Source organism: Oryzias latipes, chromosome 4, assembly GCF_053564925.1.
Source record: "Oryzias latipes strain Hd-rR chromosome 4, Olatipes_Hd-rR_3.1".
In the NCBI taxonomy this organism is placed as follows: Eukaryota; Metazoa; Chordata; class Actinopteri; order Beloniformes; family Adrianichthyidae; genus Oryzias; species Oryzias latipes.
Window position 1 is genome coordinate 15332726 of NC_136240.1, and position 144179 is coordinate 15476904.

A 144179-nucleotide genomic window follows, 5' to 3' on the forward strand; every position below is an offset into this window, starting at 1 on the left:
CGGAGAACACTTTGTTCAAGTACACTCATTTAAGGCAACTGGACATTTCCTAGATTCTGTCCTGTCTTCAGACTTGACAGCCTACAAGGACTTAGAATAGAAGTGGGGGCACTGCATGTTGACAGAATTTGATTTTAACGATGAATAAAAGATTTTATAATCCAAGTGTTTTTTGTTGAATGGAGAATCATGAAACATAAAGTACCTCTACAGATTAAGTTAGAGTTTTTACATACAGTCAAACAAAAAAAAAACATTAGGAAACTGAATAGCTTGTATTGCTGCTTCTCTGGTGGAACTGCTCAGTAGCTCTAACACTATGTACCCTTGCTAACCTCAGCAAAAAGTACTTGATTCTGAAGTTAGCCAGGAACACCTGATATAATTAGTCTGGCAGACGGTTCTGATAAAATTACCTCATTTGGCTTCGTCTCCTTAGACAGCTGTCGAGCTGAAGCTGAGGAGTCCCTTCATGTCTGGGAAGGAGGTTTGTGAAGACTCCAAACAAAAGCAAACACGATTTGTGAACGGAAACGTAATTTACTAAACAAACTTAAAGCAGGCTTAGAAAAAAGGCAACACGAAATGAAATGTATCAAATAAGGACCCTGGACATGACGTGACAAAACAAACGGGGAAAAACAAAAACTGTGGACTTAAACAAAGCTGAAGGGTAATTAACTAAATAAGAGACACCTGAGATGATTAGAACTGAAGCCAGGGGTGACGTGACTGTGAGCAGACAACTAAACACAACGCATGCACACTGTTTGGCCAGATAAAAGAAAAGAAAAAACAGTTTCAGTTTGCTATCAGAAATATACAACGACACCGATTTAAGTAACTTTAGTTATCATTGCAGCAAAAACTGGAATTATCTTGAAACTTTCCTTTAAAAATGTATGAAACAGATAATGATCAGGAATGAAAATCTTATGAATAAAGATTAAAGCTCCTGCTTTTTACTGTAAACTGTTATTTCTTTTAAATGTTGGCTACTTGGAGGGTATCGATGGCATTTGAAAGGCGATGGAGCGCTGTGGCCAGTCTGACCTCGCCTCACCCTGGCCTTTTGGAGGCAGGCTTTTCAGATGCAACTGGACAATACCGACTGGCGTCCGGCCTCTGACTGGCTTCTGAGCCGATTAGAAACTGGACCTGCCACAGAGGAGAGGAGCCGCGGTGTGACACCACCCGCAATCCAAAGAGGTTCCTCTCAGGGGCCAAGGTCAGCGGCCAGGATGACCTCTGATCTCCCGCCATGTTTGAACACGTAAACGCACAAAGCGTGGCCCAAAGGGATTGATTAGAATATTGGGGATGAAAGAGGGCAAGAGGGCTTCGAACGGGTTCAAACAGTTGTTGGTGGGTGTGCATGCACAGTGTTGGCATGGCGACTTGGTCAGCGGCTGTCAGACCACCAGACCTTCACTGAAACCCCCTCCCCTTCCCCAGATGTGCATCTCTTGTTCAATGTCTTATTGTTGGGGGCCAGGGGAAAGGAATTACACCAGGGATGATCCTGTATTACCGAGCCGGCCTGCCTTTAAGGTTGAGCTTACTTTTGTTGCCCGTGCTCTGTTTTCCCCTTCTTTCTGTGTCGCCGCAGCTGAGCTGCTCTCTTTGATGTCCTCATACACTGACCAGCAGATTGCAACAATTCACATTTTCTTCTTTTGACAACAACTGAATGGATTGTGTCAGAATAGGTGAAAAGGAGACTGACTGAACAAAAGATGTGGCATCTGCGGTTACAAAACAAGATATTCTTTGATATCTTGGTGTAAAAATTATATTAATTTTAATGAGAGCAATTTTGGGAGGGAAACAATCAAAAAAAACCATCCAGAAGACCTTTATTTTGAAAAATTATTATTATGAATCATTAGGTTTAGTCTCTTTACTGAGCAAAACAGGGGAGAATAAGGACATTTTAGTTAAGCAACATTCAGAGTACACTAAGTATTAGAATTAATATCCTAATCAAACAAAAGACACAAGGTTCTCAATTTTTGCTGCATGTTGCACGACATCTTGTAACTGTACACCAAAGTGTGGGGCAGAACAGAAACACATTTGGTGCAAATGCAGGACAATGTAACGAGTTCATAGAGCATCCATCCAATTACACTCTGGACCGCTAGCTTTCAGCCTCTTACAACCCCAACCTGACATTAACGGTGCAACAAAAATGGCGAGCAATATAGGAGCTATCCAGCCGTGCAATTTTGAGCCAGATGCTGACTTCCATGGATTTATTTGATCAGTCTGCATTTGAATGCATCAGAATGACTACTGTTGGGTGAAGGTGGGGTACACCTTGGACAGGTCACCTTAAATCAAATTCATTTTATCTGTTAATTGGTGGAGTTTTTAATTTTTTCAAGGCCTATTGTTGTGTTTAAGAGGATTTTCTGGGAAATTAAAATCTCTTTCTTTGAACTTTCAGTTGATTTGTTTGGATCTGAAATTTTTGAAAAAAGTTTGGACACTCCTACTTTAAGAAAGCTTTACAGTCACTTCCCTTTCACCCATGCACACACACACACACACACACACACACACACACACACACACATGCACATTCACAAACTCACACAATGAGGGCATTACACTGAAACCAACAGAACCAATGTGGTTCAGTGTTTTGCCTGAGGCGGGAGGTAAACCTGTGATCCTCTGATCAGAGGTCAACCACTCTACCTCTGCACCACGGCCGCCCCAAAATTGATTTTTTCTTGAAAATTTCCTCCATCTATCTTTTCAAGCCCTTCACTGGATGTTGTCGTTTGTCCGCTTACTTCAAATCTTCATACCTTCATTTCACTGGTTCACTGACTTTACTTTATTTGGTAAAATTCTTCTATTTAGAATTGAACAGTTTGTATCTTTAATGTTTTCACTTTATGAATGCCCTTGCTTAAAAACATTCCCCTCTGCACAGCATCTCCCAGCTGATTAGAACTACATTAACCTGCGACCTCCAGGTAACCTCTCAGCGTTCAGCTGCGTATACCTGCAGAAAGAAGGCGGTGCATCAAGCTGCCTTAAGACTGACCAGTGATCCTTTTTTTTTCACTGTTCATTTCAATGCTCACACCCGGGGGGCTTTGTGTGCATGTTGCTGTGCGTGTGTGTCACGGCAGAGCAATAATCACTGGGGGTCTTGCTCTGACGCTCATGTGTGTACTCATTCAGCACAGAGGTCGTGTGTCAGGGGTCAAAGGGTCTTGAGTGTGTGGTGGTGGAAGGGTGGGGGGAGGTTGTGGTGACTCTGGGGTGGGGGTGGAAGCAAACATGCCTTAAGGTAGATAGACTGACTTAATGGTCCTCTAGAGACCACAGGGGCAACGTCTGTGATGGAAGATAAACCCGCTGTATCTTAGTGGATATGATTCGAACGAGTCATAATGTGTAAGTGTGTCTGGGTCTGTGTGTGGGAGGAGGGAAGGTGATCCTGGGCAGCATCTGGGCAGATCCTATCACACAATAAAGGAAAAATAAGACAAGGTGGGACATATTTTGTTCTGCCAGCTAACTTCAGAATTTATTACAGACCCACTCTAATGAAAATCGTGTTTTTAAAATGCTGTTTGAAAAAACTTGTTGCAGTGATGTAGGTGCTACAGTCGGTGGACCACAAGCTCCCTGCTCTGCGTCATTCTGGTGCATCCATATGCAGATCAATCAAATATATCCATGTATGTCTTAGTTTTCCTCGTTTAAGTTGGCATCCAGCTCAAAACTGTTCGGCTGGATCGCTCCAATATTGCTTGACATTTGTGTTGCACCATTAATGTTAGGTTGGGGTTGTAAGATGCTGAAAGCTAGCGAGACAGAGTGCAATTGGATGGATGGATGGATGGATGGATGGATGGATGGATGGATGGATGGATGGATGGATGGATGGATGGATGGATGGATGGATGGATGGATGGATGGATGGATGGATGGATGGATGGATGGATGGATGGATGGATGGATGGATGGATGGATGGATGGATGGATGGATGGATGGGGACAGCCTAATCCATGCTTACAGGTCTGCACACAATTCAGAGGCAGATTTCTAATGAACTACTGTCACTCTGCAGAAACTATGTCATAGAAAAAAAAGTTTGATTTTGGCTAAAACGGCAAAATTATAATTAAGAGACCAGTGGGAATACTTTAAAAATAGATCAAAAAATGATTGGAATGGGACTTTAAATACGGAACTGTAATGCCTCAAATCAGTGACTTTAATCTTTTTTTCAAGAAATAGTCTCTAAAGACCAATGTCTTTACAGTTACTTATTTGACTAATATCCTCTTTCATGTAAAATGCAAGACAAATCTATATAACTTCTAGCTGAAAATATGTGCCAAAAGAAGACCCACCTTTAAAATCTAATGAATTGTTAATCAGTCAGACAGTTTGAAGGAAAATTTTAAAGAAAAAAATACTTTTTAAAATTAAAAGGAAGTTACACTTGTATTTTTAGTGAAATTTTGGCAAAAAATGAGGTATTAGTAGCATTATTAGATGCAATATCAGTTTTCAGTTTCCTGACACGTGTTATTTATAGCATCAAATCATAATTACTCCATACAAAAGTCTTAAATCTGCTTGACCATCCTCATTAATGTGTAAAATAGAACTTGCATGGATTTTCTGCATATTGACTGCTTCCTCTCAGGCTTGGCCCCTGGCGTGTGTGAGCTGTTATGTTGCTGTTTGCTCAGGGACAGTCAGTCTTGTGCCTGCAACCACATTATCCACCTATTAAAGTCCCTATTTGCCTTCCTTCTGTGAAAAGGACTCTGCGTCTGGCTGATGAAAGGCTGCCGAGTGGCTGCTTCTCTCCAGGCTGGAGAGACGACGACGACTACAGTCAGTGATTGTTGGCAGAGCAAACATTCCTGAGCACCCGCAGTCACACTTGTGCACGTGCAAACACACACTGCAGAGACAAGACACACGAGTCTGGAAGTGATCTCATCAGCACACAAAACTTACCTACTTAACTAAGATGCAAACTTAAGGCGCATAACAGACGTATATTCAAAGACAGACAGGCACCAACAGGCTTTTGTTTGTCTTCATTAATTGAATAGATGTTTAGGTTCTAAAATGTTGTTAAGTAAATTATTAGTCTTAACTAAAATTGTGAATGCAATTAATCTACATTTTCAATGTGATTCTGATTGATGCAGTTTACACTTTACCTCCCTGTCATGTCTGCCATCAGGGATTAGCCCCGGCCTCCTGACATCCAGTGGCAGCAAAGCTGTTCTCCAGCAGCATCCAAACACTCAGTGGGCAGAGAGGAAACCTTATCCGACGGGTTCAATATTTGCTAGTCCAGAGAGGAGGCGTGTGGAGGCTGCAGGAGGTCAAGAGGTCAGTGGAGCAAAGCTGTGGCCTTTCAGCCCGGGCCCGCCTGACCAGCAGGTGAGCAAACAGGGAGGCTGAAGGGATGACCCAGAGGTGCTTTCAATTGCAAAGTTGGTTTTAAATATTCACAGGTGAGCACGATGGCTTTAGGCATTCATTCAAAAACAATGCAGAGGAAAGAACTAAAACAGCTATGCTAAAACACCTGAAACAGGGACTTTTTTTTGTCCAAGAACCCCTCTCTTTGCATTAATGCTGGTTCTCTTTAAACACATTTTTTAATAAAATTGTTTAGCCACGTTGCCTTAATTTGTGACTAATTTGTGTTAAGGTCATGAGAAAAACACTCTTAATAGCATTTGTGTGTGCATTTGCAGTTTTTCTTTATCATTTCCTAAGCAGATTTTCCTCTTTTATTCTGTGAAAACATGTAAAACAGTTTTTTAAGAAATGTAAATCTTATTAAAGTATAAACTCTGTCCAAATCAGATTAGGACTTCCCAAAAAGGACAAATGTTGGTCACTTCACCAAATGTGTTTCTGCTACATTAGCATGCAGGGCTGCATCCAGTATTGAGCCTGGCCCCAAACATTCACACTAACCTTCACTGAATGTTTGCTTTTGGTTTTAGTGCCCGCTAAGACACTATTGACGGCCAGTCAAGTAATGTCAGCCGACCGTTTTTCGACTTGCTCACTGCGGCACTTATGCGATGAAAGGTGGTCTTCAGCCCCCACTCCATGCATCACTGTCACCCTGCAAGAGGAGGCAGATCAGCCTGACTGATGTGAGTAGTGTGGACAGATACACTTTCAGCCTGGCAACGTAGCCAGGACCTGGCAACCCTCCTCTCTGTTTACCTAAAGGCTTAAAGCAGCTGAGTCCAGACCTCACCTGCTGGCCTTGCTGGTTGCCATGAGGGCTCACACAATCCCACTAAGACTATGCAAGCCCAGAGATGCTTCTTGTGATACAAAGTCCCTCCCTCAGACTGAGTCCTCCACACGATTAACAAACAGTTTGTGCAGCGGTCGCCTTTCCCATGGAAACTTTGCATTTGTCTCTATAGGAACAGAGACGAGGACACAAGATCCGCGAGATTCTTCACAGAGTTTGAGTTAGGATAAAGACAGGATAAACATTACTTAGTTCTGTATATGGTAATTACATAATGCATTAGCTCAAAACAGCAGTTAAGTGCTTAAATAAAATACTTTTTTTCCCGTCAAATTCAAAATAAAGAAAGGAAAAAGCAGAAATATATATAAAACTTGAATTTGTTTACACAAAAAGAAATTAAAGTAAAATTTTAATTTAAAAGATTAAGTTAAAAAGAAATATTTTTAATTTCTTTTTACTTGTGAATTTTATTTTATAGTGTGAAACTGAGATTATTGATTGAAGCAGTGACCCCAGTTTGATTGTGTTTTTTATTTCAACTTTGAGGTCACAAAATTACTATTTTTTTTATCTGATATTAAAATGATTGTTATGACACTTTATCATATTTCCTTTGGACCAGCACTCAGTTGCAGTTAGCAACAAAGTTAAAAAACGGTATAAACACTATTATTAAAATCACATTTGCTGCTTCTGGTGCAGCTTCTGTATCTATGGATAATATTAGTACTGATGCATCAACACTCGCTAAAAAGGAATGTGTTATCAGTTTAAAAGTGGGTATTCCCAAGAAAGTCTTGGATATTCCCTGGAAAGAAATCAACATATTGTAGATTATAAAATTGTGACTACAGTAAAATAACAGGCGTGTTGTCAACTGTGAAAGTTTCTGAAAATTCTTCAGTGAAAAAAGTGGAAACTGCGAACAATTTTACTTTAAAAATGACAAATTTAATTAAAAAAACGGTTTACCTAGCAGTCTAGTAGTGTCATTTAGCTGTTTTTTTCTGAAGTACAGTTTACTTTTAAAATTTAATATTTGTCATGTTTTAAACAGAGGAATATTTTTTCTGCAATAATAAATATGAGTCTGTGTGTGAACAAGAAAGAAAATATAGATTAGGGATCATGGACTCATTTGAGTTTCCCACCACAAAGGTCTGATTCATCAATGACGGCCAGCGCTGCGAGACGATGAGGTCACTTTATGGATGCTCTCAGGGTGAATGTCAGACTGGTGACAACCAGCCGCACACACACAGGCTGAGATTCAGGACCACCACAGGATTCACACGCCTTGCTCTTCTTCCGTTCCTAAAATTTAAACACCACCTTAATTTATAGCTCTCACAGAGTAAGAACAGGCCTCTGTGTGTGTGTATGTGCGTGTGTGTCTGCCGTGGCGGTGACATAGTAGGTCAGCGACCTCTGTGACTTGGCTAAAATCCCCATGGGCCTAGTTCAGCTTTGGAATGGACCTCACAGCGCAATGGGAAGATGGCTGCAGCATAATGAACACAAAAGCCAATTGTGAAGCCATTCTCTGCAGGGCAGAAAGCAGCGGGCCCCGGGGACAGTACAGGGTTTTGTGGGCTGTAACAGAGAAGGAAGCCTGTTGCTTCCACAAGCCTCTGATAAGATTCATCAGCGGTGACTCAACAGTGGAGTGCTGTCTCCTGGGGCACGCAGTGTTAGATTCACATCCACTGTATTTATCTACACTCGTAGACTGAAGTGCTGATAAGTGACTCTCAGGGGCCAAATTTGTCTCTTTTACAGGAAGAATTATAGCGTAAGTTAGACGCTGAGACCAAGGGTGTGTCATGTAAAAGAATTGCAGGATTTTCAGTTGACTAAACGTGTAGAGGAAATTACACTCCATCTTCTTTTTTAAAATAATAAAAAAGCTAATTCTGCCAATGAAATTCACTGAAATATAATTAAAACTATATATATATATATATATATATATATATATATATATATATATATATATATATATATATATATATATATATATATATATTACTAAAACTATGTTTAAGGCAGGTAGAGAAACCTGAAACTGATCAGCTTAAAAAAAGATTTTAACTTTATCTATCACTTAATTACAAAACTGTTAAAAAAAACTGTCAAACTAAATGAAAAAGTGGGGGTAAAAAAGGTGGAAAATTAATTATTCAAACGTGATTGCTTTTCCCTTTAAGAAAGGGAAAATATCAGATTTATAAAGACAAACTGCTTTTTGGTCAATTGTTTACTGAAATCCTTTATTTTTCACCAAAAAAAGTTAGTTTCAGAGTAAAATGTGTGGCAAACAAATGGAAACTTGGTTGAATCCTCTTGAATTGAACACTTTTGCTGCAATACTTGCATCAAAAAGTCAACCCTGAAAGTATAAAATGGAAACTTATTCGGAATGCAGTATTTGACTTTCCCCGCAGTTCGGATCAAACCTTGATTTTTTTTCACAGATTTTTTTGTTTTGTTTGATATATGTATAAAAAAAACAAAAAAAAATAAAAGTTCAGAAAAATCTTTTTTTCATTTACCAATAAGGAAGTAACAATGAAGAAAAACCTCTCACGTGTTCTTTGGTAATAAAATAAATAATAGATTCTTCTTAAATTTAGCACAACTATTGGATACTTTTAACTTAGAGATGCAACGATTCCCTTTCTTCACGATTTGATTGAATGGTGAAACTTACAGTTCAGTTTTAAACCAAGAAACACGGCATCCCGAGCACATATGTAGGTTTCGCTTTTTTGCTCCCCAACTCTAAACTAGGTTTATTGATGGGGGGAACTCGGCTTTTCTTGCTCATAACAGATAAATGTTGCAGACTCATAACAATTTTTAACAAAATGTTCTCATTGCTTTCAAAGCAGCACTTCTAAACATCTTCCCGGCCTCATAGATCTAACAGTTTCTCTGAAATTGTGCTTCCTCCACAAAAACCCATTTTCACCTGTTAACCGGAGAGAGAAAATAAAGCCAATGGCATCAACCAGAACAAAAAAATGTTAACAATGCTGCCAAACACCTAAAATCTTCCCACAACATGTTTCCTTTTTTCTAAAACGTATTCAAAGTTTTCATCATCCACGGACCCCCCCCCCCCCCCCCCATGCCCAAAGACCCCAAATGTGTCTATGATTAGGTGGGGGATTAAAAAAATGAAGCAACAAGATTCTCCTATTCTTTTTTTTCAGAAAGACTAGAATTGGCGCTTTGTGCGTGTCGGCCGCAGTGGCACATTTGACAGGTCTGGCCCGGTGGCTTTTGTGTCGGGGAATAAAGGGGATTGAGCTAAAACACAAACTGAGCCAGTGTGCCGTTTGTGGCGCTGGCTATTAGTCAACGTGACGGCCTTTGCAGATGCTAATGGGTCATAGTGTGGCCTCCCTCCTCACAGAACGCGGCTATCTGATAGCACAAAGGCCATCCGCTAGAGGTTGACTTTTCCCCCCTTTTCCTTTCATGGCTGCTACAAAGTCATTAGGCCTTTTCTCACTCTGTGTTTAAGAAAACAGGAAAATAGAAAGCAGCACACAAAGCGCCAATCTGACAAGAAGCAGTTATCTTCAAGGTTGAAGCCTCAGGTGATGAGGATGAGGCCCATCCCCACATTAATCCCCCCTGACTGTGCAGCCCTTTAAGTAATGTAGACATGGAGTAACAGCCAGGCTCCTGTGAAAATAGAGATGATGCCCGCCAGTGGAGGACCTCTGGACTCTTGACTTATTAATCAGTCAGACCCTGAGCAGCCTGCCTGCCTGCCTGGGGCTGCTGCGTGCCTTCAGCCTGCTCTGGGACCAGAAAACAGCCTGCAGAGTTAACTACTCTGAGGGTTTGATTGCCCAGACTCGGAGCAGCTCATCAGCACGCGGGTCGCGGAAGTCAGCAGCAGCCAACTGTGGGATAAAAGCAGGCTATACGTACAAACACACACACATCTGTACAGTGAAGGTCTCTGGGGTGGAGAGCAACTTCAAAGGAGACCCGGTTAGGTTGCATTTTTATTTTATCTTCAAATAAAAGGCTTTGCTGTGTTCAGAGAAACATTGGAGCACTTATAGTTCCTTCAGGTTGACATGAAAATCAAATCCTTATAAATTTACTTGTTAAAAATGTTAACTTCAACCCTTAACAAGCTATAAACAGATAAACTTCAAAAATATGCCAGATTTTGCCCCAAGCTAACTACAATTTATTGAAAACTTCTATACGTTTTTTTGTTTTGTTCTCAACTTTTATTGTGGAGGATGGACAAAGAAAACAAGCACTAGTCAAAAGTGAAAACCGTTTTGAGTTATTTTTCTATTTCAGTGCAAAAAAGCTAGTCTCTATATCAAAATGGTTTTGTTCTATAGGTTCACTATCATTCAGATACTTTATTATGATAGTTACATAACAGCTCAAAAGCAGAGTCTGGTTTTTATTGATTAGTTTTCAGTAAATCTTTAGAAAAATTGGATTTGTTATTCAGGCATCAAAGGGGTTATTAATTTCCAATTTTGTCCATGCAGTGTTTGACATTTTCTTTTGTCACTGAATTATTTCAAAATTTCCCCTGTACTGTAATCTTTCACATCACGTTTGATCAAATCCAGTTAAAACTCTTCGGTTTTCATGGGTGCTGAATATCTGCCTGCATTTATGGATAAAGTCTGGAAGAGTTCCATCTCCTACAAGGACCTACGTTGCTGTGACACTAATCCTGACAGAAATGACTCTTACTCTGCCAAATGTTTTGCTTCACGCGACAAACTGAACACAAAAAGTCATTTTTTATATGTGTCAATTTTATTTTAAATCGGACACAAATTAAATAAATAAAGCACATCTGAAGGGCTACACCATGCACACAAAACTTTCTACAACATAAGACAAGTTTTTAACCCATTTTCCTTCACAGCGTCCGTCGGCGCACTTCTGCTGTGCATCTATCCATGCCAGCCCATTTTGTTTCTCTGCAAAATGCACATTATTATTTCCAATATACAGATATGGATAAAGGGGATCAACACTGCGTCTCCCCTCTATCGAGGCAAATTAATTTAATTTATGGTAAAAGGAGCATCGAAAGTTACAACTGGGAGTGAGAAGAAACTTCGGTCCTCAGCTGTGAGACGAAGGACAACTAGGGAGTTTACAAATGTGGATATTTTATGGACTTCCAAGACAACAGACAGGTTACTGTGTCTGAGCTTCCATTTACTCACAGAAAACAGGAAGTGCGCCTGTGTAATGTACACACACACGAATAAAACATTTCTATTTGAAGTAATGAAACACTTTGGAGGAAGATAATCTTCACTCAGGAGCAACTGCAATCACTGACAGACTGGATCTTAACCATCATTAGAACCAAACTCCACATGACGAAGAAGTAGCTTTCTCATTTCAACTCGCTTAAAACTTTTTTTGGCCTAAATTCCTTTTAAAAATCTATCACCGAATGAATGTTTCTAAATTAAACACCTGAAACCTTTGCAGCATTTTGTTAGATAAACCAGAACAAAAACAGAAAGATTTGGCGGATGAAAAACCTTTAATTTTTACATTTGAAGAGTTTTTTTTACCTCAAAAACAGAGCTGATCATTTTCACTGCTCCTCCTTATAACCAGAGTTTCTCAGTTTAATGTTTAACATTAAACTCAGCCTTCGAACTAAAATGAATGGATTCATGCAGACTGGCTGGAGAACCAAAACTGTGGGATAGTTCTTGTGTGATAACAGTTCAACTTCTGTTATCAGGATTGGATAAACTGCTATGTTCAAAACTGGCAGAATGAAGGTTTGACTGGAAGCAACAATGAAAACTGGTTTAGTGCAAAGATCAGTGAATGCAGAAACGTGTGCGGTGACATCAGCGTAAAACAGCAGAAAGATGGTTGAATTGTAATAATGAATGGGAAGGTGGACATGAACACCATCCTTATTTATTTTGAACAAGAGCTCAGATGATAACACTATAGGAGCTTTCGGTTTTCCCAATAAACTGCCTGAATTTCCTGTCTCCTTCCAAAAAAAAAAAAAAAACCCACTGGAGAATGAAATGAGAGAGAAAGCCAGGAAGCTGCTCCTCCTCCTCCTCATGCCGAAGCTCAGGTCCATCACTTCATCAGTGCCAAACGATGAAGAAGAAGCCAAGACAGAGATGAGGGCTGAGGCAGGGCCACGGGGCAGCGACAGTCATTTACAGAGGTGTTTCTTTGTTCAGTCCATTCCTCCACTGTCATCCAAACACATGCAGTCAACAGCACTGACGACACAAACAGCAAATGAATCGCACAACGACTACAGGATAGAAACAGAGCATTTACCCGGTCTGTCATTTCTCCTTGTGAAGTGCTTCTATGAAAGCTTCAAGTTTCTCCTGGATCTCACGAACTTTCTCTGCAAAGAGGAAAAGAAGGAACAGGACCTCAAAAACTTCCCACAGAACATTTAATCAGAACCTGCAGAACCTCCAATAACAGCAAATAAAGGCAGAGGAGTTTAGACAATCATGGAGAAATGTGATACAAAAAAGGCTTTTTGTGTTGATGTATATTTATGATGGATTCATTTCTGTGTTATATCAGTATTCATGTAAATTTCCTGAAATTTCTGAATAATGTTGCATTCACACCGGACGCGATTCACACGTCAAATTTGTGTCTGCCGCCTCTCTTTTGACGCCCATCAGATTTACTGCTCAACGTCTTGACGCCCCAGCCAAGGAGCAACCGCACACAACATCATCCATGGAAATCTTGGATGATGTTGAGCGAGTATTTTGGGTTTATATGTTTTGGAGAACTCTACAGAGGCGCCGGCAAGCAGGTCGCCGTGTCAGGGTTCAGCAAATCCTTCAGAGTTTCTACTGGTGTTCTTCACTCCTGCAGAGCCGCGCCTGGGTTACAACCATTTTAAAAGTTACTTCCGTCTGTCTGTGGCCCAGTTTGAACATTAACCTGCTGGGGAAAAATAAGTAAAACTGGATCGTTTTATTATTGTCTCGCTGAAAATAAGATAAAACATTATAAGGCCACGGAGCTGGAGCGTAGGGTCCGACCGCTGAACCCTGAGCAGCTGGGCTCGATCCTCTTCCTCTGCTCACTCGCTACACTGAGTTGCCAGAGGCTGTCCCAGTTACTGTTAGGTGAAGGCGGAAAGGTCGCCAGTCTGTTAAAGAGTCCATGGCGCTGGAGCTAGTGATCGCTGCTGCCCTTTGTCCGGCCGGACTGAGGGTGCCATAGGCTCGATTGCTGGCGACCTGTCCAGGGTGTATCCCGCCCTCACCCAACAGTCACAGAGACAGTCTCAGGCAACCAAGCAGCCCTAGAGGGTTAATAAAATGGATTGAAGACCAGTACAAAAATCATAGCATTAAGTATCCATATTGGATTAATTCTTCTACCCTTTAATCGAGTCACTGAAAACATCACGTGGCCAAAGCTGAGTCCCTACGCTCGACGCCCAAATTGCGCCGCAGCACCTCCGATTGCGTCTGTACATTGACTTAACACAGTGCTTCTCAAATAGTGGGGCGCGCCCCCGGGGGGGGGCACGAAGCGATGCCAGGGGGGGCGCGCGGTGGTGGCGGTTTTAGGCACAGGTTTGTCCGGTGCGCAAATTTAACGTGGGGGCAGCGGTGACAGCGGCTCAGTGCTTGGAAAATAATCTGGTCCACTATTCGGTTCCTATTGTCTGTTCTGTCTGTCCGCGGCTGCGCGAGTGAGAACGAAAGGGGAGGGGTGGTGTGGGCCCTGTCTGCCAGGGGAATCGGGGCACGCGGACCACTGCTACCGCTGCCTGTTGCCCAAGATCACCGCTGCCCTTAGATTCCTAAGCTCATGCTAACAATGTCATTCTTTATGAACTATTGTAGACATTTTGATGACGTGTCTTTATTTTCCATCCATGTTTTCTTTGTCTGCCTGTGGTTTAGTTAGTGTCAGACAGACATAAAGACCGCAGGTAATGCAGGAAAACAGCTGCACTTTTATGAGATCAGAAATAAACAATCCGTCATTTAGAAAAAAAAAATCAGCACGTTTTTACCTATTTCTTCAGACTAAAAACGTTAAATATATTGGTGCTGCTGTGTTAATGTTTCAGATCAATTTAGATTTAATATTATTTATTGATTGAATTATTTTTTTCAGCATCAAATGGTTCAGTTGGTCAAAATGTTTCTAGTTTAAATAAGGAATGACAGATTTTTTTTATTTCAGGTACTTTCAGCTTCTTTTCTGTTTTAGACTAGAACAGGGTTTCTGTGGCTAAATAAAGTTAATATTTGTTGAAAGTGGATTTATTTTGCTTTTTTCTTTTGTTAGTGTTAAAAGATACAATTTTAGGTATACAAATTTTATAGATACTGACCTGATGTATTGTCACCGCGCGAGTGTGTCTGTGTGTGTGTGTGTGTGTGTGTGTGGGGGGGGGGGGGTCAGGGGGGGCGCGAAACATTTTCTTTTCCTAGGGGGGGCCTGGCAAAAAATAATTGAGAAGCACTGACTTAACATTAAAACTCGATGCCCATAAGGCTGAAATTGCGTCCGGTGGGAATGCACCTTTAAACACAACTTGTTCCCATCAAAACTTCCAAACAGACATCACCTGATGATCAAAGCTCTCATCCTGCCCCCCCTCCCCTGGTTTTGTTCCACCTCCCTCCTGAACCTAATTCTAGCTGAAGGACAGAAAATAATTCCCGCAAGAGGCGGGAATCAAATGGAAAAGCGGCCGCACTGCTTTTGGCGAGTAATCTCCCATTGTCCCAAGTCTGCGTAAAACCAGCAGTCCTTCCAACCGGCGTGTACCGTCACATGAGAAGAGCGAGCCGTCTAAAGCAGAGCTAATCGCTGATCAAACAGTGGCTGAAGCAAGTCTGGAGGCCAACGCAGACGAGCAGGAGCTGCGCCTTGCCAATGCCAGCTGCACCTCCAGGCCTGGCTCCCTCTCTGGCTTCCTCATAACCCTCGCTAATCTGTCTGGATCAACCTCAAGCACAAACTCAAACAAACTAGCGCTGCTCTATCTTAATCTGGAGCACCCAGCTACACCAAATCCACAAGAGAACCACTGTTTTTGTGCGAGGCTAAAAACACGGCTCTGAAAGACTTTTCCGGGTGGATACGTCATTGCGGTTTGGACCTTAGAGCAACAGCGTGGTATCTATTTCACACCAGGACAAAGGTGATAACTAGGTGCTTTTGGGTGAAAGAAAACCTCATACGAGGGGTCCTGCGTGCAGCCCCCTTTGATGGGAGTACTGCTGCAGAGGTGTCCTCTTTGATGGATGTGTTTTTTTTTCCAAAAGGTGAGCTCAAAAGCCATAAAAACATGTGGAACAAACCTATAAAACTATGGAGAATTGGGAAAATAAAGTCACCGTTTTGTCTTGAAAACCAATTTGAGAAACCTCTTTTCACCTTTTCACCTTTGCTAGGTGGCAGGAAGGAAAAATTCCCAGCCTTTGATACTCTGTTAACACACAAGCAGGAGATTACTCCCCCTAATGGAGGTATTAAAAGGGGCCTGTGGGGGGGGGGAATGCTGACAAGTTAGTGCAGCAGGTGTGTGGCTGCATGAAACTTAACCCTGCGGTTCCTCATTGCTGCACCCAGCCCACCGGAGGGCAAGGCTCAAAAGCGGCTAACAGCTTAGACTATGTGTCCCGACCACATGACGACGTGACTAAAAGAAAACCAATCAGAGCAGGATTACTAACATCTGTCTGACCTGAAGAACAGCGAAGAAAAGACAAGCTGGGATAGTCAGATTCTCAAAAACACGGGAAAACCCCGGTTTCCAGCTTCAAAGTTTGTCGCCTAGTGCAAATTGTGGCGGTGGAGAACGCTTTGATGGATTTCAAATGTAGACTGTTTAGAGGCGGGGTCAAACGTGAGGGATGGTGGCAACTGTGGGCAGAAATCTAGTTTACCTGGGCAGTTTGACATTTAAGGTACAATAACAGGAAAAAGAAGCTTTAAGGCTGACTGTAAAAGACATTACAACTGATTCTAGAATCCCTCAACCAGTGTGTTATCAAAGATGCCAATATTTCTGTGTGAACAGGAAACAGATCGTCTCATAATGCGGAAAATAAGGCAACAGGTACAAAAAGCAAACATAAAAAAAAAAACTGGTGACGGAAGTGACATCAGGTGAGATGGTGATGAAGATTTTTCATATTCTGACTAGAACCGGGCCAGGCAACAGAACTGAACTTCTGAGCACATTGACAGAAATGAAGACATAGTAGTACTTCAAAGTATGTACATCTATACATGGTTACTGATAACACTAAGCTTGACAAACAAAAACAAAATATATGTCATGAAAACACAAAAGCTGGCCAGACTAAACAACAACAGAAAACTATTCTGTTGCTGTATTACAGGGTCTACTTACTTCTCTAACTTGTTTCAATCACAGCCCCTGAATTGGATTTTGTTAAATAAAATCAATGTATTGCCTTATACTTTCTTTAGTACAAGACAAAAAGATTTTTATAAGTATTTATTCCTTAACCCATTAACCATCCAGAAACAGAAAGATTTTTTCATAACTGGAGCAGATTTTGCCATTTATTTCCTAATTTGTCATATTTTACAGATTTTATTTTTACTCTAGATAAGTTATTTACAAGACTGCAATGCCATTCTTATGAAGTTTTTTTTATCAGGTTGTTCTGAGAGTTGGCTCTAGTAACTGCAATGACCTGCAGGATCTATTTTTTATTTATTTTTTTACCTGTTATGGTCACACGTGCACAGAGCAAATATTTGTAGAATTGATGGCAAAATCAGCGATGAGCCCTCAGCAGCTTTCTGCAGCCCAGAAGGCAAAGGCAGAGCGTGAATAGCATCTATCTAAACAGCCAAAGTTCTGGGGATAAAAACTGTGAGAAACAGATACTTATTCCCCCCCAGCACCATCTGTTTGTTACCAAAAGACCACAGCATGACAAAGAGAGGGCCTTGACAAGGCTTTCTTTTCACCATCCTGTGGAAATGCAACAAAAACAGTGGACAGACTCACCACTGCTTTTTCCATACTGTGCAGTGTGAGTAGCGGTTTAAAACTCTATTTAAGCTCTTGTTTACTTAAAAGATGAGCCCCGAAACACAGTCATTCAACTGCTCACCCCTTTATGTGGCCATGAATATTCCCATAATCCCCTATCCTCTATCCCACAGGCCCCTTCTCTAACATGCTTGGTGATGTGTGAGTTCCCGAGGTTGGAGGGACTTTGGCAGGCCAAAAGAAAGAGTGTGAAGCTTTTTCCTTAAATCCTCTCTTTCAGGGCCTTCTCTTGGGTGATCTCCACATGAAATGATATCTCATTCACTGACACTTTGTAGGGTCCCGTAAGTCGGCCATGGCCAGAGAACTGGTAAAAGGAGGACTGAGCCAGAAAGCCTTTAACTGATCCACAATTAGACTGCAGCCCTGCAGGACAAGTGACCCGCTCAGAGAAAAGACGGATGACAGCCAGCGCTTCTTACAGGAGAAGGCTGTTCTGCTACAAAGAATAATGAGTAGAAATATGATGAACCGTTGATTCTGCTGGTGAGTAAAAAAAAAAAATGGGATGGGGAAAACTGGTGTTAAGTTTTGGCATGGAGCTCAAATAAAGTCCTACTGACAAGGAAACAGCAGCTCTCAACATTAACTCAAGAGAGAGTCGTCCAGGTAAGAGGTTTACTTCCTGTCTCAGTTGGTCATAAGTCATGAAGACACTTTTTATTTCTCTTCACTGCCAAGGCTGCAGTGTGGGTGGGGACATTGAGCGATTATATGCCGCGCTGTTTCCGACCTGGAAAACTGACCTCTTAATGTAACAAACAGAGGAGCCTTTTACCTCAGGGTGCTGCTTGATTTGTCACTGAATCTGGATCGCTCAAGTAAAAAAAAAAAAAGGCAACAGGAGACGTGGATTCAGAAACGGAAAGTAGGAAGACAGTTGAAACGCCATGCCAGTGACGGGGGTGATGATTTAGCTCCTCAGACCTTTTTATCTAAAAAACAGATGCCTGTGTAGGAGCAGCCCAACCTGGTGAGAAGTATACATTAGTCTGGATGGGTCAAAGCTTGGGGTCAGACAGGGGGCAGACACAATAAAAACAGCAGCATTTAAGCAGAAATTACCCTGTAAATATCAAGGTAAAGACTGTTGCTCCGCTGACTGTCAGATCATGTTGAAAACCGTTGCATGTTCTTAAAAATGTATTACAGGAATCCGTAAAAATGAAGGAAGATTTAGCTAAAGGTGTCAAATGTGAATTGAATCTAACACTTTTCCCTCACAATCATAAATCATTTTTTTCTGGGTTGGAAGTAGAAAACATTGACTTTGATGGTGGCAAGATACACATATTAACAGACAAAACTACATCATCATTTGTGCCTTTTAAAAACAAGCATCAGACAGGGAGTCTGTCTGTGACTCACAGTGTAAATCATAGAAGATCAAGGGTGTAAAGTTTTGAAAGAATCACCTTTTGCACTCGAGTGGAAATCTGGACTGAGGCTAAGTGGTAATCCATTTTGAGAGTTCACATGGACACAGGGATGTGAGACGGACAACCCGGGTTTAAAGTGAGATCTTGTCATAATCTCTCAGACAAACCCTTTTTCCACAAGGGTTTGAAAAATGGGTTAACTGCCGATGACCTTCTGTAGCGAGCACAGACACGTGAACCCAACTGTACATCTGACAACACACACACACACACACACACACAGGTGTGGGAAAATCGAAATGTTGGTCAAAACATATCTGTAAAATTCAGATGATGTCCCTTCAGTTTAGTGTACTAATGTACAACCAAAAATGCCTATATTTTTAAAGCAATACAAGAAAAAAAACCATAAAAATTACTTATGATTATGGTCATCGCATTTGGTTTTTTAAAGAAGACCTATGACCTAATGACAGATTACACAGATTTCTAGTATAATCCCCCATAATGAGCATTCATTCAATATTGGAAAGTTCTCAGTTGATCAAACAAGTTGAGACAAATAATCTCTATTTTGGTTTTTAGGACATAGAATTTAAGTCAAAAAGCTTCCTGTCTGGCATGGAGGCATCTGCAGGAATGATAGCAAATCCAGTAGGCGAAGGATTTCCTCCTTTTCCTGCCATCATAAGTGCTGGTGCTGAATATCTGCAGCTGCTGTTTGTTTAGTGTGATCATCACAAGAAAGCAGCCAACTTCAGTCTAATTTATTGTGTTAGTCATCATTGAGCTTAGCCTGTTAAGACCTACGAATGTTTCAGTTACCATGATTAGAGGATGCATTGGGCTTCAACTACGCCCACTCAACTTCAATACAAAATGATTTAACTGGCAAATGCAAACTGACAGAAACCTGGAAAATACATTTAAAAAATCTAACGGTATTTGGGATCAAACCTGCTCGGTGTTCTGAAAGAGCCTTCGCTGATAGCCTGAACTTGACATCGTTCAATGAATAAATGAATACCACCAGGGGTGCATCAAACAATGACACTGACCTTCACTGACACAAAGCCAATATGATAGGTCAGTTTCTGCCCAGATGTTTGCCAGCTGTTTTGGAATCCAAACTTTTAGCAGCATGAAATCCTGTCTGGACCTCAAACCTGCCGTAAATTTCTTTAAACCACCATAAAGACACCTGTTTAGACCTATGATTCAAATTGCTGGACTATATGTGTGTACAGTAGAATAAATCATATTAAAAGAGTAAAATCTATGTCCTACTTTACTTTAAGTTAAATCCCTTTTAGAGACACTGAATGACCAACAGCAGTGGAAACCTATTTTAGAAATTGTATTTTTAAAAATCTTTTAGCCTTTATTTAGTTATCAAATCCTTTAGAACCTTTTTTTAGACCATTTTTAGTGGCAAAAACTTGTTTTAATTCAGTCGCAGGAGTTTAATTAGACATAATATTTTTCTGATTCTAGATATGTGAGGAAGGATGTATGGATGGACAGGAAGTACAATGGATGGAGAAATACGGATGAGAGACGGATGAGACAGACTTGGGGAAAAAAGGTTTAGAGCAGAAATTCAATTTTAAAGACAGAGAGGAGGGGGCTTGACTGTTCATGCAGCAAATCTATTTCCAAAAAATAAAACAAGAAAAAAAAAAGAATGAATGGGCTATGTGAATTTAACTCTCATTTAATCACAAATAAAGCATTTAGCATCTATCAATCTAATAGATGGGTTAATTGAATGGAACAGAAATAGGTTTTTGTAATTTTTGTTTTCTATAAAGAGTTGCATCGTTTGCTTACATGAGTGACTTGCCATGAAAGTGCCGAATTATTCCCATAATCTTTGGAATGACCAAATATGGATATACTGTGATAAAGGTTTATAGACATTTGTAGAATCTATTTTTTTAGGAAATATAAGTGGTTGATTTTTAACGTGTTTTATTTTTAGCCCTCCCTCTGACACTGAGGGCAGTTTTCCTGGTGAAAACTGTCGTACATTTTTTTATCTACTGGCCAAGTCAAAAACTAAATTTCGGCCACTGGTGTCGAGACTTCTGAGTTGGAGGAACAAACCATACACTGCAAAATCTGTTTAAGGGCCTTTGTTACCAAAACTGGGAGTACGACAAATTTGTTTAAACTCAGAAGGACTGTCGAGTGTGAGAAGGGTTTCTCTTTATGAGATGCTAAAGCTAGCGGTGGCTTCAAAAACACCTCCCTGCCGCATTGCTTTCCCACCCATTTTACAGCTAGTATTTAGTGTACAGTAGTACTTTGTGTCTAGCCCAAAGGAGATGTTAAATAGCTTTTGTTAATTATATCCTGTCGTTTGTAATTCTTGTTAAAGAAAGGGGAAAAAATTCAATGAAAATCAGAAATTGAATTTGGTATTGAGATGTTCTTTTTTGGTCATATCATCCAGCCCTCAGTCCTGCTACAGTGGAAGAAGCCACACATTTGGAATTTATCTTTCGATTAAGACAAAAAAAAGTTAAAAACCTTTAATTTTGCCAAAACTCTGGAGTTTTCTTGAACTTAACGAGAGCTGACCTTAACGAACATGTTAATACATAGAGAAAGAAAAATTTTCTTCAAGATATAAACTAATTAAGCCTCTATGCTGCTAGGCTGTTGTCTGCTGGTTCGTTACACTTCAAACTACAGTAAATGCTTCCTTAAAAAAGCATTTTGTGATAACATCATCACTTGGTGCAACATTTTTCTTTCCAAATGTCATCCCAGCACTTTCAGAGATTTTTTCCATTGAGCCTCACTAATCACTCTGAAGGAAACTGCTGTGAGGAGGACGAGGGGGAGGAGATGAAAGGAAACACAGCGAGTGTGAGCCTGAGAGGACATTCCACCAAACAGGCCCGGACAACCACGGCTTTATTGTTTTCTGCTTCAACACCAAAAGAAACAGAGGAGGAGAAAGTGAGTGCATGTGCAAACATGCAAACACTTCGCGCATTAGCACAGTTTTTAGAGCACTTTCTGTTGACACCTCTCATCCCTTAACCCTCTGATAACCTTACAACACAAAAGCTGAAATCTATCATTTTTTATGCATTACTGCATTCATCAGTGCCAAAACGCCCGCAGTCAAGATTATGGGTTTATTGTAAGAGGTTACGCAGCACCCAGGTGTTCATGTGCTGCAGCTCCACAGCGTGCCAGCAACAAAAAACGGAGGAAATAATGGACTTGATTTCAGGGGTCACAAATTCAAAGCAGTGTACGATTTTTGATTTAAAAAAAATCCCTATATACCCACAAAAATCTAGCTCGCCCATCCCATGGCAGCAGTTCAGTCCATTTCTGCACTAGAGGAAGTATTTAAGCAAACAAAACGATAGAGAAAGATAATTTGTGAGACTTGCTGTCATTGTCAGAGAATCTGATGAGAATATGGAGCAGCAACAGTGTAAACAAGTTGTCTTGAAATCAGAAGTTTATATCAGAATGCACCACATGGGTTTTAGCAGCAGAAGCCCCCCACTGGAGCCAGAACCACAGACTGCTATTTAGAGTTTAGAAAATATGAACAGATCATTAGTAAAATATGCTCCAAACGGAAAGGTTCATAATGCAACATTCAGAATAAATTTGGGGGTTTTGGAATGCGGAAAAAAAAAAAAAAAGAATCCATCCTAATTTGTATCGCTGGTACTGTGAGATCTAGTGTAACACTAATGCTTCCCCCCCAAGTTGTCTTATAAAATTTAAAGTTTGGGTTTATCATTTTCATCTAAACTTTAAGTCCAGGCACACTCTGTGGAGCAGACACAGCAGTGACGGCCCACCACTCTGTTCTAGCACATTAGGGCTGGGCTGAGCTCCAGGGATGGCCCAGTGCCACACAGCTGGTCTGGCACACTTTTGACAGACACACACGCTCACACTGTACCGTTCATTCACACGCTTTCTCGCTGGCACACACACCTGACCTGCGTTTGTAACATGAGCAGAATCAGTTTGCAAGCAGGGCAGAGCGGAGCTGTACAGCAGAATGCAGAGGAGGACAGTTCTATCCTCATTCAAAGTCATTTCCTCTTTCCACCATTTTTACCACTTTTTCCTTCTCAGATCCTTCATTTTCAGTTAGGACATGTCCCGAAAAGATTTCCTTTTTTCTCTACGCACAACTAATAAAAATGAACAGGGATAGAACTTGATTCAAATCACATGGTGTGTGGTAGAAGATACCATGGGAACTAAAAAGGTTTTAAAAGTGAAGGTTGATAAAAGTTGTTTCACATTTTCATCCCCACGGCTTAGTCCCCCCCCCATAACCAATGTAACGGCCCGTTCTCATTTCTGTAAGATGAATTCAATATTAACAATAAACAGCTGAGATGAATGTCTGACGTTGCTAATTGATGGCAAAATTGTAACCTTTAAAAACAAATAAAAAGAGTGAGTCATAATAGAATAAAGTAGCTCAGGAGTGGTGACGGACTCATCTCCAAGGTCCTGGAGTATTATGGCAAAGCGTAAAAACAAAAAATAATAATAAATTAAAGTTTTTTTTTCCTTCCTTTTAATGAACGATGAACAGACAGGAAACAAAGACATGAAATGACAGGAAAATAATAACATCTGGGTTGACTAATGCTGTTAATAGAGATTTCAAATCCTAAAGGAATAAACTGGTGAAAATATGTAGTCCATTAAGTTGCATGTTTTCTTATTTTCTTAGAATATTACTATTTAAAACAAACAAAAACCATAAAAAATGTCCTCTGACAACCTAAATCAGATTTTATATAAACAAAGAATTAAAGATTGAAAGAAATATTTTGGTTATTTATTATTGAAGAGCAGCTACAACAGATGAGGTTTATAAAAATGGTTTTTAAATGTGATTAACAGTGATAATTTTAGGATTTTTCCCTTTTCGGGATCTTGAGACAATTAACTGTGGTAAAGAAAAATTGCCCAAGGGAAAAAAAAAGATAAAAATCAAGCAAAAAAACAAGACAACTAAAACTAATGCAGAGTTTTAGTTGCAAATGTTTGATCGAACTGCAAAATACAGATTCTTTACAGTAACTCTGACAAGCAACGTGCCAGCTGACATAAATGGCCAGCTCTATAAATTAAATCAATCTTGATTGGCCAGACAATTGCTGAAGCACCAGCGCCCTCTACCGACAAGTCAGAGAACTAGAAAACTCTTTAAAAATAATGTTTTCCTAAATATTTGTGAAATTGAGCTGAGTAAGCAAATTGGAAGAGCTGAAAGTAACAAAGGAAAAACATTTAATTCATTTAAGTGATTAACTGTATGTAAATGCTGTGTTTTCTGCTACGTGAGCGTTCATGCGTCTTACTGAGATCTTCAGCCAGCTGGACTCTGCGGCCCGTGATGAGCTGGGTCTTTTTCTCTGTGTCTTCTCCAAAGTCATCCAAGACCTCCTTCACATTTTTCTCCAACCGCCGCACTGAGAGGAAATTAAAAAAAAATAAAATAAACACACACACAAGGAAGAGATAATAATCAATGTCTATTCTAATAACAATGTTCAATTGCAATTTTATCAATAGAAGCAGCAAAGGGATGAGAGAGCAGCTGTTTGTTTTAACAATGACTAGATTTGAGAACTATGGCAGAGAAACAGCTGTCAAAGTAAGTTTGAATGAATAGTTGAAATATTTGTGTCCCGTGTCCTAAGCTGGTCCCTGAACTCACCCTCTGTGTTGGTCAGCTGCTGTCGGAGAGTGTTGGCTGTAATAATCAGCATCCTCTGGATCCTCCAGAACAGAACCACGTCATTGCACTCCAGCTGGAACAACATTGAAAATAGAGAAGTGATACAGCCAGATGAGAGGAGAAGTTCAGCATCACTCATCACATTTCTTACCTCTGAATCAACAAAGTGTCTCTGGTAGTAATAGAAACCTCTCTTGCAGAGGTTGCAGTGACTTAATGCCTTGTGCAAAAAGTGTCGGCGATACAGCTGATGCCACGTATCCTTGATCTGGACAGATACAAAACAGATAACAGCATTTAAAGTAAAAAAAATAAAAATAAATCAGCCGTAATCAGAAAATTGTGGCGGTATTTGAGCTCACCAGCACTGGGTCCACCTCTACTCCTCGTCCCTCCAGGTTCTTCCTGACTGTTGTGACTTCATCATTGGCCAAATATGCTGTGTGGTCATCATGCAGCTTCAACAAGCGATCCAGCTCATTTTTGGTTTCATTACGGATGTGCTATAGAAGAGGAGAGAGGAGTGTGAGCTTCTTCATTACAGTGGGACAGTGGGTTTACATGAGCGATGTTATTTATGGTTCTCATTAGAAACCACACAGGGGGATGTTTTTTTATAAATGTTTCACCTGTCAATAACACTTTTCTGACCAAAAAAAAGTTTGAGTTTTATGTAGACACTGTAAGCACCATTTCCTGGAAAACTGACCTGATCTGGTGTTCGATTCTTCCAGTTTATCCATCTCTGTTTCCAGTCTGGGCCAACCATGTCTTTGATTACTGACTCAGCTATAAAAAAAAAAGGAAAAGTGAACTGATGTTAAAGATGAAAGAATGTTGTGCATTTGTTTAGTAATTAACATGTTGAAGGTTCCTTTTAAGTCTGGATTAAAATAAAGAAGGCACCAAATAAACTAATAACCAACTTTCACATAAGATTGTAAAGTTTCTTTGAATTTTTACTAAGACAAATACAATAAGTTTTAGAGGTACTGATGTCATTTGAAATGGAACTAAAGTACAAGTCGTCACTTCCACTTTTTTATCTACTGCTGTGGAATCTTGTTTAAATACTTGACGTACTGTCTCTGAGGCGGGACTGCAAAGTTTCCTCCATGAACTGGATGGCTGCATCCCACTGAGGCTTGTCTGTGATGGAGCGGTCTTCCAGAGCGTTGTGCTGGATCACCCTCTGCCACAAACATGTACAACATTTACACAGCAGTTTAACTCAAATCTTGGAGTTACAGACTTTTCATGAAAGTCACATATTTGGATAAAAATGCGGCTGCTGTGGGAGGACAGATCAACAAGTCCCCGTGCTCGCTGCATCTGTGCATTAACAAAGAATGGCTTCTTTGTTTACCAGGCTGTCCAGGGCTCTTTCGTTCCATTTATGCCTCTTGATGCTCTCGTCTTTCACAGCCTCCTTCAACTTGTCAAAAATGTCATCCTGGTCTTTGCCTTTGTATTCAGCCATGAAACGGGCAAATTCCTCCTGCAATGTTTCCCAGGCAACCTAAAGGAGAAAAAAGTGGTGAGGAACGAGAAGGTCAGGCACTAAAATAAAACACTAAACTGATGCACTTCAACAATAAGTTTTGAAATTGTTCTGAGAAGAACAAAAATATCTAAATTACTGATTTTAGAAGAGAAAAAGATGATGTATTCATTAATAAACTAAAAGTGTTTTTTCTTTTTTACTTAAATCAGAATGGTATGTGCAACAGTCTAAACTTTACATTTTATAAGAGATTTAAAAACTCTTCACCTCAAGCGCTTTGTGTGGAAGCTGCTTGTCAGTCCACTGTTTGAGTTTTATGTCCACGGTGGTATTAAAGGTACCAGAGTCCATTGTTTGGGCAGCAGGTAGATAAATGTTCTCGATGACATGCGTAGACACGCGCTCCCACAGCTTCTTCTGTAGAATAGCTTCCCTTTTAGCATAAAAAACAAGACAGAAAGTCAAACAGCTGTTATTTGATTTAAAATATTGTTTTGACTTCTACTAACTCCACAAGAAGTAGGACCTTTAATTGAGCAAATGTTCACTATTTGAAGTTTTAATTTGCCCTGTTAACTTTTTTTTCAGACAGATAAAATAAATGAAGTAAAACAAACAGAAAAAAGGCATTTCAAATAAACATCATACTGTGATCTTAAAGTCCCACTCTGATCATCATTTGATCTATTGTAAAAGCGTTCCCAGTGGTCTTTTAACTATGATTATCCAGTTTAGGCTAAATCAAAAAACCTAGGTCGTTTTCTAGGACATAGTTTCTGCAGAGTGGCAGCAGAAATTTGCCTCTTAGTTGTGGGCGGGACCGCTGGCGCAGAGCAACTCCCGGTTCTGAGAGCCCAGAACAGGGAGCTTGTGGCCCACCCAGCGTATTTCTGACGTCACAAACATGCTCTGTTTCAAACAGTAATTTTTCATCTGCTCCTGACTCACAATTTGAACAAAAAATAAACAAAAATGCAAATCAGAGCATAATTTTCTTTATACATGTCCTCCATCCTCAGAAAAATGCCACAAGAACACGTTAAAACCCCCCTTTTCAGTGGAGTGGGTCTTTAAACATGCCTTGCCTTTTGCAGTCAGAACAACTGTCGTTCAGCTTAACACTAAATCCCAATACAGCTCTACTATGATGCTATTAGCTGTTAACAGTGTCACAGCTTTCACCGGCTCTCTGAAGTGCAGTGCGACTCTTCAATGAAGCCGTCGCTCCCTAGAGCCTCAACACCCCCCCCAGGTAGCACAGCAGTGCCGCACACCTCTCTCATTTATCATCAAACACGCTCATATTTCACTGAGCTCCTCTTTTGTTCCAGCTGGCGCTCCTCACCACAGAGAAATGCTCCCTCCAATACTGTTCGCTATTTAACTGCACCCCCACCGCTCTGTCCACGGGCCATTCATCAGATTATTGATCTCCAAGAACTAAAGGCACGCAGGATGGAGGATGGCCATACCACCATGCAAACATCTCATTTATGCTAGGTTTTCTTCACTAAGCTATTAAAAACACGCCAAAAATGCTTTAGTGATAAAGCAGCGGTTTGCTATTTTACATAATCGATAGTTGAATGCTATAGCTGCTGCAAAAACACCACCAGATTACAGGGAGTAAGACGTCTGCGTGGGGTTTTTTAATTTTTCCGGAGAGATTTCCTTATAACACCAGTATTTATAACAATAAATGATACCAACAATAACTAAAAGTAACTAATAGTAATTGATACTAAACTTACCAGTGTTGTGGGGTGACTTGACTTAAGCTAATGACTTCATCCAAGATTTCATTTTTTGCCTTTTCGAAGAGTTCATTCTGAAATGTAAAAAATGACATCATTGCTGCAAACCGTAATAAAAACCTGAAGAAGCTTTTTCTGATATTTTAATTTTTATCGCATAGAAGAAAACACGTTTATCAACAACATCCATAATTGAAAATGTAGTTTCTATGAAAAAGCGAGAGTCACAGAACAGTAAAGACGGGTTGTTCGGGTTCTTACTCGGTCAAGTTCTCTCAGTCGAGGATAATTGTTTTTCCACTCCGTCTCCAGGTTGAATCGTGATGCTGTAGAAGGAAAAAAATACAAGAAAATGTCTATTTTTTATGTTTAAATATATATTATACAATTAAACTGTTTAATTCATAATAAGACAACAATATTTATCTAATTAAGCTGTTAAAAGAACACACGGGCCTGGATGAGGTGGTGGTTAAAACTGATCTACTTGCTTCATCAAAATCCCGTTCTGTAAAATCAACAGGCAATGAGCAAACGCAGACAGAGCTCGCTTTGTTTTATCCTGCTATGATATAAGGGCCACTTTCAGCTTGCTAATGGTGCCCATCCTTTAATCACAGGCTGAGAACGCTCACCTTCTTAACTGCTCTCATAAAAAGGTGCAGCGGTGGGGCCAATAACCTCCACTTTATCAAATGTCAGAGCTTTAGTGCTCACATATAAACACACAGTCAAAAGACTTTATACGCTAGCACACCAGGCTTGCTGTCCCTTTCCTTAACTCCCTATCCACAGTGCAGATTAGTCTAATTGCTCCTTCGTGAAGCTGCAGTGGCGCCAAGAAGGGAGGATGGAGGCTGGCTGCGTGTGATTTGATGGGATATGGATCAATACAGAAGACAATGGACCTATAGGAACTGCAGTGTCACAGCCATAAATCTCTGCTGTTAGCAATGGGCTGTGGTGGTCTAGACTAATTGTAGAGAGGGGGGGGTGGAGGGGCTTGAGAGACCAGTACGCTGTAGAGCCAAGAGAGCGCTGTCAGCTCACTGTACAGTTTATAATAATGAGCTCTACAATGGAATTCACTTTTTGAATAAGAAATATAGATTTGCAAAAAAAAAAAAAAAATCCATTAAAAAATGAAAAAAAAAAAAACACATCAATGCCCTGTGGAATAAAAATGGCAGTCACACCTTTGAAGACATCAGCTTGCTGCTCCACAGACTCCCTGACCATCTTCCAGAAGCAATCAGAAACGGCCAGGCTCAAGTTCTTTGTGGTCACTTGATGAGCTTTTAACATGCCATCCCTGGAAGGAATCATAAGTCACCATTCTTTTTAAAATACCACATGTATTCAGGAAGTAGAATTGTTTAATTGACAGCATAACTTGCCTTAACAATCTGGAATTCTGGAAAAAGTCTTCTTCGTAGTCTTTTATGGACTCTATGCGGTCACCACTGCTCCCTTTATGAATGAACAAGATTATTATTTTTGAGGAGAATCTTGGAGATTTTTAAGTGTATGCAGCGCGTTTTCTAACCAAAGTACCTTTTCCGGTCACCACAGCAAAATAGCCGAGGGCTTTCATGGGGAACAGCTTGCCTTCCACTATTTGCTGGATCTGAAAGAAAGAGTGGGTGAACTTGCGGCTCTATATTCACCACTGGTGGTCCCGAACCTTGATCCTGAAGTGCTACCGCCCTGCAAGTTTCCCAGGTTCCTACGTACTTCTGAATCAGGTGATTCCAGATTTTGAGTAACAAAACAGATCTGATCCAGGAAATTAATAAAAATAAGGCAGGGTCCCATGGAGAATAAAGCAGGGAAGTTGCTCTCAAGAACCGAAGGTTAAAGAGCACTCAGAAATAACATGGTGTAACAATATGAGGAGGATTGAGCTCCCTCTTGTGGAGAAGCTGCAAAAAGGTTCAAAAGCAAAGTGAATAATTTGTTTGTTTATGCTATAATATGCAGTTTTTAAATAAATCAGTATTTTTAAATCTCAAGATGAAAAGACTGAGAGGCATTACCAAACAATTAAACCCCCCAAAAAAGCCCTTTATGAACATTAATAAGATAGTGTGGTCCCCTTACTCTGCTGGGACTGGCCAGATTCTTTTCAGCCAAATCAACTTTGGTGAGAACAAAGATGGTCCTCTTCCCCTGAGGGTCCATCTGGCTCACCAAGTCTGTTACAATGCTCCGCTCTGCATCCACACTGCCATCTGAGTGAAAGGAACAAACCCAAGAGAGGAAAAAGAAAAAAAGGTATAAAAGAAAGCTAAGAAACTAAAAATCAGTTTCTGCTTACTCATTTATCAGTTCTATTTTCAGTCAAGTGTGTTAAATTTGCATTATTTGCTCACAGCTCACCCTGAATACAGAGAATGATAGCGTTGGGATTTTGCATATAGGCCTTGCTGATGCTAAAAATGGTATCCTTAGTATCTGATGCCATGCCCGCTGTTACCGTCTGAGAAAGACAGAGAAAGTTAGCTTCATACGCCAAACCTTTAGACAAATATTCAACTTTGGCCTTATGTGAATGTTTCTATTAAAGAATGAATGCAATTATGATTTAACACAGCTGCAAAAAACATTGTAATAAAAAATGATGAATAAATGGTAAGACAACTAAAAACTCCTACATATTCATTTAAAAATGTGTACTCACACTAATGACACCTGGTAAGTCGACAAGCACCATCCTCTGGATGCCCGGGCCCTTAACACTCAAGGATATTGTCTAAAAGAGAAACCATCTAAGTCAGTACTTCATAAAACAAAACCAAAGTAGATCAGCAGGTGAGAGTTTTAACCAAAATCTGAATGAAAAGTCTGACCTCAGAGCTGACTGTCTGCCCCTCCTTCACGCTCTTCCTCATCCTCAGCTCAATCTCATGCCTCAGGGCAGCCAGCTGCAAGAAATCGGATAAAACCCCACAGTGTGAACACGCTTTTACACACTTTTTTTAGACGGATGAGGAACCTGGAACTTACATCTTCCTCTTTAGTGAGGTCGAACTCTCGGCCACTGTCTTTGAAAATGGCAACGTGATGAGGGCCTTCGCTTAGAGTCACCTGCAGATTATTTCATTACTTTTATTGTATACTAAACAGCTTTATAACGACATGTGAACATCAATATCCATTTCTTTACATTCCACTTTTAAAACCAGACAGTTAACCAGCTTTAGTCACCTTAACAGGAGAGCGTGTCATCATTTCTCCAGAGCCTCTGGGGAAGATCCTGGCCTGAGCAATCATCTCGAGCACGCTGGTCTTCCCGGCGCTCTGATCTCCAACCACGACCACCTGAACAGAAGATGACCGCCCTTTAAAGCTCCAAAACTAAATTACATTGTGTGCTTTAGCTCTAGCAGTTAGTTAAAATGTATTTATTAAAAAAACAAGCCACATTAGGCATAAAGTAAACTTCAGCATTCATCATGGATTCAGTTTGCAGCAGAAATGAGGCTGAAGGAGCTTCTTACCCGGGGCAAATGGTCCTGAGTGTTGTAGTTGGCATCATAGTCAGACAAGATGTCGAGGACTTCTGAATACAGGTCAATGAGAGACTTCTGCAAAAGATGATACAACAGAAGTTAAGTCAATGCAATCACACGTCTAGTAAAATTTAGTTTAGAACACCTTTTAATTAAGCATTTGTTCCAGTTCTTCACTGAAACACACCCAAATACAAAAATAGTTGTTATTAAACAGTAATACTAACAGAGAACGTAGAGAAACACCTCACCTTTACTTTCCTTTGGTGAATCCCTTTATCATCTTTCTGCAGAACCACTTTCCTTAACTCCTTATTTTCCTTCTCGAGCCTCTCAAGCATGCGCTGATACTTTAGCTGAAAGGAGAAATAAGAGCATCCATTTAGCATGAGATATTTCTGAGGAGCTAAAACCCAGATGTAAGGTCAAAAGAAAATTACGATTTGCAAATAAATCTTCATAATAAGTTAAAAAAAAGTAAATATCTTTCAACTGCTCCAGACATTAATTATTTGATTATTGAGGTTTTTTTTCAGTAAATGTAAATTTAGAGGACAAAAAATGAAATACAATACACTGTACCTGAGTGCGCAGCAGCTCTTCTTGAAGCTGGTCGATCTTTTCTCTGTCTGATGACTACAAGGTACAAGAGAAACAAGAAAAAAAACAGCAACAAGCAGTGTTAATGCTCTCTGTGTGTTTCTACTCATGGTTTCCATGCTGCTTTGACAGTTTGAGTTCAATAGAAGGAAGTTCCACCAGCACCTCAAAGGTTTTAAACATGCAAAGTCTGGTTAAAGCAGAGGAGGGAGAAACACTGCAGCCCGAGGTCTGCTCCGCTTCGATCTGAATGATTGTGGACAGACAAGAGCCCCGCACAGAAGGGCTAAAATTAACCGGAAAACAGTTTGATTCCATTTTTCTCAGACAAAAAGGAAGAAACAAAGCAAACAAGAGAACAGCAGTATGAAAAGAATTATGACACAAACAAATCAAAGTGCATCACAGAACTATTTCCACTCTGGAAAACTCAAACTTTAAAAAATATATATGAAGATATAAATATATATGATATCAAAAATCCCCAAAAACCCTGAGGCTTTCATCCAACTTTGCATTCAGTAAGCAACCTTTTGAATTAAAGTTCAGTCCACTCATGCCCTTATCAAAAGTGCAGCTCACACCATGCAGCAGACCACCACTCCATTTAATGCAAGTCTTCTGGCAGTGCAGCCTGTAATCGGTAGCAAAGCTGGGCAAGTGGGCTGTTTTCTGACACAAGTCAGCGATGAACTGTGCATGCCTGCCCCAACCCCAGACCATCGCAAGTTCACACAAGGTAACTATGGCTACTGTGGGGATAAGAATTAACTGGACTGACAGGTCTTAACATCTGGAAGGGAAACTAAGAGGTGAAAGAGTTTCAGAACTAACTTTCAAGTGGATCAATGCATATATATTATAGCCTAATCAAAGGGAAATTTACTTTATAAATACATTAAGCCTCAATAATTAAAAAGTATACAATAAAAGGCGACAGTTTAACTATTTTCTTTGCCAAACACATAATGAAACTTGTCTAGAACTTTAAATTTGTTTTAGTTGTCCATTTCTGTGGAAAGGACAGCAATATTACATGTAAATGTTGACTTAAAAAAGTCAAATCCAGTCATTTAGTTTTCTTCATAAATGTCATATTTTAAACTGTAGCTGCAATGTTTTAAGGGCCTATGGTGGGACGGGACAGAGCTAAGTTAGGTGGGACCTTCACCTTGCGATTCAGTTGAGGGGGGCTTGGAGACGCACTGGGAGTCGACTCTGGTGATGGGGGCCGCGCACTATTGGTAGCAGCGGCCCGCCGGACCTCCTCCTCGTGCTGCTGGATCTGCTGCTGAATAAGAATGAGCTCGCCGAGCAGACCCTGCTGGGGTACGTCATAGTGAGAGACAGGAAGGAGGAGCAAAAAAATATAAAATAAAATAAAATAAAATAAACAACAGGGGGGGCATTGAGGTGGGCAGCCATGCAGGTCAGCTGGCACTTAAGTTGTCAAGATCAGTCAGTGCGACCCAACAAATCCAGTCTCCTTTGAAATCAAACTGAAAGCAGACGGGACGCCTCAGCAAAAATGAAAGAGATCTGTGATCACCATGGCAATAACTTCAGCCCTCCATTGATGGAATTTAAAACGAAAAGCAGTAATCCACACTGTAGAATGTGCTTCAAGTATTTTCTACCACATTTTCATGAGCTGCAGCAAAGCGAGTCACAAATACATGTACAAGTGTACTTTTCTGATTATTAAAAATGAACATTTAAACAAGCAAAGCAAGCTTTAAAATATAAATTAATTATTGATACATCAATGAGATGGAATATGTTTAAAGCCCCCAACACGATACAGAAAATGTTCAATTCTCAAATGATTACTAAAGTCTGGCTGTGTTCATGTTGGTGACCAGCAGTTCAGAGCAAAAGCAGGAAGGAGGAGAGGAAGGCCGCTGTTTCACTGGCAGACTTTCATATTGGGTTCGTTTGTGTAAAGTTCATACGTAGAACAAAGAACAGGCGGCATGAAACTGCTGAAACTGTAAATGAAAGAACAGAAAAAAGCAAGAAAAGAAAACTAAAAAAAAAACAAATCATTTTCTCTGGAAAGAGAGAAAAATTTGACATAAAGCTTTGAGTCAAGCTGCAAAGAAGTCTATCCTGAATGGTCAAATAACACCGGCTAAACCTTACCAAAAGGCCAGGGTTAATACCTTACAAACTTTTAGTTTGAGTGCAGAAAAGATGGAAAGTTTGGAACCGTCTAACATCTATTGTAAAATGAACTTCTATTATACAAGAATCCCATTTTTTAATATATTTTTTACATTTTTTTTAATTCTTATAAAAATGCCACTGCCAGATGAAAAGTTTTATCCACAAGTTATTAACAGTACCACAATCCATCCAAAAATCACGTAAAAAATGTTATTTTCAAAGCATAGATTAATTGCTGAAGGGTTTAAAGAACATGAATTTACATTTTTACATAAAGCCAGTGCTTCAGAAACTACCAGCATGATTTTTGAAAGCCAGTGTATGTATATTACCATGCGAACATGACAAATATGTCAAATCTACGTTTCAGGTTACTTTAAATAACATTTCTTGATAGGAAAGCAGCTTCAACAGGATCTTAAAGAAAGTGAGGTGCAGAGGCGCAGCGAGAACAGCCTAGAAGCATCACCGCATTTGTTAACTTGCCTTTTTGTACTGCTTGTCACCATCATGGGAGGCTGCGGTTGAAGCATCTGTAGCTTTTAGAGCAGGATTACTTGAAGTTTCTACCAAAGACAACAACAAACATGGAAAAAGTTACAAATGGAGGCATCTAAAACTATGTTTAATACACCAAACATGTCTATAAGCCCCAAAATCAAACACCAGTGGGATTTATTTCAAATGTTTGGAAAAACTCTGTAGTGTCAAAACCTTTTCTGCTAAGAAATAAATAGGAAAAAAAGTTAAAGGTGTTTTCTCTTGTGTGACACGTGTAAGGCTCAATTTGCTTGATATTTATGCTCACCTAAGTGGGACATACAGCCCTGATCTTTGGTCTCATAATGTTATTGTGTATTCCATACCTTCAAAGCAGTGAAAGCATGATTGCAGAACCACTTTGATTTCCCTCATTTTTATTTTCTTATGTTTGCATTCAACTGGAGCTTTGCTTTTATAGATTTTTATTTGTTAATAATCAGTATGAAATTATGTTAACTTGGCTGAGAAGCTAAGCTAACTTCACAATAGGCCTGCACAATATACCGCAAATTTATTGTTATCGCAATACCGAGCTGTGCAATACACGTATCGCAAAAGACAGCGAAAATTGCGCTTAATGGTTATCTTAAATTTGCTAAAAGAATTTTATGGCAGCTTCAAGTATTTAACAAATCAAATATATTCCTTTATGCATTTGACCAATCGGATGGAGGCCTTTTATGTAAGATGATTGCCTCCTATGTAGACGAGGCTCATTTGGAGTGTAATTTAAGTTATGTTGACTCTTATTTAAATTAAACGGTTGAAGTGAAATGAAAATGACGTTTTTTGGTTGTTTTGCTATTTGTTCATGTGTCACAAATTATATTGTCATTGCAATATTGATCACTAATATCGCAAATCGCGAGTTTTCCTCACATTGTGCAGCCCTACTTCACAATGTCTAAAAAATGTAGATATAATTACAAATATGTCATTTTCCATGATTCCTAATACAAATTAAATCCATGACAATTCTTTACATGATCAAATAGAAAGTCTGTTTTTATTATTTAATAGTAAAGTTTTTTGCTAACCACTAAATTAAGCTGTAAGCTCCACACGTAAAGCAGAAATGTGGGTCAAATATAGCAGAACAAATAACACACCCTATGTTTTTAGAGAGCATTTTCCAAACATTTAAAAGTCCAAATGCAAAGATAGAAATTCAGGCGTTTCAAAAAAATATATAGATAGTTAGAAACTGCCAGAAAGTTTAGGGCTGAAAGTTTAAACAAAGAAAGCAAAAACCCAAGCGGGGCAGGTTAGAGAAAGGGTGGAAGTCAAAGGAGGCGAAAAAAAATCTGTGGTAGAAAAAGTGAAGTCAAAAACAGTTAAGTTAGAGTAGATTGAGAAAAGGACAGGGGACACACTACAGGCAAAAATCTAGCTTTACTGATTCATTCAAACATAAGCCAAAAAAAAAAAAAAAAAAAAACAGATGCCAGAATGAAAATCTCATTCATGTAAACACTGAAGGCCGGTTGGCTTCCAAAAAATGATAACATATAAAAATTCTGGACAAATAATTAGTTCACAACATCAGACTGCAAACCAGGAACTGGCATAAGTTCCAATTTCTTGAGGGGAAAAAAATGCCATCAGTGAGGAAAAGGAAAGATAAGGGGCGGCTCTACTAAATGTAGAGTTTACACACCTAACAAAAGATGCACACCAGAGGCTCCTTTGACTTCACTACCCAAACTCAAACCTGTGAAGAATGTGAAAGGGGGACAGGAGGGGTAAGAGAAAGGAAGAACACAAGAAAAAAAAAAATCATAAAAGACAGAGGCAAGGGGGTGACGGTCAAAGCACGAACGCAGTTAAATAACTTAGAGGAAGCTTTTGCTGTGTAGTCAATAAAAAAATGTCAAATTAATAAAGGTTCAGCTGTGAATCAGTGAAACAATTAATTTGGATGAGAAACGTATTAATTTTTTGTGCTGGAAGACTCATAAAAAGTTTATTATAAAAAATATGACAGGTTTGACATCCATTTTTGTTAAGATTTTAAAAAATCTGCTTTGACAGCATTTAAAAATGGAACAAAAACCCTGATTCAGCTTTGCTTTCCTCAAAATAAGTTATTACACCCCAAACTTAGTGTTTATTATAACCAGAGCAAGAGGCAGAAAGGTTCTTTAGAAAGAAGAAATAGTAAAAACGTCTACTAAGAAATGTTGTTGGAGGTTTAACTCTATATGATCCCACTGTTATCATTTCTTTAGAGGCAGAAGACAAAAAATCAAAGACTAGTTTTAAAGAAAACCCAAATCATTTATTAAGTTAGACAGAAATATTCTCCAAAAATTGCTTAAACAATTTTCTTCTTGAACACATTACCAGTGGGATAAAATAAGTCAGGTATGTGCTGACCTTTGTCTTTGATTATATCTTATATAAAGAAAATTAGCAGACATTTCTACACCGCTAAGAATTGTAACCAGTGGATCACGTGCTTGAGAAAAATGTCTTCAAGCTTTGTTAATGAGCATCATCAGAAACAAAAGAAATTCTGTGTACTAACCAGAAGAGAGGAGGCTTTTCAGAAAGGTGAAGTTCTCTCCAATTTTATCAAAGTCTGGAAGCAGTTTGGCAATTTCTTCCATTTCTGGAAGAGCTTTGGCCAGTTTGTCTGTAGAAAGAAAAAAAAAGAATACCTGAGCAACACTTTCTCCAAATGAAAGACAACAGCCTTGGCTAACGAAACGCATACACCTAAATATTTCCTTCATATTTAATTAAAACTTACCAAGATCAATCTGTTCACTTAGTTCCCACACAAAATCAGGAATGACCCAGTTATATTCACTAAAGTCAGGTAGCATGTCTTTCCATTCATCATATGTCTGGAAGTTAAAAACAACAAAAAAAAAAACATATCAGCAAATATAGGAAAAACATATTTTCATCATATTGTGCACAATAACATTTACACTGACCTTCTTAGCCGTGTACCCTCCTCCCACCGCTGAACCAAGCAGAATGTATCTGAGCTTTAACAGTCGAGCAGCGAGGCGAGCCACCCAAAAGTTGCGCTGTTGTTGGTAGTTCTGCCAGCCTGACCCTTTATTCGGCTTTGGAGGCCGCATCGGTAATCGAGAAATTGAAGTAAAGTACCGAGCTGATGCTGTGCGATGAGGCGTTCGCTGAGGGTTAGTGTTGCCACAGTAGCGGTGATGGATGGCACGGGACAGAGGGTGGAGCTTTTGCAATGGGACCCGGAACCTTATCCCCATATTGGTTGAGACCAGGCTCTTGCAGGCCACGCTAAAAGAAAAAGAAAAGTCTGTAATGTCATTACATGAGAAATGATGCTGCAGGGAAAATTGACATTGTACAAAGCTGATAATAATCTGAATCTCCACAAGAATGTTCAATTTAAATAATATAATGACACTATTACCAGTTCAGTTTAAATTCCTAACTGCTGATGCTAAATAAAAAATACAAAAAAGAAAAATTATTTTAAAATTAAATTAGAAAATTTACAAAAAAGTTTACTGTTAATATGAAGCTTCCCTTTTTTTATAACTCTGTGAGAAGCCAAAAATGTAAACAAGTTTTAGTACCAATTTAAGTATCATTAAGATGCTTAAATTTAAACAATTATCTCATAATTACTTTATCTATTACAAAGTGTTTGTAGCATATGTGCAAATACAAAGCATCAAACTAACTTTTAATAGGGCATTGAGTGAATGAAAAAGCCATTTTTGAAAGAAATGTGCATAAGTATGAAGAAGTAAACTAAAACGTTCCATACTTGACTTGTCAGTTCAACAAATTGTAATTTCGGTGAGGGAGTGTCTGTTGCAACGAGACTCGACATCACTATTATAGTTAATTTGTGGTGATTTTGAGAGGAAACTATGATAGATGTGTCTTCAAAAGATATATAATAAAATATGTACGTGACAGTAACAATGTAATGTAAAGTTCGTTTTATGGACGTAGAACTAGAAGAACGGTAGATAACCACGGTCACTAACTGACAGTCAGTCAGTCAGTGTAGCTTAGTTGACAGTGTTTTTACTGTGACACTTTATGAGACACTTTAAAGTTACACTAACGTCAGATAAATCTCTTAGAAAATATTAAAAAATAAAACCACCCCTAGTATTTTAGCAGATTGTTTCATCAAGATATTAAAATCCCTGAAGCGCTAACGAGACTGCCCTGAACCCGCTACATGCTGCTTGCTAGCAGTAGCACTTCCTTTTTGCGATATTATTTCATTAAGCAAACAGAAACTTACCAGGTGGCCTTTTTCCCGATACGTAACATGGTTCTATTTACAACAGCTAAACGTCAGTGTCTTTCCTAAGGATTCTTTAGGCGCCGTTTAACTCATCTTTCCACATGGTACACATTGGCTTGTCTCTAATGTCAGCTAACTAGCTTGCTAGCTAACAAGGACACAGCGAAGAAAAAACAGTCCACTTCCTGTGTTCGGTACTACAAACATAACGGCACTGACAAAACAAGGATGTCAAAGATTTCGTTCCTCTTCTTCTTCTTGTTTTTTATCATTTAATTTAAACTTACTGGAAAATGCTTCAAATGAGATGATGTTTCCATTATCATCCATAATGTGTAATAATGACCAAATACTGTTATCAAACCATCCTTTGTAAAATATTGATTTGTTCCTACAAAAAAATATACCAACAGTTCCATATGTGAGTGTTGTGTGGACTAAAGTTGTCTTTAACACCTGCTGATGATAAGTAGAAAGTTTAATAGGATGTGTTCTATAGTCTAAGTCACATTTTAGCATGAACCCAATACCGGCTAAATGAGAGAAAATACTTGAATGTATATGAAACCAAATGTTTCTCCCATTTTGTAGAAAAGACCCAATTCATTTTAATCATACCATCCAAACTTTCAAACTCTATGGCTTTAATGTAATCCTGAATAGTTTCTTTTTTCAAATCTTAAGACTCTTGTTTTTTTATATGAAGTTGAAATTGGCCTGGTTTCCTTGCAGATGTAGGAATTGACAGTCAATATGCAAGATAAACAAATCTTGATAAACATTACAATTTAGTGAGAAACACTCTGCCCAAAATAGAAATGTCATGCTGTGCCACATGTTCAAATTGACTATGAATTTTTCTAAAGTTTTCTATAAGTTCGTTTCCTCCATTGTTTTGCTATCTTTGGTAATGTGAATACCAAGATATTTCATGACAGTCCTATTAGGAATAATTGACTGATGAGAATGGTGTATTGGCAATAATTCACACTTGTTGAGATTTAGTTTTAAGTCCTAAGCTTTAGATAAACCACAGAAATTTCCTTTATAACTAACAAAGTGTTCCAAAAAATGTCTGTAAAAGTTGTTGGTAAACCCATCAGATCCTGGAGATTTATCTAAATCTAAACTTCTCAAGGCCTTTTCTGCTTCTTAGATAGTAATTTCTTCTGCACATAGTTTTTAAAGTTTTCATCCACTTTGAGAGCCAAATCCTTGATACGATTAAAAGAGCTATCAGTGTCCACGACAGAATCGTGATCTGTCCAAGATGTCCCCTGCCTTCGCCCATTAGTAGCTGGATATGGGTACCAGCAGCACAGTGACCCAGAAAGGGACAAAACTGGTTTAGAAGATGAATGAATGAATGAATTTTACACGCTTGGAAAACTGAATTTTTTCACCTGCATTATATAGCTAAGATCAGAAATATCATGTCTGAAAGTGATGCTAAAAAACTCATCCATAATAGGCTGGATTACTGTAACTCTTTGCTAGCAGAGTGCCCTAAAACTTCTTTAAAAATCTTCAGCTTGTTCAAAATGCAGCAGCAAGACTTTAAGCAGGAACTAGCAGAAGAGAACACATCACTCCTGTGTTAGCTGCACTTTACTGGCTCCCAGTTGAATCCAGAATCAAGTTCAAAATCCTCCTGCTGACTTATAAGGCCTTATATGGTATGACCCCATCCTATATCAAAGACCTCATAGTGCCTTTCCAACCAAAAGCAAATAAAAAAAAAAAGATTGAGTCCAACGAGTTTCCACTATTTAACTGTGTTGGTTCTACAAATCCTTTTTTCAGTGCATGCAGGAGACAGTTTCTATTTTCAAAGTTATGCTTAAAACATTTCTCTTTGGATAGGCTTATTGCTAGACTGGCTTGCAATCAGAGAATATTTAACTTACTATTAACTTGTTTAAATTAAACTTAATAATAACAAATAGTTGGTATTAGGCTGCTAGAAGTTTGAAGCTGGGGAAAGTATGGTGCACTGGGGTTCTGTTCTCTATTCTCATATACTTCTCCTCTCCTCCTCTATTCTTGATCATTTATTTATCATTCCCCTCTGGGGAAGTGGGAGTGATTTCAGATTCCAGTGGGCTCCTCTGTGCTCCTGTACTTGGCTGTGGTCCTCGCCTCTGGCTCATCTCTGCTCCTGCACTTGACCATGGATGAAGCCCATCTGCTGAACTATATAAGCATGTAGATCATTTGCTGGACTTTAAATATGTAGTTGTAAAGTTAGATAAGTTAATTCTTCTCTATGAGTTCTGGTAAATCGCCTGTCCGTCCTGGGGGAGGATCCCTCTTTCATGTGGACACCCCTGAGGTTTCTTCGTTTTTTCCAGAATCCGTTTTTTTTTTAGGAGTTTTTCCTTACAGTGAAGGAGGGTCTTAGGGCAGGGATATCCAGTTTAGTTTAGTCTGTTTAGTTAAAGTTTTAGTATTATCCTATTGAATTCTATGCATTTATGATCCTTTTTGATTGTATGTTTACCTTACAATTACCAGTCTGAAGCCCATTGAGACTGTTGTTGTGAATTTGGGGTATACAAATAAAATTAAATTGAATGTTGCACCAAGAGGTCCAAATCTGTGGGATCTATTTATCAACAGACTTATCAATAAGCTAAATATTAGTTCTAAATAAAAACGAGTTCTTGTATAAACTTTGTGGAACCTTTAAAATGCTTTGTTAAATTGGATTACTTATACATAGAATAACATTTTTGATTCACCTGTCAAAGAAAACTGTTAATGGTCAATAAAATAACTGAAAAAAGAAAGGATATAGGTCATTCTAAATAAAAAACAAACAATGCAACAGACTTTTTTTGTTTTGTTGCCCTACCTTTTTCAACAACCAATAGAATCAAATGTTTTGTAATCGTCAATGAGAATTCAGGTCATTCCACTCCTTACTCGTGACCCTATTACTCCAACCTTCTCGGAGGCCCTTTCTTTAGAATGCACCTTCTAGATATTTGTAAAAATGTTAAAAGAGGACTTTGGTTAGGGGTTCATGCAAGCTAATTAACAAACTGGTCAAAGGCTTCGCTCTCTTAGCTGGGTTTGACTCATTATCCTCTTTGAAGACATGAACTGTAACTGATAAAAAGCTTTTAAATCTCAACAGTACATGTTCCTCCAGAATACTTTGATAATCATAGGATTTTAATATCCATGCACAGATTCAAAACACTTCATCTAAAGTGGAGCAATGTTGTCCCAGACTACAATTAACGGCAAGTTCTTTTCTTACATTTGTAAATACAAAGTTAACTCTCCCAAAAACATTGTTACTGAAATGCCTTGTGATAAATGTGTTTTTTGCAGCCTGAGTCCTTTTTAAAATATAATTTTATTGTTGCAGTTATCAATGAACAGACAATAATTAAGGTAAACACAAATGTTAAAGTCCAAAATCATTTGATTTCTTTCAATATTTTAGTGGAAAATTCTTACTGAGGAAAATCCGATCTCTCTCAAGGCCAAAGAAATAAATGACGAGACAACAGGCAGAAGACTGCAATAGGAACATTTAATGAAAAGAGAATTAATCAAGATCATTTCAAAGTACAATTTTTGTCAGAGGTTGGGGACAGATCAAAATAAATAAAATAAATTATAAAGTACAAAAGTTTTTTTTAATTTACATATCTGCCAATAACAAAAATACATATACTTCAGATAAGCGGTGGAAGCTGGAAACGGAAAACAAAATAAACTAAAATCCATACAAACTTAAAAAAGAAAAGGTTTTACCAAAACTTGATTTTCTAAAATTTGTTTGAAAATCAACTTTTTATGTCTTTACAGATACATTTCCCTGAGGAAACCTCCACATCAGTCAGATTTAGTCTGAATGTCAAGCGATAGCTTGGTTTACACACATTTGATGTGATGACATCGATGCAAATTTGGACAATCACAGTTTGTTGTACCTGCAGAAAAGCATATTGGTAGTTTTAATAAAACGGTTTGCTTTGATGGAACCATGGTGCAATTTAAAAAAAAAGCAACATTGAAGCAAGGAGGAAAAGCAATAGTAGTTTTTGCACATCTTTAAACTGATTTTTCTGCATGCACATTCAAAATTCTTACAACTTGAGACTGAAACATTTTGTTCCTAGCAGCATTTTACTATCTGATTTTTCTAAAACAGCTGATATTGCTGATACTAAACAGCAATGCACAATCTGCTTGCCAACTCCATTTCTCCTTGGTGCGATGAGAAATTGTAAAATGGCAGATGAAGAAACAGCAAAAACATACTTGTGATAACAAAAATACAAAATAAGCTTTGATTGATGATGCTCAACTCCCAAACTCCCCTCTTTTCACAATCATGTGAAACACAAAATAGGCAAAAGAAGAAGTCAGAGGCTGAAAGATTGCTTGCCTTGTGAAAGCTCCAAAGATAAACTGTCAAACACTCAAACCCTCCAGTAGAATTGAGCTACTTTTTTATCCAAGAGCACAAGTCAGGCTTTACAATAAATGGTTTAAACTGTTGGAGAAAAATGCCCTTCATGCAAAAAGAACAAAAAAGTGGAAGAACAGATACAACAGAAAATACAAATTAATAAGTAAACAACTGATTAAAATACAGTACCGAAAAGTGTAAAAAGACAAAAGCCCTTTGAAAAACTATTTATATGCACAGTCTAAAAATGTACAGCTCTCTCTTTCTATAAGTAGATATAAATCTTTTTATGTCCACTCTTTCTCCATCTCATTTGATATTAATGAAGACTAAACATCTATCTTTTATTTTCATTTAACATTTTTCAGCAGCCATATGAATGAATTGTCTTTGGGAATAAAATAGTCAGTAATCATAGTTTCCTTCCATTAAATAAGAAAATAAGTCTGGGGGGGAAAAGCCATTTTTGTGCATCTGAAAAGTATTCTGCTTTTTATCTCTAAACTTTATAAGTTCAGCAGATCAGTAAAGACCACAAAAAAATAACTGATTCATAAAAAAAAAAACTATTGTCATACGGGACATTCAAAAGTTCATTACAAAATGTGCAGACAAAAGCTTCAATTAAGAAAACATACATTTAAACAAATAACCAACAAAGACTGATGCATATTAAGGTTGATACATGATAAGATGCTAAAGTGTCGATGACAAAAATCAGAAATAATCGTTCTAATTCTGCCTGGGCATGAGAATAATGTCTGAATGACGGGCTTTGGACATGGAGTTGCATAACTACAGATACCATTATAATACCTGTAAAATGTATATCAGAGGCTGCTATGGGCCTCGTTCGTGAAACAGAACATCAACTGTTTTCTGTTTAAATACATACAAGTGTTGCTGTGCATTCTCACAGTTTTCTTAGTATGTTTGTAAGGTTAAGCTTTTTAATTAGCTGAATTTAACATAACTTTTCAATAAATATGATTTTTTTTTAAAGAATTCTTAAAGTTCAGTGGCTTAAGTACCAAGACTGTAGATTTAGTTAGAAGAGGAAATGAGTTTCAAAAATAGCCCTTTATGCCGACTGGATCTACCAATATATCATGCATTGATCTTTCAAAAAAATAATATTATTACCATGCCTTGGTATCCTTCAGAAGCACAACTAAATCATTCTTCCATGGGAAGAAAATCTTACTTTCAAAGGAGGGACGTTCATGGTAAACTTCAAACTTTTGGACAACATGATAAACTACAAAGATGTGTGATGCGTCTGACCCATGTAGTCCCATGCATGTGTGCATTAATGGTACATGCTGCTTCGGATTCAGAAACGATGCCTCTAGTTTCTACAAAAATGCTGTATAGTTTTCAAGCATCAAACCTTGTACATATGAAGCTGACTGGAAATGCCTCAGTGAACAAAAGTTCTAACGCCATGCGAGCAGCAGAGTCCAACAGCTCTCTTCACACTCAAAACATGTTCTGATAAATAAACATTTGATAGAGTGTTTGTACGGTTCTAAAAGAGTAAATTGAGGAACGCGGTGAAATTCCTAGTTAGCTTTTTTAGAATGTGTCAATAACTATGATTACTTTACACAATAAGGCTAAATATGATTGATAAATATGAATGCCGAGTAGCAGATTCTTTTCTTTTCAGAGATAAGCTGTAAAGCCAAGAGGAAAAGTCCATCTGTTCACTTAAATTTGTGAGCAATAAAATCTGAACATTGGAATACAGAGAATGCAATTTGGAGTGAATGAATGGTTTTAGGCCCACGGCTTGATTTTTTTTAATGTGCACTGATTCATGTACAGAGTCCATGCAACTTTAAAAACCCTCAAACCCAAAACTTAATGAGGCTCATAAACTCCAAAAACAGGTTTTATGTAACCAGGGGGGGAAAAGTGTTGTGTGGATCTGAGAAGTTGCAGTGTAAACAGCAGCAGTTTTGCAGATTCCTACATTTTCCACATCAGCTTTAAGATTTCAAATGCTGCCATTTATCAGCCTTACAAAATCTGTCCTATTGTACATATGACTGTGTGTCACTAAGTGTGTAAATCCATGTCAACCCCAACAGAGTCTGCAGCAGAAGAGAACGCTGACCAAAAACCTTCAAGACTACCTGTGTTTGCCTTCGACCAAATGTCTAGATGGTAACCTTTCAACTACTTTCTGCCACTCTTTACAAAACTGGAATCTTATTTCAGGAACAGTGTTGATCATTTGAAATGTTGTTACATTAGGAGGCTTTAAAGAACCTGCCAGATTCTAGCTTTTTTTCCATGTTCTTCTAAACACTTTTGCAAAGCTTTCTGAGGTTTTTGATTGAACGTTTGACTTTACTGCCGTTTTCAAAACATTGCAAAAAAAAAAAAAAAAGAAGATACCTGAGATCTTTTATTGTATGGAGTCCATGGGTAAGAAAGCTACAATGAGTTTTTTGGTATATGTGTGCAAACCCACAGCTTTTGCAGTTATATTAAGATGGGGAGGGGTAAAGACTAGCAACAGAAATCTTGTTATGCACCTTGATAGCAAAAGAACACATCCTCGTATGATCACTAAGCATGTTATAAGATAAAGATGGTAGTGTTATGGATGCTAGGAGTTGATTCTCATTTCATAAGTAGAACTGTTGGCTTCGGTGGTGGTGGTTGGCCTTGGGGGCCAGTCGGGGTCCACCATGAGCTCCTTGGCCAGATACATGTAGCGGGCTTTGGGTGCTCTCTTGCGCAAACAACTCAGCCAGGAAAGACGCTCATAAATTCGCAAATCAATCCCCCCCTGCAAAAACATTTGGAGAAACAATTAATACGTTTTTCAAACAAGAAATCAAGAGGAGAGTTCTGCTTTTGCTGCATGCAGAATGCATAACTTATGAGGATTCAGCACATGCTTAGTATTTCCCACATGCATGTGGCTAAAAAAAGTTAGCATGATAACTATACAGACTCTTTAAACGAAAAATAAGCCTATGGAATCACAGGTCAAACTGCAGATCTTGGAAAATAAAATAAAAACATAAAATTATCAATTTTAAAAAATGGATTTATCAAAATTATCCTAATTAAAATTAGGCTTAATTTTTGATTGTAATAGATTTCATAGGTTTCCCATAACCTAGTAGGTAAACTTGGGTCAAAGTGGACAAATATAGAGGCCATCTGAAAAAACCGGGCGACACAGTGGAACAAGAAGGACAGTCAGTAATGAAAGACCTGACAGTTCTGGAAAGAGTAAAAGCTTGAAACCTCACATATATTTAGATGTTAAACATAAAACGACAAAAATAAATGCAATGCCAACTACACAATAATTGACTCATTAGCAATGTTTATTAGCCAATATATTGTACAGTGGGGCATGAATTTTGATAAACCTAAATCTAATCTAAAATCATTTTAGCTTATGAAATAAAGATTAAACTATGCTTTATTACTAGGGGGGGGACCACAAGTTACTGTTAAAGAATTGTCCTAAAAGGAGATGCTAAGCATTTAAAATCAAAAGAATCAATACATATGGATTTTGACCCCATTTCATCCTTTGAAGTTGCACTCCAATAATCATTTGATCTATTTTAAGAGCGTTCCCAGTGGTCTTTTAATTATGATTATGCCATTTTTTCAAAAACAAAAAATGAAAGTCATTTTCTAGGACAGTTTCGGCAGATCGCCAGTACTTCATCAGAAATTCCCTTCTGAGTTGTGGGTGGGACCACTGGCTTGGAGCAACCCCCCTGAGAACTGCTGTTGTTGCTGAAAACTCAGAGCAGGAAGCTTGTGGTGCATATTTTATCTTTTACTAATAACATTTTTTGTCTCCTCTTGATTCACACTCCCACCTGCATTGAATTAAAAGTAAAAGCTTCAAGAACAAAATTTCATCTGTCTCTGACCAGACAGCATGAACCTTTTTATGATTTGCCAAACCCAGAGCACTTTTCAAGCCCTCAACAGAACGCCCACTGGGGGAGCACAAGAAAGAGCATAGATGAGAGGAAGACTGGGGTGTTTTGCATGCATGCCTTAGAAAGCAGGTACATTAGCAGTCTAGAGAAAGAAGTGGGAACAGATAGAATACCACACACAAGAAACAAGAGAGGGGCTAGTGAGGAAGGTGTCAGATTTTCCCAACCTGTGGTGTCGGGGCGGCAGGGGAGACGCCAAAGTTGCCCTGTTTGTCTCTGCTGAACACAAGCTTCCATAAGACGATGTCAAGGATGAAGGTCTATGGAATAATAGTGCAGTGTGCAGGGGAAAGAATTACAGAGAGTCTAGTTTGATATTTGAATTCACACATCTCCTGTCTCTCGTTTTGGGGGCAAAAAGGTCTTTTGCTGATTTGTAGCTCATCAGCGCTGTCAGCCCTCTTTTGTTGACTTTTTTAAAATCATCACATGTGGTTAAAAGCCATCTAATAAGATAAAAGTACATGGATACTTTTGTCATGGAATGCTGAAAAGGTTAGATGGTGTAGAATTGAGTCCATTGAGTTAGATCATTCGCTTAAAAGGGTTAGCAAAAATTGCACTTGTAGCTGAGGAGTGAAAGCAGTGTGTGCTGAGCAGGTCGTGTTTGCCAGGACAGCCATCTACAGGCAAAGAGAGAAGCTGCTCTATATGGTTGAAAGGGCAAAATGAATTATCCATCATTAATTATCAAAGATAAAAACTCTAGATTTTTTTTACTTATAAAACTTCCCAGTTTTCAAATGTTTAACTTCTTCAAAATAAAATTCCAAATAAAATATTTTTACTCAACACCAATAACACATTTTAAAATTGACACAAGTTTCTTCCTAACTGTTTAATCAAAGGAGACAAATGAGCACATTGCATGAAAAAAAAAACAAAAAACTGATTATGGTAAAACATATAGTGGAAGTACATGATTCGGTGAATCTCTTACCTCCACCAAAACAGACACAGCAGCATTGACGAGGATGATCAGAAAAAGTTTGACCCTCCATTCAAACGGGACACAAACGATCTACAAAGACAAGACAAATGTCCAACTCTGTTCTGTGAGAAATAAACCTTTGACTACACAGGCTTCAATGCTTTCCAGATCAACTTTTCTAAAACTACCATCCATAAATATTCCTTCTTAAACAGAGATTGGCTTAATGAAACAGTTTAAAGCTGACCTGTGATGTTGACTTACCTCCAAAGTTTCATCTATGCTTTCCACAGGATGAAACAAGATGAACAGCAGAAATATATACAGACCCACAGTAGAGAGTACAAAAGGCCCTGTAGTGATGACAGCCAGAAAAAAAACTTAGCATAAGAAATCTATTTGAAAATACCATGAATAAGTATTTAGAATAAGATGTCATACAATTTTTGTAGCTGGGCTGCCTGAAGGGCTTGCCCTTGGAGAAAACAACTGCAACAATGAGATACTGGAACGAGGAGACATAGAAGAGGCTGGTGTTCTCAAAGTTCTGGATGTTATGTTCGTCCAACTCCGTGTTGTTCAGTTCAGACACATTCAGTTGTGTTGAGTGGTTGCAGACGCTAGATGGAGACAAAGGTTAGTTTGAGAGTGATGCTGAGGTGTTGTCAGTCTACTCGCAAACAGGTTTATTTCAAAACCCACTATGTGAATACACTGAAATGCATCAAAACATTATTAATGGGAAATTTTGACACATTTAACTTCTCTTCATCAGATGGAGTCGATGGTGCTCACTCTGTAAAAGGCGTCCAGACGGTGTACCAGGCCTGCTTCTGAACCCAGACAAATGTAATGATCTGAAAGCCCAAGCAGATGAGGATCTGGGTCAACACAGAGAACAGCAAAGGGCCAGAGATGAGACCAGACGGGGGGCGACGTGGCACCAGATCTTTCCACGCTGGATTCAGACTCACTGAAAAGCAAACAAAAAGACAAGTTTGCACACAAACTGGACACTGATGCCTTTGGCGGACTTGTAACACAAATAGAAGAAAAGAAAAAAGTTCTTTGTTATTGTGTACTCACTGGTAAAGACAATAATGAGAATGATAGCAATATCTATGAAAAGGAACTGAAGGTCCCCAAGGTTACTTAGGATCTAAAAAAAAAAAAAAGAGAAGAAAAAAATTGACCAATGTAAAATTAGAGGGTTTTAAACAATGTGTGGGCACATCACTTACCGAGTAAAGAAGAGTCACACTGATGTACTGGATTATACTATAGAGAGCCATAAACTTGAATACACAGAAAGAGGTGATAAGAGCTGCACGGCCCTCCCTGGAAAAGCAAGCAAAGCTGTCAACTACGGACCAAGATGCACCAAAATAACAAACAACTACATGATAGAAAAAGAAGCATTTCAGAATTTTTTAAACCTGGCAAAAGACAAAGTTTAAAGGCAAAACTGGAGTCAATTTCCCAATTTTGACATTTAGGAGACAGAATAAACTTCTAAAGTAGATCCAAAACCTGATGAGGTTGGGGACACAGGAGATGTTGGGGGTCCTTGAGGTGAACGGTGATGCCACTGATGCTTCAAGCTCTGACAGAGAGATCCCACCATGTGCCCTTTTCAGAGCCTGAGTGAGGGGGAACAGAAAAACAGCTCATCCATGCTGCCCCCTAGCGCGACACATCAGAAATGTTTTTAAATAAGGCTGTAATTACCCCACAGTCATTTGCTCCATCTCCACACATTCCTACATAGTAACTGTTAAAAAAATTAAGAAAAATAAAATCAAAAAGGGTCTTCAACTGTTTTTAGGTTTAAATTAACTGTACGATTTATGTTGAGAAAATGACCAAATAATGCAAGATAGCAGATTTAAAGACAGCCATGACGCAATTGTATTTTATTTTTTTAAGGTCTACACCACATGTTTGACTTCAGCACTCACTCAACTCCCTGCAGCGCCTCGATCAGCTGGGTTTTCTGGTCAGGTGCCATTCTAGCAAACACAGTCCCACGCAGCACAAGCTACAGGGCATTTAAGCAAGAGCCATAATTCAAGACATTTGGATATTTCTGTGGCTTTATCAAAAGTAGTCATTTCTTTTCCCATGTAAGACCCCCCCCCATACCTTTTGTAGCATGTCAGGGAAATGCTCCAAAATTGTAGCAAAAGACTTTCCATTCATGGCAAAGTGGTACTGCTCCTTTGACTTGGGCTCATCTGCGTCACACACATCCTCCAGGGTTATGTTTACTTCCTGTGTGTACATTGGAGCATGGATTAGGTTTCATTCTTATAGGAGTCATTTATTATTGGAGACTCACTACTTTTAAATTAACTTAAAAAGAACTTTCTTTATATGTGATTAGAGATAAAATTAAGTCTTCACAGAGTGTTATATTTGATTTGGTTCTAAATTGTGGGATTACATTAGTAGTGAAGTAGGGGTGTCCAATTTGTTTAAAAAGAGGGCCAGAAACCCTCTTTGTTTCTCTTGAACCCTTATAATAACGATAAATTCAAATTAACTATTGCAATTTTTCCCTTTTTTCACATAAAACACAAGTTAATTTAAATACATTTTTACCAAAACTGAATTTGAATTTCAGAAATAACATAAGTTTCTTTTTGTCAACATTAAATCTGTAAACATCCAAATGTAAATCATGTGAACAGGAAAATAACACAAATCGTATTCAGAATGACAAATCACTGTGGTTTTAATCACACAAAGAAAGAAATCTGTTCTTCTCTTATGGCTCAGATAGCCACAGATTGTTGCCACAGGTTTACAGCGGCTTATAACATCAATTAGCCAATCACAATTAAGAAACTGTAAACACAGTTCTTAGAAAGCATTGGGGGCCGCATATTATCAATTTCTGACAGGAGCCGATGGAAATTTGAATGCAGGCCACTTTGGACTTTGGCCATTTCTGAGCTAAGGGAAATACAGCTGGCATGTTTCTCCCTTTGACTCACTCACCTCATATCGAGAGGTCTTGCTGGGTTTGTCAGCATATCTCCAAGTAATCCTTGCAGGTTGTCCATACTGTGGAGGGTGAGCGTCAGCGATTATGACGGTGTCATCGGGAGGGATCATTCCACAGTCACGGGCCACTGAAATTGCGGTCAACATGTTGTCACCTGAAAAACGGTGAATAATGTTATCCACACCGTTAAAATTCTGATTGAAGAAATCATTAAAAGGGACAATCTGCAATGATTGATATCAATGGAAAAGGGTATAGTGTAACATTCAATGAAATGGACAGATTGTGCTGGAGGAAAGACATGTTTAATATTACTGTATATCTGATCAAATTCATGCCATCAAGTTAAAAAATTAGCCGTTGAAGAGAAACTGAAGCCTCATGGAGCTAAGAGGGGATACCAACACTTATTTTTGATTTGATTTGAAATAGTTCATTTCAAGCAATCAAATCAACAATACACAAAACAATACATTCAGTAGTTATACATAATCAAGTGTAAAATTATTAAATAGTTATCTCACCAGTGACCATGACAGTGCGGATATTTGCTCTATGAAGATCTTGCAGGATTCCCGGAGTTTCATTCTTCAGTTTGTTCTGCATGATTATAAGACCCAGGAACTCCATGTTTGTCTCTATGTGATCCCTGATTCAAACAACACATGCATTAGTTCATCTGTAAATACATCACATTTATACAAGCAACATGACTCTTCTTTACTTCATTGTTCATGTTCTGATGTTAGAGTTTTGTGCAAACTTTATTTAAAAATAAACGCACCCAAAAAACAGCTTATATGAGGAGCATTTTCCCACTTTCTGTTTTTCTTTGTATCCAAACTTCTGCTACAAAGAATAAAAAGTATATAACATTACCTGCTGATATTTTGGACTTTGTGCCAGGAGAGTTTGGATTCCAGACGACGGTGAGCCAAAGCAATCACTCTAAAACCCTGCTTAGTGTAATCCTCTAAAACTTCTGCAAAGTCCTCCGGAACTGCAAACAAAACATTAGAACAAGAAAACTGTTTCAAATATAGATTTTTGGATAGGACTGTGACAAAGTTACTGTAAAAAAAAAAAAAAAACTCCATTTGGGATTCAAAAGCCAACGGATGAACTCCTAGTGTGGCAACATAAAATTGTTTAAATTGCATTTGTAGTTTTTATTGAACCTTCAGAGCGTTTCTCTTTCAAATCGTCAGCAGCGTGGTTGCATTTTTAACAGTATTGTGAATCAACATGTGCTTTTTTAGCAGCTCACCCGTCTCATTCTTGCAGAGACTTGCCACCACCTCTGGCGCTCCCTTCATGTAGGCGTCCATACGCTTCTCCCCCAGCAGACGAGCGACCACACTCATTCTCTGAAGCGCTGAGGAAAAAGGAAACTGCCGGACGATGCCTATCTCATACGCTGACTGCAAAAAAAAACACAATCAAGGAGAATGAAATGTTAATGACAAAAATGCTACATCTTAAAGAAAATAAACAGCATCAGGCCGCATACTTATTTACTGCATTACTCGTATTGTCAATATGAAAAACAATATGAAAACAGACAAACAATGACCCTTATAGGGTCTACATTTCATTAAAAGAAAAACAGATTTTCTAAAATATCTGGTAAATTGAGGAACACTAGGGAGTATTTATAAAATAATAAACATTTATACTTATAAAGAAATATTTATTCAAGGTGACATACTACTTACCGAAAGCTCATAGAGTTCCTATAAAACAGAAACAGAGACACAAAATATCAAACCAAAAAGAAACAAGATTTGCTTAAAAAATGTTACTTTTTAATAAAGACCATAATTATCCATAATGTGGATTTGGGATAAAATGCTGAATAATATTCTTGATGGATATATGAACTGTTAAGCTGCTGCATGTACCATGTCCCGTTCTGAAGACGATGCAGGTTCTGGGGGCAACAGCTGCTTTGGTGGGCGGACTACAGTGGGCATGATGCGATTATGGAGTGACGTTTCTTCTTCAGTGGCTTCTTCCAGGATCTGTAGCAGATAAACAAAAAAAAAAAAAAAAAAAAAAAGAGACTTTAAAGTCTTTATTTTGTGCTTTAGCGTTACTTTCATAGGATGGATTTTTGTTTTGGACGTTTCTTTTTTGTACATTTATTTGCAAAAACCTGCACCCCAGTTTTCATCTCACAAATGAAGCTACAGTTAGGGGTCACTGATGTAATGAAGATATTTCCTTTTATTTACAGTCAGGATAAATATTTGGACAGAGACACATTCTTATGGTCCTGACTGTATTTTAAACCTAAAGTGTCAACTTGGATCAACATGATAATCAGTTCCAACACATTCCTACATCCAGGACAACTCACCCAGCCTGTCGCCTCAAACATTTTTAGGTCCAGTGGATCTCCAGACAGCTGGCCTTCTATTTTGGTAAGGGAGTGGCAGGTTGCCATGCAGGCCACAAACTGTGACTTGACAAGATTTTCCTTGTAGGCATTTTCCTCCGACAGGTGAAAACTGGAGCATAGGAGAAAGGGATGGAGTGAAAAAATAAAAAGGGGTGCACTTTACTTACTTGGTTACTTGGTGAAATGAGTTACCAAGCTAACTTTATTTCAAGATTCTCAAGGATGCAGAACATATATCTCAGAAATCTGAAGCTAACCTGCTATTTTCAACTCTTTGAACTCCCCAAAGGTCTAACCCATCTTCAGTCAGGGTCCCAGTCTTAAAGAAATAAACACAAACAGTGACTCAAGTTATTTAACCAATCAAAATGCTCTGATCCAATTCCAACTCATGTAAATTTGACTTTTTTGTCTGCATGTACATGTGAGACACTCACTTTATCAAAACAGAACAAATTGATTTGCCCACAAATATTGATCCTCTGCGGGCTGATGCAGAAAATGCCAGATTGTTTCAGACGCCTCTGGGCGTACACAATTCCAGCTGTCATGGCTGCCGGCAGCGCTGGTGGCACAGTGATAGTTATGATGTCCAGGGACTCAATGATGATCGTTTTTGCTGGCACCTGGCAGGTAGACAGATAAAAATGTAACCCATCTTCAAAACCCAATCCCGGAACAACTTTGCAGCATCCAACATATTCTGACATGTTGACTAAAAATACCAGACAGTATTTGACCCCTTTCCCTGAGGCATCCAGTCCAAAGGTTTAGTACAAAGCTTAAGTAGAGCAGAACGCTCCAAGGTCCCATTGGCCTGCATTAAACTGAATAAATAAATGCTTGTGCTCATAATCTAAAATGTTGCCTGGATGATGTTAACATGTGACCATCATGATACAGCCATCATCATCATCACACTTGGTTGTAAAAACAAAACAGAGCCCACAGTTCTTCAATATTCCACCCTGAGCACAGCAGAACTAAAACCATCTGATTGAAACTTCTCCATTAATAATCAGCTTAATATTTGCAGGGATCATTTGCCTACTTCCATATCTTTAACTTATACCCATTTATTGGTGTAGCTGCTAAAAATCACCATTTGGTATAAAAAATAAAAAAAACAACACAGCAGACAAGCACCACTAATGTCCAAAAAACATGATTACCGACTGATCTAATAAATCCTAAACTAATTCAAACTTTCAATGGCTGAAAACCAATGTCTTAAATATTTTATGAAGCTGCCCAACCTTAGTCCTTGTGATCTATCATCCACTTTGTTTTCCCAGCACTGCTGATTAGCTGGATCAGCCGGTATCGGGCTCTGACTGAAAAGGTTTGATCCTAACAATTGGCAGCATATATATCTATGTATATTGATATCTAGGCAGGTAGGTAGATCTTTTGGAGCTTGTCATCTCAAAAGTAGCTCGCGTACCAGAACAGTGTGGGTACCCCTGTTTAAATGTGTTACCTTGTTTATGATACTGAGTACTATGGAGTATATAAAGCCAATCCCAGCCACAGCCACAAGACACAACAGGAAGAGGTAGGCATCGCGATACAGCTTAAAGTCAGTGGGTTTGGGGTAAAGGATGGAGCGCACCAGCTGGCCCTTGGCTGTGCTGAACCCTTAATGAAAAAAGAAAAAGAAAAGAAAACCTTTCAAGCTTTTATATCACAGTGTTTCGTTAACATTAAAATTTAAAAAACTTGCAGAGTTGTATTAGTGGCTAGCTAAATGTACATGTCTAAGAACTTTTTCTGTTTTGGACAAAGTTTATGTTACAACGGGTGTGTCTAACTTAAATTGTACCCTATTAGAGTAACATTCCTTTTTTCAAAAAAGATATTTTCCATCAAAATGCAGTAAATACAACCCCTTCACTGACCTGTGCGGACCACCACAGCTTTGACCAGCTCATCTGTGTAAAAGCGGGTCTGAATAACATTGGTGCCACAGAAGAGAGTGTGTCTCTTGTGTTCCTCTGTGTTGTAGGCATCGTCACCCTCCCCTTCCACTGAGTTTGGGAGGTTGGTCTTTGTCACAGGAACGCTTTCACCTGGAAGGTAGAGGTGGCAAAACATTTGAGATCAAATAAAAATGAAAACTTCCAATGCCAGGAATTTATCATTCGTCATCCTGGTGAACAGATTTTTTCTCTAACCTGTGAGCATGCTTTCATTAACGATACAGGTGCCACTGACCAGCACAGCATCACAAGGCATGATGGTCCCATTGTTGGGAATAACCATTACATCACCAGGCACCAGGTCAGTAGACAAGATCTCTTCGATATCTGACGGGAAAAGCAGCAGTGAAGAGCTGAAGGAGGAATTCAAATATATCTTTTTTATCATAAGATGAGAAATGTTGGGGGGGGGACAAAGTTAAACATTAACTAAACTAAGACTTTATTTATACTCTATTAGAATTTACTTTAAAGGAACACCTCTGTCAGCATCACCACATGAGGATGTTCAGAAAAAAAAGTATCAAATACAACTTGTGCTTTTATTTTGTAGCTGCTTTCTTATGGCTTCAGTATGGCTCAAACGGGCCCAGCAGCAAAAACAATAAAAGCTATTTATCTGTCTGTAGTCTAGGAGGAAAAGAGTCTCTTCCAAAAGCTAAAACATGCCTGTGCACGTTACGATTTTATTTATTCTAGGTAAAGCAGTGAAGGGAAAAAATTTTGGCATACCTTTATTGGTTCGGCATACAGACACACGGACAATACTATGAGCTGTCACCATATCATGAAGCATGATATATTGCTAGAGAAGAGGAAGAGGATAAAAAGGCTTTTTAACTCTTGTAAACACATGAAAGGTTGCATAGTTGTTTTCATTTGGGTCTTAATATTGAAACCCTGGATTAGACCTGACAGACAGAGCATTCCTTTGGTGTTTGAGGTCATTAAATCATTAAACTAAAAATTATTTAAAAATCCAACAAGTTTCATCTTGTGAAAAGACTTTTTTTAAATAGTTGATAAAGTTGCAAATGTCAAACTCTGTAAAACTAATATATTGACAGCTGTAAATCTTTACAATAATTTAGTGAAAAACTTTGTACAAATGGACAAAACTACAAAGAGAAAAGAGGTAAATAAAAGAAATAAACAAATTAGTCATTCTCTTGGTTTTATAAAGTGTTTGACTTCCTAAAACCCGAGGCAGACTCATGAACAACTACTTGGTTAAAGTGGTTAGCAGCTTTAATCAGCAGGTCATGTTCTGGACTTTGATCTGGACATTGCACCATATTGTGTAAAAGTAGTAGTTTTTTCGTTTTCTTTTTATCAGATGTCAGGCCCTTAGCAGACAGGAGGCTTCTCCTTAGAATCTTTATATTGGAGTTTGTGGTTGACTCAGTGACTGCAGTGTTTGATTACTTATTTAACAACTCTGCTTGTGTGTGCCAAATACAATTTTGTCCTAAAAATACATGTTTACCAGCAATCTCAACTACAGCATGCAGAGTTGGATATTCATTAATTATTTCAAGTATATATTAAACCACATTTTGTCTCCACGTTATTGTGACTTAAAAAGTGACACATGAAAAGCTGGTAGATCACCTTTTTGATGGTGTACAGAGAGGTAGCTATGGATACGACCGACATGAAAACAATGGCCACAGCATAGTAGTAATACTCATCAGCACTCCACAGAATCACACTGAAGAGCTGGAAGATGTAAAAAGGGTTGAGGACCTGAAAGAAAAAACAAAAAAATGTTGAGTTGTTTTAGCCATTTACAGAAGTGAATTCCATTAAGGTACAAGCCCATACAGGGCTTTTTTTGGACAAAAAAACATGGAGAGGAAAGAGGGGGCGGGGCATCCTACCAGCCTTTAAACAATTGAGGCTGCAATGCATTTCTGATTTTGTAGTCACAAAACTCATTGTTTTCTAATGAGACCATTACAACAACAAGGTGAAAGTAATTTTAGGCACTAAAAATGAAAGTATTTCGGATCTATAAATATATTGATGTCTCTATGGTGTGGACTGGAAAAACAACAACAAATAAATTAAAAAATAAGCATTATGAAATTCATTCATTCATTCATTCATTTTCTTAACCGTTTTATCCCTTTCGGGGTCACGGGGCTGCCGGAGCCTATCCCGGCCACTAGTGGGCGAAGGCAGGGGGGACACCCTGAACAAGTCGCCAGTTTGTTGCGGGGTAGAATGTCCTCACTCACACACCCATTCACTCCCGCACTCACACCTATGGTCAATTTAGAGTTGCCAATTAACCTATGAAGTAGAGGGCTGCATTGGGATTGGGTCCCGCCGGGTCCCGCGGGACCCAACGCAAATCTCGCGGGATTGGGCGGTTTGAATTGTACTGCGGGCGGGAGCGGGCGGCAAAAAAAAAACTCTGCGGGATCAGTTTTGCCATGAATATCTCATGAATATATAATAGTGGACTACGTTAGGCTGTGCGGCTGTTGGAGTCTTATGTACTGAAGCTCCGTGAAGGCACCAGGTAGAGACGCCCAATGGCCACTGTCATCTAACCTGTTGTTGGGGGTGTGCAGCGCCCCGCCCCGCCTCTTAGAAATTGTGTTCTTTAAAGCCTGATAGCGCGGTCGCGTATGGGCGGAGCTATCAGCTAAAGTTCTGGTCTGATCGCTGCATGGAGCGATGTGTGCATCAATGCATGGTAGACACGAAGAATGTGGAGAGATCAGGTTTATTATTTTAAAGAGTTCTGCTTGATAATCATGTTTCCATGTTTGAGTTCATAGAATCATCCCAGAGAAAGTCTCTGCTTCAACTCCCACAGTGAAAGCTGCGTCTCAATCTGACGCCGTGTTTCCATCTCTCTGACAGAGTTGAAGCCAAAGCCCCTCCCCCGCCTCTTTACCTGCTTTTCCTCTCTACCTGTTCACCTGTTCACATCCTCTGCAGCTTAGAGTTATTTTCCCCGCGCTCCCAGTGTGTTCTACACAGAGAGCGCAAAATACGGTCATAGCAGGTTAACACGTTAGTCGGAACGCTCTAGCGCAACAGAAGGATGAAAGAGCTGTCAATCTGGCAACACTGCGCGGGATAAGGAAGAAGCAGAGGTTTCCTGACAGGGACATGATGTCAATTGATGAAGCAGAAAAGAACCTCAAACGAGGTTCATCGTGTTCAGATCTGCGTGCCAATGCCCCACTGAGGCGCAAAACAGCAAAAACGGGAAAAGGCTGAAGCTAAAAAAAAAAAAAAGTATTTTTCCGTCAGGAAAAAATTAATTCATAGATTTTCAGCTCTGTTGAACCATTACAATGTTTTTCTTCCTGCAAATGACTTTGACCTGCATCTATCCCAGCTGGTTCAGCGCGCTTCAGGCCGTCTGTCGTGGACAAACAATGTCGCGGACACACGCACACTTTTTTTACCGAACAGGATTTGTGAAAATATATTTAATGATTATGTTGCACATTACACAAAAGAGGAATGCATGAAAAGATGAGACTGGAGGAGGGACATGAATCTCTTTAATAATATCAATAAAAATACGTGTTTTTTTCTGCGGGACGGGAGACGATACAAAATCAATGCATCTCTATTACTGTGCGGGACTAAATTCTATGAGTTTTGCGGGTGCGGGCGGGAGTGGACATACAGATTGTGGGTGCGGGCGGGAGTGTAACGCATACGTTGCGGGAGCGGGCGGGATTGGTCAGAAATTTGGCGGGTGCGGGCGGGAGCGGGATGAAGAAAATAGTCCCGCGCAGGGCTCTACTACAAAGCATGTTTTTGGACGGTGGGAGGAAGCCGGAGACCCCGGAGAGAACCCACACATACACGGGGAGAACATGCAAACTCCACACAGAAAGGTCCCCCACTGATGTTCTGTTTTTCACGTCCCCATTATGAAATTGCACATTCAATTTTAACAAGCCAAATAATATTTCTAAAAGTCATCTTAAATTATATTTGCCATAAAAATAAATGGAGGAAAGCATTTCCAACCAGAAAATACAGTCAAGTTCATTTTCACAGTTTTAAGGTTGTCATTTAAAAGTAAGTGCTGTCATTTAGAGGATGAAGTTAGACTTCAGAATAGGATGATATGTTGTGGTGATCTCTACAGGGAGCAGTCGACAGGAAAGAACAAGAACTGTTGACATTTACACTCACAAATAGAATTTAAGGTTTTATAGAAATAATTGTTTATGATAGGAACCCAAATCTTATCTATTTTACCTCCTTATACAGAAAAAGGCCAAGCAAAAGAAAATGTTTTCTTCAACAAAGCAGGGTTCAACTCACTAATTTACTATCGTTGACATGTAAATGCAGTCAAAGACACCAAACAAGCAAGTTTTTAAATGATCACAAAGAGCCTCCCTGACCATAGGTTACATTATGCTTGAACAGTATTGTCTGGTATTTTTTTTATTCTTTGAATGTTTGTACCTGTTTTTGTAAAAAGTCAGCCTCTATGAGAAGGAAGTGTTCAAAACACCAACAGGCTGGCTCTGACACAATGCCTGCAATACTGCTAGCATCATCTCTACAGGAAATTGCAGTTTTGTAAAATACAAAGAGTACGGGTAAAGTAAATGCAGCATGTGTTAGAATAAAGTTAGATGTACCTCTTTGATAAGCAGCTTGAAAACAGAAGGCACTTTCACTGCGATTTCATTCACTCCAAAGAACAATTTCCTAAAAAAGGAAAAAAGTCACAGTTTAATGCAATATAACTGTACAGAAATAAGAAAGTAGCATTAATTAGCTTCTTTTATTAAAGCTTTAATTGCAATGATAAATTATTTCAATTTTTAACAACATTTATGATCAACTTAAAAAAAAGACTATTTGGATTCATTTATACCAAGAGTCTGTTTGTTGGGAGATTTGACAAAGTTCAAGCTGTTACCTAAGCAGCAACTGAACAATTTAGTTTAGAAAATGCATCCAATAAAGTGAAAAATGGAACATGATGGAACAGGAATTGTTCTTTTTTTTAACTAGGCATGTCTTAGAGGAGCTTTATATACAGAAGCTTGCCACAACAACATTCTTTTGGAACAAGAATGTCAAATTTGTAGCTTTGGATGTCCGTCTATAAATTTGCCTTTTTGGAAAAGTCAAAGAAAAAAAAAGATCTATGCAATACCTGTATTCCTGCTGGTTCCTGGTCAGGCCTGTGCTGTGCTCTTTGTGGATGGTGGAGCACTTGGGTTGCATATCCTCCAGGCCACTAAAAAAAAATAGTTCAAATGAAGTGGCAAACAGGGCAACTACGAATGCATCATGTTTACAGAGTTTTCCTTAGATTAACACCCTTTTTTTTAAACTATGAACCCAATCCCTCTAAAATATACAGTTTATACAGCTTTAATAATTAAAGAGTTCTTACATTAGAACCTGAAAGTTCTGCAGCTCATGGTTCCAGTAATACTTTGTGCTATGGAAAGTAAAATAGCGAATCTGAGGAAGACCGAAGAAAAGAAAAAGGAAAAAAAAAGATCTTTAGGTCATTTAGAAATTGTTAGGATTAAAATATTTGCAAAAACATGTCTAAAAGTGTCTACATGCATACTTTGAGTAAATATGAATGAAATAAGATGCAAGGCAATAATTGAATTCTTAAAGATTTAAACTTTGCATTATCTCAATTTCAAAAGAAATAAATATTTATTTTTTGATCAGATGCTCTTTATAATAAACCCACAGTGAGTCGCCATCCTCTTTGTCCACTGTTTACACTCGAATTACAAAAAGATGCTGCAGCTAGCGCTACACCTGCCTGTGTGGGCTGGTAGTCGGAAAATCTTGTCATGAGCTCCTGAGCAGGGCCGCCATCGGAGGGGTGAGGAGTGTGTCCGTTGGCCACAGGTGAAGCAGCAGGGGTGGAGAAGGGTGAGGAGTGCGGGGATGAGGGGGAGGTGGTCTGGGTCTCCAGGCTGTGGAAGGGGTTGCTCCCTGGAGCAAGCATCACCTGCACCCTTGCCAAGAACCAGCGCCGGAATTCATCCTGGACAATCATGGATGTGGACAAAAAAAATAACAATCAGTAAACGTGACTCCACACTTACTTTACTGCTTCAGTTAAAAAGAAAAACAAGTTTAGGGTGTAGGAGCAACAGGCATCCATTGTTTAAGTTTTCTAGACTTTCGAATCTCAATTTTCCTTTTGGAATAAAGGAGAACCAAAATAACACCCCCACACACATTTATAACCCATAAAAACACTTAAGTAAAGTAAAAATAAATAAATAAACAAAAGGAGTTACAATATAATTTTATTCCTTTGGCCAATAAGGGCTACACATATCAGTAAAGTCTAAAAAGTTTTGATATCGACTGTGTAATAAAAAGTACTTACACTATGTAAGAGAAAAACGTGATCAGGGTTGAGTTCAGTTTCTAACTATTTTTTAGACTAAGCTGGTTTGACATTGGGGGTTTGTTGCAGTTCTTTTTCCCTTTTTATTTTGACAACAACAGACAAAGGGGTTGACGAAGAGCCTACAAAGCGAAGGAAGTAAAAGTGAGAGGAAAAGAAAACCAAACATTAAAAATGAGAAACCAAACGACAGAAGAATGTAACTTTAAGGGTTTTGTCAGAGTTAATGAGCATGGGTGACTAATATTTTTTATACCAGCAAATTACCGTAATACATGAATAAAAGTATAAAAAAGATGGAGATGCCATCAAACGAAATGCAGACTATACAGTGAGTAATAACAACAAACATTTGAAAATGGGTACAGACTTTAACGGTGCCATTGTTATGCACCAGTGACACAATGACCACCTATTTATCCAGTCCTACTTTACAAACTTAAATAAGCCTATTTGCGTTTTTTCTTAAATCACCAAATCAGAATTTGTACAAAAAATACCTCAAAATTGTAAAAAAAATAAGATAAGAGTGTAGATACACACATTTCACACATTCCATTAAACATCCCCAAAGCAAAAGCCAAACCACCACCAACTGTTTCACAATTGCTTTCAATCTTTTCAAATAGATAAATTAGCTCAACGTTGTACTTCTGCAAAATGAAACTTTACAAAATTATAAATAATAATAATAAAAATAATATAAAATATAATTTGATTTTGAGCATAATGTTCACCGAATGTTCAGTTTATTTAACGTCACTAACTTTCAAAACCATGGAATATATTCAATACATATTCCAGCCAAATCTGAAATACAAAAAGGTTTATTATTTATAACAAATTATAAATTAGAATAATATTTTTTACTTTGTTTAAAGCATAAAGAACCTGTTTAAAAATAAAAAAAACTATATGAAATGAAAGTAATACACAATTTTTCTTCCTAAATATTTAACATTTCTCCTGTCAAAACTGAAATTGATCTACAAATACCTTTTTTTTCTAATCCTTTAGGTAACTTAATGGTAAACTAGCAAACTATGATGACATTTCATAATGATGGGCAAAGATATAAAACAAATCATTGACAGAGCATCAACCTGAATCCAACATAAATGTTGCTACGAACCGTGGAGCGCAGCAACACCACCTCTGCATCTCGGGCCGTGGTACGGGTGCAGGTGGACTTGACACACCATTCTGGCATCCAGTAGAGTAGGAGAAGGAGGAAGCCTCCTGTGCAGAGCACCCCAAAGCCCAAAAGGGCCAGCCGCCAGCGACATAAGCGGTAGCCATGCAGCTCCTTTAAGGTGGAAGACGAAGAGTTTTGATGCAGCGAGTCAGAAAAGTAGTCATTCCTCTATTGGCCTGTATAGTCATTGTTGAAACGAAAAAATAAAGACGAGGGCTTACCATCTCTTCCTCCTCCCCCTTGTTAAGCAGCTTTAGATCTTCTTTCTCCATATTGCAGAATAGTTTGCCAATCCCCTTCCCTAATCACTGTAACAATAAAAAATGATGATGATTATGATAACAGGAAATGAAGCAGAACATTTTTATTTTACCTGACCTTTTTAATCTACTTTCACTAAAAACATGTCTCATACAAATTCTTCTTCTTTTGTGAAAAAGAAGGAAGTCCAAGCAATAGCAAACAAAGCTTCAGTTTTACTAATGAGGCTGTACAACCTTTCCTCCCAATGCTTTTTATCAAATAGCTCCTCATTAAAAAGTAACTTCAGCACAAAGATGTTGATGCAAACAGTCAGAAACAGCGACTAAAACACTAAGTTATGACAAATGTGTCCTTTCTTGCTTAGGTTTTTTAAAGCGACATCATTTGTATTTTATCTGATACCAAAAGTAAACTAGTGACTACTTGCCTGAGTTTCGCCCTTTCACACAAAGCCCTGTTGTGTACTTTGCAGGGAGGTATTGTCTAATAGGCATTAACTTCAGATGCAGCCTAACCTCCATTCTGTCTAAGTCAAACAAGAAATGATGGGGCCACCGACATAAAACTGGACATAATTCATCAATATACAATTATGCACAAAGAAATTCTGGAAACCAAAGCTAAAAATACATGGAATGACACGAACAAAAGGCTACAATGACCATCGTTAAAACTAGCATAGTGAGTCAGGGCATGTGGCCTGCAGGGGAGAGCCTCTCCTGTCCCTCAACAACCAATGATTTTCTATGTCCCTGCTCCCACACACAGATCTTATCAGCCGCTTGCACCCGGGAGAACCTTTTCTCCTGCAAAGTGCGACATATTTTGCTTTGGACCAAGCCCTTCCTTGTATTTTATTATGGCAGCCCCCCTGGCCGGCGCTAGGTACTAGGCGCAGTTCAACCAGAACATTCTCTACTAAGCTGGAAAAGCCAACACCAAGAACTTGCTGGCAAGTGTCAACTGAAACATTTCTATATTGAAGTGGTGACTAAGAAAACCCAGCAACAAAAGCACGCTGGCTTTAGGAATAAAGCCTGTGTGGTTTTGGAGGCCAAGTCTGCTCAGATCGCAGAGGTGCAGACTGTAATTATAGACAGAGAAGGCCAAAGTTAAAGATTTGAGCTGAACTTTGTTCAGAAAAAAACACTGCAAGTACAACTCTAAGTGCAGAACAGTTTGTATTTTGATTCTCTTTAGGGCAGAAAAAGGACAAAAACAATTTAAATCGTTATTTTTCATAAACCTTATTCAATTTAACAAATCGGATATCAGGTCCTCTTTCTGGTGTGTAAGAGTCAAGTAGATATTTAAACCTGGCCTTGAAGATGTATACATTAACAGTGTTGTGGATTGAATGATTCTATGCTATGAAAAATAAAAGTAGTTACAGTTTAGGACACAAGAGACACGCTCACACCCAGGGACTGTCTATGAAATTAATTAGAAGCTAAAGAAAACACGGTAGAGATCAATGTTTAACATACTTGTACTTTGGCTACAGCACAGTCAACCATTACATCAACTCATATTACATAATATTAGGCTTTCTATATGAATTCCTTTTGTTATGAAAGCCTCACTAGTATGGCTGAATCTTTGTTGAGGTTCCACATCAATTATCTTTTGATCTAGTGGAAAAGCGTTCTCAGTGGTCTTTTAAACTTGATGATGCCATTTTTAGCCAAAGTCACTTTCTAGGACGTCATTTCTGCAGAGCGGCAGCAGTTCATTAGAAATTTGCCTCAGAGTTGTTGGCTCGGAGCGACCCCACCCCCCTTTCCCTCCCCACTGTTGGGCGCTCTCCATTTAAGCGGAGCAGAGAGCTTGTGCCCTGCCCAGTATATTTTCAGCGAGGTGTTTCCAATGTACTACTTAATATATGTCCTCAGTCACGCGAAAAATGTCACAAAAACATGTTAAAAACACCAGAAACATTTTTCATCAGAGTGGGTCTTTAATGCCTAATTATGATCACAATTTAATAAATACTTTCTCCTCTTAAGACCCAAGCTACTATTTGAGCCAACCCCCTAAACATGTAGTCACAGGGCTCTAGTCAGGCACAATTAACTAGTGTGGTAATATAATCAAAAATGTTATGTCCATGTATGTGCAAACCAGGTCCTAAGAGGTTATGGTAAGACACAAAATTCTTACTGATAACATTTATTTGAAAAGTTGTTTCCAAAAAACAAATGAGAAGTTTTCAATGTATGGTTGAGAAATGAATTAGGGCACCAGGATCTCCTACCTTAAGAGCCGGGAACACGATGCCCAAGGCGGTCCACCTCCCCACAGGTAGCTTGCGCTCTCAGAACAACAACCTGGAACCTGGAGGAGAGGTAAAAACAACATTAACATCGTTTTCCCAAACTTCAGTGGCTTTGGCAAAAGTGAAAAGGTTCACTTAAACAAAGTCTCACACAAAACCACACAATGACCTACAAACCGTCATATTTTCCAAACTACTAGTTTGCCTAGAATATTTAGTCAATAAACAAAAAAACATCACTATTTAAGTACCGACGTTAAGTATTTTTTACTTTAAATAACAGCTATTTTAATGAGCAAAAGCTTCAATACAAAAAAGTTCTGAGATTGATAAATTACAGAGACACAAATGATTAGGACAATCAAAGTTACTGAAAAATTATAAGATTATGAGCAATGACAGCAAGGATGTCTACAAATGTCCTTCATCAACTTTCAAACATAACTTTGTAGGTAACCTTTACTGTGACACTGGTAAAATAAATAATACAATAGAATTTTTACACAAGAACTGTCAAAATGCAAGAGGAAAAGAGTATCATTTGTAAAAGATCCGTCACAAATGGGAGTCTTGCCACGGAGGATCAGTAATTTCCAGTTAGTTTCATTCAATTTCATGTTCATTTAGCTTTGAGCGTTTTGATATGACCTTAGTCCTGTTTAACCATAAAGCTCAACACTACTTTTGCAAACATTAAGAGAAATCAGTTGAGCTGGAATATCCAGGACCCTGTTGGGGCCTCTAGAAGTAAGCATGACTTCAAAGTTATTTATAGAGACCTCGAGCCCAGCCTAAAACTACATTGTTGGCTCTTATTTGATTAGTCTGCTATTGTATTAATAAGCAGTGTTAGCTTGTGGGGGGAAAAAAAGAAACACGGCAGCCATAAACATTGTTTAAAACAGGATTAAACATGAACAAGTTCATGAAAATTAAAATAGATGTCAGTTTTGAAAGACTAAACTTCTGACTGTAAATATTTAAGAAAATAATGATACAGGACAAAGACAAGAAAGTGCAGAAATGCTAAGATTTTTTTTTAAAGACACCACCAATAAATTACTAATTTGCTTGTTTTTCCAAATATGCTCAAGCTCTTGTCAGAAATACAATACCAACAATTAGATATTGGCATTTCCCTTTCTATCCTGTTCTTCAACACATAGGCATAGAGGAAAAAGTGAACAATAAGACACGACCTTAGTCTATAATTCATGGAAGCATTAGGGGGGAAGTATTTTGTTGCTATCATTCTCTGCACTCAAAACGCTCTCTTTATCACTTTCCCTTTTCTTTGCTGGGTATCAAAGCCAAGCTTTGTTCCCAATCATGAGCCAGTCAAGTACGGATTTTTATCACCATGGCCAATGAATTTCCCCTCAAATGTTTGACCACCTGCCAATACATTACTGGCTACCATATATGCCTTAGCCAGTTTTTACAAAGCATAGAATTTTCATTTATTTGTATAGTGAGGGTAACATGTTTTAAGAACGGCCTGATGGGAAACGAATGCAACATGGAAGCTGCATCTTTGCAGTTACAAAAAAAGAAAAGAATATTCGGGGCTGAAAGCTTAGAAAGGAATGGCTTTTTTTAAATTTTTTACAGAGTGTGATCTTTCTTTAAACCAATTTGCTCCATTCTACTAATAAAATAATAATGATTTAAAAAAACTTTTTTTTGTTTTTAATTTATGAAATTAACCATTTTATTAATGAAAGTTCTTTTCTTTTTCCAGTTTAAATCACAAGTTAAGTAAAGTCTGTTTTCATAATCAAAGAAAATTAAATTTGGACTAAAAATTGGGAAGAAAATCTATATTTCATCAAAACAAGTAGAATTGTCTATTAAATCAAATTATGAACTTGTACATTTTTGCCAAGTCACCCATTCTTATCAGTACAATCCCAGTTTAAAGACCCAAACGTGTTTTTAACATGTTCTTGAAGCATTTTTGTCATGATTAAAATTGTTTCTTCATTCCAACCATGGTGAATTAGGAGAAGAGAAAAAACGGACAATTAGAAACAAGTCTTGTTTGTGATGTCACAAGCTCTCTGCTCCGCTCCATTCGGATGTATCCACTTCAAGACAAATAGATCCATGTCAGTCTTGGTTTTTGTCATCTGAGCTGACATCTGGCTGTACGGCTGGACACCTAAGTGTTGCTCGCCATTTTTGTTGCACCTGTCATGTTAGTTTGAGGTTGCGAGGGGCAGGAGTGAAATTTTAACCCTTGTGCTATCTTAGATGACCCCACCCTTACATTGACGTGTTCTCCCTACCATGACAAAGGTGGACAAAGGTGGAAAGATTTCATGAAATCCATGGACACCAGTGAGGTTCACAAATCATTGAAGAAAAAAGGTTCAGAGCACTGTCTAGTGGGTCTAGATGACCCAACTCCCAATGGTAAAGTGCCTAGGATAACACAAGAGTTAATTGACTGGAAAAAACCAACAAGTGTCTCAAAAATAGAAATTAAATCCAACAACAATAAACCAAAGTATACAAACCATCTGTAAATTCCACATAAACACTACTTCAAATATAAAGTGCTTTTAGATCGTTTTTCCCTTTATAAACCACTTCAGCCATACAACCAGTCAGATTTTAGACAAACATTACCCTTCTGAGCAAATGCATTGCCTCAAAGATATAATGAAAGTTAGATTTTAAAAGATGGTAAAGTTAAAGATTTAGCAAAAAATGACCCCAAACTAGGCAAACTAAAGGCAACAGACTGGGAAAAACTTTAATCTCAGGGATCAAAAAATGTTAAATCTGAACACATGGTTTAGGATTACCAGTAGAAGTGCTTAAATGCTTTTAAAAATGTTCTTTTCCCACTGTGTGGGGGATTAAAAACAGGTTTATGTGACAGATCCATAATGTCCATTTAAAGCTTCAGTTTGAAAAGAAAAATCCAAACCCTTTAAGAAAAGCTCTAATACCCCAATTAATAAGCATTTTAGAGAAACTGTATTAAGATTTGATCAGCAATAGTAGATAGGGGGAACTGGAATTATTGAGGAACAGTGTTTGTCAGTGTGGATTAAAGTTGCTGTTGTAGCAAAACATTTTAAGAAAAAAAAAAAGAAAGACATTTCTAAACAATTTTGTGATTCGAGCTTACTCTGATTTGCCCTGTGTTGTGCTCTTGTAAAGCACAGCACTCATTTATACATGGTTTTGCTCACTTCTGCTCTTTTGGAAACTCTGGAGAGTTAGAGGAGCCATCACACTAAGAAGAACTGTATTAAAGCACATTAGGAACTGAACCAAGACCCTGATGTTAGAGCAGACCGGGGTTTGCCAGTTTGCTCAGCATCACAGCTGAGGTGAACTGTCACACGGGACAAACGAGGCAGCCTATCCCAGGACACAAACTCTGGTGGGGATTCAACCCATCAATGTTGACCATTCAAGGTTCAGACAGGTCATTAACAACATTTCCAAAGAAAAACTGACTAGGCCATTTTTTGTTCTACTTCCCCTTTAATTAAGAATTGATGCAGACCGCTGTAAATGTTGCTTTACAACCCAAATGATGAAGAAAAACAGAGCACAACAACCTCCACCAAAACTAAATAGATCTGCTGTGTTATCCCACTCATCTGAGGCTCCTATTCAAACAGTGTCGGGCTGCTGAGTAGTCTACCATGTCAGAATACTTCTCACCACCACTCTGAATCAGCACCGGCAAGGCCAAACATCACAGGTTTATGTCTTTAAGCTCAACTGTGAAAAGTCGTGAGCCAGAAGCTAAAAGGCCGCTGGAATATCAACACCTCTCTTCTTAACTTTAGTACCAAACCACTTCAAAACACCCAGTAAGGGGGGAAAAAGGTTTTTTCACAAATATCAAGCAAGTGCAAAGGTAAAAAGGGCAAATGAAGCAGCTCAACTTCATTGTCAGGGGTAATGTTTTCCTATCCAAATAAATAAAAGATAGCAAAGCCTGTCCACCATTAATTTCTAGTAAAGTTTTGACATCATTAGTCTTAAACTATAAAAGTCTGTACACAAGTCAACAATAGCTAAAATTGTCAAAATATTATAATATATTATTATAATGTCTGGAAGATGGGCTTAAGAATGAAAAATAAAAAAAATGTAATAGATGTGATTCTTAACATAAATACATTTATTCAATCAAAACCTTTAATTTCAGTCTGGTCTGTTAACAAATGTACGGATCACCCGTAAATTTGATTTATCTCATTACTTTATTTGACTGCAAAACTTTGCAAATAAAAATATTTTTATACTAGCTCAGCAAGATGACAACCTGCAAAGACCTCTAAAAGTGTTTTTTTTTTTACTTTTTTATCCACGTTTGCCTTTAAAAATTTTTGCTGATTTATTTCATTTTTTAAATTTCAATTAGCACACAAATTATTTGTATTCGTTCTATGAACTTTTTTTAAATTTACATTTTGACAAAGATGCTAGCTAGTATTTTTTTATTTATATTCAGCTGATTTTGGGTTGGCTTTATTATCTATGTAATTTCTTTGTAGCTGTTTGAATGGAATTTTGGTAAATTATAGCTGAAAACTCTACACTGTATTAATGTATTTTTATGTATGTATTTTACTTAATGTTTCTCCATGTGATCCTCAAGAATCCTCACCACTGAAACATTTCTCTGCTCCAACACGCCAGAATAAGTTCATTAGCTCCACAGACACATAATGCTGAAAAAATCTTAACTAGGTGTGCTAATGCAAAACAATAAAAATAAAATTAAACAGTGAAACTCAAATCTAAAAGATTAGTAGTCTTTACATATTACATTGGCAATTTGGGTCCTCAATGTAATCTTTCATGGAGAACTCCACAAATATAGAAAAACCTTGAATTGTGCTCAGCAATATGTATTAAGGCTTCTACTTCATTGTTTTATCGTATCTGATTTAAAAAATAAAATCTGGTTCGACTGCTTGAATCTAAGGATTGAAGGAGAATCTAAAATAAACGACTGCAAGAGAAAATAAAAAAGAAGCTTTTGGAATGGTGTTTCTCAAATGTATTTGTTATTATACATCACAAAGGAAACACAACACCCCCCCCCCCCCCCCTAAAATCTTAACTTTTGCACAAGTTGCCCAGATTTAAGTCTACATTGCTGATTTCATGAATCCTTTCCTTTGCTGCAAAAGTGCACCTTCATTGGTCCCTCTCAATAAAAGTGAATTCATCATTGATTAGTTAAAAATATGCGTTATATCAATTTAAAAGGCAATTGTGACAAAAAAAAAAGTTGCCTAAAAAAGTCAAGGTTAAAGTAATATGCTTCTAAATTATATATATCATCAACAAAGTTCTCTTGCCTTTGTTGTGACACCACAAACAGTACCTCTGAACTTGGATAGCTATTTTTTCCTTTAAAAACTGTGATAAATGATCTCGAAAAGATATGCAAGAAGACGTGTTTGCCATTATGTCAGAGCAAGGTTGTTTTATACACAGTGAGTTGGTTTGAGAAAGTTTGTCTGGTAAAGAACTAATTCAGTTAAAACTGATTTCACGTGTACAAATTATATACACGTGTTTTAAGACCAATTCGGTTTAGTGAGGTCAGTACAACAAAAAACACATTTTCAATTGAAAGGGTTAAGTCCACCTGCTTAGTTCCATCATCTATTTGCTGATTACAGCAACAATTAAGACCCCCCTGGTTTCTGTGAGGTATTTCTCTAAAGCTGTGACTCGTCGACACATCTCACACAGAGTCAGGTAGAGCTTGATCTGGTAGATTAGTAGACACCGTTGGATGCTTGCTAGCTAGCTAATGCTAGCCAGGCTAACGACCGCCCTCAATGTGTCTCTTCAATTCATAATTCTCATTTATTTGTTTACATTTAGAGGAAATTTGTGTTTAAAAAAATATAATACGTCCAGCTTTTCCCAGTGAATCCCAGAGTAGAGAGGCTGAGCACACGTTTCCGCAAAGCTGATATTACCGCAGTAGTTTAGCCGCGCTTCATAGCAACTAACACATGGGTGATGGTGACAGCGATGATGAACGGAGACCGCAAACATATTATTTCAGAATAATACTCACCCAGAACCACCTGGACACTCTGAAGATCACCTTCGTGTCATGATTACAAGGGCCGTGGGTGTTGTCGGAAGGAAAACGTCGGAGGAAAAAACTGCGCTGAGTTTATTTGAAAAACGCTATCAAGGCAGAAAGCCGAATTGGAAGGTTGCGCTGTGTTGACAGCTGAGAATGAGTACTCTAGCAGCAGTGAACTGGCCAGAACTGGCTGCGTGACTCCAGGAAGTGACGTATTATGATGGTGTCACTCAAGCGCACGCAACTTAAACGACACCAAAAATGGAAAAATAAAGAATCCTAATGGAATAATAATAATCCTTTTTTTTAAGTTTTAAATGTAAAAATAATACAAATATCATTAAACAGAGATTATGTACACTCAAGAGTAGTTATTTGAAATTATCGATTTAAGGTGATTTGTAAAAGATTGGAACATTTTCTCTTTCATAATGAGGAGTGAATGAATAAAAGACAAATTGTAAACGCTTTGAGCGTCTGGAAAAGCGAAGATAAATCTAATCCATTATTATAATTATCATTATAAAAGACTTTATCAACAACATCGACAGTAAATAGTTTAAGAATTTCTATGATTATAACACAAGAAAAATTAAACAATGGAGCCAAAAGAAGAAAGCAATGTCAAAAAATGAGAAAAAAAGGGGAAAACAATTTTAGAGAGCACATTCCTATTATTCACATACGTAAAAAGAAAGAGAGCAAAAACAAGGGGATCACCAGTTGAATTGTACAATTGTACTTTTTAAATATGTTACAAGTTTTTAAACATTTAACATTTTCAGAGGTTTTAACAGATTCTGATTTTTTTTATTTCAAGAAAAAAAAAAAGGGCGAGATTGGTATTGTTATTTACATTTATGAACATAATATTTGGTTAAAATGAAAATTAAATTCACTAAGTAGACCCTGTTTTTTCTTTTGTCTTAGAAAAAACCTGAAATGGAATGTTTAAAAAAGAAAGAGAACATGTATTTTATCTTTACTGTCTAAGATACTAGACCAAAATGCTGTAGCATGTGTGCGAGTTCAAATTAAATGTGTAAAAGTTTCAATATGATAGTTGTAAATTGAACAACTGCTGTCATCATAGATTTAAAGTGAAGTCACCTTTTTAGGAATGTTATTTTGACTTCAGGATTTTTTTTACACAATATTTGAACTAAATGAAAAAAAGTATATCACTAAAACAGGTGTTCAGGTTATTTTTTAACCCGGATTAACAAAATAACACTTTTTCAGTGGAAAAACACACTTCAAAAGTCAAACACTTTATCAGCTAAAGAAGACATAAGGTGGAAAAATGTGTTTTGCACAAATCAATCTATTAGGCTTTAAATCAAGAGATTAGTGGGTTTCATTATTCTTGCTCCAGGGAGGTGCCATCAAAGAATGTTGTTAAGTGTTTAAAAAATGTTATTCAAATTATCTAAATAATGTAATTTTTTGCAGTACATTAAGCAAATTTTAAAGTCTCATTAATGAACAATAATTATAATATAGGCCATTTTTATTGTTTTAGTTTTAAGATACAAGTTCATTTTAATACATGTATTTACACCTTTAATCTAAATTTTAAAACATATTTTCAGACTAAAACAACTATTTTATAACCTTCTAAATTGCTACCTTCTAGCATCTGTCCTACGACAATATAGTCTTGATAAAATATGTTGAAGTCTCTCTTCTTTTTTCCCTTAAAAATGAATCTCCTAATCTTAAATACTAAATATTTGATAAATTGTTATGAATTGATCAATTAAATGTATTTTTTCCTCTTTTTTAGTCTTCAACATCTCCCCTGCTCTCTTTCAAACATACTTGCAAACTGATCTGGTACCACTCGGGCTGAAATCATTCTACATCTTCCATGTTCCCTCACACACAGGCCAAGACAAACAGAAAGGCCCGTTCCCCCAATGTTGCTTCAGATGTGCTAATCCAAGCTCTTTTACACTTTTGCAAACAGAATTCCATGATTCTGTGTGACGCACAGTTTGTTTTCTTTTAGCAGTCTCAGAAGGGACAGAGATGAGGCCCACAGATTGAGCAATGCTAACTCAGGACTTTTCCTTTTGAATCAAACCAAATACAGAACATTTTGTTTTGGTTTGTTCAAAATAAGCAACTGCATACCCCAGGTATGGAAGTTTTTTCCACCCATAATTTTAATAAAATTTAATTGTGAATTGAGAATTACATATTACTTTGAATTATGGGTGAAAAAAACTTCAATAGGTGCTACAGTCATATATATATATTTTATAAATACACACATTTGATATTTTTTCAACAATCCTGCCTTTTTTTGATTAAATGATGGTATTTATTTTCCTGCATAGTAACAAGACATTTTATTCTCAGTATCCTCCTGTTTATATTTTGCAACACAACTCATCCAATGACTCCTTTTCTCAACTTATTAGCTCTAAATTTTCAGTCACATAATTAATGACTATATGACACGGCCTTAATTGATATTCAGTAAATAGTCTCCTAGTCAATTCAAAGTCATGTCTGCTGACAAAACGAGGGCTTATTTTACACAAAGTCTAACTGCTGATATCAGCAATAGCTTTGTTATGTCTCAGTCACTTCCCAGTCACCTCTTTCAGACAGAAGTGTCACTTGAAAAAAATGTATCAGGGTGGAGTTCAAACTTTTCTCTACTATGTGCATTGTTTAGTTATCTGGCCTTAGGAAGTTTCCCTAGTTTAAAAAGCCCCGCTTTGTGTTTCCACCATCATCTCATACAGCTGCAGAGCCAGCAGATGAACAGAGGTCTGCTGAGTGATGGAGAGGACCGACAAGCCTTGGGCGTCTAGTCGGAGGCTTATCTGCTCCACCGCTCCTTTTCCCAGTCCAGCCCTGATAACCCAGGATGACCACAAGACTCGAGATGTGACCCAAAAACCTTTATTGGCAACAATGCCGGTTGTACTGTTGTGCGAGGCGTTTCTTTTGTTCCCCCCTATAAGTAGCAGATACAAATTCTTAAAGTACATTCTGTAAGCTGTAGTTGCTTCTGTTGAACATTGGGAAAACTAGAGCGGTGGTGTCAAACTCCCTCATCTTGCTGCTCTTTGTAGATATCCCTACCTTACCTGTTGGGGAAAACCTGGATCAGGTGCATTTTGCGTTTAAAAAGCTGCCTTGGCAGAGTGTTAAACAAACAGTGGAAAACAAGCAGAACACCAGACATTAAGGAGGAAGGGGGGAAAAAAAACTCCTCACCTAATCAATACTTTGCCCCCAATCAAGTGTTTGCTTCAGTTTCACACTGAACTGAAAAACTGGCCAATGAAGTGACAGATACCAGGTCAATGTTTGCCCTGTTTATTAATTCTCAAATGACTGCTTTATTTGCGAAAGACTGTTCAGATTACAGCAGGGCTGCACTCCTCTGAAGCAGACAGTGTTTTCTTTGGGGGTTCGGAGTATGTGCAGATGCTGAGGGGTTTGGGGTTTACTGGCCAGTCTTGAAGGGGGAATTCATCTCTCTCCTGGAGTTTCACTGTTGGTTTACTCCACTGTGAAATGGCTGCTCCAAAATCCCACTGGAAAGTGAAAGGATACAGAAGGTGGGTTAGAAAATGTCCTGGCAATCAAAAATGGTTCTTAAAAACATTTATAAACAATATTGCAAGTTTAAATATATTAAAATATTTTTTGCAACACCTAACAGTGTTATGGTATCTTATACTTGTTTATGTCACACTATGAATTAGCAGTAAAGCTTTTTTATGCAATATCAGACAATAATCTAATGGCATGTACCTGGATTATAGTAAGATTTTTTACTGGTAGTTAAAAGCAATTCATAATTTTCTTTCTTATTAAGACTTAGCTCCCATAGACCACATGACAGAATCTGCACAATCTTTGACCAAATTGCAACACCATTAAATAAACGGATACATAAGGAGGTTTCCTATGTCTGTAGAACATTAACCCCCGAGTAGTGTGAATCATCAGTCAAGGTTTGGCAAACTGAAGTCTTTGTTTAGGAATGTGTTCCTTCTCTCCCTACCTAGTTTTCAACCTGTCACGTTTGCCTGTCTTGTCTCTGAGAAGTAAGGAGTAAAATTTTAACAACGCCATGCTGATGGAAATCAACCTGAAGTCCTAATCATGCTTTGTGTGTTTTTCTCACATTTTTTTAAACATATACTTAAGACTAATTCAATTAAAACCCTTTATGGTTTACTGCACCTTTAAAATGTCCATATAGAGTTTACAAAAAATATGGCCTAAAGGTCAAAATCTACATTTGCTGTATTTCCAAATATGAATCAACAACAGTTTTTTTCCCATCCCACCAACTTAAAATGGCCTTACTTGAAGTGGAATATTTCTTACAGAGGATATTATAACCCCTGGTGTCAGGAAATTCTCCATTGAAAGCTGACAGGCAGCCCACTAGAGAGCAGTACAACGTGCAGGTTGAATTTTTTTGGCTTTCGCCTGTTAAATATTTGACATGCTTTGGCTAAAAACAGGAACCTATTTTTTTTTCCACAAAAAAAAAAAAAGGATGCCAGGGAGCAGTGGATGCCGTTTGTTTTTATTGAACACATGCTGATACAGATCTGAAAGTCTTGTTTTGTTCCACCTCACAAAGCCTTGTTTAAAAAAAATAAATCAATACATAAAAAAACTTTAAATGAAAACGTATTTGTCGTAAAGCTATTGTGTCATATCTGCGTCAGTAAAGATAGACACAGTTTTGTATGGAATTTAAGCCCATTTGGTTTAAGTTTGCTTTGTAGCCTTAACCACAACATAAAATTACCTCATAAAATGTAAAATATATATTTCAGATCAGAAAAAAAAATAAAATAAACATTAGCTGACATTATACAAGCAAGATAAGAATATTTTGAATTTGAAAAATGTTTAAATATTTGGTGTTTGTCATATTACAGATGATACTGAATTACTATAAAACAAAAGTCAAATATGGTGGTAGTGTGATAGTCTGGGCTAATTTTTACCTGAGGACCTGGAAGATTTGCTAAATGAATTTTGCCCTAAACCATGGACTTTTGAAGAAGAATCTCATCCATCTGCCACTGTGCACATAATTGGCATTCAGTTGTCAGTTATGTTTGATATAAATTATGGCCCAATCATTTATTACTGTTTTTCCACACAATGTTTTGCAAGGATTGGACATTTTTGTCCCTTATAGTAAAAAAATGCTCTTATTTACAATCGTCCTAGGTCAATCTTTTACATTGGTTTTGGGGTCTGAGTATATTAAGTGTGGCAAAAATGCAGACAAAAGTGGCATTGGGATGGGGCTTTTCATCATATTTTATCCTATTGTTGATTTTCAAGAGGGCATTGTCCATGCACAATGTTCACGCACAGTAAGATTTCTTGGCAAAGGGTCACCACATAAGAGGCCATGAACATTCCTACAAATAGCAGGGGGTTGTATATATTGGCCTCTTATAGACAGGGCAGCCATTTTGCACTGCTTCCTAGGCAGACTGACCCAGCCCAGGCCTAATCTTTCAAAGATTCCCTATGGCAGAACAACTGGGTCGTATCTCAAAGAAAAACTACTGAGCGACTAAGAAAAGAAAAACTTGCAATTTAATTTCCAAAGAGTTTGCCAACAATGTATTTTATGATAAAATAAATATAGTATAAATGTCAACTGCCTAAAATAACGCTTTGAAATGAATATTTGACTCTAAACAAAATGATCACATGCTCACACTCCAGTAAAAGGTACAGTTCATCATTTTGACTAGAACGTGCTGACTGTTGTCCCCTAACAAGAACATTTCTCTGCAGTCTTCTGACTTACTTCCCCATAAGTCACATGTTAAACTAAACTCCAAGTAGGTTGCAGCCAAACTACTGTTTTTTTGCCTTTTAAATGTTCTACTTCTCAGCTACATTCTAAATTTCCATTTCAGAAATTCTAAACTTAATTATTAAAGGAATTCCTTAAGTTAGCCGAACTTCAGTCGTACTACTAAAGACGGTGAAAGGTCATAGGTTGAATAATTTAGGATGATCATACAGCATCTTGTAATTTTTTTCTGATGCAACACAAGCAGCAAAACTAATAGATTTGGTCTGTTTTATCTGCTGTCACCACCCAGTGGCACTTTGGTAAAATACAACTTTGAGAGTTTTTTTATGAGCAAATAAAACAAAACAAAAAAACTCTAAAAATTAAGAAAAGATTTTTTTAAAATATTTGCATCACTTAGATAATGAATTGACATTAATTTAAGGACGGTAGACTTGTGATGAGTAAATAATTAAAATCTTGTGTTAAACGTATCCATTAAAATGGATTTCTGAGGTTCATCTGTTGTCCAACCCACCTCCAGATCAGAGCTGTCAGGCGAGGAGTCATAGGACGTATCTGAGGAGCAGAGACTGCCAACTCTGACCAGGCGCACCCTGCTGCACAGAGCTCCATCCTCCACCCTTTCCTTGCCCATCATAACTTCTTTAAATGATATTTGCTACGAGGAGACATGTTTATTAAGTAACCGAGCAGTGGGCTGGTACAAATCTGATCTACAACAGACCATTCCTTACTTTTGCTGGCTGAATACTGACATCCATATACTGACCCATATCAGTCATCTTCTGAATATTTTTCACTTTTCCAGAGAATGTTGAATATTGTCGTATACAATCCAAGACATTAGCGAAGACCTTAGATAGAAAAACAATGTAATTATTTGCACATGTCTTAAGTGATCTGAACAAGATTTTCAGTGGGTGTAAAAATATTTCAGAACTTACAACGTATTCTGCTAAATCTGCTTTTTGAAAGAAAAAAATATATGTAGCTCTTCATTTTCACTTCACTTTGATAAGTGCGGACACATTATTTTGTTAAAACTTAGTTTAAGACTTTAACAAGCAGACAAATATATATTTGAGTCTTGTCATAGAATGTCCTGAATTCTTTTGACTGAGAGGCCCCAACACAGAAAGGAATACTAAGATAATGTAGCAGCAACTGGGTAAGAAGTAAAAAATACATTTGATCAAACCCCACCACCATTTGGTTCTTTAAACCAAAATGAGGAACTTTGGTTTACACTTGAACAATTTTATCTACATTGTTTCTTTTGTAATAGTAAATTATGACTTTGCACTGAATATTTAACAGAAAAGTAATATTTCAGACATGATCAAGAAAAACAAAGACAAATTGAAAAAAAGAAATAAATTTGAGTTTTCTTGTAAATTTAGAAAGAACATGAAAATAGCAACATTTTTAGAGTAAATTCCAACATGAGAAAAAACTGAAGGTAAACAACATCTGAAACTCCCAAAGAAATAGGAGACAAGACAGACCAAATCATGAATAACGATTAAGATTAACAATAAAACAATTAAATGACTAAGTTAAAATATTAATCCCATTGGGGATTTATAAAAAAATAAAACCATGGAAAAATAAATAAAGTCTCAAGTTGGGAATGATTGACGACCAGTTATTATAATATCCTAGAAAGAAAAAAGGGCCAAAAAACTGGATACTTGATTCGATTATTTGTCTAAAAACTTTATAGAAGAAGTAATTTTCTTAGTTTAAGCTTTAAAATGACAAATACTTGTATATATAAATTTAACTTGGCCTAATTTGAGCTTAAAAACATATGCAAAGCAAAGTTAACTGAAAGTCTTACAGGAAAAGGTTTAATAAAAAAACATTAGCAGTGTCACTAAATAAAGGCATTCACCTTTGTTTGAGCAGAAAAGTTGGAACTTGGTTTCTTCTGTTGATTTGAGAACCCAGTATGCTCTGCACCGATGCTTGAATCACCTAAAAGACTTTCCATGTCCGGACCAAACTTCATCCGGCGCTGCCTTGTTGCTCTCTTGCAACTGTAGATTAATAAAATCTGGAAAAGTAAGGTTAAAAGAAAAAAAAACAAACAGAGAAGCAGCAGCTGCAATGTCTAAAAGTAATATTAGGCCACAAGGATACAATGAGGTCCAGAAGAACACAACTAGTTGCAGAGAGAAGCCATGGTAGGACTCTCAGGAGAAACCCAAACTGAGTGTTAGAAAGGAGGATAGCTGCAGTATAGAGAACACCTGACACGGAGCACAGCAGCCTCGAGAAAATGTAGAATCGAGTAAACTTCTGCCCTTTGGTCTAAAAGAAAAGGAAGACACAAGAAAGGCTTGATACTGGCAACATTTCCATGTAGCACCTATGCCAGTTATGATACTCACTGCTCTGCAGAGCGCGGGAAACCTGGAGGTACAGGCAATGACAAAGGACAGAAGGCCCAGTGTGTAGCCAAGGATTTCAGTGTTGTCCTTCAGAAAGGAAAATATTTAAAAGGATCTAGTCAAATATGACAAATATTTCTCTAAATCATAAAATGCTCAAGATGAGAAAGGCTGAAAGCTTTAAGTCCAAATGTGTCAAGATCCATAAAATCTTTTAACCTCTGATACACAAGAAAGACAACTTCTTAGTATGGACATTAACTTAACTTGGTCCCAGCCAAAGAACAAAAACAACAACCTAATATTGGTTTTGAAAACTATTCAGGCGTGTACACACACGCAAAAACATTGTATGCACAGGAACGTTTGTCTGTGCGATCACACCATTAACAGACTCCAGCTGGGAGGCTGCAGACCAGAAGCCAGAAGCCTCCGTGCTTTGACAGATCTGACTGTGGGAGGCTCAACCCTGGACTTCAAAAACCCTCCTGCGACCACCATCAACACCCCCACAGCCAGGAGATGCTGCCTCCTGCGCTTCTTCGCCATCCTCAAGCGCCTGTCTGAAGAAGAAAAAAACATGTCCAGTTCATTTGTGTGGTTATCAGTAGTCCGCTCTTTGTTTTGCATAAAGTTTTAGGTTTGAAGGAGACACATTGGTTGTACTTTGCATACTTTACAACTGCATGATTTTCTATTTTAACTTACGTCCTTCTGAGTTCCAGCACAGGAATACAGAGAAGCAGCACAAAATACAGCTGAAAGCATCCAGAGCAGCCGCAAAAGAGCCCATGAAAACCTAAAAGACAAGGCAAAAGTAAGAAAAACCACATCCCAGCATGCAGCTGATGAAAAACAAAGCCAAACGACTTACCTGAATGTGCAGCTGCCTGGACATGATGGCTCCCATTGCGCTGCACAGGTCACCAAGGAAGCAGTAGAAACCCAGGATGGTCTCTCCTGAATACTCCCCTGGAAATTTGCACCTCAGATACAAAAGCCTTGAACAGGTTTAATGCAGAGTTTCTCCCGGGACATCAGAGGAAATGTGAGCTTTACTTACAGAAGGCATGACAGCAGCAGGAGCAACGCGGACAGCAAAGTCAGGCCGGCAGGTGCGCACAGTTTGTCCGCGTCGTGAGTGAAGCAGGTGGAGAACCACGCGAGCCAAAACGCAGCCTGGTTGGACAGGAAGCTGCTGCCTCTGAAGCCACCATGCACCGAGCTGCCCGACATTTTTGTTTTCTGTCGAAAATAACTAAACTTAAGATCACGAGGAGCTCATCCTTTAAATGACGAGAGGACTCAAAGGACTGCGCTAGGGGGAGGGGCTTAGATACCTGAGATACACCTGTCCAAAGCCAACAACAGTATCAGCAGGCCCACATTTATTTATTTTTTTAGAATAAATGACGTTTGCATCTTGTTTAAATTGGAGTTCAAGAATTATTGCTTTATTTTAGTGTAGCTACGATGCTTTGAAAAAACAACCATTTCTTCCAGCACCTCATTTCTAAAACAAATTATTTTTGCGTGAAGATATTTTACGTTAAAATGATCACAAGTCTCTTTGACTTCAGAACAATAAGCAGTTTATTTTTAACTTGCAAAGATTTGCAGCTTCTATTGAAAACAACAACCTGGACCCAAACAGCTTTTATTCTGAAAAACAGTCTGACTTCAATCCGAAAAATTTGGCATTAAATACACAACATTTCCATTGTTTGTACATTACACATTTTCTCAATGTGTAGCTGCTGTCATCTGCAGTTTTGATCGGGTGATTTTATTTTTCAAACCACAGTAGGCTATTAGAATCTGTGTTGAGTTCAAAACATTTCATTTTCCTCAGATTAAAGAATTCTCAATCACCAGTGGTTCAAGTGACTATCAGCTGGATCAGAAATTGCTTATAAACTTATACATGTTTCAGTTTATTTAAAAATCTTTAAAACAATCATTCAGGCATCCAGATGCTTGGTGGTCCTGCGTAATTTTTGCTTCTTGTTCTTGTTGCCGTGCATCTTCCAGGGTTTTCCCTGGTGTGGTTGTGATTCAGAAACGGCTTGTGCGACAGGCCCACTGCCTGGTTTGTAACCCATGATGGACTGGACGCCTTTGGTGAGTGCACGCACATTCTCCTGCAAACAGAAAACAACACACTGTTAGCCAATTTTAATAAGTAGGCGGTTTAAAAACCATCCTGGAAACAGAAAATCTGTCTAGAAATGAAATAGAGCAGCAGGCTGGTTTTACCTGATGAAAGAAGTTCTTATCAACAACATTTTCAATCCTCTTGATTTTGCCCTGTTTGTTTGTTGCTGTGGAGAAATGACCCACGTCTGGCTCTCTCCTCTGAAACTTGCTGTGCTGTGGTTGGAAGTCTTCAGCCTTGATGTGTGGAGGAGGATGGCAAAACAGAAGCTTTCCCTGTGAGGAATAAAACACTGTAAGCTTTACCTGTACATGGCTAAAGAAACACTGAAAAGATTGGAAAACACTTTGCTTGCATTGATGTTCCACTGTGCAGGTTTTTTCTATTTAAATTTTGTTAATGGATGGAGGTTGGAATGGAGGAGGGGGGGGGGGGGTGCTAAACATTTTACTAGGCCTGCAGAATAAATCGCAAACTTGAACTAAACAACATTTTACAAACACTGACGTTTTTGTTTTTAAAGGAAATGAACTGAAGCAAACAGTTTGATTTCGCAATGACGATATCAAACTGTGTAACACACATATCGCAAAAGACGGTGAAAAGTGCAATTTATGTTTACCTTACATGTGCTAAAACAGTCTTATGGCAGCATAAAGTATTGAATGAATCAAATAAATCCCTGTTTGCATTTGACCAATCAGATGGACCCCTTCATGTTGTAGACCAACCGGATGGAGTCCTTTTATGTTAGATGTTCACTTCCTATATAGACGAGGGTCATTTGGGGTATAATATAAGGTATGTTGACTCCTATTTATTACTAAACAGTTGCAGTGAAATGAAAATTATGTTTTTGGTTGTTTTGCCATTTGATCATATATCGCAAGTTTTATCGTCATTGCAATATTGATCATTAATATCGCCATATCGTGCAGCCCTACATTTTACCAATAAAGTTCAAAATTGGCTCAGTGTCTGATTTTTTTAATGCATGTATTTAATTAAACTGTTTTTTTTTTAAATCAGCAAAGCTAGTACAAAGTGTTAAGATTAGATAGCTTTAAAAAAGAAAAATCTTTAAATTAATTACAGGTGTTTGTTTTTATAATAAATCTATAAAGAAAAACACTAAAATAAGTATTGTGAATTATGCAACTAGTTACTTTAGATTTGTTTTCCTGTATTTAATTGGCCAAATGATGACATATATTTGAGTAACAATGTTATAACCCGGGACAAGAAGATAATACAAGTCAACCAACTAATATCAGACTTACATTGACATAATCTTTTAAGATGTAGCGAGCTGATCGGGGCTGGTCAGGCTGCCCGTGTGATGTCATAAAGCCCCTCATGTCTGAAACAAATGAAAGACAAACACGTCGTTTGTTCGATTTCCTCAAATGTCTGCAGTCAAAAACAAAAAGCAATGAATTAAACCAACAGAAAAATGGGATAGAATTTCTTCAAACAGGTAGAAATACAAAAGCAAAAGAAGCATAAATATGATGAGATGGAAAGCTTCCCGCTAAAACACTATTAGCATCTCCTTGACTCACATCCGTACGCCGTCAACAGCTCTTCTGAGGTGGGAGGCCTGTCAGGATCTTCATCCTCTCGTGGTCTGATGATGTTAATACCGTATGTTCCTTCTAACACGTGTCGAGGAATCATCTGGCACACGTGATGAATCCATTAAGGTCTTGCACATTTCAGGCATTAGGCTATGTATAATGTTTACTTGGTGACACATTCTCCACACAAAAGTGTTTGAATTATAAAAAGTTTCATTAAAATGGAAAACCAGTGTGAATGATCAGTTATCAAAACAGCACCAATCCTCTTTGGCTTTAGTTCTTTAAAGGATATATGGGAGATTGCAGGTACATGATCTCTCATCTGGTCTATGGGCAGAATCCCTGAGCAGATCATCTCCGCTTTGGTAGAAACGAAGGAGGGCATGACCAGACCAGGGCAGTCACAGAGACACAGGCCCGGCTCCACATACAAAGTCTGCACAAAAATGATACATATATATATTTAAAAATCAAGATCTTTCTAAAGAAAATCAGTAACCTGAATCGTTTTAGTGAATAGGATGGTACCTGAAAGTGCTTAGTGTGTCCCGGTGTGGCTGAAACGGAAACCTTCTTGTTCCTCAATATAGTGTTAATGGTGGAACTTTTTCCTACGTTGGGATATCCTACCTGTTAAATCCAAACCAAAACAGGAGAAAAATGTAAACAATGTTCAGAAAAAACTCAAAATATTTGTCAGAAGAAACTGATTCCAGATTTTAAACTCTCAAAATGAACAGATTCATAGTCTTAATAAGGGGATCTTTTTACCCACCAGTCCAACTGTGAGCTGCTCCTCTTTACACCTGGGCCCTTTGTGCGCAGCCTTGAAAATGTTGAGCAGCTCATCCTTATGTAGAAGTCGACTAGAATTGTGGAATGTTTCACTGGATGATGTAGGAGTTCCTCCATCTCCTTCTTCCTCATCTTCTGAGCATGTATGCCAGTCCTCCTCGTCAACTGTTACACTTTCCTGCTGGTTTTCCTCCTCACCACTCTCTTCCTCTTTACTGTCCTGATTTTCCACATTTTCACCACTTGCTCCTTTATTGCTTAGGTCTTCATTCCGTGGAACATCATCTTCCTCTGGATCACTTTCTCTGCACTCTGGGTCGTCCACTTCAATGCCCTGTGAGGAGACACGTGTCAGTCAAAGGCAACTGGTTTTAGAGACTACAGAATGTCAAAGCACATTAAAGAGCAATCTGAATAACATTCTTAGCTTAAAAAAGGGAGCAAGGAGGTCTGCAGAGTTCAAATGTTAAAAAAAACTTTTTTTAGACATTTCTTTTTAAATTTGACCTCATCACCTTTTCTTCTGCATCCAGCCGATTCCCTTCAGCAAGTGCAGACCAGAAAACTGCCCTGAGACCCTCTTTCTCAAAGAATCTGGCCCAGACTTTTCTCTGCTCTCTGGTCAGGAGGTCTGCCTTGTTCACTAGAAGCATGTTGACCTTATCTGGTGACACTTCCTTCACATAGGACTCCTGGTGGCAAACAAAAGAAGATGGATATTAGCCTTTTGGAAATCTGATTTAATGCTGATTTATTTGGCATATTGTGACTGTTGAAGTAATTACTGCCATTTTTGCTAAACTTGTCGATTCTTCTGATTATTTTTGGTTTTGAATCACAAAAATCTATACGTTTTACTGCCCATTCCATTTTAAAATCTCTCAAACAAACCAAGGACTTACCAGATCGGCGCATCTGAACAGTAAAGGATTTCTGGCATCAACAATCTGAACAACAATGTCACTGAAAGAGAAAAAGACAAATTAAGTATAGCAGCTCATAGAAATAGTATCATTCCTCCCAAAATTCAGGTTTAAACTCAATACTACCTTCTCTCAATCACTCTCCACAGCTGCCTCCAGAATTCAAGATTTTTCTCAAATGGCGTCAGAATTAACTTTTGTTCCTCCTCCAATCTTTAAGAAAAGAGATTAAAAAAAAGACAGACAGTTCAGATTAAGGGTCTCATAAGCCACCAGTTAATACATTTAATGAACCTTTGTGCATTGATGAGAAAAATACAAACTATAAAAATAGGCAAAGTGACCTGTACTATTTTAAATTCGAATTTGACTCAAAACACAACTATTTACACACTTTGCAAGTGTTCTTCTCCACAGCAAGAAGCTGTCTTTTTCATCTTGCTGAAGAGCTTCTGCACTTGTGCTTTCATCCCAGTGTGGACTTGAAACACAAAAAAGAAAACATTTAAATTAATCTGCACTTTGGCGTCACGTAGTCAAGTCTGTCGAATGAGCCTACCGGCGAGGAATTCTCAGGAAATGTTTATTTTCTTCATGCAGCTTCTTCAGCCGAATTTTCTCCTCTTTTCTTAGAATGCCTGCTCTGGCTTCAGCTGGCACAAATTCAATGTTTAGTTTCTCTGGAGAGCAGGGGAAAAAAAGTCAGTTATTTTTGCTTTTCAAAGGTCTGTTAAGTAGATAAAACAAAAGAAAATGTTTAGTCACAATTATAACATATTTTCGTCAATAAATGAGGGTTTATTACCTGCAACAAACTCTGTCCCTGCCAACTCAGCAGTGGCCAAAAAGTCATCCATAGAACTCTGCTCTGTCACTGACTGCAGGTTTAGCCGCCCCCAGTCGTAGCCATCGTTCAGTTCACTTGTGTGTAGCTGGGGGTGGGGTTAAATTATATATTTAAATACAAGAAGTTCATTAAAAGCTAAGCCTTCAGATCATCATGCAGGGAATGTCATACCCATGAGTCGCCTCTCTTGTTTCCTCTGCTTGTTTGGAGCCTTTCCTTTATCAAAGCTCTTCCCAGTCCCACTCCCCCGCCGGCCTTTTTCTTCCCCATAACTACTCCTAAAGCTGTCGAGCAAAAATTGAGAAGTAAAATTCAACTGTGTAAACACCTCGCTAGCAACAAAAAACTGCAATCCATGTGCTGTTCGTTGTTGACGCAAAGTTCGGAAGTGGAAAGAACCAACTAATATGGTCAAACATCTAAGAGTTTAATTACAATGGACGAAAATACACACACTAGATGCGTTTATTATTAAAACACGGAACTCATAAATAACTAAAGGATATTTTAACATGGTTATTTTATAAAATTGCAGATTTATGGCGTTTTCTATGAAATCCTAAATTTGGTACGGTCCGGTGTAAGGTTCAGCTATTAAATGTGCTCTGTACAAACCGGAGCTCAACAACAGAGGTTCCTAATAAGTACCATAAAAATATACGACAGCTGTCAAGACACTTTCTGCTCTCCTATTCTGCAGAAAAAAACCTGTAAAATAACCCTAACACCTTTTAGCATACATATATATTTTTATATCATCACTCACATAGGTTAGCCCTCCATATTTCAAACTACGCAAAAAACACGCTGCAATAATGGAGGCAGTTCACTCAATTAATCACAAGATGGCAGCAAAATCTAAATGACAGAAGCCGAATTTTTTTTCTGACTCGTGCTTTGTTGCTTGACCACAAACTATATTTGTGAACATGTCCATAATTATGAACTGTTTTAACTTAAAAAGTAAAAATGAATGTACTTTTATATGTCCCTGGTTTCCAACAAAGGACAGTAGAAACGTGACTCCATCAGAATAACAATTCTATTCTATTAAAAAAAACTGTATGAATATAATTATTAAGTCGTCAATTAGTTTGTCGTCAACACAAATTTGATTTTTTACTATGCTGTATTAAAACCCAATTTGTGTTTCTTAATAGCCTACACATATTTTGTGCTACATACATTTATTAACATTTAATAAATATAAAATCTTTCAAAATGGTTTTTGTCGGGTTTTGTTCTTGTCATTATTTATCTATTCATTTAGGCGGGGAAAAAACTGAGGTTTTATTCTTAAAAAAAGATCTTAGCGTAAATATAGTAAAAGGTGAGCTTTTATTTTTTTTTTTATTAATTCTGTAAAACTTTGTTGGTCCGTATATTTTCTATTGTTTCTATTCTGGTTTGAATATAGCGTCTGTTCCTTCCGATTTTTACGTTTTTTTTTTTATATTTAAAAAGTTTTCAAAGTAAAAAGATAACAACTGGACCATGCGCCACTTCCATCTATCCATGTGAAGAGAAAAAGTTGGCTCAGTCCTTCCCCCCACGGTAACTCACAGTTGGTTTGTCCCAGTTTATAACGGGGAATCTCCTAGTTTCTGTGAGTCAGTGAGTTTTGCGCTGAGAGGCAGATGCAGAGACGCGCGATGGGCTGGACTTTAAGGGATGCTTGGATGAAGTACGTTGATCTTTTCTCACTGAGTCGCTCTTAGATGACTTGAAAAGCTCCAAACAGCCAAAGGACTTAGAGAAAAACTAAAAGATTTGCTTTCCTGTCTCTCAGTGCTGTTGTTGAACGCAAACACCTATAAAATGCTGCCTTGGAAGAAGAACAAGTTCGACTTGATTGAGGAAGACAAGCAGACCAAGCAGAAGGGCTATGCGGTGAGTCTCAACTACTCAGCGCTCACCTCCTTCGCCAAGTCCTGCCCCGAGAGCGCGCTCAGCCGCGTGGGCAGCATGTTCAAGTCCAAGCGGAAAAAGGTGAAGATCACCAGCGATGACCCCACCTACACGGTGCTGTACCTGGGCAACGCCACCACCATCCAGTCCAAAGGAGAGGGCTGCACGGACGTGGCGGTGAGCAAGATCTGGGGCAAAAGCGAGATGGGCAAGAACGGCACCAAGATGAAGCTGACCATCAGCTCGCAGGGCATCCGGATGGTGCATGTGGACGACAAGGCGAGGAGGCCGGGCCACTTGTACCTGCTGCACCGGGTGACGTACTGCGTGGCGGACCCGCGGCTGCCCAAGGTTTTCGCGTGGATTTACAGGCACGAGATGAAGCACAAAGCAGTGATGCTGCGCTGCCACGCGGTGCTGGTGTCCAAGCCGGAGAAAGCCAAGGCGATGGCGCTGCTGCTGTACCAGACCTCTGCCACCGCGCTGGCCGAGTTCAAGCGCCTGAAGCGCAGGGACGACGCCCGGCACCAGCAGCAGCAGCTCATAGGCGAGCAGACCATCCCGCTGGTACCGCTCAGGAAGCTGCTGAACGGACAGTGTTGCTACAAACCCCCGGTGGAGCGCAGCAGGAGCGCGCCCAAGCTGGGCTCCATCACGGAGGACTTAGTCGGGGAGGAGGAGGAGGAGAAGGCGATGCACTTCGAGTGCGAGGACATTCTGGACACGGACAATGTGAGCAACGGCAAACACGAGCTCACGCAGATTATTAATGACTTGGGAGAGATGAGCATAGGAAACGACGTGCAGACTCTGAAAGCTGACCTCAGGGTGACCAGACTCCTGTCTGGGGAGAGCACGGGGAGTGACTCCTCCATAGAAAGCAACCAGGAGCCTCCACCACTGAATAATAACGGCTTTCAGGAGGTGAAGGTGCTGGAAATTGTCTGAACAGGTTCAGATATTTCTCCTGTTCAGTTTCGTTTTTTGTCAGGCACATTTTCTCTCTCCATAATAGCATTTCTTCAGCCATGTCGGGAAGTGTCAGATCTGTGCCACACTACATGTGAGAACCCACTCTTATTTGGAAGTTCTTAGGCTTTTCAGATGCAAATTCAAGTTTGAATGCATTTACATCTGAGACAACCAAATCCTGGGGTGCCTCAGGACACAGTGCTGTAATACCGTCTTCTTTATTTAAGAGGATTTATTGTAGCATTAAGCTTGTTTACCTGACTTCTTTCCTCACTTGAAATGGCTTTTTTTTTATTGGAACGTGCTCGTCTTGATCCAAAACATCCTTACATTTTTTTAAAAGTGTTTTTTTTGTTCTCAAAAAAGTGGATCTTAAAAAGCATCTGTTATTTCATGGTCAGGGTGTATTTGTAACACTCTGTTGACTCATTTGACGCTGATATTTTGCACTTCTGTCTTTTTTGTTATCTTGTACATATTCTCTTCTATTTTTTATTTTGTTGGTATGTTGTCTGAAACATATGTCATATCTTTGCTGTGCAAAAGAAGAGCAAAACGTTATGTACTGAGATGTAAAAGGAGATGTTTTGATTATAAATGTTATTTTTCAATAAAAGACCAAATGTGGTTTCATAAGTGAGCAGAGATTTCACTGAAAAGAACGACAACAACGAAAATGTGACAACTATCTGAAGATTTATGCACGAGTTGGGGTTTTCCTGGAAAGAATGAAGATGCTGGAGGGAGTTCAGCGTTAGGCCAGATTTTTGCTTTAATTCTTTTTGGCCAAATTGATTGCAGAGAACAAAATGTAAGATCCTGAGTTAAGGTACTGAAGCTTCATTCATTGGCGCTGGCCTCAGGGAGGACAGGCCACACATGAGGACGTCAGCAGAGGTGCAGGCTGTACCATCACATGGGTCCCATAACAACAGGATAGCAGTAGCTTCTGCCAGGACTGCTGTTATGTGCATTCATGTCCTGTCCTCACATGGACACGTTTCTTGAATTTAAAACATCAACATTACTCTCAGAATATCAGTCAAATTAGTATATTTGTGTCTCTTGTTTAAAAGTGGAAGCACAGTTTTCACCAGATTTGATCGGTTCTCTTTATGAAATGCCACCACTTCAGGCTGGACCTGTGGTGAGCTGCAACGCAGACATTCACATCTCACATCACTTCATGTGAGCGGTCGTTACGAGAAGAGACAGAAAAAACCATGTGTCACGGCTGCAGAGGCTTTTGAGCTGGCACTTCCTCTTTACAGACAGACCTTTTCTCCACAGTTGTTCAGATAAAACAGTTTATTTTGATGTTTCTCACTCCCACAGTGTACATACTTGATCCAGAGGACTGTTTCACTGGTAAGTGATTCCTGTAAAAAGCTTCAAAGCAGCTCATCATAAATAACATTGTCTCAGAAAAACAAACACTGAGTTGAGACTGAGCTGAAATAGCGAGAAAACAACCCACCCGGATCATCTGTGCCTCGGCACAAACTATAAAAGTCCATCTCTGATCATCTTTTGATCTATTGTAAAAGCATTCCCAGTGGTCTTTTAATTATGATTATTCTGTTTTGAGCCCAAAAAATGTTGTTTTCAAGTACATGGGTTGTGCAAAGCAACAGTAGTTTATTAAAAAAATTCACCTCTGAGTTGTGGTCGGGACGGTTGGCACAGAGTAAGCCTGCCCTCACTTCCCATCATCCCTTCGTTTACACTCTGTCCAACTAGCTCCCAACGCTAACATAACAGATGACATAAATATAATATTGGAGCAATCCAGCGGTACAGTTTTTGCCAGATCCCAGCTCAGACGAGGAAAACAAAGATGTGTAAATACATTCTAGTCATCTCAACTACAAGCTTTTTTTTAACAAATTTTCTCATCTGCTCCTGATTCATAACAATCTGAATACAGAAATACTCAGATATGCAATTTTAAGCTTAATTTTCTTTATATATGTCATCCATTAAAAAAATGCAACAAGAACATGTTAAAAACATAAAAAACGGGATTTTCATTGAAGTGGATCTTTAAGTCAAACCTGGTAACAGAGATAATAGCTGAGTAGAGTGTTGACTGAGTTAGATTTTCTTCAAGCATGTTATTGTTGTCTGCAGTGCTACTGTCTTAACCCCTCATCAAAGTAAAAACCCTATCATTCACTGAGCGTGTGGCTCTAAATTCCACTTTAAGCAAACTCAGTTCATCAGGCAAATATCGGCCTGGCAGATAGAGCTTAGGTTGACACGGACGCTGAGCAGACCCACTCTAATTAGCAGGCGGCTGAATGATGCCACAGGCCATTCCTGTTCCAGGTCACCGCTAAAACAGGCAGCCTCATGGTTTCCTTTCGAACCATTGCATCTCTGTTATGAATAAGAAAAGCTGCGAAAGCGCAAGAGCTGCCAGTGAGTGAACTCGTGTCTGATTACAGCTCCAGTAGGAGAGACGTCAGAGTTGAGTCACAGAGCAGAGGTATGGTGACCTTCCATGGGTGATGGAAACAAACGCTGCCTGGGCAGCAGTCATCACGTGGATTTCACCAAGTAAATGTAAGGCCCTTACATTGCAAACATTTTACAATGAATAAAAAGTATCAGCTGACTTGAACCCAAGTGATCCAGTGAGAGCCTCTCAGAGCTGCAAACGTGGACAAGTCTGTACGAGATTTTAAATGTTGGTCTACATCGAAAAAAAATAGGACAGAAAATTGTTAACAGTTCTACAACCTGTTTAAATATGCAGACAGACTGGGGTGAAATGTGAGAAAGAGCTGGGGTTGAGCAGTCTTAAATAACTGTGATAAATTATTTAAAAACAACTCGAATTTAAGAAACAGAAAGAACTGCTTTGTTTGCAGTTGGATGACCATCCAAGTCTGTGAAGGCAATGTTATAGTCTCATTTGAAAAGACTCGTGTCTAGGAAAAGTGTTATGCTACGTTCACTGAGCGACTTCCTCTAATGAAAAGCCTATGTATATGCGTGTTTCAGGCTTCAGTGTTCAAAACTCACGTTTACGCATCACTACGCAAGTTTTCAAGTCCGTTGGGCTCTACGTACAGAGCGTGCAGTAATTGAACAATTGGGATTGTTTTGAAAAGTTTAAACACTTGAACTTTGACCAACCAGGGGCTCGGATAGTGATGACGTCCTTTTTAATTCACGGAAATGCAAACCGTTTGAAAATCGATCAGGAAGAAGAAATTAATAATTGCAGTTTGTGTCCGGCTGGATTTCTATGACAGCAAGTCTTTTATATATCAGAATAGAGTTGTAAAAGGGAAAGCCTGCAGCAAGATTTATGAGATTTGCACCGCTTCGACATTTCGCACCAAACCTCTTCCACCTCTTTTGAGTATGTGCAGTAGTATTGGGTAGCGACGGTCCAGTGTGAACAATGTATGTGTGCTATGGAGGATTTGAATGGATGTGGTGCCTGCATGCTCCTGACTCCCGCATCTGTCCTGACCGAACAGTTAAGATACTAAAATAACAGCTTCAGTAATAATCTTCAAGAAAACACAAACAGGGCCTATGAGACATACAGAAACCTGTCCGTGAAGACCATGCAGTAAAGCTATCATTTGTGGTTCAAATGTGTATAATCAACTCTGTCCTCAGCTGAGGAAGCTACTGTTGAATGCAGTTTTACACAAAACAGGAATTAAGGTGTGGCAGACCTTCAGGCTAAAGTTCTATGAGGCTTTGATGGTCTGCTTTTAGAAGAGATGACACACTCGAACTGTGGCCTTCACAGCCAGACAGTGTCCAACTGTGTCAGTTCACCTATGACGTTACCGGGACGACAGCTGAGTGTGTGAGAAAGCAGAGAGAGAGAGAGAGAAAGCGAGAGAGCGAGCGAAACAGGAATTAATTATAACTTTGAACATGACAGCTGTTCTCCACCAAACGAGCATGTGTGACGTGTTACAGTGACTGTGCATTCACAGAAGTGGAGAATTCCAACATCAAGATAAAACACATGGAAAATGGTTTCAAATAGCAAGGCAATATTTCAAACTTTAAGGCAATATTAGTATCATTATTGACAAAGATTAAGAAATCTTCTCCCAGCTCAAACACTAATAATAGCACCTCAGCTAAATGAACCTCTGTTTCAATATTATTAACAATAACAAAACTGTTTGAAATATATATTTTGATCCTTTCATTTGTAATGTTATTCCACTCTGCTATTCTTATGTGTCACCCTTCCAAAATCTTCTGGCCCCTTCTAAATATGTTCTAGTTTTTTACTCATTTAAGTTTCCCCATGTGGACGTCACTATTGGTTGCTGATTGAGTCCACACACCATGTTTGTTTTTTTAATTTTTCAAACTTAAATTGAAGTAATTCGGGTTCTTTTTAAGCCAAAATAGTTTGAGTTAGTGCTCAAACTTCCAATAATTTATAACAATGTGGAACCTTCACAGCTAATGCCTTGGTTACAACTTCCCTTACGGGTGATTATGGACTGTCTGCACAATGTGCCCCCTCTATGTCTCTTAAATATAATCAAGCTCCTTGGTGCCACTTGTTTCAAGGATTCAGGTTTTTTATATGCTGTGAAACACTCAAGCCAAGTTTAAACCAGTGAAAAGTCGGAAACTCCGTGCATTTCCGACTTTTAATTTTCACTGAAAAGTCTAAGTCAGGGGTGTCAAACTCATTTTCACAGAGGGCCACATCAGCATAGTGGTTGTCCTCAAATGGCCAGATATAACTTTTACATGTAACTAAATGTTAAAAGAAAAATAATGTACCTACTCCTTAATGTTAAATAACTCAATATTTATTTATTATAACTTTTTAAAGTGACAATTATGGTTGCATAGAAAAATATGTTTGCTTGTTAATCTATCATAAATAGTTAATGCATAGTTGTCCAATCCGATATTTCAAGTCCAATTCCCCCTAGATATGAATAAATACACAACAATTTTTATTTTGTATTTTAAGAAATTAAAAACGTTTATGCTCTCGCGGGCCACATAAAATGACATGGCGGGCCACATTTGGCCCGCGGGCCTTGAGTTTGACACATGTGGTCTAAGTAAACAAATGCGTATGAGCATTTTGGGCTTCGGTGTTCAGAACTCTTGTGTTCATGCGCCGCTTTGCAAGTTTTTAAGTCAGTTTGCTCTACGCATAAAAAACACACAGGAACTTGGATTTGCTAGTGACTTATGAATAGGTTGCTGTTCAATACACATACCCTTTATAAAAATTGATCATGACAGAGAAATGAATAATTGCAGTTTGGGAATTAAATGACACCAAGTGTTTCATATATTGGAATAGAGGTGTGAAAGAAAAAGTCTGGAGCAAGATTTGCTTCAACATTTTGGACCAAGCCTCTTCCAAATAGCTACATGCGCTAGTCTTGGTTAGCAGCAGTCCAGTGTGAACACCATGCACTAAAAGCACGTTCAAGAATGCCTATGAACATGCATTCACTAATTTATTCACTAATTTAAGGTCTTTTGCTTCTGCTCGTTTCCCTCCATGAACTTGAGATCCTTTTGATTTCATGTTTTACTTCGAAGCCCATCGAGACGACTGTTGTTGTGATTTTGGGCTATACAAATAAAATTGAATTGAATTGAATTGAAAACCGTGATGTGAAACCTAAAAATAGCTGATTTGTCCGTGGTTATTTTTCTGAGATCATGGAAGACTTACATCAAATGCAATGCATTGAAATTCATTTTGGATTTGCAAAAAGTCAACTATGAGAATTTCTTTAGGAAAACCTGAACCAAAATTATCAGCAACCAAAGTGAATGTTTATTCAATTAAATTGTCAAACCAGTGAAATAAATATGACCTGAGCCAAAAATTGAAAGTTTCCGTAGTAAGTTCATTAATTGTTTTCCTAATAATCCATATGTCCATACATCACTTAACCTCATAGCAGCTTAAAACTCCTTTGACTCAAACGGGTTGAGCAGTTCAGTTCTCTGTGGGCCTCTGTGCAGTCTGCTCAGGTAATGAGCTGTGTCTGTATCCATGGGCCAAGCCCCATGAGGCCTTGAAACTGTAGATGTCCCAGTGTCCCTTTCAGCCAACAGTGCTCTTGTTTTTCACTTGCTGTGACACAAAAGGCTCGCCCCTGGAGAGCCATACATTTCAGCAAGGTTATTTTGGTCTTTCCGTTCATGGGGAGGAAATGGAATAATAACACAGGAGTGAGAGGAAAGCATGAAATGCTTCTTAGACTGATGGACTGTGAGCAGAAAGCAGAATACACAATGCATGTAAGAAGTAATGACTTGTCCTTTAAGTAGAATGTTCTGACACAATCACTAAACATCTATGACTTTGTTTTATTTCTATCATCCTCATCAGTGATAGTCAACACATTGGTAATAGAAAAGCTGTGGCTGAACAGAACACAAACATTTTTGTGTTTATTCCAGGAGAAATTAAAACCCAATTTCTACTGAAAGTCTTTATGCACAGCAAATCTGTCAAAAGAATAAACATTTCAGGAAAGATTAAAAAAAAAAGAATAAATTAAGAATAACTGACCCCTGAAGTGATCAGTGTTTGGTTGAGAGAAATGCTGGACATCTTTTTCAAGATTGGGGTTAAACTCTAAGCATCGGAGAATCCGAACTGAAGGATATGACACATCCACATATAAAAAAAAAAAAATTAAAATAAATGTTTATTCTAAAATAAGTCACTGAACATTAAAACCAAGGAGAAAGCAAAGAGTTTTGAAGTCCTTGCACAGTCTAACCTAGCCACAAGGGTGCCCAAAAAACTGGAGCTTTATCATCTGCACTTAAAACAGTACATTCCCTAAATCAAATGTAAACCATATCATGTCTTCTGTTTATGCAGTTCTAAAGGGCATGCACTTGATTTAGCTGTTAACTGTGTAGCTGGGAGCACAATGGTGGAGGCTTGAACTGAGTCGGATCCGAACAGACAATGTGCTGTCAGGTGACACGTACTGGCAACACAAACAATGTTTTAATGCTCGAGTCGAACAGCAAATGTTGCAGTTTACTATGTATTTTATGATCTGATTTTACTACGGTGCCCCTGATGTCTAAATCACACCAATAAATCACTCAATGTAAAAACACTAAAGATAACAGTAAAAATGCAAAAACAAATAATACAGAAACAATACATTTTAGAAATCAAAACAATGTTTCACAAAAATGAAATGAAATAAAAATGAAACTACAGTCATTTCCAGAAATCAAATGCAATGTTAAAAAACGAAACACATCAAGAAACCAGAAAAGATAGGTATATGGTGCATCGCTGGGTGGATGAGGGCATTTGACTTTTGACGTTTGAGTTTTTTTTAAATGCGTCTTTACTGTCCACATACTAATAAAAAGTTTTATGATTAGTAGAGAGCATATCCAGTATCACTGGATACCAAATAAATTTCAGTTGAAATGATGGACAAACATTTCATTTTGATTTCTGAAAAAATTATGTTGTTTTTCTGAAACGTTTCATTTTAATTTTATTTTAAAAAAATTGTTTTGTTTTTTTTAATTTTCATTGTGATCTTTAATATTTGTGCGTCGAATCATTTGTTGGAGTGATTTGGCCACCGTGAGCTAGGCCACATGAAAACTGAAGAGTTCTGCAAGTCACCATTTAACTTGATGAACGCATAAAAATCCCAAATGAAGAGAAACACGGCTGAAACTACTGCTGGAAATCAAAGGTTTTTATTAATTAAGCACATTTTTTCAGTCAGTTCTTGTCGAGCTTTACTAAAATAAATGTCTTCCTTGAGTATCAAATGTATGTGCTTTGGCAGCATTGGAATTCTTTAACCAACCAAGCAAGAAGCAAAGTGGGGAGGTTTTAAAAACCTTTGGTTACCGCCTCTCAGATCTGCCGAAATCATGGACTGAATTTCAGTTTTCTGTTTCAAACCGAAACGGGAGACTCGTGAACTTTCCGACACCTCGGTTCTCAGGCCGCACAGGATGAACATGTTCCCATGTGAGAATCTGCATGGATGCTGCTGTGAGAAATCCCTGCTCCAGTGCTCTGAGTTGTTTTCCTCTAAACATTTAGTTCATTTTAAAGCCTCAAAGAGGCTCTGAGGCAGGCACTGTTCAAATAGCAGTCCTCTGGCTTTCTACATAGGGATTTTCCAGGGAACTTGGAGACCCATTGATTCCACTAAAACAATCAGGTTTCTTTCCATTTGGCATGTGACATGTTACAGACATGCTGCCACTGATAGGTACATCCTGATGCTCTTTATTGATCAGGGCTTTGTGCACAGGCACGGATTATGGGATTGCTTTGACTTGCTAGTTGCTTTGTAACATTTTGGCCTACATGTCATGAATAGAGGGCAGCCCTTTATAGAATGATCGAAGCATTACAACAAAATTAAAAAGAATATTTCCTTGTAAGTGATCATTAAACTTTAGTTTTGAAAAATATATGTTAAAGATGCAAGATCTGTTTATGCATGTTTTCTTTGTGTCATAACTAGATTTAGGAGCTTATTGCAGTTGCTAAGCAGGAATTTCTCCCTTCGGCCAGCACTTCCGGTGACTGCTCCCTTTCATCAACAGTCACATGCTCGTTGGGCTGAAATAGTTGGCATTCACTGACAGGTTCAGCCAGTGCAGCATTTAGCACTGAATGTCTCAACAGATGACTGGGTGACAATTCAAACCACGTGTTTTCCTGCACAGGGAATGTAAACACAACAGGTCCTTTTGTTTAGAAATGTTTATCTCCTGCCACTTTGTCTAAAAGCCATTACAAACTCAATGTGATTCTCATTTGGGCGCCTCACCTGATATTGTTTAGGCTGAATTAGGATCTTAGTATGCAAAATTGCTGTTTGACCAGAACTGCTGTGAGTGATGAGGTTGTCTTTATTTTAAAAAAGGACTTCATGTTCTCTGTTCTGGTCTGCCGGATTCTCATTGCAGGCGCAGCAGTTCACGTGTGAACATTCTGTACAAAAGAGCTGTCATTTTGGAGGCTTCAAAAACCACCACGCCAGAAGCATCAACATGTTCACCACCCAACATGTGTCACTGGCTTTTCAGGACTTAGCCAGATGGCAGCCTGTCTCTTCCAAGCCTATTACAACGTCTTAAGACACAGGCCATGAGCCGAAACAGACAACAGAGCAACTTTGCTGTTCCTCTTTGGTCAGATTGTAATCCCTCCCACCCACTCTACGACGCTGACTCCATGGAATTAGCATGTGATCAGGTTCATGAATCAGATGTTTTGGGGAAACAGAGGTTGCCATTGGCTGTTACCCCACCTTGATTCACCTATTATTCCTTTTGAGTGAGCGTTGAAGTGGCTTACCATAAAAGTGATCTCAGATTCCTTTTGTTTTTCCCTTTAAAATGAAAATACAAAATAAATAAAAAGTGCATTGTCACTGCATTTTTTTGTCAGAAATATTTTCATATCAGACATGTGACTGTGTGTAATCCACACTGTAAAGCTCTTTTTCATTGTATTACCCTGTTGCAACTGCCCGGCTTTAAGCCCCGCATTCCCTGTTCTGTCAATCCAGACCTTTAGGTGAGAAAGTTGCCAACATCCCCTGCTTACATAAGCAGGTTTTATGGAATACCTGGACTTTGTGTTCACTTATCACAGCAAAAAGAAACTTTTTGTCATCGTCTGAATGTTAAAAGAAACTACAAGAACAATTTTCATTGATTGTTTCTGAGGCTGTCTTCCTGTTTATATATATTAAAAGCTTTAGCAAAAAGAACAACAACACAACAACATTGCATGAAATCAGCTTTTGATATACAAAATTCAAAAGCCAATTAAAGTGCATATAGAATAACTTGATAAAAATAAATTTGAAAGATTGACAGACCAATTTTTATGTCGTTTCATGAATTTAAAAAATTGCTAACTTGACTAATTTGCCCACAGATGAAAAAAGAAATCAGTCAAATTCTGCAACAACAAAATACTCGAGGAAAAAAAGTAAAGGCATGTGTCAAAAGATGAAATGTGAAAAAGCAAAATACCACTGATGGCAAATCATCTTTAGTCGTAATTGTTGTATGTTCGATGTTTTCTGTAGGACTCCAGTTTAAATATATATTCTTTAATTTGGCTAACGGATCTTTCAAATGTTCCAGTTTATTGTAACATGAATCGACAACATCACATAGAGGTGTTTTGTGAAATACTATGAAAATGTTAGAAAGGAGCAACAATTTAAGTGGACATCAGTTGTAGATGTTTGAAATTGTCACTGAATTTCTTGGAATTTTCAAAACATCCATTTTTTAAACCAGTGCATCTGCATTTTGATCCAAAAGTATCCAGATTATATGTAAACCTTTACAAATGTTAAGTAATTCGGGATAAGGTAACAAAGGGTAATCTGGTCATGCCTAGAATAAACAAAGTTGCCAAGCAAGAGGAACATTTGTAAATTAGACCCACATTGATTCATTTTTGTTGGCAAAGTAAGAATATGGAGATCTTTATCTCAATTTATGTTTTGTGGTTTATTTCTTTATGCCAGTGAGCTTTAGCCGTGGTACTATAGATTCAAAGCTGTGTGACAACTATGCTGTTGAAGTCCATCAAATACATTAACTTTTTGTTCAGCTATTTCTTTTTTAATATATTTTTTGAAAAATTAACATTTTTAGTTTTTTTTTTTTACTCTGTCAGCATTTTTTAAGCCTAAAAAAATAAATGGCAAAACTTGATTAACCCTAGGAGTTGTGAAATAAAGACTTCGGTCTCCTTTCTTATTGTTTTTACAGTAACATCTCATTTACATTTTGTTTTGGTATTTGTAAGACTTTGATTTTCCAAACGGCACAAAATAAGTGTTATCCTGGTGCAGATATGCAAGTATAGTATTTGACTTGTGCCACACCAAACAAATATTCAGACTGAAAGGTATGAAAACACATTGGAATGAAAATAAGAAGATGGAGATGCAGATTATCAATGGCTACCATAAAAACAAAGGCAAACTAAAATCCTGTGTAGACTCCTCAATCAAAACAGCATTGTTGAACAAGTCTGAGTCATGCAAGTTCATGTGTTGAAATATGAAAACAAACATGCTAGCAACATTCTTTAACCTTTCACCTTCCCTTGACATTCCTTGCTTGTTTTTGTCCGCTGCTGGGGAGGAACCATGCTTTCCCTAAAAGGTTAGAGAGAAATTTTTTTGTTAGACCGGTTTTTTAAATTGAGATTGCAATCATTAGTAGTTGTGCATGCTGGTAAACCAAACAATAGAAAGCATGTGCAGATTTTGTTTGATCTGGGTTTGTCATACAGTACTGTGACTGCTACAGGGGCTTATTGTCGCCACTCGGGCTGGCTGATGTGTAGATAGATAGATAGATAGATAGACAACTTTATTTATCCATTTGGGAGGTTCCCGCATGGAAATTGACATCTCCATCGCATACAGCACTGGTTGACATACATATAGGAAAAAGGAAAAAGCAGCACAGTGACTAGAAAAATTAGGAAGATTAGAACAGTAAGAAACAATTTAAATATCTGCAAACAGTATATACAAAAAAAAAAAAAAAAAAAAAGGTCATTCAGGCCCTTTCCCTTTCCTTTCTGTCCCCCTCCCCCCTCCTAAGTGGTGGTTAAAGAGTTTGATGGCCCGGGGGACAAAGGAGTTCCTCAGTCTATTAGTCCTGCACCTTGGGAGGAGCAGCCTCTTGCTGAAGGTGCTTCTCTGGCTACTGATAGTCATGTGCAGAGGGTGGGTGGTATTGTCCAGGATACCTGTCAGTTTTTTCAGTGTCCTTCTCTCTGCCACAGTAGCCAGAGGGTCCAGCCTTGTGCCAACCACAGAGCCAGCCCGCCTGATCAGCTTCTCCAGCCTGGAGAAGTCTGTCTTTGAGGTGCCCCCCCCCCCCCCCCCCCCCCCCCAGCACACCACAGCGTAGGTTATTACACTGGCGACCACAGACTGATAGAAGATCCCCAGGAGCTTCTTGCAGATGTTGAATGATCTTAACCTCCTCAAGAAGTACATCCTGCTCTGGGCCTTCTTGTACAGCTGCCCCGTGTTGCTCGCCCAGTCCAACTTGTTGTCCAGCCACAGCCCAAGATATTTATAAGTCTGCACGACCTCCACCTCCTCCACTCCTATCAGAACTGGTCTGGGGTTGGGTCTGTCCCTCCCAAAGTCGACGACCAGTTCCTTAGTCTTGGAGGTGTTGAGCTGTAAGTTGTTTTTGTGGCTCCAGACAACAAAATCATCCACCAGGCTCCTGTACTCCTCCTCCTCGTCGCCACTGATACACCCCACGATGGCTGTGTCATCTGCGAACTTCTGAATGTGACACGTGTCCGAGTTGTAGCAGAAGTCCGCGGTGTACAGGGTGAAGAGGAAAGGGGAAAGTACAGTCCCCTGTGGAGCTCCCACATTGCTGACCACAGTGTCAGACGTGATGTCCTTCAGCCTGACGTACTGTGGTCTGTCAGTGAGGTAACTGGAAATCCAAGCAACCAGGCACGGGTCCACTCGCATACTGGAGAGTTTTTCCTGGAGTACAAGGGGCTGGATGGTGTTGAAGGCAGTGGAAAAGTCCAGGAAAGTAATCCTCACAGTGCCTTTTCCCTTGTCCAGATGCGAGTGTGCTCTGTGTAGGAGGAAGAGGATGGCATCCTCTACTCCAACCTCTGCCCGGTAGGCGAACTGTAGGGGGTCCTCAGCGTGCAGCACCTAGGGTCTGAGGAGCTTGAGGAAGAGCCGCTCCAACGTCTTCATCAGATGTGATGTGAGTGCCACCGGTCGGAAGTCATTCAGCTCGCTGGACCGGTTCTTCTTGGGGACCGGAACCATGCATGAAGTCTTCCAGAGGGTGGGCACTCTCCCAAGTTGCAGGCTCAGGTTGAAGATGCGTTGTAGGTTATCAGTGTGGTATCAGGGATCAGGAATTGGCTTTCTTCTTGGCCTAAGTCCTCAAAATAGGACTCAAGGGCTGAATGCATAAAAACGTATAACTCAGTGGAAGTTTTACTTTCAGGAGACAATTAACAAATGGAGGTGACAGATGTAACAAAATGGGATGTTGAGTTTGACACAATCAATCAATCAATTTTTCCTGTTTTTTTTTCTTTTCTGGTTTGTCTGCCAGCTTCTTCCTAAATGTCATTGTTGGTTTTCGTTACTACCCCCCATCCCCTTCTGCATGTTTCCACTTTCTCTGCCGTTCTGTTTACCAGTCTAGCTTCAGATCCTGTAATTTTATCTGTTACGGTTAACAACAACAGGTTTTGTGTGTGTGTGTTGTTGTGTATTTTTGTGTGAGTAAACTTTCCATATTGGACAGCAAATGGAGTTTTGCAGCCTCAGAGAGCGAGCTCTCGTCACTTCCTTCCCGTTTCCTTCATTTCTTTTTGCGACCTCTTGCTGCAAGCTGCCCCCTGTTTCCTTCACCTGAGAATTCACAAGCATACCCACACAAACACAAAGAATGTCAGTAGCAGCACAAACAATCTTACGCCGCTTCTTCCCAGCATACCTACACATGTAAGATTGTACTCACAATTGAGGGCAAAAACTTTGCAGATGAATCTACAAAGTTTTATTTCCTTTTAGACAAAAAGTAAAAATCCTGATGCATTTCATAGGTTTGGAATGTTTTGGATATTTTTGCCTCTTTGGTGATTTACAAATCTTTTAAGGACACAGATTTTTACAAACAATGTGATGCACATTTGTGTGCACTCCTGTCATTATTAAATGATTAGGGTGAGTCTCCCAACAATGACACAAACATGCAAACTATGAGGTGCAGCAAGTAACCAGAGCAGGTCTGTACATAGCCTCCTCTGCAGCAATGAAGCAACAGCATCTGACAGGGTGTTTTTCCGTGTAAACAGGGACACTGCGGTGAAGACAGATCAGCAGGGAGATCCCCTCCAGTACCTATTCTTGGTGGTTGTATTAGAAGTTACCGCTATTGCTGCATCAGAAAGCTGCTAATGTTGCTGTCCATGATTATGCCTCCCCTGTTCATTAAAACAACTTTCCTTCATTCAACGTGGAAAAACAGGAAATTCTGCATATTGGAAAGATTCGGCCAATAAGGTCTTTAATCATGGACCTCATTATAATTAAATTGACAGAAACTGTTTTTTAGTCCAATATGTAAATGGTACTTACTGATGCAAGAATGCTCCCAGTTAGTACTCTAGTGATTAAATGGATTTGTGTGTGTGTGCCACTTTGTGTGTGTGTTACTGTGTAATCGCACATTGATACTTTGCTTTTGACTGCGTCTCCTCGGTCAAACTGCAGTTGCGCAATTTCCACAGGAATTTGGCAAAAACATCCGTCTTCAAAACCCGCTTAAACATTTTTGGGATCACAGGGTTGCTGGAGCCTATCCCAGCTACTGTTGGGTGAAGGAGAGGTTCACCCTGGACTAATTGCTAGTCTGTAGCAGGGACACACAACCACACTCTCACACCTAGGGAGAACTTAGTGTAACCAACTAACTATGAGAGGAGAGCATGCAAGCTCCATTCAGAAAAGTCCCAGCCGGGAATCAAACCAGGGCCTTCTCACTGTCAGGCAAGCTTGCTAACCACTATAACCACTGCATCCCCATGCAACCCTTGGCAGAGGCATGCTCGCCCCAAAAACTAATCTCAGCAAAAGCCCAGTTTGACTGATGAAAGTTTTGGTTGCACCACCACAGGTCAGAGAAAAATATTGTTTCAGATGGAAAGGAGATGCAGTCTGGCTGACATGTCAGAAAGATTGTGTTTTTTTTAAAGTAAAAACTGGGCTCTCACGGAACATCCCTTCATTTTATAAACTCACTGAAACCTTTTCAGGGTCATGGGGGTGCTGGAGCGCAAAGGCAGGGTACATCCAGGACGAGTTCCAGGCTGTCGCAGAGCTACACAATCAAACACACAAACATTCACACCAAGGGACAATTTAGAATAATCAATCAAACTACAAAGCATCCTTTTGGACTGTGGGAGGAAGCCAGAGTGTCTGGAGATAATGCACAAGTGCGCTGGGAGAACAAGCAAACTTCACACGAAAAAATTAGGGCAGTGAGGCCAGAGCACTAACCACTACACCATTGTGCAGCTCCTATTTGCTAAACAAATTAGATTAATTAAAATCCAATACTTGCAGATATTTGTTTGACACCTTTAAGACAATTAAAAGTGTCAATACTTGCAGATATTTGTTTGACACTTTTAAGACAATTAAAATGAACAGTCCTTCCAAGCTTTTTGCTTGTGTGCCCAGCCCAGAGGAGGATTCCTCTGCATCCCGTTCCAGTCTGTCACCAGAGGAATTAAACCTCCACCTCCACTTAGCTTTCTCATCTTTCCACAGTGGAAGATAAAAGGCAAGGATGGGGTCTCTGAGGAGTTTCCCCCAAAAGATGTAGAAGAAAAAATATGAAAGAAGTGAAAAAAAAAATAAGTTCAAAGTTCAAAGAAAGGGAGAACAACGTTTAACGGGGGAGAAAGAGGTATAAATCCTGCAAAACTGGTAATGAGTCTACAATGCGGTGTAAACAAGGAGTGGGAAAAGACACTGATTTGTTTGTATTTCTTTAACCCTTGGGCTATCCTAGGCATTTTGACATTGGGAGTTGGGTCATTTAGACCCACTATACAGTTCTCTGAACCTTTTTTCTTCAATGATTTGTGATCTTCACTGGTGTCCATGGATTACATGAAAACTTTCCACCTTTATCCACCTTTGTCATGGCAGCGAGAACACGTCAATGTAAGGGTGGGGTCATCTAAGATAGCACAAGGGTTAAATATCTTTATTCATTATTGTTGGTGTTTACAGCGGAGAACAGTAAAGATGACCTTAGAAAATGACTTTGTTGGCTGATTTACTTTACCTAAGAACTTCAACAGTCTGAGTTGAAGTTTATTCAAAATTTTAGATTTTCACCAACTAAAATGTGTTTGAAATAAGACAAAAAATTACAAATTGACTTCAAACAGAATATATCTTTATTTTTAAATTACCCAACCATAACTGAATGTTGGTTACCAGCTTTGTGTTGTTCACAACTGAGTCACACACAATGCTGACCACTCAGTATGGGAGATAAGTGGCTATTAAATAGAGACTTTATAAGCCATCTAAAGCAGAGAACAGTCTGCTAAATGATCAACCACCTTTTTGCTGCTGTGTTAGAAAAAAAAGGCTGAACTTGGACTGTCTTCCTTTTTTCTTTATGGTCAATTAAAAACTCAGAAACAAACAAATGAAAACCCATTCATCAAGGCTGTCAATGATAGGCAAACATGCAGAGACAAGTCACATATTCTCCTAACTCATGGTCCCACCCAAATAGCACTCTCCACAACCAGCATTTCTTCACGCTGACCGTCCTGAGCTTTTTCAGTTATGACAATCATCCTCCCCCAGCAGGTTCCTCCTCTTTTTTTTTTTTTTAGACAGTGTTGCTCAAGCCGAGGTTATGCTAAAGGCAAGAACTACACAATTCCTCTTTCTCCAAAGTTTTGAATATTTTTTTTTCTGAATGTGCCAAGAAGTTTATCCCAGAGATTCAATCTATGGAAAACTTTTTCATGATGGAAAAGGTCTGTTCCCTGCTTGGTTGGCTTGTTTAACAGATTTAAATGAGGAATGTTGTACTTGAAAGTTGTGGGATGATCTGACATTAAATGTGATCTATTTCCAAAGTCTTTACATTTCCAAAATCTTTGAATGCTTCCCTTTAACCAAAACCTGGATTCCCTTTTTATTTTGTTACTTTTAGCATTAATTGAAAAATATGTGAAATTTTTGCAGAGATCCCTCACATTGATTATATTGTCACAGATTATGACCTTGTCTGAATTCCCACACCACTCCTTAACTACTATCTAGTGCCTTTGATTTGAAAAGCAATCTGGACAACATACTTGCTACTTTATTTAAAAGGCAAATATGACAGATTTCACAGATTTCCCAAAGTAAAAAGATAAACATTTTATGAAGACTATCTATGAATCAACTGTATTCTAAAGCTGAAAACTTAAGCAAAATGAATTCAATTCAATTCAATTTTATTTGTATAGCCCAAAATCACAACAACAGTCGTCTCGATGGGCTTCGAAGTAAAACATGAACTCAAAAGGATCATGAATACAAAGAGTTCAATAGGAAAATACTAAAATGAACTAACAAACTGACTAAGCTATACTGGCATCCCTGCCCTTAGACCCCCCTTCGCGGTAAGGAAAAACTACTAAAAAACCGGATTCCGGAAAAAACGAAGAAACCTCAGGGGTGCCCACATGAAGGAGGGATCCTCCCCCCTGACGGACAGGCGATTTACCAGAACTCTTAGAGAAGAATTAACTTATCTAAATCTACAACTACATATGTAAAGTCCAGCAGACGAGCTTCATCCAGCCGTGGTTGGGGGGACAGTCAGGGGTGCTAGTCGAGCCTGAGACAGGAACCACAGCCAGGTGTAGGAGCAGGAGCAGAGACGAGGTACTCGGTCAGGTACAGAGCAGAGACGAGCCAGAGATGAGCCAGAGGCAGGATCCACAGCCAGGTGTAGGAGCGGGAGCAAAGGCGAGGTACACGGTCAGGAACAGGAGCACGGATGAGCCAAGTGGAGTCTGGAAGCACTCCCACTCCCCAGGAGGGGAGAGGGAAAGAGTGACAATACATGAATCAATGAATTAAAAAGAAATTTTTGTCAAATGAAAAATCGTTCAAATGCAATGCATTATGTGTGTTTCATTGTTTTTATTCGAGTGAGCATTAATGCACAGGTTTTTTTGCAGAGGCTTCTGGGAAATTTCTTGGACCCTGAATTTTGGAATTGTAGATTCTGACAGCCTGAAAAAATGGTGAGTACACTATGTAGTGCACTAAATAGTGAGTAGAGAATAAATTTGCACACAACACATGTTTACATGAGCACTATATTTTAAATAGGGAGCAAATATAATATTTTCCAATGCATATAAGAGGCAGAATATTCCTGTTTATATCAGGAAGTTCAGAACCCACCATTTGTTCTTGCATCCACTCATTGTGCAGATACTTGTTATCTCCTGGCGTGATTGCTGCAATTATCTTCTTACGGGGCTTTTTGCCCACAAGTTCAAGCCTCAGCAGATGATCCAAAACACGGCTGTGTGTTTATTTTTACCCTACTGTACAGATCTCTACATTGGCTCCCCATGGCTAAAGACCTGAAACTCACCTACAGAGTGATCTACTCAACACCAATATACTGTACCTGAACACCATCTACCAGGTGTGCAATCATGCAATAGATCACATGCTAAATTCTTCAGCTCTGTAATCCCACAATGGAAGAAAAAAACAGTCAAACTCTGAGCACAAATGCAAAAATAATAACTCTTCCACAACTTCTTTTGCCCTTGAAAACTAACATAAAACATCAACAACATCCAACTTGACTTTTCTTCTGACCAGAGCATTTTTCATACACAGCTCACATCAGAATGTGTTGACTCCTTCATGTACTTGTGGTACAAGTCTCCTTGGATAAAAGTATCTGAAAAAGTGTTTGAATCTAAATGTGCTTTTAGCATATTCTGAATAATACATCTTTTTTTAGAATAATTTTACTTTTGATGATTTGACACCTTTAACCCTTGTGCTATCCTAGATGACCCCACCCTTACATTGACGTGTTCTCCCTACCATGACAAAGGTGGATAAAGGTGGAAAGATTTCATGTAATCCATGGACACCAGTGAAGATCACAAATCATTGAAGAAAAAAGGTTCAGAGCACTGTCTAGTGGGGTCTAGATGACCCAACTCCCAATATTAAAGTGCCTAGGATAGCACAAGGGTTAATAATGTTTTTCTTTTTTTATTCAAATAACATTCTTTTTTATTCAAGAGACTCTTAAATTTACCAAACACCTCTGACATTTTTTCCTTTAATTATTGAGCTGCACACTTAAAGGAATTTTTATAATCCTCCTGATTTACTTTGAACTGTCAGTTCAGGAGTTGTTGCCATTTTTCCTGACAGTCAGATGTAATGGTGCGTTTCACAAGATCCCTCTTTTGCCTGCAGGGTAGTGTGCACACTCAGGTTTGAACAGGTTTGCATTTGAAAATGTGGATTTCAAAGTCGTGACACATTATTTCATGTGACTGAATGACTCATCACTTATTTGAAGAAAGATTTCTGCTTTCCTTTTCCTTGATGTGAGAGGAATGCGTTTTGAAGCCAAAACATCAAAATGTGATATCAATAAAATATATTTACAGTTTTCGATTGTAATTCATATCTTTTGTTGAGCAGTGATCCTATATTTCTTGTCAGACATTTAAACATTAAAGCTGAAATACCGTTATCTTTAAATGTGCAAAACTGTAAAAAGGATTTATGAGAAATCTGACAAGGCAAAGAACCTATAAAAAAAAATATCAGAGTTTTTTACATTTGCACAAGAGGGCGTAAAGTTGGTGCAGAACAAAAAGACTCCAAGTGTGATCAATCTGTCAAATATGTATTAGCAGATTTGCTTAACAAAGCAGAAAAAGCAGAACTTTAACTACAGGCAAACCCACTAACGTGTCAGTTTTTCCAGTTTTACCCTCAACTTATTGCTTTTGTGGATGTGAAAATAGGGAAAGGCTGTTTATGTGTTTTAGGTGTGTGGTAATGGTATTTTTCTTCATTTCACTTCTTTAGTGTTTGTGCTGGGCCTGCTTCCTGTTTTAGTTTTAAAGAGCATTATGTCTTAAACTTTGCTTCCTGTTCTTCATCCAGACCAAGTCGGAGTTATCTTTCAGAGATATTTCTTGACCATAGTCAGATCCTTGCTCTTGCATTGGCTCATAATTTTTAGATTTTTGGATCTTGTGTATTCAAAAAACATCAGACATTTTCATCTGTGTTTCAATTATGAGTCCAGCGTTTGAATGCATTCATTCATTCATCTTCTAACCAGTTTTGTCCCTTTTGTATGGAGTTATTTCCTTTTGGGGTCACTGGGCTGCTGGAGCCTATCCTGGCCACTTGTGGATGAAGGCAGGGACATCCTGGACAGGTCACAGTCTGTCGCAGGGCCACTATCACACACGCATGAACACTCACATTCACACCTAGGGGAAATTTAGAGTAAACCATTAACATATGACACATGTTTTTGGATGGTGGGAAGACGCCGCAGTCCCGGGAGAAAACCCAGCCATGCACAGGGAGAACAAGCAAACTCCACGCATTTAAATAATTTTTCACATTTCCTCTACAGAACTGACAGTTTTGACAGAAATTGTCTATTGAACAGTTTAACCAGTTGGGGATGCAAATGAAACTAAAAGGAACAAAAAAAATGGGAAAAACAAAAGCAAATTAATGAAATATTGAAGTTTCTCTCAAAAATGTGTTGAAATGCTAAAATATAAAGTAGAAATTTTCTTCTCAATAAAGTCTATAAAAAGTCTTGAAGATCTTGACCCATAGTTGTTGATTACAATATTCATGTATAGGTTAACCCTTTGTACCAGAGCTTTAGCTCCAGTATTTACATTCTTTTGTCCACAGTAACTCTTCAACAGTTGACACAATTAATGCAGAACAGCAGTAGTTCATTAGAAAATTCACCTCCTTGTTGAGGGCGGGACTGTTGGCGCAGAGCAACTCCAGCCCCTTTCTCAAACCCATAAATGAAAACCAACATTACCGGTGCAACAAAGATGCCGAGCAATATTGTAGCTATCCAGCCACACAATTTTGAGCCAGACGCCAGCTCGGATGAGGAAAACAAAGACATAAATTGATCTGGTTGTCTACAGGTGGATGCATCAGAATGGAGAAGAGCAGAGAGCTTGTGGCCCGCCCAGCTTATTTCTTACGCCACAAAAATGTGCTTTTTTTTTCAACGGCATTTTGTTGTCCCCTACTGATTCACGATGATTTGATAAAAGAAATACTTAAATGCAATTTTAAGCTTCCTTTTCTTTATCTGTGTGCCCTTATCATCAGAAAAATGCCACAAAAACATGTTAAAAACACCAAAAGCTGAATTTGCATTGAAGTAGGTCTTTCAATAAAATTTGATGCCAGATTAAAATTGTGAAGCATTTAAAACAGAAAAGGCAGAAATTTGTATTTTTGTGTTTGGTAGAAAAGTTAATAGTTATGGTCAGAATTGAAAAAGTGCTCACATTTGGACAATTCTTGTAGTGTTTTTGAACTTTCAAATTCTGAGATGAAGGAAAACAACCTGCTTTTCTGGTTTAGGCACTTTCTAAAACATTCACACAGGAGTCGGAAATGATTATATGATTTCTGACTCCCTTCTAGATTTGTGACGCAGAGCTGGTTGCTGAGTCACTGTCACTTTTGATGAAAAGCAGAAACCTGCTTGGAAAAACGTGCAAACCTGTGTTTGGAAAAGCTAAAAGTAAAACAAAATCACAAATTGTTGGAAGTTCACTATTACAGATTTGTGAGCAATGTTTGAGAGAAATTGTTATTTTGTGTAAATAAAATGTTTCTGATCTTTGAGTTTATTTAAAAAAATGTGAGCAAAAACAAAAGTGTTTTATTTTTTGTTAAATGTATTTTTAAGACAATTTTCAATTAACTGTTGAAATCCTATGAAAAAGTTTTATTGTGCATTTGTGTATGTTTACATCTTTGTGAGTTTTCTGGTTTTTGACCATCGATATCTGCTTGACACGTTTCTGTTGTTTCTGTTTAATCTCTATAAACATGTGTCTTTATCTCGTGTCCCTGGTTGTTTATCTGTTTGTTCCTCTTAATACTCAGAAGCGTTTGAAGGCCTACTGTTGCCTGGCGGCTCTGAACTGACGAGGTTGTGATTTATCTGTCACAATGGGTGTGTGTGCCACTCGGCGCGTTTTCATGCGTCTTAGAAAGACAGCAACATCAAAAACGTTTAGAGCTAGAGGGACAAAGACACAGCAAAGCGTTCACAAACACACTTGAACAATCATGCAGGGACACTTTGGCTCGAACAGACAGGAAGTGAGATGGATAAACAGGCGTCATGGCGGATGGCAGTGGGGCTAAAGCGGACCGCAGCACTGAGATGTTTTTCTTCAGACTCCAGCATGTCCACTGACCTGCCTCCAAATAGACATTTTTTCCCCTGTCTACTGTTTTCAAAACCTTTCTCCAGAAAAAAAGCCATTTCCAGTATTTTCTGCTCTGCGGCAGTGAAGTGTCAACATCAAACAATACTTTGTAAAAGGAAAACTGTGCGATTTTCCAGGAATGTGATCATCATAAATTCCACATAAATATTGGTACCTGATGTGATAATTTATTACAAAAACAAGAAATACTTGTTCTGGCGTCAGTTCCTTATTTAAAAAAATAGTTCTGTGATACTTTCTTGCAGAACATAAACTTTCAAAGCATTGGATGAATATGGGAAGAAATTGAGAAGCAAAGAACTGTAAGAGAAACCAGCATGTGTGACTGTCCTCAGCTCCATTGTTTAAAGCTGAAGGCCTTTTTTCAGACATCTCATGGACCAAAATAGTGATGGAGACACCGTAAACAGGAAACAGGATACAGGTTTGGAGCATGTATTTTTCAAAAGAATTTCCTGTCTTCTGCTAGCTCTCCCTGTCTCATTGCTCAGTCATGGTCCCACACCTCCACATATTAATTGGAGCTAGACTGTGTGTGTTTGTAACTACGCCCCCTCCAGGGTCAGGAAGTTTAAGCCAAAGCATCAGCTGGCGTTTGTGTGGAACTTCTCCAAAACTTTTAGAACAAACTGACCAAAGCTATAGTGACTTGAAAAACAGAGCAGAATAGCCACTATTGGATAAACAGAAGGCAGATCTTTGGAAAGCTTTGAACAAATGCATCGACTGATGGATTTTTGGAGAAGAGCCAGGTTGAAACTGTGCACAGTTTCTCTGTTTTGAACTGTTCTTACTTGCCTGACAACCTTTTTTTTTTGTGGCAACACAGCTAAAAACTCCATTCATCACATCTGACAAGTGAAAACAAATCAACACATGACAGAGCATACTTTAAAAGCTTCAGCAAATTAGCGGTACTCAGCCGATTCGGAGCCGCAGCTGAACATGGTAAAAGCTTTAGCTTTCACTTATATTTTGGAAAGTGCGTCTGCAATCCAAGAAACTACAAAGAAGATGTTACTTTCTCGTCTTCAACAGAGTTAATCCTTCTAGTGTAACAGGCTATGAAGATAGTGACTTGTTGGCAGCCAGTTAAACCACTTTCAATGAATCTTTACCCCTGAATCTGCTGGAAATCTGGGGATCATTATTGTTGGGCAGTTAAACATTGTCAACTACAGTTCTTAGTTTGAACAAAACTCTGCAATACCAGAACTTTTTCCACATTAAAGTCCTATACTCCAATCATATTTTGATCTATTTTAAAAGCGTTCCCAGAGGTCTTTTAATTATGATTATACTGTTTTCAGCCATACTCCAAAAAACAGTAATTTTCTAGGACGCAGTTTCTGCAAAGCAGCAGTAGTTCCTCAGAAATTAACCTTTGAGCTGTGGGTGGGACTGGCGCAGAGGAAACCTATCCCTGCTTCCCATCATCCTTCTATTTACACTCTCTCCTGCCAGCTTACAGCCCCTCACAACCCCAACCTAACATTACCGGCGAAACAAAAATTGTTAGCAATGTTGGAGCTATCCAGCCATACAGTTTTGAGCCAGATGCCAGCTTGAGCAGGGAAAACAACAACTTACACAGATTTGTTTGTCTGTGCATCAGAATGGAGCGGAGCAGGAAGCTTGTGGCTTGCCAATTGTAGCTTGTACGTAACAACTACAAGCTTTTCTAATGCCATTTTTTCACCTGCTCCCAATTCACAACAATTTAACCCTGGTGCTATCTTAGATGACCCCACCCTTACATTGACGTGTTCTCCCTACCATGACAAAGGTGGATAAAGGTGGAAAGATTTCATGTAATCCATGGACACCAGTGAAGATCACAAATCATTGAAGAAAAAAGGTTCAGCGCACTGTCTTGTGGGTCTCGATGACCCAACTCCCAATGTTAAAGTGTCTAGGGTAGCACAAGGGTTACAAAAGAAAATCTCAGACATGCAATTTTAAGCAGAATTTTTTTCATATGTCCCCCATCTTGATTAAAATGCCACAAGAGCATGTTAAACATCAAAAACACTGTGTTGCTGCCATTTTGGGAATCAAGCATGCATTGTTTTGAAACATCCAAAAAGTAAAAATCTGTGACTATGGTGTAGAGAAAAAGCCAACAGCATTTGTTGGCTGTCACAATAGAAGAACTCTCATTTTACCAAATTCTGTAAAATGAAGACAAAAAATGGACAGATCGCTAGATGCCAGCAGACTCTTTAGGCAATATTTTTGTCAGGTAGTCCTATGGTTACAAATTTTATTTGTCTTAAAAGTGATTCATATTTAGATACTGGATACTGTTTTGATTTTATCCATTGCTGGTGCCAATCCATTACTTTGAAAGAGTGCCAACTGGAACCTGTATTTTTATCTATTTTGTTTCTGACGGTGATTGATTGACAGGAAAACACTAAATCTGTTTCCAAAAACGTGTATATGTGAAGAATCAGGATCAAAAGTTCCGGCAGAGCCTGAACGTGTCCAAGCTGTTTGTTTCTCTGTCAGTCTCCATTATCCTCACCCGCACCGTGTGGACGATCATTTTTTTTTGCAAAATAATGCTATTGATGCTCATTGCTTAATGTACCTATCATGGTGGCCTGTCAGTTACTCTCCCCCTCCCCCGTCTTCTCTGCCTTGGATGCGACCAGCTGTTCTCACTCACCTCATTACTGCCTCTGCCTTCATAAGGATACCTTGGATCATCATTCGACGCCAGTTCGTTGTTCCTCCAATGGAAAATCCAGCTCTGGTACTCACCTGGTCGCGATCCTCTGGTCTCACTTGCTTCGTTCCTGGACTCCCTCTGCAAGACTCCTCCAGCCAGCCGACGCTCCTCACCCTGGGAAAAACGCCACAACTCACCTTCTGCCAAATTAAACCTCAAAAACCTTACCTATTAGTCTGAGTTTCCTTCCCGGTTCCAGCGTTTGGGTCACTCTGTTTCCACGTCTGATCATGACAGTACCATGAATGCTGTGTGTATTTTGTCAATATTATAAGAATACATTTTAATAATATATAACCCAATCTTCCTCACTGCCCCACCGCTCTACATTGTGTTAGTTTGTGCACGGGGAGCTCCATAAGAATCCATGGCAGACCTTTATTTTGTTTTGCCGACAACACAGAGGAAACTGATCAAAGGCAGACAGTCAAGTGAACACGACAAAGATACAGCAGTGACTGCCTCTGCTTGACTCCCACAATTTGACTCCCAAAATGGTAGGGAGGGCTTTTATGCAGACACCATGTCTAAAGGGCGTTTGCCATTTTGTAGCAGTGTCCGGATCTTCATTTCAAAAATTGAGTGCTCTGGAAGTTAAGTTTCCCAGAAGTCTCTGAAAAATCATTGTACATATGGTCACTAGACCAAATCACGATAGAATAGTGAAAGCTTTTTCAGATCATGTTGCAACAAGTGCAGTAAAACTTTTGAGCAACCCCTTTTTTTTTTGTTAAAACAACAGGTCTTTGAGGTCATGGTGAAAGTTTCCTGTTGGTCTTAACATGCTCATAATGAAAAAATCTTCTGCCCGGGAATCTGAAACCAGAGATGTTGACTGCACTGGCAGAGTGGGACCCTGATGCTGCTGCTGGAAGTGTTTTTCCTTCAGCAACAGCAGCAATGCCAAACATGCCGTCCGGGTGCCGTCATCTGTTTAAAAACTATCCGAGGGTGGTTTCACTTTAAGATTAAGATTGCATCCTTGATTCCTGCATTTTTTTAAACTGACACAACATAAAAGGAGGTCAGACAAAAAGGGTCAGACACCACGGATGGATTGACAAATGCTGCACAGTCTGGCTTTGCAACAGCTTAAATTCACGTGGAGATGACACACAAGCGTGTGTTTTAATTCCTCTTAATTTGAGGATGGAATTAAATTTAGTGCAAAATATTTTACCCACCAACATATTTTTTCACAGTCACATCTCGGTTTAGCCATGCAGAGTATTGAACTCTTTGTTCTGCCATTAATAATTTGGGTCAGTCAGGTCTGGTTGCTTTTCTACTAAAATAAAACGAGTCTGGTCTGATATTTTAGGTCACAGCTTTAAAAACAGTGAGACCTGAAGGTGTTATTTCTTTGAACCACTAACGTATTATTATGGATTATATGTTTTGCTTGGTTTTAGCCAAATAACTTTGGAATTTCAAACTCAAAATCATACATTTTTTTGCATTTTTGAATAAAGACATTACTTCAAATGCAGCTATGGCCATTGAACATTGCTTAAATGTGAAAACCATAAATAACCACATTTCTGAGCAGCATTTTCTTTGACCTCACTCTGCTTAATTTGACCTCGTTTCGACTTTCACATTTTTTTTTTCGGGTGGACATTCAGTTCCTGTGATGTCATAAGTATTTGCTCTGTGATCGGAGCTGCTGTCTGTGTGGAAAAAAAAACAAAAGGAGCAGCTGTGCGTTGTCACTAATGTCAGATTGGTAAATGGATGACAATTGAGCAACAAGGATGGCACAGATGCCGAAATCCCCAACGCTGCTCCACTTACAGAGCTGGGTAGGAGTGTCACGGTGAACAAAATTTTGTGTGTGCAGTTAGCCGCAAACACTGTGAAACCATAGTTTTAATCTATCTTGACTTTGTCTTGCCCACGAGCTCTAAAAACCAATCAAAAGACACAGTATAAGTTCAGGCCAATGCCCATTTTATTTTGAATATTTAGAAAAAAGGTTGGATCCAAAGGGGCCTGAAATAGATTAACATAAATGATCAATTTTCAAGTTGTAGTTGTAGATATTATTAAGCTTTACAGGAATTAAGATTACTTTGCCATGGGGAGCATAATTTAGCACATTTGATTGCTGTTTTCTAATAGTACAAACGTTTTATCATCTTAACATAGTAGCTTCTCACTTTTTAAATTGTGCATTCATCTATTTCAGTCAGACAACTCTTGCAGAAGAACATTTATTTCACAACATCTTTAGGATGACATTCACAATTTGATTCACAACTTCGTTTTGGCATAAGGCTCCGTTCAATTCCTTGAGACAATTATTTTTCCATACACTTTCGGGTAACAACCCCCCGTAACGGAGCCCACAGGTGGAAGCCGGGGAGGAGGGAGGGGCAAAGAATGAGCGCTGAAGGTAAGAGAGAATGAACAATTGTACACCTGACTTAAATAGGACGCTAAGCAGGTGGGTTAATTAACAGACCCGCCCTAGGGGAGTAACCTGCAATTCTGCCGAGTGTCTGCCCGAAATGCGACGAGTCGCTTATTTCAAGTACTTTTCCACACAAGTTAAAGCACTTGTGTAAAACAACAGAAAGTCATTGCAACTACTTTATACTACTACTGTCTGTACAGCGCACACGCACTTCTGTCTCCCACCCCGCCCTACAATGCTCGATCTTTGTCTGGCTCCTGTCTTGCATCATCTTATGTCTCTGCTGGTTAGTGGCATGGCTAAGGAAGTTTTACATCGGGCGACAGCAGCGGCGCTTGACTCTGACTTGACCTCCATGTCTGCCCTATTTACAGCTGCCGCCTGCAAGGTCTCAGGCTGCAGCCCAGAGACCGAAGAGTGAAGGCAAATGGTTGTGAATGTTTCATGTTAAAAAGTGTTTGTTAAAAAATTGCCAATTTGACAATTTTTTTCTTTTCAGCAACTTGAAGTTTTTTCTCATTTTTAATAGCCAATTGGAAAAAGCCTTGTTTATTACAAATCAAGATGATGTCTAAATATGACAATACCTGAGAGAGAAAAACCCCAAAAGGAAGGGTTGCCCCGGGAGACAAGTGCTTCCTCCTCATTGCTCCCACCCACATTTCTCTGTGGAAAATATTACTTTCATCCAACGGATTTCATCACAACTGTCATTTTTTCCTGGTGATGCGTTCTTGCTTACAGTTACAACAACTTCGCAGGAATCCATCAGCACTGCAAGGAAATGAATGTGTGGCAATGAGGGAGTGTCTGCAGGGCGAGTGTGTGGAGTCTAAATATAGAATTTCAGCAGCAGCTTGGTTTAAATAAAGAATTAAGAGTCCAAGATAAGCAGAGGGCTTTTGGCTACTGGTACCACAAAGCTCAAATGAAGGAGTGGACTTTGGAGAGATTCAAAGACTCTGAAGATGCAGAGTTGAAAAGAGCTTGAAAAGTATTGCAATTTTTAAAGGTGGAACTCTTGATTTACTTTCCACCTCTTCTTTTTTTTTTTTTTTTTTTAGGAAAACACAACATTTAAAAGCAGCATATCTATGCAACTGTGAGGAAGAAGGCAGGTGGTGCAGGAACTTTTGCAAACAAAAATGACCCAACTACTGTGTATCCCTGTCGTTTCCCAAGAATATTGCATAACAGGATAAATAAAGGTTCTGAAGCAAATGTGACACTTTCAGTTAAAGACTAAACTTACCATGCTTCACTACACATAGAGGTGTGACTTATGTTTCCACAATTTCTTTAACTTCCTCGAAATTCTTAGAACTTTTGCAACCCATTAAAGAAAACTTCCTGTATGGTTGCATAATTTTCTTTTCTACTTGATAACTAATGCTTGAAATCCATTTTCTCTGTTAGAATTTTGCCGTTTTGACTTTTTTTTTTAAAATGTTTTTGCTCAAAGCCTCCAGTTTGAACTTGAAGCTCCTCTGATATTTGAAGGAAAAAATTCTACTTCACTGACCTGCATCATGTGTGACACTCAAACCTGAATCTGGTGTTGTGTTGAGTCAGCGCAATGAGCCTAAAAGCGTTCCTGTTTCGATGAGGGAGTGAAAAGATTCGCAACATTTGTGTGATGGACTCAGCAACAGCTTGACGACATAATTAGCCAGAAAAAATTACACAACCCCTAGATCTTCCAAGGTAGAAAAGAGCTTTCTTCTGTAATGACAATAACATTTGAGGCATTCCGGGTATTCCCAGAAAAAAACAACTACATAGTGGAATGATTCAAAATACTGTCATCTTGTCAGAATCTTTGGATTTTTTTGTTCATGCTTTTCATTGTTTGGGTATTTTTCGCTGTATCACAGTCTCAGTCAAAAAGAAATTTCATTTATCTGAACAATTTTTGTCACGCAAGATAACATATTTCTGAAAAAAATCTGTTTTTTTCTCATGTAGACACAAATAAATTTAGTTAACTGTAATTTTTTTTGGCATACTCATAATATTTTTAGTTGTATTTCATGTTTTGGCAGAGGACACCATGACCAGACTGTAACCCTGCAGCTCCTGGATTCAGTGTGTTTTCTGACAGAGAATGATTTGTGTTAGCAGCTTTTTAGAGGTTTTGTCTGAACCTGCTGCTGGTATTGTGTTCTGATGAAAAATGTTGTGGTTTTTTTTTAATCATCCCTCCCTGGGTATCAGGATACCCTGACTGTCGGAAAATCCTCAGAAGACTGTAATCACTGTTCCAGGCTTGATTCTACGCCAGCTGACTTTGATGGTGCTGCATGTTTGCTCCACAGCAACACACACTAGTGGCAGCACAGTGAAGCTTTTTTTTTTTTTGCTAGCTTGGCATTTATTATCCTCCCCAAAAACTAGTTGTGTACAAAGAAGAAGACAAACAACCTGATTTATTCCCAATAACATGGAAAAAGCACCTTAGGCTTTGCAAGTCACTGCCTTTAATAGCAAGACTACCTCATCTGTAAATTCCATCTTAATTTTCACTGGAAAATCCTTCGTGGTTTTTGGTGAAACTAAAGTATAATATCTGCCTTGCTGTTTGTGTAAACCTGTGTATTCTTGTCAGTAACTCATTTGTTCCAACTCAGGATGTGACAAACACTGGAATGTTTTCTTTTACTTTTGTTTAACTGCTGATCTTTTTTACTTGTTTCTACCAAAAAAGAAAGTTAGATCAGAAATTCTTTACACTTTTGTGGATCAAACCTGTAGATTTTCATACTTTTAGATTTTTTCTCATGTTTCAACAACTATCCTACCTTTTTAAAGCAATAGAAAAAGAACAAATGACGCACTTTTCAAATTTTGTGACTATTCTATTAAACCAAAGGTTTCTAATATGTTTTTTTGAACTCATGCTGATCTGTAAACTACAAGAATGACAGAATTGTGAAAGCCTCTTTAATATTAAAAACCTAAATCCATTTGACCCTTTTTAAAACTTTTTCTGATGTGGAACCTGGTTAGATACACAAAAACATCCCCTTACTACCACTATACATATCACAAAAACAAAGTATTAGAAAAACTCCTAAAGTGGAATATTATGAACATACCAGCATTTTAATCCATACAATGTAAATCCAACTTACTGATGTTGCAGATATACAAAAATGTGATACAATGCAAGTCATTATAAAGCTAAAAAACAGTACTTTCACAGAACATAAACTGTTTCAGGAAAGCAGAGGAGAGAATTTATTAAGAAAGAAAATACATCAAACAACCTTGTGTAAGGACAACACAAACACGTATGTGTGGAACAGTGTTGAGGAAAGCATCAAAATTAGTAAAAAAAAACAAAAGTGACCAATAGGCAGCAAAAAGGACAATGTAAAGACAGCCATAACATTTTTGGTAAAGATTGTTGCTATTGATGCTTTATTTCCACTTTTCTTTAATTCTTTTGTGTTTATGTGAATCGTGATTATTTATATTTAATGAGTAAAAACGTATGCATAAAATATAATAAGACTGGGGGTGGGAGTTACGATTTTTCTTCTACCCACTCCTTTTTCAAGCTTTTTTTCACTTTCTGTTATGTTTAAATATTTCATATTGTGTAGGAAAATAAAAGAAAATCAATCAATCAATCTAAATCTATGGTTTAATATCCATCATTAACCATGTTCTTATCCAGCCTCCATTTTCTGTTCTTTAATTTAACACAAACCCACAATACCAGCTGTTGCAGTTTTTCAACTGACCACTGGAGGCTGGTAGCTAAAAGAAGAAATTTTTCCATCAATTCCCTTTAAGAAAGTTAAACTTTAATACCTCATGGTGTCACTTTTACAAAAAAAATCTACACATTTTACATTCTGGCCTTTTAGTTGTTGCTAAGGTGAAGACCAAACTTATGGTGAGGCTTCGTTCTGCCATTACGGTCCTCGCCTGTGGAACAGTCTGCCAGAGAACCTCAGGGCCGCAGAGACTGTAGAGGTTTTTAAGAAGAGGCTCAAGACCCACCTTTTTAATTTAGCTTTTAGTTGATTTTAACTGCTAATTTATTCTATTGGTTTTAGTATAGGCTATTTTATGTATTTAATTTCATTTTATGCATCTTATTCTCAATTTTATGTTTTTATTTACATCTTCTGTCTTTAATTTTAGTATTTTGTCATGATTTTAGCCCCAGTGTTTCTTGTGGGGATCTTTTCTTCCAGGGCTTGCCGGCTTGGTCAGCGGTTGTTGCTGCAGTTGTCGCCCTTGCTGGGGCAGCTGGAGTCTAACTTTGCAGCTTCACGGCTGTGAAGTGGACCCCAGTGTTGTCTCAGTCTGGGTGGGCGCTGTGGCGATGTTCATTTGGCCAGGCTGGCTCCTGGTATAAAGAGATTCCCAAATACTGTTTCCTCACAGCAGAGCCAAGCCTTACTTATTTTTTTGTTTGCTTATTTATTTATTTATTTAATTTAAAGTTACATAGTCATTATTCTTTATACGTGGGGGCCATGGGTCATGTGTTTTAAGGGAGGGGAGTGGGAAGGGTGAGGGGTGGGTTGGGTTTTTACTGTAACATTGTGTGTTTTCTCTTTTTAATGTTAAAACGCTCCGAGCTGCGCAAATGCATGAGAAGCGCTATTTTATAAATAAAGTTTGATTTGATTTGATTTTACAAAAAGAAATTCTACACTTGCCAGTGCGATGGAAAGCAAATTTGCAGCTTTCACAACACATTATGATATCTTTCCTGTTTCAGCTTTTCTCCAAGAAATCTTCAACCTCTAGCAGAACACATGTAACTTACTGGATTAGATTAGATAAAAAAAAAAAAAAAAAAAAAACATTGGATAGCTTAGCTGCTCTGGAGCTGCAGTTCCATTCAGCCAGAAAGGCTGATTCAGTTTCCTGGTTCTTTGTTGGCAATGAGGATTTCAGCCAAGACCACTGGACAAAAACATAAACAGGAAGTGACCCATATTCTTACACAATGCAGTCTGGGTGAATTTGTGCCGGGTAATTGCTCTGGTCTGCAGCTGAGAGGTCTGTGAACTCAGAGGGAGGACAGGATCAGGGAAAAGTGTTTACAATAAAATTTAGAAATTAACAAGTTAAGACAGAAGCTGCCAGCTTATGCCGGTTGCTGAGCGGAATCTGGAGCCAAGCAAAGCAGAGGAAAAACAGAGCTGGCTAACAGAGAATCATTTCCAGGAACAGCAGGGGCATCAAGTTCGATGCTGGCAAAAAATAAAGTTGGCCCTGGTATGAATGCATCAAAGCACATAAAACAAAAGAAGTAAACAGGTCTCTTCGACATTTAAAAAAAATTATAGTATAAAATTTGCATCAAGTTGATGGAAAAAGAACATTACTTAAAAGGATTCAATGAATGTTTAGGTAACTGCTAAAAAGGAAGTTTAATTACTTTTACTGAACCTCTAGACACCTGAATTTATTTTGTAGCTATGAAAAAAACCTCGTTTTTATTGATATGTAGATCCCAAATTGAGGTAGTTAAGAATATTTTGCAATATTCTTTTCATTAGGAACATGGTCTGATGATCTAAATAAAGGGTCTTTGCAGCAGTTGCTTTTCTCCTAAAATAACTTCTTTATTCTTGTTTTTGTTGCCACAGAGATTGCAAATAAGCCCCCCTTTTTAGTGCACATAAAACACGTTTTCATTACAGATATTAAAATAAAGTGCATCACTCCACACACATATTCAGGATTGGTAATAAAGCAACTAGAATTTTGTGTTTTTTATTGTTCAGTAATATTAAAGTGGGGATTAGCCTAGCTTCTGCCCAACATGCTGTAACTTCTCACAGAGGACTGGATTTTCCAGGTATGTGAATATCAGAAAATGATATTGAAGAAACACCTGATGTAAAGGTTACCTGAGGCAACAGTGAAAGTTGATTTTAGCTGGTAAAAAAGTGTACGACAATGATTTAACTATGTGACTTAGCTAATGCTAATTTGATAAAAACAATTCTAACTTAATGAAATGAAAGTGACCACCGGTCCATTGTCTCGACACGCTGTCATCTCTTATTCCAGAAAAGTAGTTTAAAGTTTAGAGTTTTCATGTTTTTAAAAGAAAGAAAAAATGCACAAACAGTGAAAAAGTGAAAAAATAAAATTTGATGGTGCCAAAAGTTTGATGGAAGAGCTGACTGGTGCTTTTTATGCAGTGTATACAGTTTCAGTGTGTAGAGTTACTTTAATCTTTTAGATAAAAATCTGTTTATAAAGGGATTTTTTTTCTTTTTAATAGTAGACCTATGATGACTTGCAATCATTCTGGGAAAACATCTGATCTTTGGGGTTTATATATATATATATATATATAATTTTACAATATTGTTTTTTAATGAATTTGTTTATTTGACCATTTCCCTTTGCTTTACATGAAGACAGCAGTATCTAAAGGGTTACAAGCAACTAAATCCAACAAAATAATGCTCAATCTCCAGGTCAATATGGAGACTAGCTAATGCTAGGTTGGTTTGATTTAAATTGTAGTTCTTGTTAAACTAAAGACAACACTAAAAGCTTATCAAACTTCATCCAACCTTCTTCCTCCTGCTTATCAGCTGCCATGATAATTAAACTATCAGACAGACACCTTATGTACTTTAATTTCATCTCTGTGTCACCATGTTTGATTAGGACTCAGAGGAATGTGACAGGTCTGCGAGAGGTACATAAATAACTTTTATGAACTCACAATAGGAAAAAAAAAAATCCAAGGTTGTGGTCAGGTCAGGAAATCCCAAAATAAATCAAGAGTCCAGAAACAGCCCGGCAACAGGCGGGAAGAACAAAGAGAACAGTTGGAAACAATGAAAGTAAATGGTCTGGGAAGGAAAAGTGGAAGGAAAAGAAGCAGCATAGCTAATTAGAAATAAAAAACTGTTGGGAAAAGTTTCTGAAAAAGGAAAATGCAACTGTCACCCATGCAACAAAAGCTGCAAAACAAAAAAACACAGAAAACACAGAAAAAAAAACACAGAAAATAGAGTCCATTCCTTACATTATTAAAAACACTTCTAGTTTGAGGCTAAACTTAAATACCCAGGAGTGTCAGACTCCAGGGGGGTATTCCAAAAAGCAGGTTATGTGAGTTACCATGGTAAGTTTGAGGCTAAGGAAGCGGATAACCTCAGCTTTCGGTTCCAAAAATGGAGGTATGTTTCATGGTATGCTTGGTTCCCATGGCAACTCATGCTCTGAACATAACCTGGTCTGGAGCAGGTTTAGTTGAGGGTTAGTTTGTTTTCAGAGAGGTGAAGCAGCATGGCGTGTCCATTTGATGATGATTTAGTGGATGAAGAAGCTCAGATAATACTTTTTCCACCGTGAGAGGGTGATAAGACCACGTATCGATGTTGTTGAGATCAGTGGCGGCTACTGGTCTGTCAGAGAGGGGAAGCTCATTTTCGGCCTACATCATGAAATTGTTTTTTTATTTAAAAGTAAATTCTGCCCTTCATTTATTGCATGTTCAACCCTGATCTTGCCCATGCAACTTAATCTTGCACATAGACTCACATGTTCATTGCTCTTTTCATGTCTTTTATATGCCCTGTCAAAGTTAGACAGATCTCCAAACCCCACCTTTGACCAAACAACACATCTGTGAGATGGTTTCATCAAGAGGCATGACCAGCAGTACATTTTATTTGTCACAGCACTTCCAGTCAGCCAGCTAACTTTGTCATACCAGGAGAGCTAAAAAGACCTGTTCCTCGTAAGGAACACTTTCAAATGGCTTCACCAAAATCAGGTTGACAATATTAGCACCTTCTGTTAGATCGGCAGCGCAAGGAATTGTTGGATACCATTCCCTTTGCCTGTCTGGACAGATTTGGGTTTAAGTGTGAGTTTTTGACCTAATGTGTTTAGTTGTTTAGCTGTGTTACTGTGTTTGTCCGTTATTTTTCTCCAAGCAGAAACTCTTTCTTTTGATGATGCAGACGTATTTCTTTATTCTTCATACCCCATCATTAAAATCTCCGACTCCGTCTCATTGAAGTATAGTGCTCTCTTTTTTTCACCACGCGTTTCCATAGTGACTCCAGATATCGGTGATCCGTTGAGAATGCCTACTTGCCGTGCATGCGCATTAACCCAGGGTTACCAAGTTGAGCGTAAGATTAAACGTGCCTTCTGGAATACCCCCCTGGCCTTGAGGGGCCAGTGTCTATGTGTTTTCCAACTAACCTGGCATTGTAGCACCTTATTGGCTAAACACACCTGATCCAGGTAATAAGCAGAAAATGAGGCAGGATTTCTTAAAAACCAGCTAAATGCCAGCCCTCGACACCTAGGGGGTATTCCAGAAGGCAATTTTAAACTACCCCAATTTTAACCCTGAACTCTAGGCTGAAATCTGCTGGAACTTGCTTACTCTGGGTATGTCGGTTCCAAAACACCGGATATGAGTTAGCATAATTACACTCGACTTGGAAACCCTGGGTCAATGTGCGTGCACGACAAGTACATAAAGACATTCTCAATGGATTTCCGGTATAGGTACAATAACCGTTCGGCCTACAACTACCGTTCAGGGTCCTTTCGACTGAGGATAACGTCACACTACGGTAGCCCCACTTGGAAAAACTACATAGCGTCCAGATCTGCTCGGGCTCTACATATATTCATTTCACGTTTCCTTTTGTAATATAAAGTTCTTTCCCCTCTTAACCCTTGTGTGGTGTTCATATTGTTGTTACTCAGCCAGTGTTTGTGGGTCTGGTGGACCCGTTGCATGTTGTGGTTTTTAATGCCTCACAATCAAACACTTTGATGTTAAAATACTCGACAGATGTTTACCTCATCCAATTACAATCAGTATATTTGGTTAATATTTGCCCTTTACCTTTTTTAGATCACATTCATAACTCATTAATTAAAACGTGATAAAGAAAATCAATTAAAATCAAGATATGAGTGGAAACAAATTTTCAAGTGAAGCAAGGGTTTTCAAAACTACTGACTTTTATTTATTTGAACACAGAAACTGAACCCATTCAGGTGCACAACACAAGCTGAACACATAGAGTAAACCTATTAGTCAAGACAACACATCAGCCCCATTGAACACATGGCCTTCTAGCCACTAGCCTGTACAACACATGGTCCTGGCTGCTGACGGCCTGGTCCTGTGGCTGGGTGCTGATGGCTTTGTTTTGGAACTGGCTGATGCTCAATCTAAATGGTAAATGGTAAATTGCGTATACTTATATAGCACCTCTCTTCCAACAAGGACAAAGCGCTTTACAGTCACAGACCCATTCACCCAGTGACACACATTCACTCACACATTCAGACACTGGTGGTGGCTCTGCTGCCAAACACAGGCGCCTGCCTACCACCAGAGGCAAGGTGGGGTTCAGTGTCTTGCCCAAGGACACTTCGACTCATGGGCGTGCAAGGCGGGAATTGAACCTGCAATCTTACAATCATGGACCGACCGCCCTACCGCTGCTCCACGGCCGCCCCAATCTAATCATCTTCTTCAGAGACACTGTCAGACTCTTAATTTTCAGAAATGTGATCCTCCAATTCTGAAACCTCCTCTTCTGAATCGTCTCCCTCTACATCATCCTCAAAAACGTCTCTCTCTTCTAAAATCAATTCCAGGGCCCTCTGCGCAGAAAGTCTTTTGGCCATTTTGATCAGTTGTGATAAGAAACCACACTGGCAAAGCTATATTTAACGTGTCCCGCCTCCAATTTGTAGCAGATAAAGAGCGAGATATTAAAGATTCCCGCAAGAAAGTCAAATGGTCAAATCTGCGGGACAACGAGAGCAAACAGAGTTGATGCTTGAATTATTCTAACAATGTTGCAACCATGTGTGGGAACCGCAGGTGCAGAAACAGAACTCACATTTACCGTGAATCTTTCTCTCTCTGCCACTCTCTCTCTCTCTTTCTCACTGGTCACACACACACACACCCACACCTACACACACACACACACACACACACACACACACACCCACAGCAGGCCCAGACAGGTGGAGGACAGAGTGTAGGTACATAAAACATCAATTTCCACACTTCTATTAGCCCCGGGTCCAGTGGACCCGAACATCTTATATGTAATAGAAATGTGTTGGGGGGGTATACGGTGTGTGGTCATTAAAAATGTATTCTGATATCTGTTCTTCACAGAAAATGAGCCAAGGCCAGTGAGTCTGAGTTTGAAAAATTAATTAATTGTATCATTTTTCTTTTGATAAAAAATGAAAACGGGTCCCACAGACCCGAACACCACATAAGGGTTAAGTTGTGTCTGACATTATTCTTTATAGAGTTTATGGAGAGATTTTGCCACAACCCACTTTGTAAAAAGATCTGTGGCTGTTAGAATGAACCTGCTGCTCCACAGAGTGAACAGTGTGTGCAGGCAGGGAAGCTGCTTTATTTGTGTGCAGTCCAGAGAAGGGTTCTGACCGCAGTCCTTTCTGGTGCAAAAGCACTTAATAACAATCATAACAATAATAAAAACACCTTTAGAGGATAATCTCGCTCTGTGTCGGAGCTCTGTTTGTTTATAACAGACTTCATAGTTTCTTCTTCTATGGTAGTATCGTAATTTGTCCAGACCAATCACTATCTGATACGTCATCGGATCAACAGACAGCCAATCACATAATGTGACGTCAGCACTACTCTAAGGACCTCGAACGGTAGTTGTAGGCCGAACGGTTTTTGTACCTATACCGGAGTCACCATGGAAACGCGTGCAGAAAAAAAGAGAGCGCTATACTTCAGTGAGACAGAGTCTGAGATTTTAATGACGGCGTATGAAGATTATGCGCCCATCAAAAAAGTAATTGATATGGTGCCTCTGTCAGACTCCTCCCCCTCTCCTCCCCGCTTGGCTGCTGATTCTCCCCAGCTGCGACCACTTACCTCATCACCTCATCCGCCTTCTTAAGGAGCTCCAGGATCATGAGTCTTCGCCAGTCCGTTGCCCCTGATGGTGCATAGTTGGTCTTCAAGTCAAGCTATTACTGTTTCGCTACGTCAAGCCTATGACTAAAACTCTCTCTCTGTCTACTCACCTCCAGGAATCCAGTTCCACGAGTGGTCGCCCGAATCAGCTTCCAGCCAGACTCCCCATTCTGTCCTCCCCTGCGGTCCCACCTCGAGCCTCTGCCGTTACGAATACACCGTCTTACGCCAGCATCTGCCTACGGAGTAATCCACCAGTGACGCCGTCAACTTCTGCCTCCCGTCTGGAATCTTCATCCAGTTCTGCTCTCGCTCCGCCTTCTGATCCTCTGATTAAAACCTCTTACCTGCCACGCTCGCCTCCCGCTGTGTTTCTTCTGGGTTCCAGCATCTGGGTTCGAAATTGTTCTGTAGCCATGACAGTAATACTGCATCAGCAAAAGAAAGAGTTTCTGCTTGGAGAAAAATAAGGGACAGAGTAACTGCACGAGTTTCTGATCTTATTTCCAATTACATTGTGATGCAAAATGCTTTTGGAAATACACAACTTCTCCAACTTAAATGAATTAATTCAATTGGTAACAAGTAATTGAGTTAAATTTATTCAACCTAATGTCTTATGTCTATCCAACTCAATAATTGTTTATACAACTCAAATTTACACATCTATCTAACTAAATGTCATATTACTTCAATTCAATTAAATATTTTTCCATCTTAATTTATTGTACTTCTTGAACTGTCATATGTCTAAGTTTGGGCCCGCTGATATTCTCAATTTATAAAACTGAAATGAATGATACAGTGTGGATTTGCAGTATTGACCCTGAATACAGTCATCATAACTGACTTCAGTACTGACAACATTAGGTGCCAAATAAGCTCATGATCCTCTCCCTCCCTCTCTCTCACTCATGGTGCAGAAAGAATTAAACATAACAGGATAAAATAACTTGGCAAGACAGTAAAAAAGCTACAACTAGGAAAAACTAGGGAAAACTAGTAAAATTAGGGAAAGGGAATGGTATCCCACAATTCCTTGTGCTGCAAATCTAACGGCAGTACCAAAATTACACCTACTTGAATTGAATTAATTTGAATGAAAGTAAAATAACTGTCTGATAACTATGTGTTATTTTTAAGTTGACTAAATTAAAAAAAGATTTATCTTAACTGAAGCAAATAATTAAATTAGATCAATTTGAAAAAGTTTATCTTTACAACATGGATATGTGGCCTCATCACCCTCTCACGGTGGAAAAAGTATTATCTGAGCTTCTTCATCCACTAAATTATTTTCAAATGGACACGCCATGCTGCTTTACCTCTCTGAAAACAAACTACCTGTAACCTTCAACTAAACCTGCTCCAGACCAGGTTATGTTCAGAGCATGAGTTGCTGAGAACTAAGCATACCTTCAAACATACCTCCATTTTTGGAACTCACATAACCTGCTTTTTGGAATACCCCCAGGGACTGTGTGAGGCTTGTTAGGTCCTGAACCATTATTTTTCAACAAGCTCCTCCTTGAATCTGAAAGCCGGATATTTTCTAGGAAAACCCAAACCTATGAAAAAGAAAAAACAACATTTGTGTTTTTCTTGAGTGTCCTATATCTCTGTGGCCCCTCAAATGTTATTGTTTGTCCCTCTTTAAAAATGTAATCCTATCCTTATAAGCCAGAATACTTTGTCACTTTAAAAAAGGATGTGCCGAGGTGGCGTTAAATGATATTAAAGAAGCATATGTAAGTGTTTGGCAGTTAGTAACAAGACAAGAAATACCAAAATAATCTTTTTCCATCGTATTTTTGATTTATGTACAGGGAATAAAACCTGCAGACAAAAATACCACCACACTCACAATGCAATTTTGTTTAAACTGCATAGAAATCACACCTTTTGCAATTTTTGTCTTTAGGAAAGTACTTTCGAATTAACTCCAAAAAAGGCAGCCTAAGTACCTTCAGAACACAAAAGCAACAACAGGACATTTTCCCAAAAATAAACTACCGGTAAACAGTTCAGTTAAACCTCCGCAATTATATAGAAAAGCATTCAAAGGCCACTCAAGCCCAACTAAAGTGTTCAAATCAAACAGCAAAATGAAGTAACATTATTGTATATGTTAACCATCAAAAGTGAAATAGATGGAGGATTGTTTACTTTATATTTATAACGTTCTTTTGTTTTTTGCAGCCTACTTTGACATGTAGATGTGGAGGAGCTGGTTTACAACCCTTCTGATTGAAGTTCATTTTTTCCCCTGGGCTAGCCAACCCTGAGAGCTACAGCCCTGCCTGTTATTCTGTTCTCCCTGGACGGTTTGATGCTGAATCCTTAGCTTAGGTGTGTTCAGTCAGTCAGGATGCAGAATCACCTGAGAAAGTTAATGAGGCGCGAGCTGGGCAGGGAGAACTAGAATGCAGGTAGGGCTTGAGGTCCAGTCAAGATTCTTACTGAAAAATTATGATCTTTTTCTTTTTAAAAAACAGCTGAGGTCAAATATTTAAAGGTAGCTAGTCACACCATAGGTCAGAAACATAGACAAGAGCTTTGAATCTTTATGATGCAAAGTGAATCATAAATAAAATGTCAAATGATTTTACCAAAGTTTTAGCTCCACTGTTTACATATTTTAGACTACATTAACTCTCCAACCGTTTATGCAATTAATGTAATTCCAGTGGATTCCAAAGTGGATAAAAGTAGATTTGTGCTGATAAGCAATACTTTACTGTAGTGAAGTGCTTTTGCAATCAATGTAAATCAGCTGATTCTGTTGCAGAAAAAAAAAAGGCTTTTAGTGTCAGAATCAGCTGATTCCCGTCGACTGGCCAAAGAGTTACACATGTGACAGAGTGTGCATCATTTAGATGTCGCCAGCAACAGCTCTGGTGTTAATGGGTTGACTGGCAACCAGTCAACCAGTTTTTTGCAGCAAATATAAACAGGGACATGTTTTAAAAAATTATTTGGCTTTTTCCTTAAGGCAAAACTGGCTGGATGAAGCTCGTCTGCTGGACTTTTATATATGTAGTTGTAGATTTAGATAAGTTAATTCTTCTCTAAGAGTTCTGGTAAATCGCCTGTCCGTCCTGGGGGAGGATCCCTCCTTCATGTGGGCACCCCTGAGGTTTCGTTTTTTCCGGAATCCGTTTTTTTTGGGAGTTTTTCCTTACCGCGAAGGGGGGTCTAAGGGCAGGGATGCCAGTATAGCTTTGTCAGTTTGTTAGTTCATTTTAGTATTTTTCTATTGAACTCTTTGTATTCATGATCCTTTTGAATTCATGTTTTACTTCGAAGCCCATCGAGACGACTGTTGTTGTGATTTTGGGCTATACAAATAAAATTGAATTGAAAACAAAATGAATAAATACTGGACATTAATTGTTTGGAAAACAAAGCTTTTAACCCTTGTGCTATCTTAGATGACCCCACCCTTACTTTGACGTGTTATTCCTACAATGATAAAGGTGGATAAAGGTGGAAAGATTTCATGTAATCCATGGACACCAGTGAAGATCACAAATCATTGAAGAAAAAAGGTTCAGAGCACTGTCTGGTGGGTCTAAATGACCCAACTCCCAATTTTAAAGTGCCAAGGATAGCACAAGGGTTACATGATCAGTCATGAGTTAACATTACATTCACACTTTATAAAGAATTAATAAGGTAGGTATACGTTTAGTTCCTTACTTTCCAACTTATACAGTAGTTCTTTTTTAGCGTGAAGGCAATGTGATTTTTTTTTGTATTTTTTATATGAAATGAATTAAGCAATAAAAGTAAGTGGAGCCTCCAAGAATTTAAACAAAAGGCACTTGTGTGTTCTTTTCCTTTAATATAACCGTTAAGGAAGTTTGAGTTTGTCAGTCTAAAGTTTATAAACTACAGAGACCAATTTGTTGGGAAAAAAAAGCACATTGCTCAAACAAGTCTGCTCTCTAACAGCAGCTGTATCTGATGTAATCCACTGAAATCAACCTACTTCCCCCTTAGGAAGCTTGGCGAGTCAGCATGTGGAACCTGAAATAGAAAAAGCTGCATTTTCAATGAGTGCAAGGTTTGCAATAAAATAAAATGAGAATGAAAAACTAAAGTTCTACTTTGCTGAGAGAAATTTGAAATGTATTTCAGTCAGACAACTCATGCAGTAAAGAACATTTGTTTCCATATTTATGGAGTTAACAAATGATCGATTATATCTTCATTTAGATGATATTGATAGAAAATACCTCGTAGCGCGGGGTCAGTCCAGCCTGCTTCGACAGCCAGGATGCGGAAGTCTATTATGTGGTCGCCGACGGACCGGTTGCGTTGTTTTAGGTTTAACAGCCATCTGGTGGCGTCCTCCTGCTTGCGAGGTTGATCAAAAACTAGTCTGAACTCTCCAATGAAGCGCTCAAAAGGGAGGTGTGTTATTGGGTTAGCGGGTTAGCCGCTAGGAAAGCTTGGGCCCATTGCAGTGCCTTATTCCTTAGGGAATTAACAACCAGGGTTATTTTGCTTTGAGCCGTGTGGTAGTATCAGGGAGCCTGTTGAAACAATATCTGGCATTGAAGTAGGAAAGCTCCACAATTTTCTACATCACCATAAAAAGGCTCAGGCTGAAGGCGATAGTTTTCCGGGTTCGAGGCGGAAGCGGAAGTGACCAGGTTGCCGGAAGGTGGTGAGGGAGCAGTTACTGCGAAACCAGAGAATTGACCCGTTAGTTCTAATAGTGTCTGTGTCATAACATCAAGGCGTCGGAAAAGGTCTCGCTGAGCGGAGGCCATCTGGGAAAGAGCGTCGGCTTGGCGTCCCAGCATAATACCCTGTTGGTTGACGGCAAGGCGAAGTCCTTCCGGGTCAGCTGTGTTGGGGTTATGGCCAGTTCGTTCTGTCATGATCTGATCACGTGACAAACCCAGATGCTGTAACCCGGAAGGAAGAGGCAGGTAAGTGAAATCTTGTAGTGAGATGCGTCGTGGGACTTGATAGAGCGGACTTGAACGAGGCTCAGGATTTTCAGAGTTCAAGGGAGGGACTTGGGTGAGCCGGAACGCTGGAACCGACTTCAGGAAGGTGTAGGAGCGGACAGTCAGCAGGAAGGAGGATAGGCTCGATGATGGCGGCGCCGAGGATCTTAGCTGTGGCGTGGCAGGAGTTCTTGGCGGTGGCGTGGCTGGAGTACTTGGCAGTGGCGTGGCTGGAGTTCTTGAGAGGCGTCAGGCGTGCAGCTTCTGATCGAGAGGATGGAGGACTCTGGTGACATTCGTGGAAGGTAAGACCTGAAGCACAGCAAAACAAGGTGAGCGAAGGAACAAGACAAAGGGGCCAAACGTAGCTCAAAGCAGAGTTAAGCACCATCAGTGTTAACAAACTGGCGAAGAATGCTTGAGGTGAGTCTCCTTAAGAAGCAGGTGAGGCGATGAGATGAGTGGACACAGATGTGAGTCTGGAGCAGATCTGGGAGGGGGAGGAGTCTGACAGGCCACCATGACATTAATGTCTTAATGGAAAACTTCCCTTAACCATAAAAAATTGAGACCACTGGGCCTACATTCAAATGAAGGTTCTGAGTGGGGCTGCTGCTCCCCTACAAATAAGTATTTAGTCTGCTTTATTTTTGAGCATTTTGATTGGAAGGAGACCACAGGAAAACACTTTCACTTCCTGTTTAAGGTTAGTCTGGTAAAAGCCAACAGAGCCAGGCTGGTTTACAACATAACTGCGAGGTAGCATGCAAGTACCAACCCACTTCAATGCATAACAGACAAACTTTACAACAGTTATAGAAAATAACCTCTGGTTCAAAACATCTTTTTCATGATGAGGTTAGATTATCAACCCAGGTTTCTCCTCACATGACCTGCATTTAAATTAGCAAGAATTAAGGGATGGAAAGGATTGCGCCACAGAAAAAAAAGAATAAAAGAACAAACAGTTAAAACCTTCTTATCTTAATTTTTTTAATTTAGGGATTAGCAGGGATTATGAATATTCTGCTTAACTTTCAGCGCAGTGAAAAAGGTCACATCCTGCAGCTATGGGAGAAAACTGGATTATCAAATAGCATCAGAAACTGACATAAAAAACGTTAGCTAAGACTGTACACAAGCCTCTTAAACATTCCTGTAGCAATGGTGGCCACCTCAGTTGCCTGAGTTCATTTCAGCACACATCTGCACAATATCAAAGCACAAGATAAACAATGGAAATATACTGAGAGAGAAAATAGCTACATCTTTAAAAAGAAAATCCCCTAGAAGTCAAACTGATAACAAATCAGTGGACTACAAAGAGAAAAACATGAATTAATAAATAAGCCACAACAATTTCAGTCAGTGAAGTCATGGTAATACAGCAGCAGTATTGATCTTCATTCTATTTACTGAGAAGCTCCTAAAGGTATTACCACTCTGTTCATTTTGTGTGTAAACTGAAACTTGAAAGTGCAGTAAAAACGCACAAATGGCTCACAAGCACTGCAGATCAATAGGATGTGAGTATTTAAACAGCTCTTTGAAAAGTCCAGATCTGTAGACCCATAATGAAATAAAAGAATTACAGTCTCTTTTCATCATGTGTCCAGATTTAGACTTTATTGTATTAACGAAGAGAAAAAAGCACAGAGCTCATGATCGAGAGATTACAACTGTCTTCTGTATTGAATCATGCAAAGTTATAAACAAGAGTCAGAGGTTTAATGGAGATGAATTACATCAAGTCATGGGGTACATAGCGCTGTCAACATGAATAGCAATCGCACAACTCTTCCGAGGACACAGTTTATCGTTTTACATAAAGTCCCTTTTGCTTTGCTGATTTTATGAACACTTCATGGCCTGTGAATGTAAACAACATCAGCTGCAAAAAAAGAACTCCTGCCACGTCACAGCTAAGCAAAATCCTTTTTAAATGTGCTGCATTGAAGAAAAGCTTTATATTATAAAGATAAAAAGAAACACTCTTGTGTGCCAGCAAAAATAGACAACTGAAGATCGATATGTTTATTACAAACCTTGGTACTTATTAAAAAAGTAACAAGTCTCCCTAATCTACCAGTTTTTTTATGTCACAATTGATATTGAGGCTACAAACCTTCCTCATAATTCAAAAACAATCTTTAGGGAAGAATACCCTTACCTTAACTGCTTAAGCACTGCTTCGAAACCCAAATCAGTATTCATGTTGTCCATGAACGAGTGAGCACATCTGTTTGAATCTTTGGCTAGCAGAAGGTTTTGCCCCTTCTGGGATCAGGAAGGGTTCCATGTCTTACTCTTCAACAGAGGGATCTGTTCACCTGAAAAGGCACTGTAGCGGAGGACAATACCAGGACACCAACACTTTTATGCCTTTTTTGTGTTATTTGTGGAATGCAAAGGAACAAGTACCTGAAGTTTGAACAAAAATAATTTTTTTAAAACCTCTTAAATATTAAAGATCGTGTTTTTGGTGTTTTTAACATGTGTGACATTTTTCTGATGATGGAAAGATATAAAGAAAATTAAGCTTAAAATTGTATTTGCATTTATGGCGTAAAAATACGCTGGGCGGGCCACAAGCTCGAGCTCCCTGCTCCAAGCTTTGAGCTACAGAAGATAAGGGGGAGCAGGGTTTCTCCACATCAATAGCCTCACCCACAACTCAGGGACAAATTTCTGATAAATCTACTTCGTGTGCTAGAAAATGACACGTTTTTTATTATAGTTAAAAATAGCATCTTAATTAAAAGACCACTGGGAACTTCTTTAAAATAGATCAAGAAATAATCTAAGTGGGTCTTTCTAAGGAAGTATTATTATTATTATTTTGTGATTTTTTTGTGTGTGTGTGTGTGAAATAGAATCTACAAAGATCCTGATTTGGAAACAGGACAAATTGTATGACTGAGTAGCTTATTTCTTAATAGGGGCAGAATATATGTTTTATTGGTTTCTATTGTGTCTTTTTTTATTGCATTCTGTTTATTGCCAATGTAATGCAGTTTGCTTGTTAACGTAGAGCAAAAATTATTTTGTTCTCTAAATACAAAATAAATCATCTGCCCAAAGTTTTTTATAAGTGTCAAACATATGTTTGCAATGCATTTAAATCCCCTCAACTGTAAACCAGGGCTGATCATTCCTGGTCCATTAAAATCTACCACCCTGCCTATTTTCCAGCTCTCTATGTGCTGCTTGCTGCTGATTACCTGGACCAGGGATGTTCAATCAATCAGAATGTGGAGACATCTGATTAAGCTAATCAGCAGCTAGCAGAGCTTTAAGATCTGGAAAACATGGTGATAGATCTCGAGGACCAAGAATGAGCAGCCCTGCACCACTTCTCCAAACTTTCAGCTACTTCCGCCTCCAGGGTGCAGGTTAGGTTGAGGGTGGATGAAGTGCTATGAATAAGCGCTTGTCCATTTTAATTCAGGCTGTCACAGCTGTCCACTCGCAGCACAGAGAGTAGCATACTGTGCTGTTTAGTCTCAGTGACTCTTTGCTTGGGGTTGTACCATAGAGCCCCGGGGTCATGTTCTGCAAAATACCAGTTATGTAAGACACTTCCACACATCCACAACAGTACACAAACATAAAACACAAAACTAGAATTTATGCTTGTAGCATCCAGTCCTCTAACAATTTATGATTTTTTCCCACTGTGCACTGCATGTGGTGGCAAAACATTTTTTTTCAATTAGATTGATAAATAAGTCAGATTACTCTGATAGGTCAGTGACAAACAGGGCAGTTAATGCTTACTGCACAGTCGCTCCTTGCTTTTAAAGATGATTCGGAATTTGTTTGTGTATTTCCTCAACTGTCTGAATGTTTCAATTCCCAAATTGGCTTCTAGAAATGTCTCAGCTTGTTGCACAATACTGCATAGAAAAAGCAAGAATTCATGACAATTTATCCAGTCCACATGCTTGTTATACCAGTTGTGTTTGAAAGGTGGCCCATATGCTGCAAAATGCAAAATGTAAAACATAATTTCCAAACTGCTTGCTGACACATAAAAATACTGCTAACCATACCTAATCTTAGTTTTCTAATCGCTGCTCATCTTTTCTAGATTCATGAATTTTACACCATTTAAATTTGTTGAATTTTTATGAGGGCTACAGGCCAGATTAACATTAACCATGGGCCACTGGCCACCCTTTGGACATGCCTGCTCTGAATCATTTAGCAATTAGATTAATGCGAACAGAACTAAAGTTCCCAACCTCGAAACCCATGCCTCATATTAGTCAAAAAACAAACACCACGTCACAGTTGAAAATGAAAACAGCGTCTAGTCAGCGGCCCTGCAGCAGCTAAAGCACACTCGTTTTTTAATTACATAAATGGGCAGGAAATCTTTCTGGTTAGAGACAGACAGAAAAGGTAGAAAGGTTGAGAGAATCTGCTTGATTTCCAAAATAAAAATGTCTTTGCAGACTCTGCCCATTATCTTCAAGTAAATTAGTGAAACACTCAAGTCCTGCTAAATGAACCGTACAATTTACATCATGCCCATTGAGATTTTAAGTGCAAATACTTCAGTCTCAATGAACGCAACCTCAACCTATAAGGGTTATGTCGTTCTTTAATTATGGCTATGTAAATATATATTTTGTAGGTGTCCAGTTCCTTTTCGTGTCGGTGTATTTGGCAGTTGCAGAAGTTGAAAATGTAATTTTTGTGCTCTTTTGTCTGTACATTTTCTAAAAATTTCCCAGATTTTTTAACCCTTGTGCTATCTTAGATGACCCCGCCCTTACATTGACGTGTTATTCCTACCATAACAAAGGTGGATAAAGGTGGAAAGATTTAATGTAATCCATGGACACCAGTGAAGATCACAAATCATTGAAGAAAAAAGGTTCAGCGCACTGTCTAGTGGGTCTAGATCAGAGTTTTTCAACCAGTGTGCCGCGGCACACTAGTGTGCCGTGGGAGATGGTCAAGTGTGCCGTGAGAAATTGCCCTCATTAACTGATCTAAAAGCAATTATTACCATCTCCAGGAAATCAGCTCTTTGTTCATCCAAACAGGCCCTGATAAAACACTGAGAAGTTAAGAATATGAAATATCATAAAATTATTTTTTCTTTGTGTTTATATGATTCTATTAAAGACATTTTGATAAGAATAACGGGATACCGCGATTTAGCTGCAGCTATAACTGTGTAAGGAAAAGTCCCGCCCCTTCAACTGTCTCCACCAATCATTCTTGAAGGCTTAATCACATGTTATCAGTCTGACTAATCAGAAGTGGTTAAAGTATTCACTTCCTTGTTTCGATTTAGCGCAAAAAAGTCTCTCTGTTCTAACAAAAATACCAGCTAAAGCTCGTCGTTAGCGGTGTAGCTTTCCACAGAATCTGGCATCAGACTGGAACAAGTGAACAAAACCATGAAGCTCAAAGACGCTGGTCTTTCTGCGGTGGGCGGATTACGGGCACTACATCTCCCATGATGCAGTAAAGTGACTGTCTTAGCGCACAATGAGTCTCTCCTCTCAACGTCTTAAAACAACGAACACACATCAAACAGTTTTTGAATCTTTTGACTTAATTTTTAATACATCTTTTAGAAAAAACAGCTGCAGCTTCCAGCGTTTTCTGCAACAATTATCACAAAAATGCATGTGAGATTGCAGAGCGGCTGTAGATCAATACAGACTGAGCTTTTTCTTTTTTTTTTCATTTATCTATTTTTTTGGATGCTGGTGAGCCGCGGGATTTTTGTCAAGGTTAAAATGTGCCGTGGCTCAAAAAAGGTTGAAAAACACTGGTCTAGATGACCCAACTCCCAACGTTAAAATGCCTAGGATAGCACAAGGGTTAAAAAGGTGTAATCACTTCCTGGTGATCAGAGTACTTTATGTGTAGGCTGTAGCTAACTGGACAAACAGAACCTAAACAGATCGCTCGAACTTATATCTGCTATATGACTACATTCAGTATGACAGAGACTTCCAGAAGAAGTAAACATTCTTTGCTTATGATGCCTGTCATGACCACGTACAGTGCATTTGGAGCCCCCTTCAGTGTGTGAATGTGTGCGAGAATGCTGTGACTGTAAAGCACTTTGGGCCTTCGAAGAAGGTAGAAAAGCTCTGTACAAGTATACGCCATTTACCGTTTTGGTCTTCAAAGGGAAATTATAAAACACTGTTTGAGCTTTAAATTGAATTTTTGACAATTTTTTTTCAAATGAACAAATCCTTAGAAGAGTTTGGCTGTGTAAAGTTCTGATGACTATTGACTATTAAAGCACTTTACTTTGATAAGAACAAACAAAGCCTGAAAAGGACAAGACAGCTGCAGTTGATTTGTTTTCAATACAGTGTGTGAAGTTAAAAATGATTGCAAAAAAAGATCTGTAAAAGGACACAAAGGTGTCACTGAGCCATTTCCAGCTACAGCATTTTCCTTGTGGCTCACATTCATGAAAAGATGTCAGGAAGACCAGGATGTGACATGGTTTCATTACATTTAGTTGTTTTTGTCTCAAGCTGATGTTGATCTTCTTCCTCGCCCATTTCAAGAAACATGCTGCAGCTCTTGTCAGCTCTTAAGAAAACAGGGTAGCATTCTTCTTTATTGATTTGATGATTCCCAGAAGTTCCTATGCCTGAAGTTTTGTGAAGAAGGCAAAAAAACAGAGTAGCTTAAAAGTAACAAACCTGTTTCTTGCAAACTGAGGTTAAACTAATCAGAGAGAAAAAAAACACGTGACATGAAGAATTATGGTGAACAGCATATGATCAGCGTTTCAGAGTAAAACATTTCACTGTTGTTATGATGGTCAAGATAAAAGATTATTTTTGAAGATATGGTAAGATAAGGTATGGATACTTTATAGTGCTTTTCTATCTTGATTTTATGCCCAGTTTGCTTTCGCAATGCGTCTTAAAGCCACCAATTTTAATGAAACTTTTATCCAAATGTCCATATGTGCGCATTTCAGGCTTCTGTATTCAAAACTCTTGTGTTCACGCATCACTATGCAAGTTTTTAAGACAGTTTTTAGTCCTAAATAGCTTCTAGGTACAAAACATGTGGCCAATAAAGGCGCGTTGAAAGTTCAACCAGCTGAATTTTGACCAATCAGGGACGTGTGGATGGCATTCGTTTTAATTCATGGATGTGTCAACTGTTTGAATATTGATTATGAAGGAGAAATTAATAACTGCGGTTTAGGTGGAATTATATGACACCAAGTCTTTAATTTATCGGAATCGAGCAGTGAAAGAAAAAGCCTGAAGAAAGGTTAGCAAGATAAGCACTGTTTCAACATTGAGCCTCTTCTGGCTGTAGATACATGCACTAGAACTGGATAGTGACAGTCCAGTGTGAACACTGTATGCCAAAAGCGCATTCCCCCCTTTCCCCACCAGCACACACATTTGCACACTAATAGCGGCGCCCGCAGTCGAACACTGACACTAACCTCTAACCACCAGGACTAATATGGGTTTCAGTGTTTTTTTCCAAGAAACCTTTGATACAAGGGCCGGCAAAGCAGGAACTGATTATGCAATCTTCCAATCAGAGGTTGACCGCTCTATCACGGCTGCCCCACATGACATGACAGCTGCTTCAGACGTTGGTTAATGCCTCTCTATCAAAGATTTCATAAATTGGTTGGACTAGAACACTCCAATGATTTATACTGTCAATTGGGTGGCAATTAAGGAGAAGTTAGCGCATTAGAGTCACAAAAGCCCTGGTTTGAATTCATGCTGCTTGCAGGCCTTCCATTTCTTAAAATTCACAACACAATTTATGTGTGGATATTTTGCAATGTTTGTTACCAATAAGCCTTCATTAGTGGCTTTAACTCTTTCAGTCAAACATAATTAGGAGCTCTCAACTGCAACCGTTCTATTTTTGTAGCATTGATCTCTTTACATTCTTGGCAAATATGTCAGTTTTAATGTCTTAGGTTCTTTCCAAATTAAGTTTCTTCCTAATATTTAGGAATTTTTTTTGCCTAAAAACTATTTGTAAAACATTTTAATTAAAAATAGTCAATATCATAAGCTTCATTGATCTTTTTTTTTAATTAGTTTTTAGATTTTTTCTGAGATCTCTGAAGCTACATAAAAAAAAAGGAATTTGGAAAACCAAGTTACAAGAAAATATCCTCAGGTCCTCACTAATTTGCACATATTTGTGGAGTCTTTTGAAGTGCCCCCTTTTCTATTTTGGGTGGAAACCAGGACACCTCATTAGACACAGCTGGAGTATCTTTGGAGGAGCATGCTCCTGTGGTCTGACTGCTGCTGAAAAAACTCGTTCATCACTCCTATAAATACTTAAAGCTGGTATATATTTACCTTCATGGAGACAGGCTGTTCGTTTAATATCTGATGTACTTACTGCAACCCAGTTTGTCCTGAGACCACCCGCCACCTGCGTGCTGCTTCCACGTGACTCAAGATGGAGGAAAGGTGAAGTAAGTGGGCGACAGTGGCTCAGGTGGTTGAGCGGGTCGTCCAATGACTGAAGGGTTGGCGGTTCGATCCCCGCTCCCACCAGCCAAAAATGTCGTTGTGTCCTTGGGCAAGACACTTCACCCTCCTTGCCTCCAGTGTGGCTCCACTGGTGTGTGAATTTGCATGAATGATCCCGGTGATGGTCAGAGGGGCCGTAGGCGCGAAATGGCAGCCACGCCTCTGTCAGTCTGCCCCAGGGCAGCTGTGGCTACAACCGTAGCTTACCGTCACCAAGTATAAATGAGGAGTGAATGAATAATGGACACAATGTAAGCGCTTTGAGTGTCTTGAAAAGCGCAGATAAATCCAATCCATTATTATTATTAAGTAGGAGGACAGTCCTCTCCTGGAAACCCATATTTGGACTCGTCATTATGTGCATGCAAGTTTTTACATCTCAATACATTGTTTTATGAATCTATCAAATTAAAATGGTATAATTAATAATAGTCTTATTTTATGTTTTTTATGCACACTTTGCAACCAGATATATAGTATGTAGTTGATGGCATCCTCACAAACGGAAGCAAAGGGGCCCCTGAAGTGGAACAACAACAACAGAGAGAGGAAACATCTGTAGAGAGGGTCAGCACACAAAGCAGAATTTCCGCTCATGAAGGATGACTCACAAAAAGCTGCTTTTTTTCCTTTGCTTGGCAGAGACTGGACAGCCAAAGAAAACTTAAAAAAAATTTTTTTTTTACCTTAATCAACGCTTCCGCTACAGATGTACACAAAGAGGGCTTCCTTTACCGAGATAATAAATTACATTTCCCAACACAATTTCAGCAAGTCCCGAGAACTAAAAGAGACACAAAACAAAAGATACAGATAACTCGGCAAACAAGCACGACATCAAAATATTCTGAGGATGTTTGGCATGAAGAAAGATGCTGGGGTTAATTATCACATACAACCACTTGAGACTACAACAGGGAGAAAGCACTAAATATGAGATCTCTTTTTAATCATGTTTTTATTTTCTATCAGAGGCTGTATTTAGGAGTTGGATGACTCAATTTGCTGCGTGTAGGACTGGCGCATGCAGTGGCGTTTTTTCCTATGGGCAATGTGGGTGGTTGCGAGCAATCTTAGGTGGCACAGAAGCACCTAAAAAAAGTTTTTAAAAAAAACCTTGCCATTACACCCCCCCCCCCCCCCCCCCGCAATTTTTCTAGACTAAACTGCCCATTTACATGTAGAGTTAATGAATTTCAATGGGACACCCCCACTATCGCTTCAACTTGCTGCTATAATTAAAGTATTTTTCGCTCTCTGCAAATGATGTGAACAGGTGGAGAGGAAAAGCAGGTAGAGAGGCGGGGAGGGGGCTTGTATTTTGTATTTGCATTTTGTATTTATTTATTTAAGGGACAATGCAAACAACAAACAGTGCAGTGTGGAGTGCCGTAAAAATAGCGATACACTGTAAATATGCAGGATTGTAGCCTAGGCTAATTTCCATCCTCTGTCCCGGTCTGACCATTGTCACTGTCTGGCATTGTCACTAAAGTTAGAGTGCAAGTTTGGTTTTCCAGCAGCCATGTTCTTAATTGTTTTGAGAATGATGGAGAGCTCTCGAATGCTCTTTGGGATTGTGTTACAGGTTTGAGAGGCTCGAAAGGAGAAAAAGTCTGTCCAAAGCTGCTTTTTTTGGGGAGGAATAATGGAGTCACCTCTTGAACTTGCTCTGGTGCTTCTGTTTTGTCTTTTTTTGGACAAAGTCCTGAAGTGGGGGAGGAACCAGACTATGAAGGATTTTATAGACCAGAATGCAATCTGCATGTTGAATCATATTGTCGAAGCTCAGTAGATTGTGTTTCTGAAGTATTTCACAATTATGGTGGCTTTTAGGCTTTTTGTCCAAAGTTTTCAGAGCTTGTTTGTGAACAGTTTGTGGAGGTTTCAGAATGGTTCTGCACGCTGGTCATACAGTAGGTCATTTGTGACACAATCAATGCCTTATAGTACAGCTTAGCAGCTTCCAGAGTAAGTTGTTTGTTATGTGTCTAAAATTTGATAAATTTAATTTAATTGAGTTAACAACCTTAGACTTATACTCACCGCTTAACATTCCAGACCACACAAACAAACATCGTAAAGGTAAAGGCTATAGACCCATCTTTAAGCAGCTTGAAGTTCCTGTGACAACAGTGGCACATATTATTCAGAAGTTTAAGACCCTTGGGACAGTAGTCAACCTCCCTGGACGTGGCCGGAAGAGGAAAATTGATGACAAATTGTGGAGACGGATAGTTGGAACTGTATCGAGAGAGCCCAGAACAACCTCCAAAGACATTAAAGGTGAACTCCTAGATCAAGGTACATCAGTGTCAGATCGCACCATTCGTCCTTGTTTGAGCCAGAGTGGACTTCATGGGAGACGACCAAGGAGGACACCACTGTTGAAATGAAATCATAAAAAAGCCAGACTGGAATTTGCAAAAATGCATGTTGACAAGCCACAAAGCTTCTGGGAGAATGTCCTTTGGATAGATGTGACAAAACTGGAGCTTTTTGGTAAGGTACATCAGCTCTATGATCGTAGACTCAAAAATGAAGCATACAACAAAAAGAACACTGTCCCTACTGTGAGACATGGAGGAGGCTCAGTTCTGTTTGGGGGCTGCTTTGCTGCATCTGGAACAGGGTGTCTTGAAATTGTGCAAGGTAAAATGAAATCTCCAGATTATCAAGGCAATCTGGATAGAAATGTACTGCCTAGTGTCAGAAAGCTTGGTCTCAGTCGCAGGTCAAGGGTCTTCCAACAGGACAACGATCCAAAACACACAGCCAAAAAACCCCAAGAATGGCTAAGAGAAAAGCGTTGGACTATTCTGAAGTGGCCGTCTATGAGCCCAGATCTGAATCCCATTGAACATCTATGGAAGGAGCTGAAACATGCCATTTGGAGAAGACACTTGTCAAACCTGAGACAACTGGAGCAGTTTGCTCATGAGGAGTGGGCCAGAATACCAGTGATTGCCTCCAAAGATTGTGCAACAAAATATTAAGTTATGGGTACCATCATTTTTGTCCAGCCCTATTTCATTAGTTTGATTTTTAAATAATTCTGTAAATCAAAAACTCAAAAGTAATGGCTGATATTGATAATTTAATTTTCAGGAAATTTTTATTTATTGTTACTTTTGAATGTTTCAAGTCATTTCAGTGAGAATTGTGGGCTTTCTTTCTTTAACTGAGGGGTACCAACAATTTTGTCCACCACTCTATGTATCAACTAAGGAGCAAGTCTGGATCTCCCTGTGCCGGTCCCCAGCCCGGATAAAATATAGG

The 144179-nt window shown here is 38.8% G+C and overlaps 5 protein-coding genes and 2 long non-coding RNA genes across 16 annotated transcripts in view; 1 reads left to right on the forward strand and 6 right to left on the reverse strand.

Moving 5' to 3' along the window:
* LOC144992037 (uncharacterized) overlaps window positions 1-652 on the reverse strand; it is a 2267-nt gene extending 1615 nt beyond the window's left edge. The window contains exon 1 of the long non-coding RNA XR_013655767.1: window positions 417-652. This is a non-coding gene — a long non-coding RNA (uncharacterized LOC144992037). The remainder of the gene's footprint in view (window positions 1-416) is intronic.
* A 3580-nt stretch (window positions 653-4232) lies between these two features.
* Window positions 4233-6434, reverse strand: LOC144991988 (uncharacterized). Its single transcript, XR_013655697.1, has 3 exons — window positions 5981-6434; window positions 5209-5366; window positions 4233-4943 (listed from the first exon to the last, which is right to left on the reverse strand). It is a non-coding gene; the product is annotated as an uncharacterized LOC144991988 (long non-coding RNA).
* Window positions 6435-11068: 4634 nt separating this feature from the next.
* On the reverse strand, window positions 11069-39084 carry opa1 (OPA1 mitochondrial dynamin like GTPase). Of its 6 annotated transcripts, none has more exons than XM_011473988.4 (31): window positions 38830-39084; window positions 37514-37841; window positions 37324-37420; window positions 37099-37206; window positions 36229-36282; window positions 34515-34594; window positions 33034-33183; window positions 31845-31898; window positions 31514-31618; window positions 31251-31337; window positions 30958-31071; window positions 30757-30837; window positions 30600-30674; window positions 30431-30502; window positions 30130-30229; window positions 29851-29981; window positions 29305-29377; window positions 29148-29220; window positions 28947-29062; window positions 28012-28076; window positions 27748-27824; window positions 26264-26429; window positions 25859-26011; window positions 25576-25684; window positions 25202-25281; window positions 24855-24995; window positions 24644-24760; window positions 24472-24565; window positions 24113-24223; window positions 12612-12684; window positions 11069-12520 (listed from the first exon to the last, which is right to left on the reverse strand). In XM_011473988.4, the coding sequence occupies exons 1-30, from the start codon at window positions 38856-38858 to the stop codon at window positions 12620-12622; spliced, it is 3105 nt and encodes a 1034-aa protein (XP_011472290.1). In that variant the 5' UTR covers window positions 38859-39084; the 3' UTR covers window positions 11069-12520; window positions 12612-12619. The 6 variants fall into 6 exon arrangements, with proteins under 6 accessions (XP_011472290.1, XP_011472288.1, XP_020558024.1 ...); XM_011473986.4 differs by having other exon boundaries at window positions 33034-33186; XM_020702365.3 differs by lacking the exon at window positions 36229-36282.
* A 3278-nt stretch (window positions 39085-42362) lies between these two features.
* Window positions 42363-72016, reverse strand: atp13a3 (ATPase 13A3). Of its 2 annotated transcripts, XM_023954222.2 has the most exons (34): window positions 71761-72016; window positions 65667-65746; window positions 63370-63456; window positions 63086-63259; window positions 61354-61581; window positions 60964-61034; window positions 60721-60804; window positions 60197-60266; window positions 57177-57311; window positions 56298-56370; window positions 55761-55892; window positions 55485-55655; window positions 55067-55224; window positions 54024-54212; window positions 53844-53905; window positions 53545-53695; window positions 53087-53206; window positions 52901-52918; window positions 52453-52606; window positions 52065-52185; window positions 51710-51834; window positions 51179-51339; window positions 50321-50449; window positions 50137-50216; window positions 49907-49949; window positions 49709-49818; window positions 49420-49516; window positions 49265-49337; window positions 48974-49151; window positions 48620-48798; window positions 48443-48531; window positions 48188-48268; window positions 47415-47507; window positions 42363-46061 (listed from the first exon to the last, which is right to left on the reverse strand). In XM_023954222.2, exons 3-34 carry the CDS (start codon window positions 63418-63420, stop codon window positions 45879-45881), a joined length of 3783 nt encoding a protein of 1260 aa, XP_023809990.1. In that variant the 5' UTR covers window positions 63421-63456; window positions 65667-65746; window positions 71761-72016; the 3' UTR covers window positions 42363-45878. The 2 variants fall into 2 exon arrangements, with proteins under 2 accessions (XP_023809990.1, XP_023809991.1); XM_023954223.2 differs by lacking the exon at window positions 47415-47507.
* Window positions 72017-75095: 3079 nt separating this feature from the next.
* tmem44 (transmembrane protein 44) lies at window positions 75096-81339 on the reverse strand. Of its 3 annotated transcripts, none has more exons than XM_011473992.4 (10): window positions 81065-81338; window positions 80876-80987; window positions 80710-80800; window positions 80386-80564; window positions 80002-80088; window positions 79751-79921; window positions 79503-79664; window positions 78343-78462; window positions 78123-78266; window positions 75096-75332 (listed from the first exon to the last, which is right to left on the reverse strand). In XM_011473992.4, the coding sequence occupies exons 1-10, from the start codon at window positions 81235-81237 to the stop codon at window positions 75153-75155; spliced, it is 1419 nt and encodes a 472-aa protein (XP_011472294.1). In that variant the 5' UTR covers window positions 81238-81338; the 3' UTR covers window positions 75096-75152. The 3 variants fall into 3 exon arrangements, with proteins under 3 accessions (XP_011472294.1, XP_004068012.1, XP_011472295.1); XM_004067964.5 differs by having other exon boundaries at window positions 80876-81002; window positions 81065-81335; XM_011473993.4 differs by lacking the exons at window positions 78123-78266; window positions 78343-78462 and having other exon boundaries at window positions 80876-81002; window positions 81065-81339.
* A 231-nt stretch (window positions 81340-81570) lies between these two features.
* lsg1 (large 60S subunit nuclear export GTPase 1) lies at window positions 81571-87984 on the reverse strand. 2 transcript variants are annotated; one of them, XM_078946594.1, is made up of 15 exons: window positions 87865-87984; window positions 86473-86585; window positions 86260-86386; window positions 86014-86134; window positions 85849-85935; window positions 85581-85667; window positions 85434-85494; window positions 85047-85223; window positions 84512-84865; window positions 84265-84366; window positions 84029-84172; window positions 83719-83842; window positions 83437-83516; window positions 82258-82431; window positions 81571-82142 (listed from the first exon to the last, which is right to left on the reverse strand). In XM_078946594.1, exons 2-15 carry the CDS (start codon window positions 86569-86571, stop codon window positions 81963-81965), a joined length of 1917 nt encoding a protein of 638 aa, XP_078802720.1. In that variant the 5' UTR covers window positions 86572-86585; window positions 87865-87984; the 3' UTR covers window positions 81571-81962. The 2 variants fall into 2 exon arrangements, with proteins under 2 accessions (XP_078802720.1, XP_004067947.1); XM_004067899.5 differs by lacking the exon at window positions 87865-87984 and having other exon boundaries at window positions 86473-86918.
* Window positions 87899-89817, forward strand: fam43a (family with sequence similarity 43 member A). Its single transcript, XM_011473994.3, has 2 exons — window positions 87899-87985; window positions 88091-89817. Coding segments are annotated over exons 1-2 (1068 nt in total). The 5' UTR covers window positions 87899-87984; the 3' UTR covers window positions 89158-89817.
* Window positions 89818-144179: the final 54362 nt, after the last annotated feature.

Excerpts from the sequence above, each read along its gene's own strand:
- opa1 (XM_011473986.4), bottom strand. The coding sequence starts at position 38,858 with ATGTTACGTATCGGGAAAAAGGCCACCTG. Across the intron at positions 29,063-29,147 it reads CAGAATTCCAGATTGTTAAG|GGATGGCATGTTAAAAGCTC; the intron begins GCAAGTTATGCT and ends GATTCCTTCCAG. Across the intron at positions 26,430-27,747 it reads CAAGTCACCCCACAACACTG|GGAAGCTATTCTACAGAAGA; the intron begins GTAAGTTTAGTA and ends TTATGCTAAAAG.
- atp13a3 (XM_023954222.2), bottom strand. The coding sequence starts at position 63,420 with ATGGAGAAAGAAGATCTAAAGCTGCTTAACAAGGGGGAGGAGGAAGAG. Across the intron at positions 49,819-49,906 it reads ATGGAGCAAATGACTGTGGG|GCTCTGAAAAGGGCACATGG; the intron begins GTAATTACAGCC and ends CCCCTCACTCAG. Across the intron at positions 48,799-48,973 it reads GTCTGGACGCCTTTTACAGA|CGTCTGCAACCACTCAACAC; the intron begins GTGAGCACCATC and ends GTCTCCATCTAG.
- tmem44 (XM_004067964.5), bottom strand. The coding sequence starts at position 81,237 with ATGTCGGGCAGCTCGGTGCATGGTGGCTTCAGAGGCAGCAGCTTCCTG. Across the intron at positions 80,089-80,385 it reads CCAGCTGGAGTCTGTTAATG|GACAACACTGAAATCCTTGG; the intron begins GTGTGATCGCAC and ends TCCTTTCTGAAG. Across the intron at positions 79,922-80,001 it reads TTCCCGCGCTCTGCAGAGCA|ACCAAAGGGCAGAAGTTTAC; the intron begins GTGAGTATCATA and ends CTTTTCTTTTAG.
- lsg1 (XM_078946594.1), bottom strand. The coding sequence starts at position 86,571 with ATGGGGAAGAAAAAGGCCGGCGGGGGAGTGGGACTGGGAAGAGCTTTG. Across the intron at positions 85,668-85,848 it reads TGGAGAAGAACACTTGCAAA|ATTGGAGGAGGAACAAAAGT; the intron begins GTGTGTAAATAG and ends CTTTTCTTAAAG. Across the intron at positions 82,143-82,257 it reads ATAAGAACTTCTTTCATCAG|GAGAATGTGCGTGCACTCAC; the intron begins GTAAAACCAGCC and ends TTCTGTTTGCAG.